The sequence below is a fragment of the Schistocerca americana genome, chromosome 3, assembly GCF_021461395.2.
Source record: "Schistocerca americana isolate TAMUIC-IGC-003095 chromosome 3, iqSchAmer2.1, whole genome shotgun sequence".
NCBI classification, from domain to species: domain Eukaryota; kingdom Metazoa; phylum Arthropoda; class Insecta; order Orthoptera; family Acrididae; genus Schistocerca; species Schistocerca americana.
In genome coordinates, this window is record NC_060121.1 from 383,945,261 (window position 1) to 384,089,439 (window position 144,179).

Here is a 144,179-nt window from a genome sequence, read left to right on the forward strand (position 1 = left end):
CTGTCGGGAACGGCTGTGCCCCTGCATTAAGGCTGGCGAGGGGAGAGGAGCGGAGAGGCGAAGGCAGCGTCTGCTGCTTGCAGCATTGCTGGTACCACTACCCACAATTTGCGCTTAACATGAAATCGGAGGCTGCACTCGGGGAAATGTTGTCCGCTAAAGCGCCACTTCTGTCGGATCGTAAATCATCTAATTTGTTGACATTTTCATGCTCGAGAGTTTTGCCTACAGCTTATGAATTATTTATGTATCGGAAACAAAGAAAAATGGAAGTAGATGAATTAACAACTTAGGACACTATGAATCGAAGGTCACAAACTGATTTCTGGAATCTGCTTGGGCGTTGCATTTATTAAACGCAACACAGAAGTAATGTTTACAAAGTGTAATTAATTGTGCCTGGAAGAATTATCAAAATGATGTTCACTAAAGATCATTGTCATTTGTGTTTGATTCAAGATCATCATCATCGCTTGAGGACATGGCATTGATGATAACTTCATAAATGGCTATTTCCATTATTCCATCTCATGTCCAGTACTCTTGCTCGGGTTCTCAGGTTCGAATCTCGGTCCGGCACACAGTTCTAATTTGTCAGGAAGTTTGAAATCAGCTCACTCTGCTACAGGGTGAAAATTCGTTCTAGTTTCTTGCATCTTACTGCAAGTACTCAGCAGAAGGTAAAGTAGAATAGCAGTACAGACTTCTTTATACTTTAAATGACTTTTTCGTGTTACTGTAAGCATAAATGTTTTACAATACTGGTAAAAGTAGTAAACACTACTCGCAAAAATCGAAGAGTAATTAATAGGCAATATCTAGGTGAGATATGGCGCCGCATTTTTGTTCCCAGTTATCGATTTCTTGATTATAACAATAGACTAGAGACGTTCCGAATTTGCATACAACATTGTCAAAGTTTTTAATCTATGTCAAGGTCTCTAATTTTAGTTTATTGAATAGTGCTTTTTGGCAACATCAACATGTACTTTCTATTTTTGTTGTGTTTCATCACTATTTTTATTCATTAATAGTAATGCAACAATAGTGCCGACAGCTCTGGTTTCTAAGAATAGCTGCACTTCTGTAACAAGTACTTGTGGCGAGTTCCTGAAATAAATTTGCCTCGGTGACTCACAGAAATAAACTTGAGTAGGTTTTTGTTCTTATGTAAATACCTCAGCAAATTCTTACAGAAGTTACAGCTTGGCATTGGCAGCGCTAGGAGACAAATGAACATCTTTTAAGTAGTTTCAATTTTCTCTGCTTCTGGCAGCACCAGCGAAATCGTTAAGTTGTCGTGGCCAAACGGTTTATAAGCTACCACGCTGTGTATGATCACTTCAGGCGTAAAACGGTGAAAATCTTCTTGGGAAGATCGCAATTCGCGAGGGGGGGGGGGGGGGGGGGGAAACACTTGAGAATCATGGGAGCTAATATCATGTGACCTGAATTGACTTGCCGTGTCGTGACGTAACGGACAGTGTGAATACACCTTGACGTGACAGTGCCGTGACAGACAGTGTAAACTGGCTTTTAGTATCGAAAAGTAGAACGGCGCAGAGACAGAATTGCCAAAACAAATGTACCATTGGAAGTATTACATATGTTGTAAAAATAATAAATATTGTTTTCAACAATAGAAACATAATTAAAAGCTAATCTCTTGGTGCTATAGCTTGCCACATTTTTGTATCCTATTTTGAATACTGTATTTGTTGGTACAATAAAGAAAAAGGCTTACGAACTTGTATATGAAATTCTCAAAACGTAGTGAAGTACACTGCTTTCAATTCATTCAACAGTTTTTCATGGTAACTGAATTATGTACACCCCTGTTCCAGTTCTTCACAAAAACATTTATTTTGTTCTTAATTTTTCGTTTTCTATCACGATATTTCTTTCGTAATAATAATGTAAGAACGATGGCCACTGCTCTGGTTTTTACGCACGACACTGTAAACTTCACTTGCCTGTCTCATAAAGCAATTCTAGTGGAAAAGCTTATGCAAGTACTTGCGTCGATTTTCTGAAATTAACTTGCCCAAACTACTTGTATGAGTGAGATCGCGCAACTCTTGGTTGTAATGTAAACATCTCTGCAAGCGGCTGCAGAAGTTACAGGGCCACACGCTACTGGACGCAGAGCCATAGTCTGTGGAGCAGTTGCCTGTGGACCGAGGTCGAGTTTCTGGAGTTCAGAATGAAATTTAAGATTTTACGACAAATGGATTTTAAGGGTTGTGAGCGGTAGTTTTGTGGTCACTTCTTTCGCCCATTTTGTAGATGGGTGTGGCCTGTGCTTTTAAGTGTCTTTGTAAACAACTGATGAGTTGCTACATAATTAACATGTCCAGAGCCATAACAGAACAAGCACCTGTAAATTTACATATCCCTATCTAGAACAATATTCTAGGAAAAAAGTATTTCACACATGACGTTTAAATTATTCAATATCCTACAAAGCCGTTCAGAAGAGAACGACATAAAAATTCATTTAGTAAAATTTAAGTCGTTTCTGATAGAACATTGCTTTTATCCCGTAAAAGAATTATTTAGTTATATGCCACACTGTCTTTAAATTGAAGTTATGAATAATATGTACCACTGTAATTTATTTTCATTCACGCATTTTTTTTTTGGTAACTGAAATTTGTCTGCGTTATCATTGTCTACGTCTTGCTCTGTTTCTGAAATCTCACTTGTCCTTAATCCAATATACTATTAGGATATCTAAAGTATGAGAAAGGACTAATAGTTAAATGTTGGTGATTTCAGGAGTGAAAATGTGTATGCTTGTGTGTATGTAGAAAACAGAACTGTGAACGTACCGCAAACTATCTGCAAGAGCTAAGTAATTAATTATTGTTTTTTTTTTAATAAGAAGTTTGCCCTCGTCTCTATAATACTACAAATTTTTGATTAACTAGTATTTTCATTAATTGATACTTATATTAATTAATAATTTCACTAAATTATATGTTGAAATATGAAATTTTGCTTTTTCTCATTTACAAATTCTTCATCCTAACGACGTAAATAGCTGTATCAACTCTATCAAAGGACACCCTTGGAAGATGTGACATTTCGATCATGTCTATTGTGTAGCAAAGATATTGGAATGGACCAATACCTTGGTTCAAAATACCGCGAGAGAAGTTTGCTGTTGTTTTGATTGTATTGTGAATCGTAGTGTAGTATGGAAGGAAGAACTAAGAGTGGTGAGTATAAATCTTGATGTGATACGTAATAGACATGTAAAATGTTTGGGAGGAGTCGGGATGGGGAACGTCGTTTTAACTCCGTAATTTTGTTGTAGCGTAATAACTAAACATCCATGTTGGATAGGAAAACATTTAATGGTTTTTGTGCAGTTCTCTATTGTTTTTGGAACGTTGAGTGAAACTTTGGGATTTTTCTGCGAGTGTAAGTGAGAGGAGCTGTGTCTTCATCGAGCCGAAATGAGACACACTGAGTAAATTGCGGACAGGTTAGGTTACTCAGAGCATTTGTTGCTAGTGTTTGTAAACGACTGCTGCTGTAGATGCAATGTACCGTATTTATGTATCTAGCATCCTATTTTTTTTAATAAAAGTGAAGTGCTTTACTGATTGTGGATTGCGTAATATAATTCTGCGCCGATCTCCCGCTATAGTGCGTTCGCACTATATTTTCGTGGGAGATTGGTTGTAGTGGATTGTAAGATTTTGCGTGTTTGTGGCAAACTGTTTACCTCTTGTGCGAAGTATAGGACCGCAATCCTGATTATCCACAATAAATCTGTGAGAAACTTACTGAATCTTATCTGTAATACCGTGGGATTCCTAAAAGGGCTATAATTTCTGGAATGTTTGTGCATCGCTTGTAAAATTAATGACTGTAAATTGTGTACGTTTTTGAAGACCCTAGATTAAACTCGAATAATGCAAAATTAGATGTGGTTGTAATTTGGCACAGGCAATATAATGACTAATTTTTATGATTCAATTTATTGTGTGTTTGTATTAATCGAAATGTGTCACTTTGGCTTATAATAGTAGATTTGTTATCTGGACTGTTAAAGATATTCGAATTTAACAAAACTGTTTGTAAGTGGCTTCAAGAATATAAAATGATTGAAAGCAATAAGACTATGAAGCTAACCTAATGGATGGCAAAGTATTACAAGATTCTTTAAAAGTTAATGTAAGCCAAGACGTGTCACAGAGACAGATGGAAAATTAGTTAATAATAAATTTGTTGAAATAAAGCTGGGTGCGTTAGATGAAATCTATTCTCTATCTGACAAAAGGATAAATGCTTGTATATGATGACGTCTGAATAGAAGTAATTAAAATTAGAGGCAGAGTATTGCAATTTGTCTATATAATGTAAGGACAGACATTTCGCGGGACCTGGAAAACTTCTGCAAGTGAGGGCACTGACAGTACATAGGAAAAAGGAAATTTCGCTGTGGGAAACTATAAAATTATGAGACAGAATTGCTGATCCATACTTAATTTTGACAGATGAAATATTGTAATACTGGCAGTCACTGATGTCTGAATGTATGACACTTTCTTAATATGTGTATGTCTTACATACTTGAATTTGTGCGCATGTAGATAAGTAGGTAATTGTGTAATAGCTATCAATTAAGTTAATATTACACCATAAGGATGTTAATTAGAGTCTATTTCTTGTTATCTATTGAAGGTTTCACTTGTTTCAACGTATTTCTTGGGGGGAAAAAAGGATCATAAGGGACAGTTTTCGCATACTTTAGATGTAGGTTAACATACCCATTTAAATGTAGGCCTATGTCCAAGTATTAAGTATATTTAGCAGTGCTGTATCTACTTGGAGAATTGAAGGTTTAGAGTTCTTTTATTTCTCATTTCAAAACGTGTGAAGCCCATATTGCGCATATGCAATCTCAAACTTAATTTTTCAGGTATACAGATTTTGAGTTTTAACATTATTTTAAATGCATTACACTACTGTGTTAATAGTATATTCATATATTAGTGTTCCACATAACTCCAGTGACTTCATGAGGTAGAAGTGTTTGCGCTGCCTTAGAAAATTTAATTCTGGGGCTTTATGCAGCTGTTGTGACAAATGTTAATGTTTGGGGGGGGGGGGGGGGGGAGATGTAGTGGCATGGGAATTTGCGAAGTAGATGGATCTATTCCATGCTATTGCAAATTTTGTTCAAGGGATAGGAAAATAGCTGAACAGCAAGAGAAGCTTGGAGACCTTAAGGATGAACTGAATAGTGCTAGGGAGGAACAGATGAGGTTAATGGGGGAGAATGGTGAAAACCTGTGGGAAGTGTTGGCAAGGAACAGGAACCACAGAAAGAGAACAGTGTCTGACAGTTTCAATTCGATTCTACACAGAGTACGCGAAAGAACTTGCCCCCCTTCTAACAGCCATGTACCGCAAGTCTCTAGAGGAACGGAATGTTCCAAATGATTGGAAAAGAGCACAGGTAGTCCCAGTCTTCAAGAAGGGTCGTCGAGCAGATGCGCAAAACTATAGACCTATATCTCTGACGTTGATCTGTTGTAGAATTTTAGAACATGTTTTTTGCTCGAGTATCATGTCGTTTTTGGAAACCCAGAATCTACTGTGTAGGAATCAACATGGATTGCGGAAACAGCGATCGTGTGAGACCCAACTTGCTTCATTTGTTCATGAGACCCAGAAAATATTAGATACAGGCTCCCAGGTAGATGCTATTTTTCTTGACTTCCGGAAGGCGTTCGATACAGTTCCGCACTGTCGCCTGATAAACAAAGTAAGAGCCTACGGAATGTCAGACCAGCTGTGTGGCTGGATTGAAGAGTTTTTAGCAAACAGAACACAGCATGTTGTTATCAATGGAGAGACGTCTACAGACGTTAAAGTAACTTCTGGCGTGCTACAGGGGAGTGTTATGGGACCATTGCTTTTCACAATATATATAAATGACCTAGTAGATAGTGTCGGAAGTCCCATGCGGCTTTTCGTGGATGATGCTGTAGTATACAGAGAAGTTGCAGCATTAGAAAATTGTAGCGAAATGCAGGAAGATCTGCAGCGGATAGGCACTTGGTGCAGGGAGTGGCAACTGACCCTTAACGTAGACAAATGTAATGTATTGCGAATACATAGAAAGAAGGATCCTTTATTGTATGATTATATGATAGCGGAACAAACACTGGTAGCAGTTACTTCTGTAAAATATCTGGGAGTATGCGTGCGGAACGATTTGAAGTGGAATGATCATATAAATTTAATTGTTGGTAAGGTGGGTACCAGGTTGAGATTCATTGGGAGAGTCCTTAGAAAATGTAGTCCATCAACAAAGGAGGTGGCTTACAAAACACTCGTTCGACCTATACTTGAGTATTGCTCATCAGTCTGGGATCCGTACCAGATCGGGTTGACGGAGGAGATAGAGATGATCCAAAAAAGAGCGGCGCGTTTCGTCACAGGGTTATTTGGTAAGCGTGATAGCGTTACGGAGATGTTTAACAAACTCAAGTGGCAGACTCCGCAAGAGAGGCGCTCTGCATCGCGGTGTTGCTTGCTCGCCAGGTTTCGAGAGGGTGCGTTTCTGGATGAGGTATTGAATATATTGCTTCCCCCTACTTATACCTCCCGAGGAGATCACGAATGTAAAATTAGAGAGATTAGAGCGCGCACAGAGGCTTTCAGACAGCCGTTCTTCCCGCGAACCATACGCGACTGGAACAGGAAAGGGAGGTAATGACAGTGGCACGTAAAGTGCCCTCCGCCACACACCGTTGGGTGGCTTGCGGAGTATAAATGTAGATGTTGAACCTAAGGACATCACGCACATCCATGCCCGGGCAGGATTTGAGCCTGCGACCGTAGCGGTCGCGCGGTTCCAGACTGAAGCGCTTAGAACCGCTCGGCCACACCGGCCGCCTGCTTAATAAAGGGATTAAAAAAATCTTGTAAACAGCAGCAGTGATGCAGAAACAGCCAAACATTATAAAAACTACCTCACTGTATTAACAAAAGTTATTAAAAAGTCCAGAAGTATGTGCTTTATGTCTGAGATTAGCACATCTGATAATAAAATTAAAACAATTAGGAATATTGTTATAAGGGAAACAGGGCAACCGAGAGCACAAGAAGAATGTATTTCTATCAGACTGGGTGAAAAGTTTGTTAACAGAAAGTCAGGAGCAGAAAATATTTTTAATAATCATATTTTAGCAGAGATTGAAAATACTGCTTCAGTTGTAAGGTTCTTTTTAGTTTAGGACACAACCGGTGTCCGACTCTTTGCCCATCATCAGGTGTTATAACTTGTGCTGTGCCCCTGAACGCCATGGTGGATGAGTACAGGATGCGGTGTATCAGCAGCGAGTGCAGAGCATATGCTCTGTGGTCACTGGTGATACACCACGTCCTGTACTCGTTCACCGTGACGCTCGGAGTCACAGCACAAAGTTATAACATCTGATGATGGGCATGTAAGAGCCGGAAAGCAGACATGTTATAAATGAAAAGAACCTTACAACAGAAATGGTATTTTCAACCTCTGCTATAATGCTCAGTTGTGGATTGTTTGTAATCATATTTTAAGTGTTATAGAGAAAATAAAATCCAGCTATTCATTAGAAGATGCAAGGCTGTTTATGGAACAGGCAATACCTATGCAATTTGATAAAATTGAAATTCAAGTCACCTCTCCTACTGAAATTGGAAAAAATAACAAATTCACTCACAAGTATAACCTCTCATCGAATTGATGGGATTTTCAGCAGACTACTAAAAGCTTGTTCCCAACAGATAAGTAAGATTCCCTGTCACATATATAGTTGCTCACTGAAACAGGGCATTTTTCCATATAGACTGAAATATGCTGAAGGAAGGAAGATTGGGTTTATCATCCTGTCGACATTGAGGGCATTAGAGATGAGCACAAGCTCGGATTGTGTCAAAGATGCGGAAGGAAATCAGCTGTGCCCTTTCAAAGAAACCATCCCGACATTTGTCTGAAGGAACGATTTAGGGAAATCATGGAAAACCTAAATCTGGATGGCAAGACGCAGGTTTGCACCATCATCCTCCCAAATAAGAATCCGGTGTTCTAACCACTTTGCCACTTCTCTTTGCATGCCATTGTTAAACCATCGCATAAAAAAGGTGATAGGTCTGATGCTAACTACTACCATCCAACTCACTTCGGACAGCTTTATCCAAAAATTTTGGAAAATTAATGTATTTGAGAGTAGCTTCTTGTATTTGTAAAAATGAAATACTAACAGAATGTCTGTTTGGTTTTCAGAAAGGCTTTTCAATAGAAAATGCTATATGTGCTTTCACTGGTCAAATATTACATGCTCTGAATAACTAAACATCGCCCATTGGGATTTTTTTGTGGTCTCTCAAAGGCTTTTGACTCTGTGAATCATGAAATTCTTCTAGGTAAGGTTAACTATTGTGATATAAGTGGGACAGTGCACAAATAGTTTAATTAATGTGTAACTGGAAGATTACAGAAGGTTGAAATTAACAGCACAAATATCCTGCTAAAATCAGCAGACCGCTCTAACTGGGGAGGTAGCAAGAATGATGTCCTACAGGGTTCAGTCATGGATCCCTCATTCTTTTATCTATATATTAATGACTTGCCACTCCGCACTCGTGAAGATGCAAAGCTAATTCTTTTTGCTGATGATACAAGTATAGTAATTACACCCAATAGAAAAAAATTAGCTGGGGAAATTGTGATTAATGCGTTTCAGAAAATTATTAAGGAGTTCGCTGCCAATGGACTCTCACTAAATTTTGAGAAAACGAAGTATATGCAGTTCTGTACAGTAAATAGCATAACACCGTTGATAAATATAGACTTTGAGCAGAAGTCTGTTGCTAAAGCAGGCTATTCAAAATTTCTGGATGTGTGCTTTTATGAGAAATTGAATTGGATGAAACACACTTGAAACATTTAGGTCCACATTATTAGAGTTGTTGCAAATTTTCTAATGGCTTTGGACGACAGTTTAAGTGTGAAGTAAATATACTAACTTCCACTTCTTTTACGAGATGACTTACTTGACATGCTCGGCCGGCTTTCCTTGCTGGTTAGCCTGCTGCTGCAAACTCTTTCACTTTCTTCTCTGAAGTATGCTGCTAGGTACAGGAATTTCTTAAGACTCTCTCTACTTATAAAAATAAGTAGAAATACCAATTACATTTGCTTCAACCAACGACATATATTTGAACTTAAGATATTTTACAAATCCTACTCTTCACATAAATATATACTGTTTTTTAAGTCTCTCGTGTCTCCAGATGTCAAGAACAAACTAATTTACATATAAGAGAAAGGTGGCTTAAACATGCTGTTCATTCTCAACATGAGTCAGGATACACGTCTTCCCTTCAAAAAGGCTAAGACAAGAGGTGTTTTTTTTTTTTTTTTTTTTTTTTTCAAGAGTACGTTCTCCATTTTTCTTGTTGTCATAACAATGGCCACTGACAAAATTAGTGCAGAATAACATAGAAGCTCCATGGTTCTTCCGTACACTTTCACTAAAACTTCTGTGGATCGCCTGACAAGTACTTGTCGTCGCCGTTTGACTGCCGCATCTACATTCTTCTCGTGACTGAATTTCAAACCTGCACACACAAATGTGATGTGCAGTAGGTAGGATTCTGTCACCCCACATTCACATCAAAAATATCATGTGTTCGAGACGATAGAAGGCAGATTGGTTCTAGAAATTACACCGAAATTCTCGAATCACTACAATGTTGGTTATAAGCATATCAGTGAATTTGCCTGCTATGCCTCTTTTCACTCACTGCTTTCATATGGCATCATATTTTGGGGCAATTCATCACTAAGAGAAAAAGTATTCATTGCATGAAAGTCTATAATCAGAGTAATAGCTGGAGCCCACTCAAGATCACCTTGCAGACATTTATTTTAAGAAACTTTGGATATTCACAGTTCCTCCACAATACATGTTTTCCCCTTATGAAATTTGTTATTAATAACCCATCCCAATTAAAAAATAATAGCAAAGAGTGTAGCAACAACACTAGAAGAAAGCATGATCTTCACTATTCTGGGTTGAATCTGACTTAAGAACAAAAAAGATGAATTAGGCTGTCACAAAAGACTTTGTTCCTTTGCCAAAATCCATTAAAAGTCTGACAGATAGCCAACCAGCATGTAAAAACAAATTAAACGAATTTATGAATTAATTGCAGAAGAGAAAGAAAGAGGGAGGAGGAGAAACCTAGATTAGGGCTACTGGGGTACTTAACCTGTTTCATGTGCGGTGTTGTCAGTGCTCATTGCCTACTTGTATATGCCTCAGTACTGTAAAGAGCTATGTGCAGGTGTCTATTGTAGCTGCACATCACGAAACGATGCACTTTGATAACTGTACTATGTACAATTATGCGTGGCACACGATTTTTGTGTGATGAGATTAGTGCAATATATCTGCATCTGTTATAGATTAATGTGTGCTAAACGAAGTGGGATTTTTAAAATAGAGCATGATGAAATTATGTCTTTCTCAAATTTATTGAGGCTGTCTTGCCCACCCAGAACAAAATACCAAGTGGGGCAGTGTACTGGTTAGTGTACTGCACTCGCATTTGGGAGGATGATGGTTGAAATCAACGTCCGGCCATCCTGATTTAGTTTTTCTGTGGTTTCCTGAAATCACTTGGGGCAAATTACGAAATGGTTCCTTCAAAAGGGCAGGGCTGCTTTCCTTCTGCATCCTTCGTTAATCTGAGCTTATGATCCAATTTTTGTAGGACAAGATGAGGACCATGTACCTGTATCTGTGTCTGTTGTAGGTGCTCTTGAATATGTGCCAGGACAGAAACTGGTTATGCTAAATAAAGTATGTTGTCGATGAAACGTTAAACACTTATCTCCTCCTCCTCTCCCAGAAGAAACTGACAATGGCTTAAAAAAACTTCATACCAGCACTGAAGGTGCCAATGGTGTTTGCTCTCATGGCAGTCATTGCACATTGTAGCAACTTTGGCAGCTTAAGGCTGCATCTGAGTTACGTAGAGAAGTAACTGTCCAGAATGAGTGTCCATTCATTCGGATGTTTCAATGGTTTTTGTGTATTATGCATGTCACAGAATGTTCCAATACTCCTGTGATCCATTTTAGCAGTATGCGAAATGTTTCTGTGTGGCTGCCCGACAATCACTCTTCCTCACACTGACTGCTAAATAATAACTGGGGACCAACTGGGAAAATTGATGTCCACATGGGGAGAGAGACTTAGAGGAACTGGGCATGAACAGGTAGCATTTTTACCACATATTTTGAGAATATATTACTATCCTTGATCTGTAACACATAGTGTGTTATAGTTCTGTGTCAACATTAACATAGTGCCCACTGCTTCACTCTCATTGATTCTATGGTCTGCACAGATTTTTGTTTGTTTTTCTTTAATTGACTTTACGTGTTGTTCACAAATTGCAAATTTTTCACACTGGTTAAGGCAATAGGAGTATGGTCTTTCACGAATTTACATCTGATCATAAAGTGATTCTATTCTATGTTAATCCTGCCTGGTGAGTTCATGTGATATTTCCATAGGAATTTTCATCCTGTAACATATATCTGTTAGAACTCAAATAGCACCTTTCATAGAATTAGCTTTAAAGGTATTTTAATATAATGAAATATTTTCATCCCGTTTCACCCACGTAGGGGTTGGATTTTCAAGAAACACTAAAACACGCATTTTTTTCATTTCTAACTGATATACCAAGAACAGATTTTCAGAGATATAATTTCAAAAATGCTTTTGTCATGAAACATTTCCACAAAACATTCATTGCCCGTTTCTCCCTGTAGGGAATAACTTTCCAAAAATGCTGGAACATGTATTTCTTTGTATTTCTAGTGAGAAACCAAATACCAATTTTCATAGTTCTAGCTTCCAAATTGCCTTAATAGTGACATATTTTCAAAAAACCTCTCATTCCATACCTTGTCCGCAGGGGGTGGAATTTTGAACAATCCTGTACTAAATGATACCCATTTTATAAGACCAGTGCAGTCTCTAAATTTCAAGCATCTGTCCTTAGTGTTTCGGGCTGGGTGATGATTAGTCTTTGAATCATTGAGGCCTTATTTCACCCTTTTAGGTGTTGGATTTCCAAAAACATTGCAACACTTAATTCTTTTATTTCCAACCATGAAGCGAGTACAAATTTCCATAGATTTAGCTTAAAAACCACTTTCAGAATGAAATATTTTCATAAAATATTTCACCCCCTATTCCACTACCTTAGAGGTTGAAATCCCAAAACACCGAAACACACAGCCTATTTCTTGTATTTGTGACTAAGAGGTCAAATACCAATTTTCATAGATTTAGCTTTAAAAATGCTTTAGTATTTCTGAAATAATGATATATTTTCAAAATTAACATTCACCCACTATTTCCACTCCATAAGGATTAAATTTCCAAAAACGCTGAAAAATATATTTCTTTATTCTTCCAGAGAAACCAGATACCAGTTTCTGTAGGTCTAGCTTTAAAATTGGTTTAATAGTGACAAATTTTCAGACAACATTTCATCCCTAATTTCACCACCTTATGGGTAGACTTCAAAAAAATCACTTCTTAAATGATGCATACAATATCAACACACTTTTCAAATTTCAAGTATATATCTACAGCGATTTGGGTTGGGTGATGATCAATCAGGACATTTTCTTTTACATATAGAGATTGCATAGTATTAGCTAAAGCAGTATTAGAAATGATGTGTGTTTACCTGTGACAGTTTCATTATTACAACAGTTTGTCTACAAAATAAATTTTGCTCCATAAATAATGTCGTCAGTTGTACACGAAACTGCAAGGAATTAGGCTTACCGTATTTTAGTGGATGATGTGAGCAGCCTACTTTAGTTTGAGTAATGTTACATTATTGATGCCCCAGGTAACAATACTGAAAACTAAACATGAATACAAAATTCATGTACAAATTTTTGTAACAATTAAACTATCATAGATAAATCAATGTAATTTCTAAAACTGCTTTATCCAATGCACTGAACTGATTACATAAAACCACTACATTGTAGATGTTGTGGATCAAGAGTAGTGTATTCTCAAAGTATGAGGTGAAAATGTTACCTGTTCATGTGCAGGGCACTTAAAGACAGTCATGTAAAAACATGAAATGCGTTCTCAATTAGTGAATAAGGACAACTATCAGCTGTACAAGGTCTGTTCAAGAAATTCTGGAACTTTGTCCACAAGTTTTTTCTACATTTACCGTTTACTTATTGTGCAAGATCTCCACAATTGATACACTGCTCCCAATACAATTTCCACTTCCGGAACACCTTTTGGTGGATTGTTTGAAGCAGTCTCTGGGAATTTTTTTTTTATCTCGTGTTTGATTTTTGCTTCTATCTCATCTATTATTGCAAATCTTCATTCTTTAACGTCTCACCCAATGTAACCTTAGACCCATGTTTCGTCGCCAGTTATTATTCTCTTAAGGATCACCTCATTCTGAATTCTGTGATCTGGAAGCTCTTCACAGATTGCAAGGTGAAGGTCTTTCTGGTCTTGACTCGTCAGCCATGGGACCAGCTTGGTGGCAACATGATACATTCCAAGATGCTGTTTCAGGATTTCATGACATGACCCAACTGAAAAGTGACATTCTTTTGCAATCTCTTGGACAGTCAGTCTTTAATTGCCGCGCACAATTTCATTGATGTTCCTGACATGAGCATTGTTGCTAGGTGTTGAAGGGCATCCTGAATGATTGTCATCTTTAACTTCTGTCCGGCTATTTTTAAACCATATGATCCATTCGTGACATCGATTGCAGCTTAAGCACTCATCACCTTAGGCTTACTGTATCATTTAGTGTGTGTCTGTAAAGGTTTTCCTGAGTTTCATACAAAATTTATTGCAGACACATTGCTCCTCGAACACTGCCATCTTGAAATTCGAAACTGTGACACGCAACATTCTACTCAATACAGAACTGAACAATAACTAACAGATATACGACAATGAAACTTCCAGCAGTTACACATTAAGCAGAGGGATGTGCAACAATGCCAACCTCATTTTGCTCCTACACATCATTGGTGCGAAATTACAAGTGTTTGGAATTTTTTGAACAGAAGTTGTATAATGGAATGAAGACAATGAAAATTTTTTGCCAGACCAGGACTCGAGCTCATAATTTGTGCTTATTGCAAGTGGTCACCTTACCATTTTGCAATCCAAGCACAACTCAAGGCCAGACCCAAACTTCCATATGTCGGCAACCACGTGTGTCCAACCTGTACTCGTACGTCCATTATGTATATTCCCATATGGGGGTGGCATTTTTACGTGAAAGTTGCTTGCGCAGTGTTGACGGATAAATACAATACTGCAGTGGTGTTCCACATTAGAAGCAATGTTCCTTTGGGAATGGGATGATGGGAATCAAAAGAAAAAAGGTGTCTTGCATAAGGCGGAACTCCTCATCCCATTTTCTTAGCAAGCACGGAGACGACAAGAAGAACTGCACCACAAGATGATTAATGTTCCTTTGGACATGCATGTATATCTGAAGGAATGGTACATCATAATCCAGAATAATACAAGCACTGCATTGTCATAGTCATGTAAATGGTCAGCATGTTGCTATGTTTTACACTGAAAAATATATTATAATTGGAAAATTGACTCATTCTGCATTATAGTGAGATGTCACAGTTATAGGTCTGTGGAACATGCAAATTTCTATCCCTTAATTTAAAACAAAAAAACATTTCCTCTAGGTTTATTAAAGTAAGAATGACCCGCTTCAGTGAGTATTAAGATTAATAGCTGTCTACAATTAGTGTAAATATTTTTCACACAGTTTGGGAATAAAGCCATTTAAGTAAATAGTTTCATTTTTTTGCTGTAACCTGTTGAAATTGACCATTGTCAGAGGTGGATTGGTGCATCACACAATATGATTGAGACAATTTTAATGTCATAGATTTTCTTTCTGACTAGCTTGTATTACAGTGAATCATTATTCTTTGAGCAGTGACATAATGCTAAGGGAATAGTTTAAACAAACCTTGAAACTGCGTATGTTTTATAGATAACTACAGAAATCCTTGTCATAATGTTATTTTTGCAGTAGCTCATATAAAGATTGGGGTAAGAAACAGATTATCAAATAAATGTTTTTGTGATTAGATCGCAAATTCTTCCATATGAGAGGGCTTCAAAAAGTAAGTTACACATAATTATGGCAGGCTAAGTAACTTTAATTGAATGCTGTCCTGCACCTCAAAGTGACAGACGCATGACACTATTTTTCAACATAGTCGCCTTCAGGTTCAGTTCCACGATGGTGAAAGTCCACACCTTGCGCATGGAGCTATTTGCCATTTAAGAACTGTTTTGTGACTCCCCGATGGGCATCACCCACATCTGTGTGACCATGTTGGAATTATTGGCAACATTTCACTGCAGCTGGGTGCGAGATTGCATTTGCTCCATATATCCCCAGAATTTCACACTGTGCAATACATATGTTTTACCCACAAGAATTGTAAGAGTACCACCTATTTCAGCTTTTGAGTATGTTTTTGGTTGCTATGCCATTCCAATCCTGCATTGTGTGATACTCCGGTTATCAGTAGTGTAGTGGAAGTATGTCTGCAGAAAACGCGCAATATGTAGGCCTACTCTTTCCTGATAATGCACCAATGTTATTGTGTAATGGTTCTATTGTGGGATGATATACGTAACTTACATTCTAAAGCCCCCAAAATAATTTCTAGTGTCAAACTTAAGGTCCAGTTTATTCAAACTGTAAGTCACCTCTATTCCATGAACACAAGGTTTTCTGTTCTGTGTTCTTCATGCTTGTGCCACTCATTGATCATCTGCTATTGAATGGTTGCCATCCTGATTCTTGTTCACAGTTATTAATTTATTGTGTTCTGTAGGACCTATTGGGGAAGGAACCTTCAGGAGTATGGATTGAGTCCAGGTTAACAAAAGACGATCAGTGCATAGACATAAAATCTGTACTCTGCCTTAATATTCTTCTTCGGCTGTGTAGCTCTTCATGGCCCTTGGCCTCCTCAACATCTGCCTCCATTCATCTTCATTCTCTGATTTTCTCCTCCATCCTCAGATCTCCGTCTTGGTTAGGTCAGTCAACACATTGTCCAGCCATCTATGTCTCGGCTGGCACTTCCTTTTGGTGGAATGCAGTTTGTCTTTTATTGTTCGTTCGGGCATCCTCTCATCTGTCATTCTCTCCAAATGCTGTAACCAGTATGTTCTTCGAAATTTAATAAATTACAGTATATCTTTTCCCTATATAAGCTCTTGTGTTTCATGGTTATACCTTACTCATTGTTCATGTTGGCTTCTGTCATCAGCCCCTTTCCTGAGTCACATGTAATAACTGGTCATACAAGAGAATAGTGTACTGTTGTTGTTCTTGTAAGTAGAGAATTCCTGAATACATGTAAAATGGCATAATAGGCTCTGTTTCCTATTTGTATGATTTCTGTAATACATTGTCTCATATTATTATTGCTTCTTTAAGAGGACACCAAGCTAATGGAAGCAGCTTAGAGCTTTAAATCATTTGTTAGATGCATTTGGATCATTTGGTGTTATTCAAACATGGCATTGAACATTACCATGTATTTCGTCTTGTTTTCATTTACAGCAAGTCCAATTTTTGCTCATCCGGCTTCCATTATTTCATACTTTTCTTTAAAGAGTGTTTACATCTCTTGCCACAGTTGAATTATCATCTACATATACATATATCTTGTTTAATTTAATCATTATTGTCCTTCTCATGTCTATTTTTTTGTACCAGACTGTGCATTGCTAACTTAAACAGGACTGCAGAGAGACCATCACCCTGTTTCATTCCATCAGTAAAGTTAAGACTCTTAGTCAATTTCTTGTTCACCTGTACATCCTTCATTGGTAACACAACAAGCCTTTTTTGCTTGTCACAAATGCCCAATTCTTCTAGTGCTTTATACAATGCTGGCCTGTTGACACTATCAAAAGTTTGTTTAAAAGGAACAGGAAGTGGAGATATAGGTCATATTCATAAAATTTTTCTTCATCTGATAACAAACATCTGATCACAAGCACTTTTGTTTGGCCATAAACCACATTGGTATTGTCAGAGGATATTTTCAGTGCCCATTTTTATTGTTTCATTGAGCACCCTTGAGAATACCGTGTTGGCTTTATTCAATGAAGTTGTGGCTATATAATTTTGACGAGCTGATTTTTCTGCTTCCTTTAATTTTCCCATATGTTATTCATTAGTGTATTTCATGTGTTATATGTAGTCTGCCAATTTTATAAGTTCTCACACTTCCCCAGATCTTCTCTTCTCTTCACTTCACTGACCCAGATGTTGCGGTGTTGGCCGTTTTTGCTTTTTCCCTTTCCTCTTCTCTTGCCACTGTATCTCATAGTGTTCTAGTGGATCTCTTAATAGCTGGTCTGAGTTGGTATTTAGTATATCTTCAAAATATTCTGCTCATATCTGTACTATTTTTTGTTTGTTTCTGATTATCTTATAGCATTTCTATTTTTAGATGTGGTTTGTATTGGTTGGAAAATTTTTCATGTTTTCGTTATTGTGTGGTACAATTTTCATGTTTCATTCTGTTCCTTTAATTCTTCTATCTCTTGAAATTTTGCTTTCAACCACTCACTTCTCTTTTTCTTATGTATGCTATAAGCATTAAATCTTAGCTCTTTATACATCTCCATATTTCTTCTTCTTCTCCTCCTCCTCCTCCTACTCCCCCCCCCTTTCTCTCTCTCTCTCTCTCTCTCTCTCTCTCTCTCTCTCTCTCTCTCTCTCTCTCTCTGTAGTATTATTGGCCTTGCCTCATTTTTACATTCTGTTAGTGCACATTTGCCATCAAATCATTCATTTCTTTCCTTTTTGTCTTATCGCATTTGTTTCTTCCACTGCTTCCTGGATGCTGCTCCACCTATCTTGATTCCCTATTGTTTCCTTGCCTGCTGTCAAAACATATTTAGTTTTTGTTTGAACGGGATAAATTGCTACTCACTGTAAAAATGACACATCGAGTTGCAGACAGGCACAACTAAAATACTGTTTAACACTTCGATATGTTTTAGCAGGGATCACTGTTTGTCTACATTCCAATTTGCTTTCTCTCTCTGTCCCCCCCCCCCCCCCCCCCCCCCAATTACAGCTCAGGCATATCATGCTTTTACTGACATGTGGTCTATTTGGTTAACTGCACCACTAAATTTGGTCTCCACGTTCAGAGATTTATTCTTTTGTTAGGAAAACAGGTACCGTTGATGAGAAAGTTATTTCTAACAGCAAACTGACATGGCATAGCTCCTTTCTCATTGCTTTCTTCATGTAAAGTATATCATCCTGATAATCTTCCATATTCATTTCACTCAACTCATGAATTAAAGTCTCCCCGAACGAGCAATAGGCCATAGTTTAGTACAATTTTACATGTGCTTTGAAGATCTTCATGAAACCATGTCGCACCTTTTGTTATGTCCAAGGGACAATCACAAGTCATGGTGACTTAAGTTTAATTATTGTCTTTGAATAATAGTGTTATTTCTGTTTGTCTCACTGTGTTTTTCTTTCTGTTGCCTTCTGTACTATACTGTAGCAGTTTGCTCCAAGTTCCATCAAGGTATGTTACTTAGCACTGACACATCAGGTGAAAGTTACTTTCATCTTTAAGTTTTGCATGCGAGTGTGTTTCTTTCGTTTATCCTGGATTGAGTATTGTTTGTGTATTCTAAGTTATTATTGCCAAATTTTTGTAATTTTCCTTTGTCGAAGTCATGTTGTATATCTACATCATACTTCGTAAGCCGCATAACAGTGTGTGGTGGAGGGTACTTCTGGTACCAGTAACTGCTCACCCCCTCTTCCTTGCACCACTTGCAGATGGGAAGAATTTCAGTAAGTCTATGTATTACTCTAATTTCTCAAGTTGTCTGACTCTTCCCTGAAACTGCTCTCTTGAAATTTCGGTAGTAAACTTCCACGTGAAGCACAACAATTGTCATGTAACTCAGCCACTGAAGTTTGTTGAGCAGCTCTGTAACGCTTTTGCGCCGACTAAATGATCCCATGATGAAATGTACTACTCTTCATTGGATCTTCTCTATCTCTACTATCAGTCCTACCTGGTAAGGACCCAAGACAGATGAATAGTCCTCAAGAAGTGGCAAACAAGCACCTTCTATGCCACTTCCTTCATAGATGAATTACATTTCCTTAAGATTCTTCCTTGTATGTCCCTCCCGTTATCCAAGGCTGTTGTGGTTCCATAATATGACTTTTTACTGGGAATCAAACAATGGAAAAATCCAGGATGGAATGTAACAATGTTATGAGAACGAAAGGTGCTACTCACCATATAGCAAGATGCTGAGTCGCAGATAGGCACAACAAAAAGATTTTCAAACTTAAAGCTTTCGGCCAATGGCATTTGTCAACACACACACACACACACACACACACACACACATTTGTCAACAATACACACACACACACACACACACACACACACACCTGCAGTCTCAGGAAACTGAAACCACACTAAATATTAAGTTTGTTTTTGTTCTCTGGATCAGTAATTCTGAGTCCGACTGCTTCATGATCTTGCTGAATTTCTTTGACCCACTGTCCTCCTATCTTCTTTCTGAGACTTCTCATGAATCCTGTTGTCAAGCAGTTGTCAGACACGAAAGAAATATGAGATTCTTTTCTTCTTCACTGTGCTGGCGATTGGGTCATTCTCACAAGAGACAGTTTCATTAGGGAGGATTCTCCATACTCAATCAACTTGGTATTTTTTATTGATGCGTATTCTGATAATTCTTTGTTCAGTCTTGAGGAGTTGACCGGTTCTTATTGAATGATCATTTTACTATTTATTACAATAGATAATATTTCGTAATTAGTTATTTTAGCTCATAAAATCAAGCCAACTGTACAAAGTATGTTTTGAAAATAGGTACATATTTTGTATAGGTCTTGCTTCTAAAATCATTAAAAAAATCACTTAAAAACTTTGCCACATAAAGAAAAATTTTCTTTTCTCTATAAAAAATTCGGGCCTGAAAGGGTTAAGGCAATACTGCCGAGGTTTGTGGCAAGGATCATTCCTTTTAAGGTGATTTCATTCATTGAATAGGTGTTACTTTCCTGTGAGTTGTTGCAGTAGTTAATAGTTTGTGTAGTATAAGGTATAATTACAAGTCTTGCGTGTTTTAATACAGATCATGATGAGATGCGCACTCTGTATCAAAAAATTTCATCATGACGAAAAACAGTAAAAGTTCAAGTAGAGTTATCTTTTAAAGTAATTGTCGTTTAGAAATCTCTGCTGTGGGGAGTTAATTGTCTGTCTGTTTCTTCGCGGGATCTGCAAAATTAAGCTTTCAGGAGTGGATGGCTCATTCAGTATTCAAATTGATTTTTTTCTGGATATTAAAGCAATTTTATACTCGTATCTCAGTGAGGCCATTTGTAATGCAGTTAGTTTAGCATTAAGTAAAGACAGTGTATTTTTATGTACAGGATACCTTAATTTCATTTGTGTTTGTCCAAAACTATGCAAGAAATATTTGGGCAAATTTTCATGAAGGGCCTTTCACTAAGTTTTAAACGGTGACTGCACATTGTTGCAATACAACCTGTGTTCTCTACTGCTAGCTGTTTCTTCAGTAGGCTACAGCTTCAGTTATCCATGTGAAAATAAATATGGATACCTCAATAGTTACATGTATAACAGAGGAACATGGAAGCATATTTCAAGTTCACAGAATGTTCTACACAATGTAATTTTGTTATCTGTTTTCATATTATTGAAATTTTCACTAAAGTCAAGTTCTTGTTCTGTACATTGTTGCATTTTTGCTTGGAGGTGAAGAAATTTGTCAAATGAACAGCTGTGTTGGTTTTCTACAGAACTTGAGCATAGTTGTGGGATGCATGCACAAGTGACCATCCAGCAGTTGTCAACTGCATTGGTGGAGCAATGGAATGATCTACCACAAGAACTCCTTACCAACCCTGTGGCGAGAATGACAGCATGTTGCAGAGCATGCATTGCTATCCGTGGTGATCCCGCACTTTATTAAGAACCATGTCGCACCTTTTGTTATGTCCAGGGGACAATCACAAGTCATGGTGACTTAAGTTTAATTATTGTCTTTGGATAATAGTGTTATTTCTGTTTGTCTCACTGTTTGGCACAAAAAAAGGACAGATAAGTAGGTGGAAATGTTTCACTAAAAGAGAAGCTAAAGTTACTTTTGTCAAGTCACTATGATGTGTATTTCAGTGAAAAAATGACCAATTTGTCTTCTCCATGAAGCCCTATTACTCTGAAATTACGAGTTTCTACAGTGGTCATTCCTGGTTATCCAGGCTGTAGCATATTGGAAAATGTTGGCAAACATATTTCACCTGTCCATTGTCTGTTCACAGTAGCTATGTTGAATGGAGCTGACTAATAAGATACCAAGTGTTTCAGATTCAACTGCTACTGATGAAAATATGTATCTACATCTATACTCTGCATATCGCTGTCAAGTGTGAGGCAAATATGGAGCACTGAGCACTCTTTTGACCTTTTCGCAGTTCAACCCTTAAAATAAAATGTAAACAATATTGCTCAACTATTGTAACATGAAAGGCTATTTCAAACAGTCAATTGTGCACAGAATTTGATTACTAATAAAGTAACACTTACAAATGAATGAAGGAAGGAAAGAAACACAATTAGGGCGTAACTCCCTGTCAACAACGAGGTTATTAAATATGGAGCACAAGCTTGGATCGGGAAGAAAATGATCGTGACATGTGTTGTAAGCAAGTTAAGGAAATTACAGACAACGTAAATGTTAATGGCAAGGCTGGGATTTTGAACTGCTGTTCTCTTGAATTCAAGCCCAGGATTAACCACACTGTGCCATCTTCCTCACTATGCAAGTAGTTTTCATCCTGTTGAAATACAGAGATCTATTTTGACTGCATGAAGTTTTTTGTCTAAATGTAAAAGCGAAACTATGCATTTAAGATGAAACTGACCCTGTTAAGTTGCTAATAGTTGGCCCATCAGAATGACAGCTGTAAAGTTTGGAGTTTCTGAGAGAATGGTGAAAACAGCCAGAAAATTGAAAAATGACGATTGGTGGATTTGTGTTTTGGCTACACCAGAGGGAAAATTCATGAACAAAAGTTCTGTCTGATACTATAAAAAATAAAGTGCTTAATTTTTTTAGGACAATAGTTTCAGCAGACTGTTTCCATTTTTGCCTGTTCAAATTGATGGCAAAAAATTTAGAATTAAAAGTGACTGCTGCTAAGCAGTTTGAAAGTAATGATTATTGCTTATCGGAATAAATTTGCCCCTGAAATTGATTTTACAAAATTCAAAGACCTCGGTATAAATGATGTGCTATTGAAGAGTCATATGGAATGCACTCTGTGTTCGTGCCATTCATCAGTGTGTCCAGTTAATGCTATTGTCCACAAGAATTTTTAACGGATCTGACACTCCACAACATTGAATCAAAAGATAGCATACTTCATCAGTGCATCAGTTGTAAAGGAAAAAGTGCTTTGGATTTAAACTTTCCTGATAAGTACGATGATTTTGAGCCGTAAGGAGATTTTGAGAACAAACAGTTGCATTGTTAAGACTTTGGTCTGGAGCTATCCACTAACGTCTTGAATTGGCAATTCTCAATTTCAGTGGAAAAAAATGAGGCCTATAATCTTAAAACTGTGAAAAAAAAAAAAACCCACGAAGACTGGTGAAGCAATAGCTCTGTTGGGTTTTTAGGTAATTATCCATTTGTTGATCAGAATTCTGTGCAAGTTTTTCATTTAGAAGACAGTTAGGTTGCTGTGCAGCCTGTAGTTTTTAGTTTGCTAAAAAAAAAAGTACAGTACAAAAGCACCTCCGTTGTGACAGCCAAAGGCATGACACAGAAGTTCGTGTTTTTATGACAGAACTGTTCAGTTTCAGAAAATTGCAGAACATTTTGTATTTTAGTGATGCATTTGGTGCTCAAACAAAACTTTTAAAACTTTATCCATTTATATTGCAATTACTAACATTATGGTATAAAAGCTGAATGAAATTTCTGTGGTATCAGCCATACTAAATCTTCATGGTGGTGGAGGAACTGTCAAATTACTCGCAGAGTCCTACAGAAAACAAAATTACAGGGTGTGCTCAAAAAGCACTGCTTGATTTTAAAGCACTGATTGATTTTATTACAAATAAGTTATTGGACATATTGGTACAAACCCTTAATAGTCTTTGAAGTAGGACCTCTCGTGCTTTGACACGTGTCTATCAATCCGTGAATGCCTTCTGGAAGTCGCTGACGGGAATGATGTCGAAGCCTTCGTTACAGCTGCTCGGATGTCATTGATAGGAGTCAAACTGTTGTCCCTTCGTGTCCCTTTTCAGGCGAGGAAAGAGTAAGAAGTCTCAGTTGGAGCCACGTCTAAGTTGCATTATGCTCGTGAAGCTCCTCTACCACCGCACCGAGCTGGTCAGCCTCCCCTCTCTCAGTTTGTATACCATGCAGACAGTCAGTCCTACTACTGTTTAACCGCATCCTGTATAACATTGTCTGATTTTTACAAACTTAGTAACCTAAACGCTCAAAAATCAAATTACTTTTGTTGAAAATGCTCAGATTTGGATGATCGAGGATAGTCAAAAGAATATTTTTTGTAAAATAACTAGTGTGTTCTAGTTATTTCGCAAAGGATTCAAACAGAAATGAATTTCTGGAGACTTGCCATCATTTGTTGCTAAAATCAGGTTCATTAGAGAATCTTCCGGAATTTGAAGTTTCAACTTCTGTGACCAAGTCAATGTGTCGTCTGTATTTATGACAGCAGCTGATGGGTTAGTAATATTTGTCAGATTTCGTTTGAGGATCATGCTCTGATTACTTCATGCATTCTCATTGACCTTTATATAATGGAAAATTTGGGATTGATGGGATGGAATGTAACAGTATTACAAAAAGGAAAGTTGCATTTCACCATATAGTATAGATGCTGAGTCGCAGTTGGGCACAACAAAAGGACTGTCACAAATAAAGCATTCAGCCATTGAGGCCATTGCTGTAATTCAGAAAGCTATCTGCTAATATGTGGCCCGTCATTCCCACTTTGCCAGCTCTGTCCGTTTCCCTTTGCGCTGACGCCTATTGACACTTGGACTCAGCTAGCTACTTGACCAAGCTGCGGGCCTTGACGAAGCATCGTGGCTCGTGCACTCTGTTCCCAGTACAGATGAACTCAACTGTCCACGGTGTGGGCAGCAGATTTTAGCGGTTGGCGGCAGGCAGTCTCGGGCAGGCAAATGTATCGCATTGCACGGCTCTGGTGTCGGCATGATGGGCATTCCTTTCAACACCCCTTAGATTTTGCATGTGGCCAGCAGTTGCAAATTCAGTGACATAGCATCACTTAGCTCCATGATATCGAAAGATATGTCTGTTATGCTGGCGCTAAGTAATCAGTGACCATTTCTGTACAGATCCATTTGTAAAATGCTAAAACAAGGTTCGCGGGTGACACCAAGGGTGTTGCCGAACCAGGTTGTCTCAGAGGGACCATTTGCTTTTTTAGTCACGCAGTTGTCAATGTCACACCCACCCTCCCCTATCCCCTCCTTGCCCCACGATGTGATCATGCTACTGGAAAACTGTAAATCATAAACCTGCTTTGCTGCTTCAGATCAAATGCAAATTTCCTTGAATGATTTTAAATGTACCCTAGTTGTTTCACCCTGTACACTAGAGCAAAAATTTCCCACTGTCTGCTAAACTCTAAAAGGCTGCAGTCATGTTCAGTTGAGTTGCAGGCCCACAATGTGCTTAGAGATGGGTTGAATCGTCCAGAGGATATCAACAGTCAAAGATAGCGAAGAATGTCATCCTGATGCTGATTCCACTGCAAACTGCCGTTTTTGACCACTGAGTGTGTGAGAACCAAAGCCCCAAGGGAAAAGGTAATTTCATTTACACCCTTTGTGCCACCCCCTGAGGCGTATTCATGTCAATACTGAGCAGTGGTGTGTCTGAAATGTTTTCCGCACTGCCCTTAAGAAAACCATGATTTCAACACTGGGTTCTGACTTCCATTGTAGAGGTGTCAAAAGAAGGGGATAAAATGTGGGTAAGAGGAGATGTGACAACATCCAATTGTGAGACACGTCCACAATGTTGTTGGACAGAATAGTGGTAAAACATGGTGCCAGTATGACATCATTAACCCATCTTAAACATCACATGAGCTTCTGAGATCTGTCCTTTTTTACTCATGTGTTTAACAGCTTACTGTTTGAAGTGTTGCTGAGCCAAAGGCTGATGTTGCAGGGTGTCTCACTTTTGTACCATTGCAGGAGGAGGTTGTTGGCACTGTTGAGTCAGATTTCAAAGGTAGTTAGAAAAAATGACTCCTTAATTGTGTTGCGTAGTGTATTTTATAAAGTATCGGCGATAGGCTGCATCCCGAGAGAATTCCTTTATAACTTTAAATCCAGATGAGGGAAAGTTTCCATTTTTTTATTCTTGCTGTAGAGTTTTCGTATGGGTTCTGAATTGCTTCTATTGTGAGAGAATTGATATTGGACTTCTACGTCCAGAGTCATTATTTTTTATTATCTCTGTTTCGTTAATAATAATATTCGACAATTCTCTCCTATTTTCTGTCAACAATTCCTCAGGATATTTTTCTCAAGGCTGAACGTTTCTTTATTGAAACAATGAAAAGTCCAGGTTGGAATATCAGTGATATTAGGAAACGGGTAGATTGCTACTCACCGTAACGATGACATGTCGAGTTGCAGCCAGGCACAATGAAAAGACTGCTACGCATTTAGCTTTCGGCCGAAGCCTTCATCAGAAAAGAAAACACACTCTCATTCATACAAGCGAGCACACCTCCAGCATTCATGTCTGCTTTCTCTGGCAACTCGGACCAGAATCGAACTGCTACGTTCAGCGGCAATCTTGATTGCAGAGGGGCAGAAGAGTCCGGGTGTGGGGAGAGAAGAGCTCTGTCTGGAGAAGTGTGCAGGGACTAGATGGAGACATGAGAAGACTGCCAGGTACAGTATTAGGAGGCTGTGGGGCAGGGATGTGGGAAGGGGGAGGGGAGCAGAAAAGGGAGGAGCAGGGAAGGGGATTGACAGGTGGGTGTGTTGGCAGAGTGTGGCAAGAAGTGAAGGGGTGGGGACATGAAAGCGGTGACAGAAACTGTTGGCTAGAGGATGTGGGGACAGTAGGTGGAGGGGAGGATCCAGATAGGCTGTGTTGTGAATAGGACTGTTGATATTTTTATAGATATCAGGAATCCAGTATATCAATATTTTAAACAATATCATTATCGGGCCATGATATATCGAAAAAAATATCAATGTATGGGTGGAAAAAATATCGACATACCGGCATATAAAAATATCGGCTGAACATTGTAAATATACTGCCAGTTTTAGGTTGTTAAATATTCTGTACATCAACAAGCTAGCAGCCTGCGTATCTCCCTTAGAGCAAGAATTGCAAGAAAACTGTTGCACATTCACACATGGTGATAACCATTTTGCTTACAATGATAACTGCATGTAAGTGGCGCAGTAAAAGGTGTCCGGTGGGTCCGTCGTCCGATTTTGTCTCATATCAGATTCGTCCAGAACACTTCATGTCGACTTCCTTGTTTTTCGTTTCTGCCAACACCAGCGACCAGGAGTTGTAGTGTCAAAATCACGTTTTTCTGTTGGTTGCGCTGAGTGTAGATTACGTCACCATTTGACTTCACACGTCTCCTCCACAGCAAGACCAATCTTATCATGTAGTCTTTTGTTTATAATTTTCAACAACTGTATTTGAAGAATCCCTATGTGAAGAATAGCACACTATTTCCATTACAAATTATTTGTTAATTCAGAAAAGTATCATTGTCCTTGGCTAAACGCCCAATCCCACTTCCTTTCCTTTAAATACTGTGTAAACTGTGGAATCCACTGCCCCCCCCCCTCCCCGCCTCCACCCACATCCAGTGGTCTTAACATACCGTACTGATTCATCCTGGCTTTCCTTTGAAGAGAAGGTATACCAACAAATCCATCACACAGCCAGGGGCACACACATGGCACCCTCCTCTGCCAGCTGGTTTATTGGCCATCTAGATGAATCCTTCCAAGCCTCTCCTTCCAAGCCTCTCAAAACCACAAACCCCCTGGTCTGGTTCAGGTTGATTGATTACATCTTCATGACCTGGAATCATGGCCAAGACACCCTATTCTCCTTCCTTCAGAACCTGTACACCACCTCTCCCATTCACTTCACATGGTCGACCTTGAACCAGCATGCACATTCCTGTATGTTGACTCTTCCTCTCTGATGGCTCCATCTACACCTCTGTCCACATTAAACCCATCAACCACCAACAGTACCTGCATTTCGATAGCTGTCATCCCTTCGACACCAAAAAATCCCTCCTGTACAGTCTGGCCACTGGAGGGCAGCATATATACTTTGCCTAGTATGATGAGGGTCTCACCACAGCTGTCAGACAGACAGACTAGTCTGCAAAAAGATCTCCCATGCTATTTCCCCACACACCCCCAATTCTCCCATGACACTCAAGAACCATCTACAAAGGAGTGCCCCCTTTGTGGCCCAGTACCACCTTGAGACTGGAACAACTGAACAACAGCCTTTGTCAGGGCCATCCCTGTGCCACTCCTATTTGTAACCTCTTGCCACAAAGATCACATCCCTGTGGAAGACCCAGGTGCAAGATGTGCCCAATCCACCCACTTCGTATTACACTCTTGTCACCCACCTAAAAAAGCAGCCATGTCTTATACTAGCTCTGCTGCTGTCATTGCACACATATTGGTGTGACGACCAACCAGCTGTCCACCAGGATGAAAGGTCACTGACAATCTGTTGCCAAGAACATGGTAGAAAGCCCTATGACACAACAAGCAGCTGAACATAAAATGCTTCATTTTAGTGGCTGCTTCACAACCTGAGTCATCTGGATCCTCCTCTTCATTGTATGCTGACCTGTGGCAACACACCAACTCATCTTCCCACTTCCCTGCTCCTCTCCTTTTTCCTACTCCTCATCTCCCCCCCCCCCCCCCCCTACCCACTTGGGTCTGCCCTTAGTCTCACAACATTGTGATTGGCAGCATTCTCCATCTAGTCTGTGCATGTGCAGCCAGGATGTATTGCAGGGAAAGTTTTCATCTGCGTAATTCAGAAAAGTTGGTGGTGTTGGGAAGGATCCATATGGCACAGGCTGCGAAGCAGTCATTGAAATGAAGGGTGGCATGTTTGGCTGCGTGCTCAGCAACAGGATGATTCACTTGTTTCTTGGCCAAATTTTGTCAGTGGCCATTCGTACACATAGACAGCGTGATGGTGGTCATTCCCACATAGAATGCAGCACAGTGGTTGCAGCTTAGCTTGTAGATCACGACAGGTTTCACAGCTGGCCCTGCCTTTGATGGGATAGATGGTTACTGACTGGACTGGACTAGGTGGTGGTGGTGGTGGTGGTGGTAGGAGGATGTATTGGACAAGTCTTGCATGGTCTATTACAGGGGTATGAGCCATGAGGAGGTATGGGGTTGGGAGCAGGGGTTGTTTAAGGATGGACAAGTATATTGTGTAGGTTTGATGGATGGTGGAATACCACTGTGGGACGGGTGGGCAGCACATTTCTCATTTCAGGGCACGACGAGAGTTAGTTGAAAACATGGTGGAGAATGTAGTTCAGTTGCTCCAGTCCTCGGTGATATTGAGTTACGAGGGGATTGCTTCTCTGTGGTGGATGGACGGTGAGATTTTGGGAGATGGTGGGGAGACTGGAAAGATAAGGCACAGGAGATTTGTTTTTGTACAAGGTTGGGAGGATAACTACAGCCTGTGAAGGCTTCTTGAAATACACTGGGGGTCTCACTGAAACCAGGTGCTCAAGTCAGTGAATTTTTCCATTTGCAGCCTGTATTGCTATTAGAACAATTCCTCATTCATCTCTAGTCTGATTATATACTTTTCTTACTGCATCGCATACTTGCAGGGGGTCAACTTTGAAGTGTGTTCTCTTATGAAAGAATTCTTTCTCACTAACTCCTCTCTTTCTTGAGAAGGTACTTGGTGTATGTCGTCTGCTGTGTATAGCACAGAACACATGTGAAATCTTACATTTCATTCAATTCCCTCAAACAAGCAAACTACTTAATAACATGTGGAATGGCATCACAGTGTTCTCGTTAAGAATTGGACTACTTTACTTTTTTACTTTTAGGTGCACCAACAACTTATTGAGACAATAATGGACAGTTTACAAAAATGCATTTTCTGATGATGTTGATAATAATAATAATAATAATAATAATAATAATAATAATAATAAATAGTAAAAAAATTCTCATTTTTGCTTCATTTGAAAGTTCGCTGCCTCCTCTTTCATCATTTTCGCGAAAGAAGTTCCCCAGCCAAACAGTGTTTTTATTGATAAACCCATATAAACTTCTACAGTTTTCTTATCAATATTTCTTCAGGTCACGTATATTTTTTTGCCTTCCGATTAATATAAATTCTGCCATTTTTTACTAACAAAAACCCTCAGTAAAACTTGTCCTCAACAGAACTTCCTCAGCTTGAAGTATGCTACAGAGATCACTTAAAAAAGACTTTTCTACTACTGAGAAACTTCTCTAGTTTTATTCATATGAAATCAAGAATATTCTTTGTGTTGGGCAACTTCCTCCACTCTTTTATTGAAACTGAGAACATTCTCGGGTGATGTGTATTCTCTGACTCGCGTGATTCATACAAACCTGAGAATGTTATCTGAAAGTCTAAGATTAAAGTATGTCCTCCATTTTATTCATATGAGCCAGTGGGAAATGGTGTTAATGTACTGGCTCATAACAGTAAACTTGTGCAAATTTCAAAATATTAATTACAATATTATGATATAAAATGCAGTATTGTAATGTAAATGGCATCAGTGAAATGTGTTCTGGAAAAGAGTAATTTTTTTTCAATATTCTTTGCTGGAATAAGTTAGACAAAAGAAAAGTGTGCTGTGTCTTAATTGATGTAACAATATAGTGTTTACTCATTATTTCCACTCTGCTATTATCTTAAGGATCCCAAGTCTTGCTCTGTGTAATTAACAACTTTGTGACAAATGTTTGTTTGCATACATACTAGGGAAACTGAATCTGAAAACATTGCTTGCATCTTTTGCTTTTGTATTTTTGTTTTCACTTGTTTGACACTGACTGTTTTCATTGAAGAGTTCAGATTTCTTCTATCCTGCTCAGTTTACTGGTAAAGCGCCCACTGCAGGTGAGAAAAGGAGGATGGAGTACTGAATTATGTCCAGCCAATGCAATATGTCTGAGATTGTATTTAACTGTCACAATTATTTTTGTATGTTCATGGCTTGAACTAAAAAAATGTAAAGCCAAAAATGTAAAAAATCAACTAATACATTAGACGTGCACTGCACTAATCTAATAGAAAACTTCACACTCGATAAACATCACTCGTTTCATTTTACTTTCTATTGTATATTTGCAATTCCAGAAAATACTTTATTTTATTCACTTCTGTACATTAAAACTATACTGCTGCAGCTTTTACACAGCAGTCTGTTGTTGCATTATTTTTACAGAACAGTCCTACCTGGATGCTGGTGATCTCGTAATAATAGTACAGGACCTAGAATGAAATTCTGAAGAGTCCTTGGCTTTGCGATTACATACATTTGTGTAGAGAATGAAGAACATTTTTGAGGTAAGTTAACTTTTTTATTGTTATTATATATGTTGCTTCTTTGTGCTTTGGTCCATTTTTAATCTTTTAAAGATTGAACTCGCAAGGTTAGGTACCCAGTGGTGGGATCGACCTCGTGAAACTGTCTGTATGACTATGTAGGTCAAGAACCCAAGGTATCAGATACTGCAGCCATTCGGTCTGGTCCGCATTTTCAAGTGATTAAGGAAAAAAAAATTGGAATTTTGTGTGATGTTTAATAGTGTTAAAAAAGGTGTGTTACATAGACTGGTTAGATAGTGTAATTGATAGGGAAGGCATCACATGCAGGGGGTTATGGGTGGAATCTTGTTAGGTGCATTAATTCTTTTAAAATTTAATTATCTTTATAGAACTGACTTTGATCACAGTTTTTATTCAATTAATTGATTTAAATGTAATTTTTTATTTCCAGTCCTAATGTGGCATAATGTAGGAACCCTCACCAGAGATAATAATCTCTGATATAGGTATAGTACGGTAGGCCAAAATTTCACGGGTTTCAAAGGATTCCAAACCAGCTCTCCCTGCACTGTTACAGGCAACGAAAGCAACAGTTATCCAACCATTAGCCAAACTCGAAGAAGATGAAGTTTTCATTAGAGAAAAATTAAACCTCGCACCACAAAACAATGTAGGTCCGTTTAAAAGAACAAATTGAGCAGTTTTACCTACTCCGCGTACTTCGTTCTTTTTTCCCTTCGAGGAAGATGCGGAAGCACCAAGAGTACCGTCCACATAATACCAACTTCTTCATTTTCTGTCATTTTTCTTCTTATCATTCTTTTCCCATTTGAAATTTTTGTTCATGTGTTTTTAATTAATTTTATATACTAATTTTGGTATATATTTTTTGTTTTTATCGTCATCTTTTTTCCACCAGATTATTGCATTCATGAATCGATTCCTCATTTTTCTTGAATTTCATTTTACTTATAAACAAGTCTTTCATTTAAATCCTCATCTGCGTTATTTTGTCCATAGTGCAATAGGAATTTAGGCTATGTTTTAAATGTTTTTATGACAATTACCATGCAAAAAAAATTACACATCATGTAGCGAAAAATACATTTTTCTCACCATTACACAGTTGGTATAAATAGATTATTTCGTCTCTTGTTTTTTTGATCGATGGATTGGAATTTCCAAGTAATCAAACATTGTAATAGATATAATTTAATAGATGTAATTTAGTAATATTCACAAAAATTCAGAGTGGAAAAAGAGTGATTATCATAAAACAACTTCTTTAATGCTGTTGAGCATCACACAGAATTTACAAATCTTTTTTCATCCATTAATCACAAATGAGGGTCCGCCAATGTGAGTGGCTGTAGGATGTGATACCTGGTATCATGGGTGCAGGGTGTGATACCTGGGATCTTAACCTACATCACCTTATATATGGTTTCAAAAAGTTGATGCCACCATTGGGGACCTATCGTTATCAGCAAATTTAGCTCTAAAACTGTGATTTGTTTGTACTTACCAAGTTTATTGGTTTTGTTGCTCCACTCATTTAACATATATCATTAAGTGGTTGTTTCATCTTAGATTTTGAACATGTTCTGTCTGTGATTTTGTTTGCGGAGTTCCTGGAAAAACACTAAAAGTATCTGCCCTAATGATAATTGTGAGGTTTGATTCTGGTGTTTTCAGAGCTTTTTGCAACAGAAATTATAAATGATTGTGACTGATTCAGTAGGATAATTGAGAGAGCAGCATGAAAAACTTGCAGAAGACACAAACACCCACCAGATGCAGACCGCAGGAAGGTTAGCCAACTTTTGGACAAATTGATAGTAGGAATACCAAGCATTCTGATGAGATGATTGAGAAATAATTTGTCGTGACGGATTCAGCGCTACAGTCCAAATTAAACAAAATTTGAAAAGTAGTAAAATGCAAGACACTGAAATAGTGAACAGTGTAGTGTATTGAAGAAGTTATTTTTCGGCAGTATATTGAGTGGCAGAGCTGACATAAGGTTTCAATTGTACATTTCTTTACAGAGTGCAAGTAAATTAATAGAGTATAAGTTTAGCATTCATAAACAAAAAAATGACTGTAATTTACACAAGACTAGATAGCCATTTTGGGCTTGGGCATTTCATAAATAGTATCTGTACAGTGAAATCTAATAATCACTTTTCATTCAATATGTTCACAACCCTAAGATATTTGAGATGTTTAAAAAGCCAGTGAAACTTTTCCACTCTGTAGACTCTAAAATCGTACTAGAAACTATTATTATTCCTTATTTTACAATGTATTTGCATATGCTGGTGAGATTATAATGTAGGCTATACGTGTTATATGATGGGAGCGATCTGTCAATTTAATGGAAAGAAATTTCTTTGGAAGCCAAGATCACTAAAAGCTATTTATTTCTCGATGACTGATTTCTTCAGAAGTTTGCTGTCATCTGATCTGAGTTCCTGCTTCATGTTTTTAGTTTGCGACATCACATTTTACACATATGACATTTCACTTCAACGAACAGATTTGTTGCTATGTGTATTTTATATTTTTGCCTTCTTGTTATTGACAGACCAATGTTGTTATGCTGGATTAAGATTATAATGTGTTCTTGCTGCATTTTTGATATGTATGCATTTTTGAATTTCCAGAGATCTGAAGATGAAAACAAGTTTTTGTCGAAATGAGTCATCTTGAATAAATAATGTTTAACAATCGTAGGTTCAGAAGAAATTTCTTTCCATTAAGATCATAATAATTTATTTTTGTTATAAATAAAAAAGAATTCTGTATTTTAAAAGAGGTGCAACTTTTCCTATCTTATACGTCAAATTTAATTTTCACTCTTCACTTGTGCCTATTTGCTGATGGTCTCCCTCTTTGATTCCTTGTTCCAGTTCCATGATCTGTTGTGATAGTCGCTCCACTTACTTCTTCTGCAGTCAAACTTGTTACATCCATTTTCTTCCTGATGGCTTCATTTCTGGCACTTTCTCACCTGGATAGCTCTGCAAACAGTGTCCAAAAATCCATCTCATTTGTAATCAATCTTCCAGCAATGGGTTCGAATTGTCCTTACTTCTGTTCAACATGTCATGATGCATCTAATAATTGTTTTGAGTGTGTTTTCTTTTTGTTTCCATTCTAATTTGTTGATCCCATAAAATACTATTTAATGTCCCAATAGTGAATTTCTGGCATTTATCCTGGAGTTAATTTCTTTATCTTGTTTACCGTCTTGTGTAATCTTTACTTATAGATATTTGTACTCTTCAGTGTGTGTAATCATTCTGATCCCTTCTTCCAGTGTCAAATCTTGATTTGTTCCTTCTGTTACCATTAGTTTGTTGTATTCGTATTGACATGGTGGTCAAATTTTGTATACTCCTCTATTGTTTTCGTGGTGTTATATTCAACATTTTCATCTTGTGCGAAAGTTAACTTTTAGAATCTACCGGATATTTATAATGAAACTTTCTCTATTTAACATGCTATAGCAAGGAAACTAATTACCGTAAAAGGACCAAACTTGGTAGCATCAGCGTCAAGGACATGGGGAAGAGAAATATTGCAGAGTCAATTCAGTTTAAACACTTTTAATGTGCTCTACCGTACTTCACACCATTACATACCCGTACCATTACTGCTACAAAATGGGCTGAATACGGTGCCCATCAGTGTCCAGAAGAGTCCGAAAGTACAGGATTGCATTCTTCACCGCAGAACGAAGCTTGTCCGTAGGTACGCTGGCTACTTCTCTTGATATGCTTCGCTTCAGATTAGCACTTGTGAATGTTCCTCTGGTAAACCCTGTCCTTCAGATGGCTCCACAACCAGAAATCACAGGGAGTGAGATTAGGAGATTGTGGCAGCCAAGCATTTGGAAACGACCAGCTGATAATTCGATCATTTCCAAATGTGTTTCAAAGAAGCAGGTGAACTTCATGAGCAGTGTGCGGTGGGTCCCCATCTTACATGAAAACTATTGAATTCAATGCGTCTGTCTCTAGTAGGGTGGGTATGACACGCTGGTGAAGCATATTACAGTAATGCTGGCCAGTCACACTGTGTGTCTTTGGTCCTTGAGTGCCAACCTCTTCAAAAAAGAATGGGCCTACGATGAACGTAGCCGTGAAGCCACATCATACCATGAAACATTCACCATACAGAGGAACATCATGCACAGTGACTGGAGGTGGTTATCCCCTCACTTGCCAGTTCTGTCTGTTCATTGCACCTCCTCACTTCAACCCTTGCGAGAAAGTGGAAAGCAAAGTCAACGTGTTGTTGTGCATCCTATGGTGTGGTGCAAGATGCTGTACGATATGGATTTTGTACGGATACCATTTGAGAATGGTTCGAAGCGCCTTCCATTATGTTGTGAACAGCATGCGAATGCCTGACAGTCGGGAAGTGGATGCAGCGTTGTCTGCCATAGCAACAGAAATTTCATCAATTACCTGTAGCACAACCGGTCGTCGGCCTCTTCCTGGAGCAACGCCCATTTCTGCAGGTGATTCGAACTTCACCATCATGCTCCGCACAGAAGGCGGATAAAGAGGACCCTTCCATAATCCTGTCAGTTGGCGATATTATCGAAGTGCAGGTGTAGCAGTACTGTTGTTTTGATAATAGAGCTTCACCAATAAGGCTCTTTTTGTCCAAACTCATTATGACACGTTAACCAGTGCACTGTGACTGGTCAGGTGTGAGAGACTATGAATCAGAATGATTGACCACAGGTCCTGGTGGCCATAGTTGGAACTCTGGACATTAAAGCCATCAAGTTTGGTACTCATATGGTAATTCGTTTCTGTAATATACCATGTTAAATAGGGAAAGTTTAATTATAATCACCCGGTATATAGTACCATCATTGATTGGGATTCCCATGTTCTTACATTTTTACTTTCAGTTTTCCATTGCTTTCTCTGTGTATACATTATGCAACACACTCTTAAAGAGTCACTTTTTCGAAACCCTGCTGTGGTCTGCCATTGCATGCAGAAGTTCGAAATTTCACTTAAAGATGCCTACAACCCTGTTCTGTAATAGTGCAAAAGTGCAAAAGTGTGGTACCTTGCATGTCAGCCTCAGGCCCAGCGATACTGCACTCTCTTTATATAGTAACAAGGCTGCAATTTTTGCTGTAGTATACATTGGTAACCACTAGGGACCATTTGGAATCATTCAACGAAACTTGGATGTGATGTAAAGCACCAATGGGTGCCATGCTTTTTCAGCCCTTCTGTGAAGTGATACTTGAATAAAATGGTAAAGGTACCCTCTAAGAACCCTCAGTTCGATGACATTGTTTGTGCTACTCCCTCACCTTTGTTGAGCACTTTAAAAATTTACCTGTACAGAGACAGCTACTTAATGATTATCAATTACCGGCCAGAGGCATGCATCAAGCCTGCATGGCCTGCCTGGGACTGCAGCCATGACTGACTGGTGAGCCTCGACTCGCACTGCTTTGTCAGCCGGGTGAACCGCACCGGGTCTCGCAGGACCGAGAGGTACCCCGCCAGACCCCAAGTCCGCCCGGGCACCCATGTGGCTCGGCTGCTTGTCACGTTATGCACCCAGTAGGCACTGTTGTGTGCACAGAACAAAATCTCTACAGCTCGTATGCAAACAGATTTTTACTTCGCAAAGTATTTACCGACATAGCTCTTAATCTCCAGTCTTACATTAAAATAACTGATGGCTGTAACATCAGTAACAAGAAGGATACTTAAATCTCCATCATTGCTTGTAATTGTTAAATCGACTTATTTACGTGCGTGTAAAAAGCTCTGTACCGACTTGTGTTGTGGTCTTCAGTCCATGCAGCTTTCCATGCTACTCTATCCTGTGCAAGCTTCTTCATCTCCCAGTACCTACTACAACCTACATCCTTCTGAATCTGCTTAGTGTATTTATCTCTTGGTTTCCCTCTAAAATTTTTACCCACCACGCTGCCCTCCAATACTAAATTGGTGATGCCTTGATGCCTCAGAACATGTCGTACTAACTGATCCCTTCTAGTCAAATTGTGCCACAAACTCCTCTTCTCCCTAATTCTATTCAATACTTTCTCATTAGTTATGTAATCTAACCATCTAATCTTCAGTATTCTTCTGTAGCACCACATTTCGAAAGCTTCTAGTCTCTTCTTGTCTGAACTATTTATCGTCCATGTTTCACTTCCATACATGGCCACACCCCATACAAATACTTTCAGAAATGACTTCCTGACATTTAAATCTATACTCGATGTTAACAAATTTCTCTTCTTCAGAAACGCTTTCCTTGCCATTGCCAGTCTACATTTTATATCCTCTCTACTTTGACCATCATCAGTTATTTTGCTCCCCAAATAGCAAAACTCATTTACTACTTTAAGCATCTCATTTCCTAATCTGATTCCCGCAGCATCACCTGATTTAATTCGACTACATTCCATTATCCTCATTTTGCTTTTTTTTATGTTCATCTTATGTCCTTCTTTCAAGACACTGTCCATTCCATTCAGCTGCTCTTCCAGGTCCTTTGCTGTCTCTGGCAGAATTACAATGTTATTGGCGAACCTCAAAGTTTTTATTTCTTCTCCATGGATTTTAATTCCTACTTCGAATTTATCTTTTGTTTCCTTCACTGTATGCTCAGTATACAGATTGAATAACATCGGTGATAGGCTACAACCCTGTCTCACTCCCTTCCCAACCACTGCTTCCCTTTCATGCCCCTCGACTCTTATAATTGCCATCTGGTTTCTGTACAAATTTGTAAATAGCCTTTTGCTCCCTGTATTTTATCCCTGCCACCTTCAGAATTTGAAAGAGAGTATTACAGTCAACATTGTCAAAAGCTTTCTCTGTGTCTACAAATGCTAGAAACGTAGGCCTGCCTTCCTTAATCTATTTTCCAAGATAAGTCGTAGGGTCAGTATTGCCTCACATGTTCCAACATTTCTACAGAATCCAAACTGATCTTCCCCGAGGTCAGCTTCTACCAGTTTTTCCATTCGTCTGTAAAGAATTAGTGTTAGTATTTTGTAGTTCTGGCTTACTAAACTGATAATTCGGTAATTTTCACATCTGTCAACACTTGCTTTCTTTGGGATTGGAATTATTATATTCTTCTTGAGGTCTGAAAATATTTCGCCTGTCTCATACATCTTGCTCACCAGATGGTAGAGTTTTGTCAGGGCTGGCTCTCCCAAGGCTATCAGTAGTTCTAATGGGATGTTGTCTACTCCCGGGTCCTTCTTTCGGTGTAGGTCTTTCAGTGCTCGGTCAAACTCTTCACCAGTATCATATCTCCCATTTCATCTTCATCTACATCCTCTTCCATTTCCACAATATTGTCCTCAAGTACATCACCCTTGTACAGACCCTCTATATACTCCTTCTGCCTTTCTGCTTTCTCTTCTTTGCTTGGAACTGGGTTTCCATCTGAGGTCTTGATATTCATACAAGTGGTTCTTTTTTCTGCAAAAGTCTCTTTCATTTTCCTGTAGGCAGTATCAATCTTACCCCTAGTGAGATAAGCCTCTACATCCTTACATTTGTCCTCTATACCTTATGATGCTGTTAAGTTTATTAAAGGTTTCCTTGCTAATTACTGAATTTTTGTAGTACTGTAAGAGGAAATGGCAAGTATTTAAAAGTTTTTGTTGACACACACTGAAGTCAGAAGATCATATCATGGCAGAACTATTTTCACATTGCACAGTCTTTCTCCATTTTGAAGGCATCAATGCTGAGGCTTCGTTCTCTGTATTACAATTTGCAAATAATACATCATTCCAGTACACAGGACAAATATGTTATATCCTGTAGCTGTTATTAAATTTGGCACATTGTTCACATTAATTTATGTCTTTTTCACTATTGTATGATCAAATGTTGAGGATGTCAGTACTGATAAAATATTTACTTAGCATAGGTAATTAACATCGCATTTTACCTTGTGGTACAGCACATCTGCAACTTGGTGCGTCATAAATTTTCTCTTACTCCGTTTTCAAGAGTTCTTTTACATGACGTACCTGTGTCATTAGAAATAACGCAAGCAAATACTTTGACTTTATTTCCTCTTTTTCACTTTAGAGGTTTCGAGCACTTGCATTAAGTATTGCTGCTTCCCACAAGTGTCGACAATATTGAGGCACACTGTCTTCTTTAAATGCAATCACTTATCCAGTTATGGTTGTTTAAAATATTTAACAAAAACATAAATTTCATATATAAATGTGTTGTTTTACTTATGTGATAGTGCTTACCTTACTGTCTGTGGCATTCTCAGTGCAGTGTTTCTGTAGCTGGCAGACCCATGGCACAAGCAACTGCAGTGTCGAATCACTGTCAGCTTACCTTGACGTCCCCTTCAAATACTTCAAGAAAATAAATCATCACCACCTGTTAGTACCAGTTCCCAAACAAGTGTATTTTTCTGAATTCATGTTAATCTTCAGCAGTTTGATCAAGCTGCATAAACATGGATTTTAGCATGGCACACAAAGTATTTCAGTGAGTCTCAATGTGCTGCTTCATGGTAAACTGCAACCATGAGACTTTCACATGGCCACTCCTTTTTAAATAAGTTACGGCATGTTTCATTGATTCCAGTGATGGGTGAACATTATGACAGTATTCTTGCAACCATTTTTCCTCAAACATATAGGATAGAACAGTGCTGAAGGAGTGGTTGTTGTATGGAAGGCGACAACAGTTCTTTAGGGAATTTTTCATATTTGCCCCCTGACCAGTAACAAATGTAATGTTCAAGAGATGGCTCGTAAATACCCCTTACATGCTTATGTTAGTTAAATTTCATCCTGTACATTTGTAGCAGTTTTTTCCAACAAACAGAAACCAATTTTTGTACTGCAACTCCAATATTGATTGCATAATAAGAGTAAACTAATGCCTTTTAGTGTATGTGTCTGTCCATGTGTCAGTTTATTTGCACAGGCACCATCCTCCATATACTGCAACACTTGGGGGACCACAGCCACATGATATTTGTCTGCTATTTCTTTCTCATGGCGAGAAATCATTGGTGTCTGTGAAAAATGTAGATAGCATTTTCCTGCCTTTTCGATTAAGGGCCACTGATCTCTTGGGCACATTGTTACATACTTCTCCAGGGCACTGGATTTTGCTGACTCCGGAAGGTTGCCACTGTTATTGGTTTGACTGTTAGGAGAAGCTTAGCAGTTATTCAACTGTCACAACATGGCCCATGAGTTTTCCTGCATGTGACAGCAAGTTCTAGTTGCTTTCAGTATGGCGAAGGAGTAGACAACTGACATGCTTTCAGTATGGTGAAGGAGTAGACCGCTGAGAATATCAAAAACTTATAAAATTGTACCACAAATGACCTGGTTTATGGAAAATCACCCAGGAACATTACAGGAAGAAGAAAATAAAAAGTAGGGTGTACAAAGAGATTGTTCAAACATTTCTAGACGATATAGAACTGTGGAAAAAAGTGTAATAAAAACCTAACAACAAAATTTAGGATAAAGTTACATAAGAGCTCAGAGAGGTAGAGGCTACAGAAAGAAGTGTAAAAAAGAAAGGATGAATTGTATAAACCAAAAAAAGTTGCTTGTATTTATGTTCATTATTGTATTGCACGTTACTGTGTTACTCCCCTTATTTTACATTAAGATATATTTTTATTTTCAAAGGCCCAACAACAAACTCTTCCTGACACATCAAAACTTCACCATTCTCAGATGATTGCTGGTAATTCAGAAAGCTATCTGCTAATATGTGGCCCGTCATTCCCACTTTGCCAGCTCTGTCCGTTTCCCTTTGCGCTGATGCCTATTGACACTTGGACTCAGCTAGCTACTTGACCAAGCTGCGGGCCTTGACGAAGCATCGTGGCTCGTGCACTCTGTTCCCAGTACAGATGAACTCAACTGTCCACGGTGTGGGCAGCAGATTTTAGCGGTTGGCGGCAGGCAGTCTCGGGCAGGCAAATGTATCGCATTGCACGGCTCTGGTGTCGGCATGATGGGCATTCCTTTCAACACCCCTTAGATTTTGCATGTGGTCAGCAGGTGCAAATTCAGTGACATAGCATCACTTAGCTCCATGATATCGAAAGATATGTCTGTTATGCTGGCGCTAAGTAATCAGTGACCATTTCTGTACAGATCCATTTGTAAAATGCTAAAACAAGGTTCGCGGGTGACACCAAGGGTGTTGCCGAACCAGGTTGTCTCAGAGGGACCATTTGCTTTTTTAGTCACGCAGTTGTCAATGTCACACCCACCCTCCCCTATCCCCTCCTTGCCCCACGATGTGATCATGCTACTGGAAAACTGTAAATCATAAACCTGCTTTGCTGCTTCAGATCAAATGCAAATTTCCTTGAATGATTTTAAATGTACCCTAGTTGTTTCACCCTGTACACTAGAGCAAAAATTTCCCACTGTCTGCTAAACTCTAAAAGGCTGCAGTCATGTTCAGTTGAGTTGCAGGCCCACAATGTGCTTAGAGATGGGTTGAATCGTCCAGAGGATATCAACAGTCAAAGATAGCGAAGAATGTCATCCTGATGCTGATTCCACTGCAAACTGCCGTTTTTGACCACTGAGTGTGTGAGAACCAAAGCCCCAAGGGAAAAGGTAATTTCATTTACACCCTTTGTGCCACCCCCTGAGGCGTATTCATGTCAATACTGAGCAGTGGTGTGTCTGAAATGTTTTCCGCACTGCCCTTAAGAAAACCATGATTTCAACACTGGGTTCTGACTTCCATTGTAGAGGTGTCAAAAGAAGGGGATAAAATGTGGGTAAGAGGAGATGTGACAACATCCAATTGTGAGACACGTCCACAATGTTGTTGGACAGAATAGTGGTAAAACATGGTGCCAGTATGACATCATTAACCCATCTTAAACATCACATGAGCTTCTGAGATCTGTCCTTTTATACTCATGTGTTTAACAGCTTACTGTTTGAAGTGTTGCTGAGCCAAAGGCTGATGTTGCAGGGTGTCTCACTTTTGTACCATTGCAGGAGGAGGTTGTTGGCACTGTTGAGTCAGATTTCAAAGGTAGTTAGAAAAAATGACTCCTTAATTGTGTTGCGTAGTGTATTTTATAAAGTATCGGCGATAGGCTGCATCCCGAGAGAATTCCTTTATAACTTTAAATCCAGATGAGGGAAAGTTTCCATTTTTTTATTCTTGCTGTAGAGTTTTCGTATGGGTTCTGAATTGCTTCTATTGTGAGAGAATTGATATTGGACTTCTACGTCCAGAGTCATTATTTTTTATTATCTCTGTTTCGTTAATAATAATATTCGACAATTCTCTCCTATTTTCTGTCAACAATTCCTCAGGATATTTTTCTCAAGGCTGAACGTTTCTTTATTGAAACAATGAAAAGTCCAGGTTGGAATATCAGTGATATTAGGAAACGGGTAGATTGCTACTCACCGTAACGATGACATGTCGAGTTGCAGCCAGGCACAATGAAAAGACTGCTACGCATTTAGCTTTCGGCCGAAGCCTTCATCAGAAAAGAAAACACACTCTCATTCATACAAGCGAGCACACCTCCAGCATTCATGTCTGCTTTCTCTGGCAACTCGGACCAGAATCGAACTGCTACGTTCAGCGGCAATCTTGATTGCAGAGGGGCAGAAGAGTCCGGGTGTGGGGAGAGAAGAGCTCTGTCTGGAGAAGTGTGCAGGGACTAGATGGAGACATGAGAAGACTGCCAGGTACAGTATTAGGAGGCTGTGGGGCAGGGATGTGGGAAGGGGGAGGGGAGCAGAAAAGGGAGGAGCAGGGAAGGGGATTGACAGGTGGGTGTGTTGGCAGAGTGTGGCAAGAAGTGAAGGGGTGGGGACATGAAAGCGGTGACAGAAACTGTTGGCTAGAGGATGTGGGGACAGTAGGTGGAGGGGAGGATCCAGATAGGCTGTGTTGTGAATAGGACTGTTGATATTTTTATAGATATCAGGAATCCAGTATATCAATATTTTAAACAATATCATTATCGGGCCATGATATATCGAAAAAAATATCAATGTATGGGTGGAAAAAATATCGACATACCGGCATATAAAAATATCGGCTGAACATTGTAAATATACTGCCAGTTTTAGGTTGTTAAATATTCTGTACATCAACAAGCTAGCAGCCTGCGTATCTCCCTTAGAGCAAGAATTGCAAGAAAACTGTTGCACATTCACACATGGTGATAACCATTTTGCTTACAATGATATCTACATCTACATCTACATCTACATTGATACTCCGCAAGCCACCCAACGGTGTGTGGCGGAGGGCACTTTACGTGCCACTGTCATTACCTCCCTTTCCTGTTCCAGTCACGTATGGTTCGCGGGAAGAACGACTGTCTGAAAGCCTCCGTGCGCGCTCTAATCTCTCTAATTTTACATTCGTGATCTCCTCGGGAAGTATAAGTAGGGGGAAGCAATATATTCGATACCTCATCGAAACCTGGCGAGCAAGCTACACCGCGATGCAGAGCGCCTCTCTTGCAGAGTCTGCCACTTGAGTTTATTAAACATCTCCGTAACGCTATCACGGTTACCAAATAACCCAGTAACGAAACGCGCCGCTCTTCTTTGGATCTTCTCTATCTCCTCCGTCAACCCGACCTGGTACGGATCCCACACTGATGAGCAATACTCAAGTATAGGTCGAACGAGTGTTTTGTAAGCCACCTCCTTTGTTGATGGACTACATTTTCTAAGCACTCTCCCAATGAATCTCAACCTGGTACCCGCCTTACCAACAATTAGTTTTATATGATCATTCCACTTCAAATCGTTCCGTACGCATACTCCCAGATATTTTACAGAAGTAACTGCTACCAGTGTTTGTTCCGCTATCATATAATCATACAATAAAGGATCCTTCTTTCTATGTATTCGCAATACATTACATTTGTCTATGTTAAGGGTTAGTTGCCACTCCCTGCACCAAGTGCCTATCCGCTGCAGATCTTCCTGTATTTCGCTACAATTTTCTAATGCAGCAACTTCTCTGTATACTACAGCATCATCCGCGAAAAGCCGCATGGAACTTCCGACACTATCTACTAAGTCATTTATATATATTGTGAAAAGCAATGGTCCCATAACACTCCCCTGTGGCACGCCAGAGGTTACTTTAACGTCTGTAGACGTCTCTCCATTGATAACAACATGCTGTGTTCTGTTTGCTAAAAACTCTTCAATCCAGCCACACAGCTGGTCTGATATTCCGTAGGCTCTTACTTTGTTTATCAGGCGACAGTGCGGAACTGTATCGAACGCCTTCCGGAAGTCAAGAAAAATAGCATCTACCTGGGAGCCTGTATCTAATATTTTCTGGGTCTCATGAACAAATAAGGCGAGTTGGGTCTCACACGATCGCTGTTTCCGGAATCCATGTTGATTCTTACATAGTAGATTCTGGGTTTCCAGAAATGACATGATACGCGAGCAAAAAACATGTTCTAAAATTCTACAAGAGATCGACGTAAGAGATACAGGTCTATAGTTTTGCGCATCTGCTCGACGACCCTTCTTGAAGACTGGGACTATCTGTGCTCTTTTCCAATCATTTGGAACCCTCCGTTCCTCTAGAGACTTGCGGTACACGGCTGTTAGAAGGGGGGCAAGTTCTTTCGCGTACTCTGTGTAGAATCGAATTGGTATCCCGTCAGGTCCAGTGGACTTTCCTCTATTGAGTGATTCCAGTTGCTTTTCTATTCCTTGGACACTTATTTCGATGTCAGCCATTTTTTCGTTTGTGCGAGGATTTAGAGAAGGAACTGCAGTGCGGTCTTCCTCTGTGAAACAGCTTTGGAAAAAGGTGTTTAGTATTTCAGCTTTACGCGTGTCATCCTCTGTTTCAATGCCATCATCATCCCGTAGTGTCTGGATATGCTGTTTCGAGCCACTTACTGATTTAACGTAAGACCAGAACTTCCTAGGATTTTCTGTCAAGTCGGTACATAGAATTTTACTTTCGAATTCAATGAACGCTTCGCGCATAGCCCTCTTTACGCTAACTTTGGCATCGTTTAGCTTCTGTTTGTCTGAGAGGTTTTGGCTGCATTTAAACTTGGAGTGGAGCTCTCTTTGCTTTCGCAGTAGTTTCCTAACATTGTTGTTGTACCACGGTGGGTTTTTCCCGTCCCTCACAGTTTTACTCGGCACGTACCTGTCTAAAACGCATTTTACGATTGCCTTGAACTTTTTCCATAAACACTCAACATTGTCAGTGTCGGAACAGAAATTTTCGTTTTGATCTGTTAAGTAGTCTGAAATCTGCCTTCTATTACTCTTGCTAAACAGATAAACCTTCCTCCCTTTTTTTATATTCCTATTAACTTCCATATTCAGGAATGCTGCAACGGCCTTATGATCACTGATTCCCTGTTCTGTACATACAGATTCGAAAATTTCGGGTCTGTTTGTTATCAGTAGGTCCAATATGTTATCTCCACGAGTCGGTTCTCTGTTTAATTGCTCGAGGTAATTTTCGGATAGTGCACTCAGTATAATGTCACTCGATGCTCTGTCCCTACCACCCATCCTAAACATCTGAGTGTCCCAGTCTATATCTGGTAAATTGAAATCTCCACTGCATGTAAGTGGCGCAGTAAAAGGTGTCCGGTGGGTCCGTCGTCCGATTTTGTCTCATATCAGATTCGTCCAGAACACTTCATGTCGACTTCCTTGTTTTTCGTTTCTGCCAACACCAGCGACCAGGAGTTGTAGTGTCAAAATCACGTTTTTCTGTTGGTTGCGCTGAGTGTAGATTACGTCACCATTTGACTTCACACGTCTCCTCCACAGCAAGACCAATCTTATCATGTAGTCTTTTGTTTATAATTTTCAACAACTGTATTTGAAGAATCCCTATGTGAAGAATAGCACACTATTTCCATTACAAATTATTTGTTAATTCAGAAAAGTATCATTGTCCTTGGCTAAACGCCCAATCCCACTTCCTTTCCTTTAAATACTGTGTAAACTGTGGAATCCACTGCCCCCCCCCCCTCCCCGCCTCCACCCACATCCAGTGGTCTTAACATACCGTACTGATTCATCCTGGCTTTCCTTTGAAGAGAAGGTATACCAACAAATCCATCACACAGCCAGGGGCACACACATGGCACCCTCCTCTGCCAGCTGGTTTATTGGCCATCTAGATGAATCCTTCCAAGCCTCTCCTTCCAAGCCTCTCAAAACCACAAACCCCCTGGTCTGGTTCAGGTTGATTGATTACATCTTCATGACCTGGAATCATGGCCAAGACACCCTATTCTCCTTCCTTCAGAACCTGTACACCACCTCTCCCATTCACTTCACATGGTCGACCTTGAACCAGCATGCACATTCCTGTATGTTGACTCTTCCTCTCTGATGGCTCCATCTACACCTCTGTCCACATTAAACCCATCAACCACCAACAGTACCTGCATTTCGATAGCTGTCATCCCTTCGACACCAAAAAATCCCTCCTGTACAGTCTGACCACTGGAGGGCAGCATATATACTTTGCCTAGTATGATGAGGGTCTCACCACAGCTGTCAGACAGACAGACTAGTCTGCAAAAAGATCTCCCATGCTATTTCCCCACACACCCCCAATTCTCCCATGACACTCAAGAACCATCTACAAAGGAGTGCCCCCTTTGTGGCCCAGTACCACCTTGAGACTGGAACAACTGAACAACAGCCTTTGTCAGGGCCATCCCTGTGCCACTCCTATTTGTAACCTCTTGCCACAAAGATCACATCCCTGTGGAAGACCCAGGTGCAAGATGTGCCCAATCCACCCACTTCGTATTACACTCTTGTCACCCACCTAAAAAAGCAGCCATGTCTTATACTAGCTCTGCTGCTGTCATTGCACACATATTGGTGTGACGACCAACCAGCTGTCCACCAGGATGAAAGGTCACTGACAATCTGTTGCCAAGAACATGGTAGAAAGCCCTATGACACAACAAGCAGCTGAACATAAAATGCTTCATTTTAGTGGCTGCTTCACAACCTGAGTCATCTGGATCCTCCTCTTCATTGTATGCTGACCTGTGGCAACACACCAACTCATCTTCCCACTTCCCTGCTCCTCTCCTTTTTCCTATTCCTCATCCCCCCCCCCCCCCCCTACTCCCATATGTCTGCCCTCGGTCTCACAACATTGTGCTTGGCAGCATTCTCCATCTCGTCTGTGCATGTGGCGCCAGGCAGCACGATTTTCTACCCCCCCCCCCCCCAACCCCCATCGGTACTCTGCTATCCCACATCAACCGACTCCGGATTGTTACTCATTGTGACATTGGCATTCTGGCCTGACCTCCCAGATATGGTGGTAATGTGTACTTACTTTTGTGAATGTGTGTTCTTTTCTTCTTTTCCGGACTAGGCTTTGTCCAGAAGCTAAATGTGTAACAATCTTCTTGTTGTGTCTGTCTGCAACTTGATTTGTCACCTTTACAATAGAAATCTATTCTTTTCCTAATATTGTTCACCAGAATACTTAATTTTTGTGTTTTGTTAGAATTTTTTGTCAATATTGTCATTATTCTCAATGCCTATGAGCTGATTTTTCCTCTAATAAGGTTATTAATTTTATTATATGTAGTTTTCCAAGTGTTTTTTTTTCTTCTTTTTTTGTGTCACCGCATTTCTAATTTTTCATCTATTTTCTGTACAAAACCACTGTACTTCCGTTTTCTGTGCTATTTACACTATACATTGGAATATTTATTTCATTTTCGAAGTAATCCTCATTATTAACAGTTTCTTCATTGCTTGTCATATCTACATATGTAGGTATAATTTTAGAGTTGACTGGATGATGACCACTGTGGAAAACTCTTGAGTATGCTCTAATGTGTTTGTTTTTAAGGCTCTTTTTTCCAGTTATTATGTAATCAGTTATTGATGTTCATTGAAGTTATCCTGATGTTTATATTTATAAATTTCTTTAAGTGGATAAAAACCGTCTAGAATTTGTAGTGAATTTTGTCCACATGTATTAACTAAACTCATAATTTTACAATCCATAATAGTTTTATTGGGTTTGGTTTATTTTAATTCTTTTAGTTTCCTTCAAGTAATTCTTTTGGAATAATCTTTTAAAAGTCTAAGTCCATGGCTGATAAATAGCTGCACTGTGAGCAGGATGTGCCCGTTAAGCAGTTAATGATCGGCATAATTGGTGGAAGTAAATAGGATAAGAAATTGTCACTGAAGTCAGATCCTGGAGCCACATAAAAACTATCAGTATGCCTTTCCAAGACTAGATAATGAGAATGGAAGTCCGGGTGATGCCATGACGAGACTTGATAATGGGAAAGGAAGTCAGGTGGTTTGCAGCTGTGAATTAGAACTTCTAAATGTCAGTTTTAATTTGTCTCATTATTTATGCCAAGTAAGACATTTTTTCTGTTCTATAATGTATTCATAAATACAGTTGACAAGATGACGTACTCAAGCCAGAATCATTTGCATGTATGTATGCTATGTCTGTTTTTACAGTCACCAGCAATTTCCTCTTTATTCATGACAAAGCGGTATGAACCAAAGATTGTAGTTCTTCGAACAATTAAGAGTACAAAAGATTGCCACTGCCCCAACACTAATAACTCTTGTTGATGGAAACTTACAAACAGAAAATATGATATACTACATCATACCATTATCATTTACAATTCACTATATTTTTTCCCCTCGGGGTCCTATTCCATTTCCTACTTGTCTCTTTCTTCTACTGACCTCCAGCATTAAGACTTTCTCATGAGAAATCAAATGGAGAATATAGTTAAGATTAGGGAGTGATGATTTATTGTTATTTGCAACAAACAACTGTAATAAAGATACAAACCTCTTAAAATGAAGTAGTTACTTTTGGTTTGTGATGTTGGAAAAGTGCTAGGGTGTAGAGAAGGAAATAAAAATAAGGGTGGCAGCAGTGTTAAGTGCTGGCAGTCTGTCTGAAAGAAAGACAGACTAAAATTTGTTGGCTGCTTGGTTCAGTGTTTTGTTGAAAGTTAAATATGTTGATGCATTAGGAATCAGAATTATTGACACCAGACTGGGGAATTTGTGTTAACTAGAATAACAGAGTGAAAGTTACACACATTTGTTTGAATGGGGGGGGGGGGGGAGGACATAAGGTTTTTCATAGTTGAAAGAAAATCAATTGGCTGACATTGAAGTTTAATTATAAAAGAAATAACAAGTGTGTATAACTTGGAGTCCATTACAGAAGATGAGTTGTGGAAAAGGAGAGGAAAGGGAGGGAAATGACTATGATTTTATGTGTAGTGCTTTACTAAAATTAAAGTTGATAAACCTCTAAGTTATAAATTGAGTGATATTTCCACTGAAAATATTAACTGAAGGAGGAGCAGAATAGGACTATGTTGGTTCAGCTGATTGTTTTAAACTCAAAACTGTATGTTGTTTATCTAAAAGAAGACAGTAAGAGTTGCATATTCATTATGATCTTTATTCTTTCTTGCACAGTAAGTTGTCTGGCTGACCAGAGTTATGCATGCCAGCAATTTACTATTTGGCAGTTACACTATAATGTTCCATGCTGTATCTTTTGTTACTCTGAACTTGGAGTTCACATCATTTCAACGACTGCATTTGTGAATGTTTTTTCCCTATTTAACACTAAAACAGCCAAAAATATGATACTCTAGAACAGCGGGAAGGATTCATTTGCATTAAATATCTACAAAATTGTTAAAATAAAGACTTATACCTTTTCCATTCTTTTTTGGTCATATACATTTTTTAGTCAGAACCTTACCTTGAAGTTCTAACACCTTTAAATAACTGGTTTGGATACAAAATGTTGCATTTCCTCCCCAGAATGTCACTTAATTCTAAAGTGCCTGGCATTTCTTAATTTATTTCACTTGCTTCCCCCCCCCCCCCCCCCCCCCCCCCCTCTAAACATTGAAATCACACCTTTGTTATATTATTGATACTTAGCATACAAACTGTCCACAGACAGCTTTTTTTGCATTCCTCACAGACGCTGCTAGTCTTGTTTCCTTTGCACTTTCCAGTTTGAAATTCCCCCTCTCCACCCCCCACCCCTCCTTTTTTCCCCAGCTGTTTCTTTGTTTGATTGGTTTTATTGCTTTTATCCCTCTATTTGTTATATCATGTTTGCGAGTTGGTGTAAGAGCTGAAGTATGAGTACCTTACTCTTCAGGTTATTTTTAAATATTTGATTGGAGATGATCCACACATTTATTGCTGTAATGACTAGTATGTTGTAAAGAACATGTCGGCCTTCTCCTGCAAGCAACCTTAGTTGAATATTTACAAATCATTTGATCAATAACGTCGACACTATACTTTGTGGTGTTACGTAAGGTAAGAGTTTTTGGTTTCTTCTTTCCTTTTTTTTGCTCACTGCTTCTGTGTGTGTGTGTGTGTGTGTGTGTGTGTGTGTGTGTGTCTACATATCTGAATTCCCAGTTTTTGTGGGGAATGGCAGCTTGCTCTAAATGTAGAAAAATGTAGGTCGATGCAGATGAGTAGGGAAAGAAATCATGTGACATTAAAATACAGCATTAGTAGTGTGATGCTTGACACAGTGACATTGAAAAATATCTAAGCTCAACATTGCAAAGCAAATGAAATGAAACGAACACTTCAGGTTGCTATTAGGGAAGGCGAGTGATCAACTTTGTTTAACTGGGAGAATTTTAGGAAAGTGTAGCTCATCTGTAAAGGAGGCAGCGTATAGAACGCTAGTGCTGCCCATTTTTTAGTTCTGCTAGAATGTGAGAGATAGCAACCAGGCAGAGTTAAAGGAAGACATCGAAGCAGTTCAGAGATGTGCTGCAAGATTTGTTACCAGCTGGTTCAATCATCGTGCATATGCAGAAGCGTCATGAACTCAGAGGGGAATCCTTGGAGGGAGAAAAAATGCTCTCTTCATGGGGTAATGTTATGGAAATTTAGAGAACCAGGGCGTTGGGGTGACTGCAGATTGAGTCTATTGCTGCCAACATACATTTCCCGTAAGGACCATGAAGATCAGATGTGAGAAATTAGGGCTTGTATGTAGGCTTGTAGATAGGGTTTCCCGCTTGCTCTATTTGCATATGGAATGTGGATTAGGAAAGGAAATGACTAGTAGTGATATATGGTACCCTCCACCACACACCATACAGTCGCTTTTGGAGTATATATGCAGACGTAGATGTAGAATTGCTTTGATGTCTTCATTTAATCCGACCTGGTGGGGATCCAAACTTTCAACAGTAAGTTACTCGAGAGTTTACTGATGATAATGAGATTCTTATTTTTTTCCCCTTGGTACACTATCAGGATGCACTCTGGCTTATTAGCCTTTTCAAGATCATAGTGGAATGTGAGAATTTTTGTCCTTCAGACATTTGGAAATTGCTCTGTGAATCTTGTTCATCGTTCCCACTAAGGATGTTTCCTTCTGTTGAAATTTCTCGACAGGCTGAAGGCACGTGAAGAAGCTGTCTTTTATAACATTCCGTCCTTGGTTGATAAATGGCTTCATGAAGTTAAGAACTGCATACTCTCCCAATGGCTGACTGTCATGTTGGCAAGGTATGATAAAGCATTGCAAATGTGTTCGGATATCACATCTGCAACTGTCCAAAAATTTAGTCTGTATTTGTCATGTTTATTGGCATAAACAAATTGAATGTGCATCTTGCACCATCCTTCGCTTGGAAGTAACTACTCGTCAGTTGTAATAGTTTCACCAGGGCAGTAACAGTGGAGGTAGTTCGGCATTAGCATGTTCCATATTTCAGAAATAAGTGTGAATTGTCAGCAGGGATGTGTTGAGCTCGTTGTAATTTCACATTAAAGGGGAGAAATGTGATGAGTTTGCAAGGTCTGTCTCTTCATCATTTTATCCCAGATAAAATTAAGCCCCAAGAACATGAGCATTGAGCATTTTGTTCTGTCCCCCCCCCCCCCCCCCCCCCCCCCCCTTCTTTTTAAAATAAGCAGCATCTGTTATTCATAAGGAAGTAGAGTCGGAAGGCACTGATGAATCCACTGAGTAATCCACTATGTGGTAGGCATATGCCATTGACCCTTGTCTCCATCAGGATGTTTGAAACAACCCATAGCCATGTCCATATTTGTAGCACTCACAGACGATAGTTAAGTCTTAAAAATCAAAATATACAGTGAAATGTAATTAGCACATATGTTAACATTGCCTTGAGATGTTCCAGATATTGGTGATCCATCTTAGACCATGTGTATGGTAGAAATGGATGGCAGTTGTAAGTGTATTAAAGTTGTAAGTGTCTTAAAGTGGATCATCAGTGAATGGAACATGTCAAACTAAAATAATTCTTGAAGATCAGAAGACGACAGAAGAGTCAGTCAAAACCATTTGTCAAAAATAAGAAAGTATTCATGCGATCTAGGCTATAGAAAGTGTTTTAGCAAATAATTGAATACCCTTTTTTTCTTTTTTAAGTCTTTTGACTTGTTCGGTGTGGCCTACCAAGAATTCCTCTCCTGTGCCAACTATTTCATCTTGGAGTAGCCCTTTCAAAGCACATTCTCAATTATTTGCTGAAAGTATTCCTATTTCTATCTTTCTCTACAGTTTTTATCCTCTACAGCTCACACCAATATCATGGAAGTTATTCCCCGATGTCATAAAAGATGTCCTAGCATACTGTCCCTTCTTGTTGGTGTTTTCCATACAATCCTTTCCTTGTCAATTCTGCGAAGAACTTCCTCATTCCTTACCTTATCAGTCCACCTAATTGTCAAATTCTTCAGTAGCACCAAAGCTCACATGCTTCAATTTTCTTCTGTTCCAGTTTTCCATAGTCTGTGTTTTGCTACCATACAGTGCTGTGCTCCAAACAAACTTTCCCAATTTCTTCCCCAGATTAAGGTCATGTGTGATACTAGTAGACTTCTCTTGTTCAGGAATGTCCTTTTTGCCAGTGTAAGTCTGCTGCTTTTTATATCCTTCTTTCTCTGTCCATCATAGGTTATGTTACTCTATAGGTTGCTGAATTCCTTATCTTTGCATGCTTTGTAATCCTCAGTTCTGATGTTAAGTTTCTCACTGTTCTTATTTCTGCTACTTATCATTACATTCATCTTTCTTTGATAGACTCTCACTCCATATGCTGCTGTCATTAGATTGTTCATTTCATTCAGCAGATCCTGTAATTCTTCTTCACTTTCACTGGGTATAGTAATTTCATCAGCAGGGTTAGGATTTTTATGTGCAAATTTCAGGTGAAAAATGAAGGGAAAAGGTGAAAAAATAAGCTAAAGAAAGCAATTAAAGGTGCTGGTTTATTGAACTAATTCAACTGTTTCTCTTTCCTCTATTCTAGTTTATTCAATTACAAACAAGTACAGAGTGAGCACAAAGTCTTGCCCTGATTATAACAATTTATTACAGAATAACCTTTTGACATAATAATTTACATTTGATGCCGTTAGATAGGTTAGTGTTACTAGTTTTTTGTAAGAGCACTTATGTTAGTAAACCTCAACGTGTACTCCCTTATTGGCTCGGAGAATGTCGAGGTGGTATTCCATTTCCCGCCAGGTGTTTTATAACGTGTTCTGTAACAGTAACCACAGCAGCTTGTATCTTAGCCTTCAGTTCGACGACATCAGCAACTGGTGTGACAGGGACTCTGTCCTTGATATAACCCCAGAAAAAAAAAGGTCTGGCGTAATATGTCTGGAGAGAGGAGTAAAGTCCGGATCGGTGGATTCTTGGAACGGTCCAACACCCTGGCCACTCCGCTCTCCAGACATTACGCCCCTTGACTTATTTTTCTGGGGCTATATCAAGGGCAGAGTCTTCGTCACACCAGTTGCTGCCATCGACGAACTGAAGATTAGGATACAAGCTGCTGTGGGTACTGTGGCAGAACACATGTTATGAAACACCTGGCAGGAACTGGAATACCGCCTCGACATTCTCTGAGCTACCAAGTGAGCACACGTTTAGGTTTACTAATGTTGTTGTTGTTGTTGTTGTTGTTGTTGTCTTCAGTCCTAAGGTTGGTTTGATGCAGCTCTCCATGCTACTCTATCCTGTGCAAGCTTCTTCATCTCCCAGTACCTACTGCAGCCTACATCCTTCTGAATCTGCTTAGTGTATTCATCTCTTGGTCTTCCTCTAAGATTTGTACCCTCCACGCTGCCCTCCAATACTAAATTAGTGATCCCTCGATGTCTCAGAACATGTCCTACCAAACGATCCCTTCTTCTAGTCAAATTGTGCCACAAACTCCTCTTCTCCCCAATCCTATTCAATACCTCCTCATTAGTTATGTGATCTACCCATCTAATCTTCAGCATTCTTCTGTAGCACCACATTTCAAAAGCTTCTATTCTCTTCTTGTCTAAACTATTTATCGTCCATGTTTCACTTCCATACATGGCTGCACTCCATACAAATACTTTCAGAAACGACCTCCTGACACTTAAATCTATACTTGATGTTAACAAATTTCTCTTCTTCAGAAATGCTTTCCTTGCCATTGCCAGTCTACGTTTTATATCCTCTCTACTTCGACCATCATCAGTTATTTTGCTCCCCAAATAGCAAAACTCCTTTACTACTTTAAGTGTCTCATTTTCTAATCTAATACCCTCAGCATCACCTGACTTAATTCGATTACATTCCATTATCCTTGTTTTGCTTTTGTTGATGTTCATCTTATATCCTCCTTTCAAGACACTGTCCATTCCGTTCAACTGCTCTTCCAAGTTCTTTGCTGTCTCTGACAGAATTACAATGTCATCGGCGAATCTCAGAGTTTTTATTTCTTCTCCATGGACTTTAATACCTACTCCGAACTTTTCTTTTGTTTCCTTTATTGCGTGCTCAATATACAGATTGAATAGCATCGGGGAGAGGCTACAACCCTGTCTCACTCCCTTCCCAACCACTGCTTCCCTTTCATACCCCCGACTCTTATAACTGCAATCTGCTTTCTGTACAAATTGTAAATAGCCTTTCGTTCCCTGTATTTTACCCCTGCCACCTTCAAAATTTGAAAGAGAGTATTCCAGTCAACATTGTCAAAAGCTTTCTCTAAGTCTACAAATGCTAGAAATGTAGGTTTGCCTTTCCTTAATCTTTCTATTAAAATAAGTCGTAGGGTCAGTATTGCCTCACGTGTTCCAACATTTCTACGGAATCCAAACTGATCTTCCCCGAGGTCGGCTTCTATCAGTTTTTCCATTCGCCTGTAAAGAATTCGCGTTAGTATTTTGCAGCTGTGACTTATTAAACTGATAGTTCAGTAATTTTCACATCTGTCAACACCTGTTTTCATTGGGATTGGAATTATTATATTCTTCTTGAAGTCTGAGGGTATTTCGCCTGTCTCATACATCTTGATCACCAGATGGTAGAGTTTTGTCAGGACTGGCTCTCCCAAGGCTGTCAGTAGTTCTAATGGAATGTTGTCTACTCCCAGGGCCTTGTTTCGACTCAGGTCTTTCAGTGCTCTGTCAAACTCTTCATGCAGTATCATATCTCCCATTTCATCTTCATCCTCTTCCATTTCCATAATATTGTCCTCAAGTACATCGCCCTTGTATAGACCCTCTATATACTCCTTCCACCTTTCTGCTTTCCCTTCTTTGCTTAGAACTGGGTTTCCATCAAAGCTCTGATATTCATACAAGTGGTTCTCTTTTCTCCAAAGGTCTCTTTAATTTTCCTTACCTCTAGTGAGATAAGCCTCTACATCCTTACATTTGTCCTCTAGCCATCCCTGCTTAGCCATTTTGCACTTCCTGTCGATATCATTTTTGAGACGTTTGTATTCCTGTCAATTGTTCCCTTATGCTCTGCCTGAAACTCTGTACAACCTCTGGTTCTTTCAGTTTATCCAGGTCCCATCTCCTTAAGTTCCCACCTTTTTGCAGTTTCTTCAGTTTTAATCTACAGTTCATAACCAATAGATTGTGGTCAGAGTCCACATCTGCCTCTGGAAATGTCTTACAATTTAATACCTGGTTCCTAAATCTCTGTCTTACCATTATATAATCTATCTGATACCTTTTAGTATTTCCAGGGTTCTTCCATGTATACAACCTTCTTTCATGATTCTTAAACCAAGTGTTAGCTGTGATTAAGTTATGCTCTGCACAAAAGTCTACCAGACGGCTTCCTCTTTCATTTCTTACCGCCAATCCATATTCACCTACTATGTTTCCTTCTCTCCCTTTTCCTACGCTTGAATTCCAGTCACCCATGACTACTAAATTTTCATCTCCCTTCACTATCTAAATAATTTCTTTTATCTCATCATACATTTCATCAATTTCTTCATCATCTGCAGAGCTAGTTGGCATATAAACTTGTACTACTGTAGTAGGCGTGGGCTTCGTGTCTATCTTGGCCACAATAATGTGTTCACTATGCTGTTTGTAGTAGCTTACCCGTACTCCTATTTTTTTATTCATTATCAAACCTACTCCTGCATTACCCCTATTTGATTTTGTATTTATAACCCTGTATTCACATGACCAAAAGTCTTGTTCCTCCTGCCACTGAACTTCACTAATTCCCACTATATCTAACTTTAACTTATGTCAAACAGTTATTCTGTTATAAATTTTTATAATCAGGGCAAGAATTTGTGCTCACCCTGTAGATCAAATTATCACTCATCAAAAACAAGGAAAAAACACAAAGCTCATGTACTTAAAGACATTAAGCATTTCTTCATTTGTAAAAGTAAGTCTGTTTCTATTAGAAGATAGAATGTGTTTCTAGATGCTAAAGCTTCTTTCAACATCCACGTTCACTTGGAATGGCAACTCTACGGATGTGGTGAATTCCTCCATATGTGGATTCTTCTGAGGACTAAGACTCAGATTTGTCTTTGGGAAAGCCATCTAACTGCTCCCTCGTGGAAGTAAAAATACTCCATTGTTTTCCTTTTCCAGGATTTTTTTTTTCCCTAATCGTTTAATAGCTGCAGTGAGGTACTTGTAACTACGGATACAATAAACTTCTCTGTGCAAGTTATGTATTTTCTCAGGTAAGAGAATTGCTATGCCTTGGAAATTTCACCTGCACCTGCTGGATTCAAAGAAAGCACAATTTCTCTAATTTTATCAAAATTCTCACACAACATAGCAGCACACTCAATCGAAGATCCTAAGTGAGTAATGATCGGGAAATTTGGAAGGGGCAGGCTGGTGGTTTCCCTGTAGGCACAACATGACTCAGAGCTTTCAGTAAAGTCTTCTTCAGGGCAGAGATGAATTGCTTTGCAATGTCGTATTTGTTTGTTATGGATTCACAAACCCTGTGAAGGGAGTGAACCAAGCATTTTGCATGATTCAAATTGGGAAATAAAGGTTTCAGTTGGTTAACAGCTGAAACCATGTATGGAGTCTGGTCCGAAACCACAAGAAGTAGTTTTTCAGATTTGATACCAGTAGGCCAGAGTTTCTGGCAGAAGTCCATAATTGATTGCATTACTGTACTAGCATTGGCTTTCTGCAGCGCATACAGTTTTAACAATATGGTCTTAACTTTGTTCCATGCTAAGGGAAAAACTAAAATGTTCCATTGAGTCTATGGTTTCATCCACAGTGATTCCCATGTCTGACACTTTCTCCTTGATTCTTTTTATGGTTCCCTGGTAAACAGGCTCCATGTAGTTTTTTATTCAATTATTCTCATCAGGCATTGACATCTTTGTATATTTTTCAAGAAAACCCTTGAAGGCTGGGTGGTTCACCTTGTTGAGTGGAAATGCTACTTTGTAATAGCTGCACACAAATCAATGTTTAATTCCTTCAAATTTTGGCTTTTTGCAAACTTTGTTGACACCCATTTCATAATAGTGTGTGCCGTGATTTGTTTGAGCTGAAGAGTCTTAGTGATTTGATGCTTAGAGCTGGAAATATGTTTTTTGATGTAGTCTCACTGGTGTTTTTCATCTGACAAAATTCCTGTAGTACTTTGCATAACAGTTTCATCAGTGTCTATGAAATTTTGTTTGAATTCCTGAGCCAGAACAATAAATCTGGCACTGGACACCTTTGGCATGGTAAAATCTCGTCGTACATTTGTTTTGTAATGTATCAAAGAGCTAAAACCAGTTCACTTGCTAACTCAATGCAACTGCCACACAACACTCTTGCACCCAGTACTTAGTACTTCCATGTCGTTCTTATCTGTGCATTGTTTCTTCCGGACTAGTCCCTTTAACTTCTGCCTACTCTTCATTATTACTAAATTGTGATCTGAGTCTATACCTGTTCATGGTATGCCTCACAATCCAGTATCTGATTTTTATATAAAAAATCATCTTCTGCATGAGTCTTTGGCATGTATACCTGAACTATTGTTGTCGGTGTTGTTTTGCTGTCGCTTCTAATGAGAAAACCCTATCACTGAACTGTTCACAGTAACTCACTCCCCGCTTTACCTCCCTTGTACCATTATCTGCTGCTGCTGCTGCTGCTGCTGATAATTACACTGGACTCATCTGACCAGAAATGCTTGCCTTCTTTCCATTTCACCATTGACCCCCACTGAATTTAGATTGAGCCACAGCATCTTCCTTTTCATTTTTTCTACCTTCGCTATCACGTTCAAACTTCTGACATCCCACATACTGACACATTGAACATTACCATTTGGAAGGTTATTTAATCTTTTTCTCATGGTCTCCTTGGCAGTGCCCTCCTGGAGATCTGAATGGGGAACTAATCCAGAATATTTGGCAGTGGAGAGATCTTGACACTTTCTCAGCTACAAGCCACCTGTCACGTGGATACACATTATGTGTCTTTAATGGAGTGGTTCCCATTGACTTCTACTACCTCATGTTGTTGCTCATTGCTGATTCTTCTGTCTTTTTGGAGCAGTTTCCCACCTGTAGAGCAAGAGAGTGCCCTGAACCTTTGTCCACTAATCTGTCCTTTTTGACAAGGCCGTTGGCAGAATGAGGGTGACTTCTTATGCTGGAAACCTTTGGCAACCATTGTTGATAATTTTTATTCAAAACTTAAGCAGTGGCCAGGGACCCAGGTTGTTTTGATTACTAGTCAAAGATGCTATACCTAGGTGACAGGTGCATGTTGTAGGCAATAAAACACTATCTAACTGATGAAACAATTAACAACTGCAAAATTGAATTACAATTTTCAATGAAAAAACCTTTCTGATAATACGTATATTGTCATTCAAGTCAGCAATTGTTGACAATAGCAAACTGCAACTCAAATACCTTTTTAATTATGACAACAGCAAGATTGTGAAGGGGAGTTCTACCAAAGAGTAATTGACCCCTCCTGCATTTCGAGGTATACTTCATGAAATTTCCACAAAAATGTGAAAATTCAGCAAATTGCAGTACACTCTTGTCAAAAGTAGAAAAGATGAGGAACAGTTACAAGATGTTAAAAACTACTAATTTTGTTATTTCGGAAATAAAAGTTGAAAGTTGGCTTTTGACCCCTCTCATTGTTCTTCCATTAAGGTGTTTTTATTGATTTGCTTTCTGTAGGTTGATTATAATTGAAACCAGAGAAATATGAGTCATTAGTTTTTCATTTCATTTGGTTTTAGGCCGTAAAGTGGGTGCTATCTAAGCACTGAAGGGTTCATTGAGCCTTGAAGATAGAGATAATATTGCTGCTATAAAATGATATTGAAATAATCTGTTAAATTACAGGTAGACAGAATAGCTGGCATTTTCAGGAAGTGAAATTCTGATTACTTTCATAGAAATAGAAAAAACTTTCTAGCTATCGGGATTCTCAGTTCCTTCCTCAGGGAGGATGGAGTGATATAAAGAGGAATTTTGGAAAAGAGGAGCAGTTTCACTCAGACTCCAGGATTTGAGCATCTAATTTTTTGTGATGTACATACGAAACTCCTATTCATCCTTTCCAATGCTACCCAGTATATCCCACTGTCCTCCCTGAGGACGGAGCTAATAGTTCCCAAAGCTAGAAAGTATTTCTACTTTTATATGTGTATGTTTTCAGTGCTTGTAAGTCCATCTCATGAATGTAAATACTAGTCAGCCACTAGGTGTATCTGTAACATTACAGTTTTCTTTAGTGAGATTTGTTGTTGAAGTTATCTAACGTATATACTTGTGGTAGCAGGTGACAACGCATTTCTAAATTTCAGGTGCAGTTGCGGAATGAACCAATGTAAAAGTGTCTAATCATGAGTCATAAAGTGTAAGTAAGGTTGCAAGAAGTTGAATTATTGTAGATTTGTTGTGAATTGCAGATGTAGCAAAGCTGGTAGAACTGTATTGTGCACAGTTACAATTCATGAAGCTTTACTTCACCTTATTATCTGATAGCATATACTTCTTTTGAGAAAGTAAATATTTACAGGAAAGTGCAGCAGGAATACATCATGGCTGTTGGCAAGAGTATCTGTGATTAGATGAGCATTGTTTGAAATTAACATCAGTTACTCCCAGATGCTTGATGTTGTAAAGAATGAATAAATGCTGTTAATTGCATAGCATCCTCTTGAATCCATGTCAAAACTTGTTCTGATTTCATGGAAACAAGACCAGCTAGTTTTTAACAGAGTGGAACAACACAGGCATTGAAGTTGGATGATGATTATTATTAATGGTTTCGCCTAACAGTGGTGGTTACCTCATTAGGCATTCTTCTGTTAATTTCTCATGACATATTCACAAAAGCGTTTCAACTGTAGTAACTGGATTCAACCAGCCATTAGTAATAAACAGATTAAAAACACACAAGTATACTTGTGGTGACAGTGCAGTTGGAACATGTCATCACTTGGAGTGTGTGCTTTTAGTCTGATATGGCCACTGGCTGATCAAATGGTTGCTGCATTGTGAAGTGCTGATTGTTCTATAAGAAAATAATAAAAGATTACCAATGATGCAATCTGTATACTTTGTTGCATCAGATGTCTATAAACACTAAGTAGAGCAAGAAATGAATTGAAGTTTGTCTTGGGAATGGCTTTCGACTTGGGTAGTTCGTGCAGCAGTGTTGACCATAGTGCTGTGGTGGTATAATGATCAGCATTACTGCCTAGTAAGCAAGACGACCTGGGTTCTAGTCCCAGTCGTGGGACAAATTTTAATTCATTTCTTCAGCTTCCAGTATTATCGTAGAAACTTTCAGGTGTTATTATTGTATCACACATTTGGTTTTTGGTGATTTTCTTAATAGTGGTGACCATTCTCTTATTCCTGTTTTTTGATTTAGCTTTCACTTAAGTAAGTAGGTAGCTTACAGAGTAGTGCTTTTAGTTTTCTTTTATTTATTTAAAAAATTTCATTTGATTTGGATTAATGATTAATTTAAATTATGTTTTTTAAGGGAGAAATACAAGGAGTTCTGTTGAAAGCATTTTAAAACTAGACTTGCAATGCCTGACTTGCTATGCCTCTTTATATTTTCCCTTGTGAGTTAAACCTTTTCTGAATAAATCTGATTTCCTTTGGGTCGGTTTACACTCCAGTGAATGTGTGTTGGTGTCATTGTTCAAGGTCTCTGGTTATGTTATCATCCCCAGATGCAGTGAGAACTTTTCACATAACAACACTCTAGCATCACTTCTCTGTTTGAGGAGCTGATTAATTATTTATGTTGGGCCATTCCACGTTAACTCATCTAGGCCTCCTTGTTTGACCATCACTGATTTTGTTGAAATTTTATGTGAACATTCATACATCTCCCCAATGAACATTGGTAAAATTCAATGGCCATCAAAGCAATACTGGCATCGATACAGTCACTTGCTGAACACCAGGCATGACTTTGTGCAGAGTGAGTGTGAATCCCTGGAAACTTTGAGCTGTTATATCTCAGCCATTATTTTGTTGAAAGAACTGACATTTGACTGTCGTACACAACTTTTTGTGCCCTCTTAAGAATAGCAATGAATTTTATGAACCACATAGAGCCAGAAAATTTTTAGGCAAGTCTCTTGAAAAAACTAGCACCAGAAACAATTGCAAAGTTTGGCTTCTTTTATCTCAGGGACTAAAGGTATGAAAAATGTGTAACTCGATGTGTAGTAACCTAAGAATACAAGTCTCAAATTTAAAGTTTCATCTACGTACCACTTTGTAATACTGAATGAAGAAAGTGTAAATGTGAAGATTGTGCAAAAATTACAAAAATTAGGTACTTTTGACCCGATTTTGCAAACAACTATGTTCTGTAATACTTCCCAAGCTGTACTCATTACAAAATGAAGGTTTTAACCGCAATAAACGTTTATTCGGTTATCCAACATATGCAGACAATTCTAGATGATTTGAATCAAATTTGGACATGAATAGTAAATTTTTTATTCATCTATCTCATAAAATCAGGCTGATAATGAAATTTAATATGCAATAGGTCTGTAGTGCAAGGATGTGGAGTACAAAATTTCATTCACCTACAGTTTTCCAGTAATCTACAGATTCATTGTAAAGTATACTCAGCTCTTCTTTTGCAACTACCATTGTGTTTTAAAGCTTCAAAACCAGTCTCACACAAAATCATGAAACCACTGTTTTAAGACCCTTCCCCCCAAATCCCCAGAACAGTGAGTTTAATTTCCAAAATGGGCTGACAAAGCTACCTAAATCGAGCAAAATAGTTGGAAAAACCGTGTTGCAAATAAAGTTTTAACTTTGTCTTCTCACATTTCATTGATTAAAGACATGATAAGTATGAAACATTGGACACAACTTAACATAAAATTTTCCTATACAAAATATCATTCACATGTCGCTTTCCAAATGTCAACAGAACTGGTTAAACTTGGTTCTGTAAAAATTACGAAAGTTGATCGCACTCATTTTGCTTTTAGAAAATCTGTGTTTGGTTGCTCATTTCAAACTATAAGTCACTTCAAACTAATTGCAGATAGAAAGAGCATATTTTCAAGCATTCTGAAAGTCACATTTGATTTTCTAATATGCACTAACAGGACCTGAAAATGATGACAAAATTGGAAGGAATGTAGTGTGGTGGTATCAGGCCACATTGCACCAACATATTGTCTATGTCTCATAGCATGTGCTTCTTATTTTTAAATTGAGCAGTAGTATCTTACTGCGTAGCATTGGTCCATGGTGGCATTGTAAACACCAGTTCAAAAACGTGCACTTGCAACCAACCCTATCTCCATAGGGCTCACTTCCGATAGCTATGCAGTACCAGCAGCAGGCGCATTTCGTCATCCAGGTTCCCAAACCCATAATTTGGTTTCTTAAATTAAGTCCAGAAGCCTTGTGGTGGTGCCTGTCTGCTTACAAAGCCATTGGCTGAGTACCTTATCTCTGATTCTCAAATCTGTGCAAGTATTCCACATATGTGTCAACAAAAAAGTAATATCAATTTGGATTTTAGACTTTTCAATGTTGCAGTTTAATTTTTCGAAAATTTTGAACCAATTAGTAACTGCAGTTCATTTCTTGGAAACTGATACTATTGGCCAGATGTTGATATTGAAGGGACAGAGAATGTTTATAGAGTTGTTCTGGTATCCAATAAGCATCCTGTCATTTGGGCCAATAAAATGAATAAGTTGGGCAATGAGGATGTATAAATTTTATCAGTGTATCATTGTGTTCAGTTGATATTTCAGTAATGTTGCTGATCCTCCATGCCTATACATACATACAACATAATGACAAGGTGACAACTTCAGTTTCAGACTTGGGTCATGAGAAATTTGGCTGATACAAACTGAGCTCAAGTCAAGTGGTACAAACTAATGTTCTCTCTTACTGGCAACCATGAACTTTCTCACCATCTTTCTTTTTGTAACTTTTTGCTTTCTTCGATTTCTTGTTTTGGAATGTAAGTATATATGTTTGATGCCATCTATATCATGGTCGCAAAAGTTGAATAGACCTTTTGGCATCAGTATTTGATTTGATGATGGCCGTCGTAGGCTCAAGCGAATAGCCAATTGTTCAGTCGTGTTGTCAGTCCCATCACACAGAGAGTTTCTGTCTCCGGTGCCAAAACAGTTCCATTCTAGATCAGTGTTTTTGTGGCTACTCCGATTGGCAAAGTTTGTATAATTTTTATATTATGGAGCTGGGCCATCACTGAAGTAATATATTTTGACAATCTTTGTTCCAATCGACAAAAGTTGATCAATATTTAATAAACACATGTTGTGTTGTTGTTGTGGTCTTCAGTCCTGAGACTGGTTTGATGCAGCTCTCCATGCTACTCTATCCTGTGCAAGCTTCTTCATCTCCCAGTACCTACTGCAACCTACATCCTTCTGAATCTGCTTAGTGTATTCATCTCTTGGTCTCCCTCTACGATTTTTACCCTCCACGCTGCCCTCCAATACTAAATTGGTGATCATCCCTTGATGCCTCAGAACATGTCCTACCAACCGATCCCTTCTTCTAGTCAAGTTGTGCCACAAACTCCTCTTCTCCCCAATCATATTCAATACCTCCTCATTAGTTATGTGATCTACCCATCTAATTTTCAGCATTCTTCTGTAGCACCACATTTCGAAAGCTTCTTTTCTCTTCTTGTCTAAACTATTTATTGTCCATGTTTCACTTCCATACATGGCTGCACTCCATACAAATACTTTCAGAAATGACTTCCTGGCACTTAAATCTATATTCGATGTTAACAAATTTCTCTTCAGAAACGCTTTCCTTCCCATTGCCAGTCTACATTTTATATCCCCTCTACTTCGACCATCATCAGTTATTTTGCTCCCCAAATAGCAAAACTCCTTTACTACTTTAAGTGTCTCATTTCCTAATCTAATACCCTCAATATCACCCGACTTAATTCGACTACATTCCGTTATCCTCGTTTTGCTTTTGTTGATGTTCATCTTATATCCTCCCTTCAAGACACTCTCAATTCTGTTCAACTGCTCTTTCAAGTCCTTTGCTGTCTCTGACAGAATTACAATGTCATTGGCGAACCTCAAAGTTTTTATTTCTTCTCCATGGATTTTAATACCGACTCCGAATTTTTCTTTTGTTTCCTTCACTGCTTGCTCAATATACAGATTGAATAACATCGGGGAGAGGCTACAACCCTGTCTCACATGTACAAATACCGTATCATATTGCCAGTTGTTTGAAATAATGCAACAACTAACAGTGTCCAACATGCCCTCTTTGAAAGAACAGGCTACTGAAGCATGTAATGTAACTTGTGAATTTTCCCAGTGAATCCCTGAGCAGTGTCTTTAACGACAAACAAATATTTTTTATCAAAGCAAATCGGAGCAGTCAACTCAGTTTCTCTTAAGTCACCCTTCAACAACTTCAAATACTGACTGGTGTTTTGGCAGACAATTGTGACTAGTCAGCTTTCAAATTGTGGTGATTTTTTTTTTTTTTTTTTTTAGTAAAGATGTCAACTGTTAATAAACCTGTTTCCAATGTCTCACGATCAGTGTGAACCCACTTTTTGAATTCTGTTGATTATTCTGGATCCCATTCATTAAATACTTTTTCCAAGTGTGCCATTACTGCTTCTTCAGCAGGACAATTTTGCTATCTTTGTAACACACAGCCCTTTGAATACAAATTACATATGGTCTTTCCTCTCAGTTGTTTGTAATACTCTTTGCTATTAGTAACTTGGAGCATGAGCTTTACCATTCTGGTGTATAGTGCAAATGCAAAAATATGTACAAGAACCACCAATGATGACTTTGGTCTGAGGTCACAAAATTTTGAAAAGCCAATTTCAGGTCCAAATGTATTACGTTACATTGCACACAGCTCCTTCCGATTACACAACAGCAGTCACTTTTGTATGTGTTTTGGAACCACTTAGCCGAACTGACACACCTTCCTCCTTACCTGGACACATCCTACTGAATTCATACTCTTCGTAAAAGTTTTCAACTCGATCAGTAACCATTTTGCCAGGCTTTTGCTGTCTTTTGCATGCATCTGGTATAACACAAATGCCTTTCTCTCTCTTTAGCTATCAGGCTGACTTGACAGTGTGCTGTGAAACGCCGAACTTTGCTACTGTTTTCTATATTGACCCAAATTTTTGTAGCCACAGTCAGTAGTTGAAATTTTCTTGCCCTGTTGGGTATACCAATTTCCTTTCTTAGTTCCTCAGTGAGATCAACATAATCTTTACATAAGTTACAACATTTTTTGGATTGGCTTGGTTGGCTTTTTCCTGCAGAAAATCTAACAGCAGATGTGATCTCGCCTGCAATTGGACATTGCACATGTTAGTTTCCTTTTTACGTAGCTATGTTTGTCTCTAGCAGTTAACCTCTGAATTTTCAGTGAAGTAGTGCCTGGAGAAGTTAAACTTTGATTTAGTGTTCCCAAAGTATCCATTTGTAATTCATCTGAAGATAGAAAATCTGAATGTTGAACTGTAATTTGAATGTGTGTGCTTTGCATCTTGTGTTAATTTTGTTTCCAGGTATAATATTTCTTTTTGCACGATTTTTGAAACGATTGCCCATGGTAAGATCTACATTTGACAATGTAGTTTTTCTTCCCAAATGGAGTGTAACAGCATTTTTGTGCTATTTCTTGCATGTTGAGGCATTTTTCTTTGTGATGTGGTCATTACCTGCAACCTGGACCTCTCATTATAGAGCCATAAGTAAATTTTGCTCCACTGACCATCTGTCTACAGACTCTAGCCGAATTTTCTTTGAATAAAATTTGTATTGTGGCATTTTGATGGTATTTTTTCCAATCCAAAGATCGTCAGTCATCAAAACACTGGCATGTTACTGGAAAGTGATTCTACTGAGTTTTACTTAACCTTGCAAGGATCTAAGCAACGAGCACACCAGTGCAGACTGCGCTGAGCGTTAGACTTGAAGAGTACACTGTGTGTACTATTCTCTCTGTTAAACAAATAGTGAAACACAGTGCATTTTATGCTGAATCTTGTTAGTCCATAGGGGGAATACAGACTTTCTACAATAAGCAGAGGCTGTTTTTGTGGGCTAGTGGGCAGTCTTGTGTCAGGGGATGGGGGTGCATATCTGCAAACTGGGGGAGGCCAAAGATTTAGTCAGCATAAGGTAGCAGGAAGGGTTGGCCACAGGACCTTGGTTCTGCAACTGAGTCTATGTTCATTGCTGGAAGACTTCAGCCATTTCTGCAAGAGGTGGTTCGCGATGTACAATCATGACATAAAATGTAAACATGTCACAGTGGACCAACATCAGATAGTGAGATATTACTTGTCGATATACAAATAAAAAATATGTCCAACAAAACACAGGCCACAGTTTGTTGAAATGTAGCTTCTTGCCATAATACGTTCCTTCAAATTAGTCCGTCATTTTCAGGTATTGTTAGCACATGTTGGAAAATTGGACATGATTTTCTGGATGCTTGAAAACATGTTCTTTCCAACTGTGATTACTGTGATTACTGTGAAATCAGTTATGGAAATTAGAATTTATGAAAGTAGATTGAGTGTGTTCAATTTTAGTGATTTTTACGAAAATCAAATTTGAACTGATTTTGTAGAAATTTAGAAAGCATTATGTGCATGATATTTCATATTTGGAAAACCCTATGTTGCTAAGTTATGTCCAGGTTTTATGTTTATCATGCCTTTAATCAGTGAGATATAAGAGGCCAAAGTTAAAGCTTTATTCACAACATAATTTTTCCCGTTAGTTCGCTTTGATTTATGTGGCACTAGCTTTGTGCCTGCTGCTTCACTTGCCCAGACTATATGGTCTGCACAGATTTCTATTTTTTTTAAATTGAATTTGTATGTTGTTGTGTCCACTGCTTATGTGTTAATCTACAAACTGTGCAAGCAGTGTACACAATTAAAGCTCCAGACAGGATATTAAAATTTAATAAAGCAATTCTTTGTACAAGATTTCCAGATTTAAAAAGGAAAAATTTAATTGAATTTATATATTCTTACGCACGGTGTTCTTATACAAATCAGTGGTCTATAAACAGTGTAGCTGGTCATCTCAAACAGATACCCTGTACATGGAATAGCATTTAAACATGATATCTATTTTACATTCAATAATGATTAGTTTGCACAGTAATTACAATAAAAATAATTTTATAAACATGTGGTAGGCTTATTGAAAAATTAATGTATTAAGACCCGCTTCTTTTCTATGCAATTTTAACGAAACCAATGTATCACGGAGACTGTTAAATAGCATTCTTTGTTTAAGGTCGCTAATTGCAACACCTTCAAAACTTCCCACATTTGCTGGTAATGTCATAGAAGCATTGTCTCTTTCCATTTTTTTTTTGTTGATCCTGCCAGTTCATGTGATGATGTTTCCATAGAAACTTTTGTCCCCTAGCGTGTACTTCTTCATTTATAATGAAGAAGTCAGATATCAGTTTTCGTTGATTAAGCTTTAAAAATGTTGTAATATTATGAAATATTATAAATACTTCCATCTCCTGTTTCACCCTGCTTGCAGTTGAATTTTCAAAAATGCTGAAGTAGGTAATTTTTTTCCTTTTCTTTCTTTCTTTCTTCCCTGACTGAGAAACCAAATAACAATTTTTCATAGTTATAGCTTCAAAATTGCTCCAGTAGAGACATATTTTCAAAAACCCTTTCATCCCCTTGGAGGTGGGATTTCGAAAAATCCCTTCATAAACAATGCCTCCTGGTGCTTTGGGCTTGGCAGTGATGAGTCAATGAATCAGTCAGAACATTTTCTTCTATACATAGAGATTGTTAGCCCGTATTAGAAATTAAACGCACTGTTCTAGGAGGATTAAAACATGTTATTTTGAATGAGACTGATTTTGAAACTTTAATGTTCATCTTTCCACAAAAATGGTCGTCTTATTGACAAATTTGTATTCCGCATCCTTGTGCCACCAAGTTGTTGTGTACTACGTTTCTTGTTTTGCATGTATTTGCCCTTAAAGAGATAAAAATTGGAAATTTTAATTTTCTTCTTTATTCGAATTATCTAATGGTCTTTTTAATGAGCCCAGTTTGGAAAGTTCCATAGAACATAGTTTTTAGCAAAATCAGGTAAAAAAATACTGTATTTTTGAGCTTTGTTGCAAAATCAACTTTGCACTTAATTTATTCAGTATTGGAAAGGGTCATGTGAATGAAACTTTGTATTTGAGAACTTTGATTTCTTAGGTTACTACATGCCAAGTTCTAAGTTTATCATACTTTTAGTCCCTTAGATATAAGAAGTCAAACTGTGAAATTTATGGCCAAAATTCATTTCTTCCAACAAAATAATGCTCGAGACATGACAGCTAAAACGTCGCCAGAAATTCACTCACTCTACTAAAATTTGTGTGTGGAATCAAAAAAGTGACTATATCTCAGTCAATATTGCTTTGATGAATGTTAAACTTCACCAATGTTCATTGACAAAATGTGCAAGTGTTCCTATAAAATTTCATTGAAATCCATGACGGTTGAGCAGGAAAATGTTCTGAAAGTAGGTGATTTGACATGGAATGACCTAATTACTTTTTAATAAAGCATCTTTTTGTTGAGTTGAGTTACTGCACTAGTTTTTGTGTTGAGTGAGGAATGGGAACTTGCAAATTATATACAAACACTTGTGTATCACCAATTTTTGCGGCACCCAAAGTGGTAAAATGTGGACACAAGTAGAGGGAAACATTATAGGCATCCTGCTCTATCACATTTCAATTGTGGCATTATTACAGTCAGCCATTAGGTATGAACTAGTTTCAGATATTAACATATCCTCACTATATGCGGAGTGAAACGGTTGATAGGGAAAGTGCAGTTGTGTGTTTTTACCACATCGTTATCAGCCAAAAACTGAAGAAAACTGAAGAAAATTGAAGATAGCAATTAATTTCCTCCCATTTTATTTTTGGGTGCTACATCTGTTGTTAAAATGATGTTGCAGTGAAGCAGCATTTATAATGTGCCAAATGTAACTTGCAGCACATTACAATTGTCGATTGTGGGCATGACAGAAGTGCCCGTGCAAACTCGATAAAGAAGATTATATGAATATGAGCCCAAAATGTATCCTTCTTTAATGAGTTAGTGCAAAAGCTTTGTGTGCCCCTGTTATAGGGCAAGTCAAAAAGGACAACAACCATGGATATTGAAATTTATTGATATCACTTACAGAATTAGTAGATTTGTCATTTTGTAACGAACAACCTGAAGTTTCACATAAAAGTCTCAAGTGTCATTTTTGTTTGATGTGACTACCATTTGTGATGTGGCAAACATCCCATCAGTTATGTTTCTTCCTACATTTGTTGCAGCAAATTCAGTGTAGCTTGAGCAGTGGCAGTGTAGGTTCAGTTTTTCAGGTCTGCTAAATTGTTTGGTAGGGGAAGAACATACACATGGTCTTTAATGAAACCCCATAGAAAGAAATCCAGTGGTGTCAAGTCTGGGGAGTGGCCATATGATTGACTGTTTATGGCCAGTCCACTTATCTGGAAAGTTATTATCGAGGAAACCTCAAGTTTTCGTGGGGAAATGAGGTGGTGCACTGTCTTGCTGGTAGTAAACCACCCCATCTCGGTCATCTTCATCAATCTCTGGAATTAAAAAGTTTACAACCATATCCAGATACACAAAACCAGTGACAGTTTTCTCCATGCAGAAGAAAGGGCCACACACTTCCAACTTGGTAAGAGTAAATTTGCAAAGAATAGATCGTAGATGAGCATGGAGGTTCTTTGACATATTTGGTGTGAAGTTTATGGTGAACAGTTGTTGCAGAGTTAGTTTTGTGGAACCAGAACACACAGCAAGCATGCTCCACGCCAGTGAATGTAGCCATTTTAACTGGGCAGTACAATGGTGCTCCTGGAAGTGGAATAGACTCATGATGCTCTTTGTAAATCAGACATGACTCACCCTGTATGTAAATCTTGATGAAGCATGATCACTGTTATGTGGTGCAAAAATGAAGTTGCTGAGTGTGTTAAGTAATAACACTAGACAAAGATTCTTATGTGTGACATGCAAGATATTTTGCTCTTCAGAATGTGATATATGCACTGCAGCGCAACTGGCTATTGTGGATTAATACATATACTGTTCACATACAGTTTGTTGCTTCGTCTGACGCTAATGCTCAACTGAGCTGTTTTCATGGCCATCTGCTGGTTTCAAACTGCGTCGTAGAACCCACTATCTGGTTTCCCCTTCCACTAACATCTCTGTCCATTTTCTTTGTATTCAATACTTATTTTCATTGCTGTCTCCCTTGTCCTCTTCAGATATTCTTCTGTGAAGTATTAAATTAATACTAGTTGTTTTGAAAGGTGTTGTGTAATGATGTTGAACATGCAGATGTTTGAGGCTCTAACTGTATGCATTGGGGTTATAGGGAAAGAAAACAAGATCAAATAATGAAAGTAGTAGAGGAAATGAAATTGTGGACAGCAAATGTTGCATGAAGTGAATGTTTAGTGTAACTACTTGAGTCCATTTGAAGTTACCACCAATATCAGTGGCTCTCTTCCACTCTGATCCTTCTTCTTATATTTGTTTTTTCAGTATTAAATCTAGTTAAGAGAAACTTCGTATTTCAGAGGGAATCGTTGTAAAGAAACTGCTCTGCTTGTTATGTTGTGTGTAAAAAACTGATTTTATTTTCTGTTTCAGAAACAACAGCTTGCCCATGACACGAATTTCTACAAGGAAATCAGTTGAAATTCAACCCAACAATAAACTTTCTGACACAGACACAAAAATAAGAGTTATAACTGGAAGGCATGACAGAAGAAAACAAACTTTGAAAACAATTTTGAGAGATGAGGCTCCAGTATTTTTGGCTCATGAAGAGGTAGTGGTTTCAAACAATCTTAAAAAAGGACGAAAATCAAGTAAAAACAGATTAAAAGGTGAGGATTTAAGTAGGCCACCACTCAGAGGTGGGCTTACAGAAACAAAGACCAGATGCATACAAGTTACAGAGGAAGTTGGAAAAGCTCTGAGAACTGGTGCATGGCAGAATCGTAAAGAGGACATTGGTTCGTTATCTTGTAGAAACAAGCAACCTACAAACTGTGATTCAGACATAATGAGTGTTGACAGTGCAGTGTCAAGAAAACGTGTGAACACCAACATACCACCACATAAAGAAAGCACTCCAACAATGTTGAGTAAAGTGAGAGAGAACCGTAAGGCTAGCAGGTGCTGTGCTGAATGTAAATCTGTGGTGTTTGATCGTGATAAACTACGATTGAGAGGTGCTCTTGGTGTAAAAATTTGTGACTCTTGTTGGTCAAAAAAGAAACCTAAAGAGGTACATGTAGCCACACAACCTGTATTACCTAGAGCAACTTCACCAACAGTTAAGAAATGTCTGGTGAAGCTTTTCGATGTGTCGAGATATCCTGCTGGCCATCCTTTCGGCAAAGGTTTTCTGTCACAGAGATCTCTCAAACGCAGATTTAATGAATCTCAGGTTGTTCTAAATGATACAGCTAATGAAATGATTGTGCAGCCAAAGAGAGCACGTAGAGGTGGCAGCTCAACATTTCCAGTAGAATTTGTAAATACATCCAAAGAACAACAATGCAAAGACGGTAAACAAATTTTTGAAATAAATAGCAGACAACTGAATGAAACAGGTGCAAAAGAAAGGACTCGGGCTGCTTCTAACTCCAGAAATGTGTCAAGCGTAACTACTGATGTAACCACAAGTAACAAAAATGAGAAGAGTTATAGGAGGACAAGTGACCAATCTACTGCAGAAAACACTGAGCAGGAGAAACTAGGGAAAAAGTTATCAGTTTCACCATTGAAAGTGAATGCTCAAAGATTACCAGAAAGAAGAGTTTCTAGGAAAAATAGTCTAAGCACTGAAACCATAACAAAAACAAGAACTTCCAGAAGAAGCAGCAGTAATAATGAATCAGCATCAGAAAAGAAAACTTTACGAAAAAATGGCTTGAACACTGAAGTTCCATCTGAGAAGAGAACGATACAGAAAGAGAAAGGCAGTGAGAATGTTGAATCTTCAACAGAGAAGTCTGAGAGAAGTAGCATGACCACTGAAATTTCATCTGAGAGGAAGTCCCGAAGAAGCAGCATGAATGCTGAAATTAATTCACAGAAAAAAACACCACAAAGAACGAAAATGATGGTGGAGACTGCATCAGAAAAGATGGTGTCACGAAGTAGTAGTGTAAATGCTGAAATTGAAGGAGGGAAGAAAACGTCACGGAGAAGTAGCACAAGTACTGAAACTACACCTGCTAGAGTTTCAAGAAGAAATTCTATAAATACTGAAACTGCTTCTGAAATAAGGGTCTTAAGAAGAAATAGCAATGAAACATCTGGAACGAGAACAAAAAGAGGAAGTAGCACTTCAAATAACTTGAGTAAATCTGCACTTCCTGTTCGAATCCAGAGTAAAAATGAAAACCTACCTGGTTTGTTAAGAAAGGGCCAAAAACAAGTAATTTCTTCAGGAAAAGCAAAAATTGCATTATCCAATTTAGAAACTAAAGGTGATAGAAACACTTCTAAAATAAGACTTTCACAAATAAGATCTGTGGCATTGAGGAAAATGTTACCAGAAGCTGCTGTTGCTAAAAGTAGTCTAACTAATAATAAAAAGACACAACTCATTCTTGAGAAGAATAAACCGAATACTGTGATCTCTCGTAAAGGTAGTGTGCTACCGAAGTATAGTAAACCAGGGGAAAGGCCTCATGCAAAAAGTGTGTTAACAAGAAAAACTGGTAATGATTTCAAAAACAGGAAGAGTTTATCCCATGGAGGCAGCAAGTCAGTTTTTGGTAAATTGCATTCAAAGATAACAACTGTACAACATATTAAGAAATCTGATGTTAATACATTGGACACATCTCCATTGTCAGAAAAAACTGCTGCATCTAGGAAGAGAAAAATGGATCTGCCAGACAAGTCACCAGGCGTAAAGAAGCGTAAAATAGAAAGCGTGCCTGTAAGAAGAAAACAAACAGCTGTAGAAAAAGAATTCACAAGAGCTAAAAATCTCACTTACAAATGTGACATGTGCAATAATAAGTACAGTAGTCTTGCAGAGGAGAGGTTGCATGAACTTTCACATACTGGAAGGCAGCCTGTTCTTGTTTTACACAAATGTGATAGCCCTCAGGGTGTGCTTTCATTAATAAGGGAAGATGATTTTTCTTCATTAAATATTTGCAGCAGTGATAGTGAAATACAGAAAGGTGTAACATACGAGATGAACATGACATATGATGGCAGTAATACTGAAATGAATGCAGAAGCTGATATTGGAACAGTGCAAACTGTAGAGAGGAAAGATGAAGATACAGATGCTATACAGGTTGAAAACCTTGAAAATACTGACGAAGAGAGAAAGTCAAATGTAAATAAGTCTCTTGAAATGGTGGAGACTGGTGAAATGCATGATACTGACCACGAGAAAAGTATCCCATTTGATAATTGTGACACTGTTCCTGTGTTAAAGAAACAGGACATTGAACACAGTCAGCAGAGGATACGTAGTGATGCAGATATATGTCCACCTGCTGAGATGGATAAAAATAAAACAGACCCCATTCTTGAGAACTCAAAAGCATCCAAAGCAGAGATTGAATTGTCCAAAGAAAGTTCTTCTGTCTGTTCCCCAGAAATAGCTAAAAAGCCGAAAAGTTCAGATGAAATTGCTGTGCTTCTGGAAGAAATTTTTGGTGAGAGTTCAGAAGAAGATCTGATATCAGTTACGGGAATCAGGAATTTGAGACAAACAGCAGATGCAGTTAATTCAGGTATTGATAAAACAAGTAAGTCATCAATGGAGAAACCTCCTTATGGCATGAATGCCCTGCAGCACACTTCGGTTACCCAAAATTTGGCAACAGTAGTTCCTAGTGAAACTGCTGAAGCAGTAACTCAATATTTAAAAGGAGAAACACACAATCCAGAAGAAATACTGCGTCAGCTGAACTATGGAGATAAAATTGTCGTAGAAAATGAAGCAAAGACCGATACAAAAACGTCAAGTGATACTGACCAGGCAGATACTAACATTAAATTGCCAGGTGATGTGGAATTAAATAATAGCCACAAGGATTGGGACAGTGAAGGAGGTAGCCCTGAAACTTCTAGTGTTAATAATATTGAAGGTGAAGTTACTAAATTAAAAGATTTTGAAGATGATGAAGGTAATAGAAAACAGCTTGTTGATAATGAATCGGAAGTTCTTGATGGAAGTCAACAAGTACAGTCACATGATGAAACAGTGTGTCTCACCAGTGCTAAGGAGAGTATTTTGGAACTTTCTACCGACATTACAGATAATAAAAATCAAAATTTGGAAGACAGTACTCATGAAATTGCAGTGGGTGGAAATAATGTCCTCGAAGGCAAGACTTCTGATGACATGCGTATGACAGATGACATTTCACTTGGAGGTAACAAAGATTTTCCAAACAGTGTTACAAAAGATGATTCTGTGATATCTGTAAAAGGCAGTATAGCTTCAGAAAGTAGCTGTCAACAGTCACAAATTGAGACAGTAAATCAGAATGTTGGGCACCATGATGCATATTGTATTGATAGTGCAGGAGCCAGTCCACAACACAAGTATAAAGTTGACAGTGGAGATAAACACAGCATTTCAGTTCTTGTGGAAAGTGTAAATGAGGAAGAACAAAAAGCCACTGACCAAGAAAAGCAGGTTATGTTGGGTACAACAAACAGCACAGTTACGCATGAAATTGTGGAAACATGTGGTAATAATGACAAGTGTGATGAGAGGGAACTACCATCAGAGATATGTCGTGATGATGAGACAGTGTTAGAATGTAATGATAAGGACACTGTGTTAGAATGTAATAAAAAGGAACAATTCAAAAGCGACAAAAATTTTCACCCTGAAGATATCACTGAAAACATAGTAAATGAGGAACAAGTTGATAAAAAGCCTATAGAAATAATGGAGGGAGAGACTGGCAGTGAGATAAATGGAAAGATAATTATTGAGCAGGTTGAGTGTGTAGATAATTCAGACCTACTGAATAAACAGAACTCAGATGAAGTTAGTGAAATAGCAAAAATTGAAAGCAATGCCTCTGAAAAATGTAACACAAATACGTCTGTTGAAACAAGCAGCCAGCCTGAAAATGAAACTCATGCTCTAGGTGAAGTGACACCTCCAACAGATCTTGTACTAGCAGCTAATAATGAAAATGAAGTTAATTCTACAAAAGATTCTTTAGCGGATGTATTACGGAATGAAATTTGTGAAGATGAGGCAGGTGCTACTGAGAATGGCTTAATAAAAGATGTTCTTCTGGTTGAGAATAAAGAAGCAAATGAAATGCTTATCACTGCATCAGATGACATAGTTGGTGTTACCGAAACAGGCAGTAGAAGCATTGAAGTGCATTCACCATCAGAAGCAGATACAGTAGAGTGCATGGAGATAGACTCTGGAAAAAATAGTAATGATACAGCGCCAAAACTGGATGAACTTAATGGCCACAAATATATTTGTGACAGTTCAGAAGTCAAGGATACAGAACTGGACCTGCTTACTCAACCTGATGGTGTCTGTGATGCCAGTCAAGAGACTGACAGTAGTTATAAGGGAAATATTAATACCACCTGTGATGTTTCTTCTAAATTAGATAACAAGATTGTTGTTTCAGATAGTGGCCATGACATAGAATATGAGGAAATTTCTGCCACATTGGATAGTGGTCCTGAGCTAAAGATTGACAATGTTGAGCCAGAGGTAGAAAGTCCAGATTCTGGTCACAATCTGGATGCTCTGAATGCTGGTCATGAAGGAGAAAATGTGCTTCAAACAGAGACTCTGGATACAGAGCATGAACAGCAAGTTCTGAATCCCAATAACGAGTTAAGTATCGAGTTTGCTTCTCAGAAGATTCAAACCTTTAATGATGGTCTTGAGATGAAAGCCACTAATGATACTAACTCCAAAGATGTTGGTGTTGATGACTGCAGTCCATGTACTGATCATGATGGTACTAACAATTCAGATGAGAGTCACCAGCATACTGTCCAAGAATCTGCTAAAGAGGGCACACCAGTGGATGTTGATCAGAGGGCTCAGTCTGTAGATTCTAATAATTTGGTTGATACGAAGGAGAGTGAAATGGAACCTCTGATTTCCAACTGTGGAGTTGACACAACTGGAAAAAGCGAAGTAGTTGAGGCTGGAACAACAGCTCAAGAGATTGAGATTACAGATTCAAGCTGTGGTACACAGAAAGTAGTTTCAACATGTGAAGACAAAACTGATGATGATGTAAACTGTAAAATTGAGACTGAGGATGTTAACAGTGAGGCTGAGGTAGAGAAAACTAGGCAAGGGCTAGAGACTGCAGATGCTGATCATGAAGTTGAACTTGTGAGTGCTAGTGAAGTTGCTAGCAATGAAGTAGTGGTTGCTCTTGATGCCAGCAGTGAAGGTGATGCGTTGGTTTCTGGTGATGAGGTTGGCACAGACATTCCGTTTGTTCCTACAAGTGATCTTAGCACAAATAGTGAAATAACTGCTGGCATTTCAGATTGTTGCCCATCATTAGTAGGGGTTGAAAACCTCTCTTTTAACGTCCGGCACACTGTGCCAGATGTTTTTGAGGAAGATGAACAAATACTTCAGGAGGTTGGAGATCATTCTATCTTACAAGAACCAGATTGTGCTGATAGGAATGTAGAAACATTAACAAAAGGACAAAATGAAATCCAGGAGGCAGAGATTGCAGACAATGTGAAACCTCCATTAGCAGTAGGTTTAAATGGAATGAATGAGAAAGTTATTGATGAATGCCGCGCAAAAATGAGAGCTGATAGTGATGAAATGTTAAAGGACAATCTAAATTTACCTGATTCAGGAGATAATGACATTGCTGGCCTGGAACCAATATCTGATGATGAATTAGATTTCATGTAAAAGTACCAATACTGACTGGCTATCAGTGTTGTAGTAAAAGTCGTGATTCTTGAAGAATTTTGTTTGGATTGAATCTGAAAGTTTCAGTGCTTCAAATATGTGATTTTGAATTCATTGAAGCTTGTCCCGTGTGTAAATGTTGGTTTACATTAATGATTTCTTGGTAATGTGTACATAGCTAAGTTTATGGAACACAGGTATAAAATTATTTCATATTTCACAGTTTGTAATGTTGTACCAGCTCTGCATCTATTCATTACAATATGGTTTTACAAATTTAAATTGTTTGCCATGTTTACAAATGTGTGAGATGAGTGCCATCAAATGGACTGTTTTTGTGTTATGTGTTTGGGTCACTGCTAAGTGTCAATCAGAAAGTCTGTGGTGTTGAAGAAAAATTGAACTGTCTTCAAAACAGAATACATATAGAAAGGGGAGATGTACCTTATTTGAGGAGTTACTTGTTTTGTTGCTATAACATATTGAGGAAAGACTGTCAGTTGTATTTGTTAACCATTTTCTTACTTGAGAAAAAGGACTAAAGTTTAGGTACCAAAAGTGTGTCTCTGTAACTTAACTTAATGATAATATCATTGGTAGAAGATAGCTGTGGATATTGGTTGGGAGAATGTTCACTGCAGCTTTATGTACTATTTGTCATGCAACCTCTGTATAAGAAGTCAATTTTTAGTGCAGGAGTATCATGTTTATTCTCAGTCTCTGGCAAAAATGATTCATTCAAAAAAATATGACAGAACATTGTGTGTTATAAAATGATATGGATTTGTACAGAGAAAAAATAGTTTGTGTGTTGTATCTGATACCATAAAGTATGTGTACCTAGTTTTCAGTGATGGGTATACCATGTCATTCTATTGTGTATTAAACATTGTACTTGAGAGCAGTCTCAGAAAGGTTTTTTACTTTTTTATGTACTATAATTCAGAGAGTTTTAACTTGCTAGAGTTTAGTGTATCGCTGTATAATTTAATATACCAGATATTAAAAAGTCACTGAGTTGAATATACAAAAGTTTATTTCTGAAATAATTTAATTTTATTGTTTATTTGTGTGACAAACTTTATACAATTTTATCAGTTTTTGTAACCATGAGCTAGGTTATTCCTCCAACCTAGATGGTGACCGATGGTAAGAGGATGATTTTAACGTAAAATGCCTACATACTTAGAAACTAGAAATATATCGTGCATAGTTATTTCAGAGATATTTTTGATTAATCTGGAGCTCTTGTTACGTGCTACAACTAAAAAAAAAAACCATATTCACGTGTATTTAGGCTTAGACGTATTCATTTATTTTACAAAGCGTTGAAAGTGCTTTATTTTCACATTGGTATACATTTTGAGAATTATGTGAAATGTGTTTAAAGATAATTAAGTATTAAGAGAAAAAACACAAAAGAAAGAATTTAATATCAAAGAAAACAAATAGTCAACATACAAGACATTAAGAGAAGGAAAACTAAAACAATTTGTTATATGTGGTATTCATGAAAAAGGGAAACAGATACACGACATTGAGAACTCCACTTTAAAGATGAGACTGTAGAGTTAGCTATTTGTGGCTCTACATAAATCATATTTTGTCTTGTTCTGGTGTGTGTGTTTTTTTTTACTATGGAGACACTGCTCTATTAGATTAATAACTATACAAGAGGAGGTTGTTATAGTACAACTTTGGATGAGAGGTGCATACAGTGTAAAAGCTTTCACTTGTGAGAGTCTTTACAATTTATGTTTAATATCTGCAGTGTATGAAAATAGAAACGACAAATTTACTTGTTATATGAACTTTAGTTGTTTACAGTCCTTGATATTATTTTTTTTTTTTTATGTATTTTTTATTTTTTTTTTAACTACAAGCAACTGTTTTTATGAATTTAATTAAACAGCAGTGTAAATACACATCTCAAGGGTATAAATTGGCTTTGCATTGAAGTAGTTATAACTTAATGTACATCCTTATGGCAGATAAAGGAAGATTTCATGGGTAGGATGGTTATCCTTGTAAACAAAGAAATCAGGTGCTCATCTCAAAAACGGAATGGCGAAGAAAGAATAAATTCTTCATTAGTGCTTATATGGATTATGTTGAAATTCAAGAATTCTATTTGAATGTTTCTCTACTCTCAAATGATATAAATGATATGTTTACTAAAACAGACAGTAGGCTCAAATTATTTGGAAGGAAAATAATAGATAATATGCAGAGCAGGTTGTTATGTAGACCAAAAATGTAATCATGCAAGAAAACAAATAGTAATAGGGGAAAGACACGTGGTAAATGGACTGATTAGAGAGATAATTTGATTGTGACTCTGCTAAAACTGAACTGAAGGTCATAGAATATAAGTTGTACATGGCGCAAAATATGTTGTTGAACATTGAGACAAGCTCGATTTTTGAAATCGTGAAATAAGTGACATTGTTTTCTTTTTACGCAAACTGTATTTCTTTGTTTCTGTAACCTATCAGAAATAAGAGGAGCAGGTAGACCTCAGAGTGTGGAATTGTAAACAGTCTTCAGTTTTCAGCAAAGGATTATTGATGTCATTGTGTTTCTCCATTGCTGAAACACATTGAATATCAAAGTAAATGGATCTGAATTTAATTCTCAAGTCGGTCACAGGTCATTGTAACATGTTTACTGTGTGTGACATGTATTGACTGAAGATGCTTCATAATAAATTGAGGCAAGAATGAATTGTGCTTTGTCTGTTTCAAATAGAGGTATTCTCAAATTACCAGCACATGTCGTCATGTTTGATTGGTACACTTCGCAAAGGGGATTTCATGATGTTTGTCCAGCTGTGTCCTAATACATGTAGTTGCAGTACAAAAATATTGTATGTGTTGTAAATAATGTCACATATTTGAAACAAATGTAGATGTATGACACAGTAATTTTACTATCAACAGTAGGTTGGATGTTCAGATTTCTAGATACTTGAGATTTAAGTAAAAAGAGATATCAAATATAACTTTAGTTATTGCTTCTTTGTGTAAAGCTATGGATATTACAGATGTTATGTATAGGATTGTAGTTTTGGATTCTAATAGTAGTATTGGTTCCACAATTTCAGTGACAAATCTCAACAGTGTAATCCCCTGTATTTCACGAGGATAACACTGTTTATCACATACATTTCAGATTGTGAGCTTTTTGGCAGAGTAGGCAGATAAATGTATCAGTGTAACTAGAAATGGCAGAAATATTGCATGTTAATTTTCTTGCAAAATCTCTGATATTACCTAATTTTTAAGACTTAAAATACACACAGTGTAAAATCATCAGGCTTTTATGATTCATAGCATGGCGCTATATACATCTCTCTCTAGAATTTCTCAGTACTTTTATTTTGTTGAGTATTTTGGAGCTGAAATATTTTGGTACGGTAATTAATGTGTACATACATGTAAAAAAATAAATGTCAATATTAATTTCAATGCTTTTATTTCTACCTGAGACACCTTTTTTAATAAAAAATATTAAGCATTTAGTCTGCAAAATCAACAAATTAATTGCAATTTTGGGAGGATGGTAAGTATTTTAACTACAGTATTGTTCCTAATGCTAATGAGTGCAATTTTTTTTAGCTTGCAGAGCATTGGGACAAAGATAATTTGCCTTCACACTTTTTATGTTGGTTGATGTTTCCCCCCTTACATCCATGAGCCAATTGTCCCCTTTTGGGTGGGAGAAAATTTGTGAGATCGTTAAGATATAGATGTAGAAGACATGAAAGGTCTAACAGTAACTGAAAGAGCATATCCAAGAAATTCTCTGGCCCCTAAATACTCAAAATTTGAGAGAGTCCAGCTGTAGGATCACCTTTAATACAGTAAATCACAGGGAGGTTGCTTCTAGATAGCTTACTGGTATATCAATGAATCATTTTCAGCTTTTATCATCTGTAAGCGCTCTGAAAGTAATTATTATGATTTATTTATTTGACTAGGTCATATTCGAGCTTTCAGTATTTTTATTTCATAATTATTTCAGAAATTACAATTTTAGTAAAATAAATAGTAATACAATGGCATTAATGCAGTGATTTAAATGTAATCCAATGACCATGTGAAAAAGAGTTTGGGCTTCTGCTGCTACCAACACTACTGCTATTGCTACTTCTATTGCTGGAGCAATAACAAAATGTATATGTAGCTATAGAGAAGTGATATTTTCTGAGATAGTGAGATCTGAGGCATAGTAATTTAGGTAGTGTATACCAGTTAGACGTTAATGGTAAATGAGAATGATCTAGTTGGAAAGAAAGATACTTTGATCCAATCGAGTAATGAGAGCTTGCAAGGAACAAAGACAGACAACATTGTTTGTGTGGTAGATATGCCATTGAACGTCTTTTGAAGCTGGAGCTGTTATTTGGTTTGCTGATATAATGAGGGAAGTTATTCCAGAGTTCAGTTCCTGCCATGTAAAGGACTTCACAGAAGGGACTGAGTGATGGTTTGGGGTAGAAAGGATTTTGCTCTGGTGGTAACGAGGGTTTCTGCTGTGTTTTTTAGACAAAAATGTATGGTTGAGGACGGATAGGAGTCACTGTATAGGCTGATAAGTTTTCATCTAATATTACTCCTAGACTCTCCACTGAGGGAGAGGTACTGGTATTGGCCCAATTTAAGATTAAAGATTGTAGAGATTCCCAATATTCTGGGCTAATGAGCCTAGAATAATCAACCAGGATCACATGGTTTTGGATGGATTGAACTTTCACCCTATATTTTGTGGCCGTTATTTTAGTTCACGTAAGACGACATTGAAATTCTCAATAGCTGTCTTAAGGCCGACTATATAAACATTCCTGACTGGAGATCAATTTTGACAGTAGTTCAGAACTTGAATGCTGTTCGGGACTCCACTCTGTTGTATAACACAAAACTTGGATTCACCAAAGGAGGTTCAACATGCTTGGCAACACTGCAAAATTGGCTATTGACACAATTATCACGGTTTGAATGCAGCCATTATTCGTACGTCGTAGACACACAGTATTCGTCATTGAAAGTGTCACGTGATGAAGATGGAGAGTAAACGGAAAAAGAAACAATCTTTGAACTTCTCCCCTTACAAAAAAAGATTTTTGCTGGAAATTTTATTGAGCCAATATAATGACAAAAAAACTGAAAAGTTACTGTTGCCAATGAGGAAAAGACATGATTTGTTTTTGTAAATACATTGGTCATAAATTCCACACTGATTGGATCATAACTCATGTTAGCTTCATTTTCTGTTGTTTCTGGACTTTCTTCATAGAAATATTTCATCCCGAAATATGTGTGACGTTTTATATATTTTAATACACTCGGATTAACCTTAGCGCCTGAGATTGCTTTTGTGTTGAACGAAAGCCATCAGTGATGATTACTACATATCTCTGCACTTTGCCATCAGGAGATATGATGGGGATATGGGTACAGTCTGCAGTCTCCAAAATACCAGGAAAACGTGATATTTGATAAAAGCTATGCTGCATTTTTTGTCATGCTATTTTTTTCCGTAAGTATTTCGATGAATTCTTTCTACAGTCAGGCAGTGCAGTCCGATACCTTGAGATCAACTCTGCAAGCTGTTGCTACATCTATTTGAACAAATCACCAACTGTTACCGGAAAGTGTCTTGTAACACAAAATAGAAATGTTACACTGAAGTGGCAAAGAAACTGGTATAGGCATGCATATTTAAATACAGAGATATGTAAATAGGCAGAAGATGGTGCTGCGGTCGGCAATGCCTATATGACTAGTGTCTGGCTCAGTTGTTAGACAGGTTACTGCTGCTACAATGGCATGTTATCAAGATTTAAGTGGGTCTGAACGTGGGTTATAGTCGGCACACAAGCAATGGGACACAGCATCTCTGAGGTAGTGATGAGGTGGAGATTTTCCCATATGGGCGTTTGACGAGTTTACCGTGAATATCAGGAATACGGTAAAATGTCAGATTGCTGTGGCCGGAAAAAGATTCTGCAAGAACGGGACCAACAACAACTAAAGAGAATCGTTCAGTGTGACAGAAGTGCAACCCTCCTGCAAATTGCTGCAGATTGCAATGCTGGGTCATCAACAAACTTCAGTGTGTGAGCCATTCAATGAAACATCATCGATATGGGCTTTTGGAGCCGAAGGCCCACTCAAGTAACCTTGATGGCTACTCAACACAAAGCTTTATGCCTTGCTTGGGCCCATCAACATCGACTTTGGACTGTTGATGACTGGAAACATGTTGCCTAGTGAGACGAGTCTCATTTCAAATTGTATCATGCGGATGGACGTGTATGGATATGGAGACAACCTCATGAATCTACGGACACTGCATGTCAGCAGGAGACTGTTCAAGCTGATGGAGGCTGTTTACCGGTATGGGGTGTGTACAGTTGGGACCCCTGATAGTGCAGATATGACTCTTGACAGGTGACACGTACGTAAGCATCCTGTCTGATCACCTGCATCTGTTCATGTCCGTTGTGCATTCTGATAATCCCAGCAGGACAATGTGACACCCCACATGCCCAGAATTGCTACAGAGTGGTTCCAGGAACCCTCTTCTAGGTTGAAAAACTTCTGCTACCCACCAAACTCCCCAGACATGAACATTATTGAGTACATCTGGAATGCCTAGTATTGTGCTCTTCAGAAGAGATCTCCACCCCTCGTACTCTTACAGATTTATGGACAGCCCTCCAGGATTTGTGGTGTCAATTCACTCCAGCCCTACTTCAGACCTTAGTTGAGTCCGTGCCACGTAGTGTTGCGGCACTTCTGAGTGCTCGCGGGGTCCCTACACAGTATTAGGCAAGTGTACCAGTTTCTTTGGCTCTTCAGCGTAAGAGTAGCATGCACATTGGAGTCGGTGGCTGGTTTCTTTTTATAGCAGATTCATACTCCCTCATTGTTAGTTCTAAAAGCTGCACATTATATTTCCTATTCAAGTTTAAATGATTTATCACTTAATTTAGAGAATGAGCTCGTCCATTGTCGTACTCAGCAGACACATTGGAATAGTCAGATGTCTGTAAAGTAAACGAAAGGAAACAATATACCATAATTCACGTGTAAATTTCTTGCACCCAGAATGCTGCCCACCAAACTGGTCCAGAATGCTCGGAAAACGCCAAGAGTGATGTGATTTCAGAACGAAAAATTATTATAATTGTCTTTGTGGCCAATACAGCACAGAGAGTAGTATCAAACAATAATAATAAAAAAATAAATAAATACTGGAATTGACCTGGATTTGAACTTGGGGCTGTTTAAAGGCAAGACCAAAACAGAAGCTCTGACCTACCAAAGCAGATGTACGAAGGGTGCTAGATGAATAACAACTCGCTAAACATCTTACGTATATGTGCTTATTTTTCCTTTATTCATCAGTGCTCGTGCAGATGCTATAGCAATTTAGACAAATCTTCAATAGTTCAAAATTCATTGTTACTACTACTAAAGCCGAGAGAGCACCTTTATAAGAGGCGTTCAATCATTATTGGATGTTATCAATATCAACATGTGTAATCGTCCATGGCAAATATTTCATATTTTTCTTTTTTTACTCTGTTGCTGAGTGTCTACAAAATGCCTTGAAATTAATCATATAAATTGCGAGACATATCCATGAATTGTTATAAGCACTGATAGCTTTTAGGTATGCATTCTGGGCGTTCACAAATTTTTAAATTCAGATAAATATGGGAGTGCAAAATTAATTGCACCTGCAGATAACTGTTACGTTTATCAATATATTTATACAACTTCGGTGCTGTCAATAATAATAATAATAATAATAATAATAATAATAATAATAGACAGCAAGAAACAAGACAAAAGCAATAAATACTTATGCTATACCAATATTGACCTACTCATTTGGCGTATTGAAATGGAGTAACACAGACCTAGAAGCACTCGACACACTTACTTGATCACAATGCCACAAATATAGAATACATCACATACACTCAGCAACAGAAAGATTCACATTAAGCAGAAAGGAAGGAGGAAGGGGATTTATCGACATTAATGACAGGTAGCCAATTTAAGAAAATTCTTTATAGAACGAGCAGAAACTAGCAAAATACATAAAGCAATCACTCATATAAATACATCTGCTACACCACTGCAATTTCATAACCACTTCTACAACCCTTTAGATCACATAACATCAACAGATATGAAGAAAGTAAATTGGAAGAAGAAAACACTACATGGCAAGCACCCGTATCATCTAACACAGCCACACATCGATCAAGACGCACCCAACACTTGGCTAAGAAAAGGCAATATATACAGTGAGACGGAAGGATTCATGATTGCAATACAGGATCAAACAATAAACACCAAATATTACAGCAAGCATATTATTAAAGATCCCAATACCACAACAGATAAATGCAGACTTTGCAAACAACAAATCGAAACAGTAGATCACATCACAAGCAGATGTACAATACTAGCAAATACAGAATACCCCAGAAGACGTGACAATGTAGCAAAAATAATACATCAACAACTTGCCATACAACATAAACTAATAAAACAACACGTTCCCACATACAAGTATGCACCACAAAATGTACTGGAGAATGATGAATACAAATTATACTGGAACAGAACCATTATAACAGATAAAACAACACCACATAACAAACCTGACATCATACTCACCAATAAAAAGAAGAAATTAACACAACTAATCGAAATATCCGTACCCAATACAGCAAATATACAGAAGAAAACAGGTGAAAAAATTGAAAAATACATCCAACTGGCTGAGGAAGTCAAGGACATGTGGCATCAGGATAAAGTTGACATTATACCAATTATACTTTCAACTACAGGAGTCATACCACGCAATATCCACCAGTACATCAATGCAATACAGCTACATCCAAACTTATATATACAACTACAGAAATCTGTAATTATTGATACATGTCCAATTACCTGAAAGTTCCTAAATGCAATGTAACATATACCGTACAGTTAAAAGGAAGTCACGCTTGATCAAGGTCCGCGTCACTTTCCATTTTTAACCAGAAATAACGTCTGAGAAAAGGATAATAATAATTATTATTATTATAATAATGTTATGCACAATTTGTCTGAAAAAAGGAAGAATTGTTCGTGAAGAATGTTGTTGTTTTGTACATAATTAAGTACAGTTTATGGCAAAAATGAAATAATGTTTAAGCTTTCGCTACTCTCTGATCCGCATTGTTGTGTAAGTGGGAGTTTTTGTCTTCTCTATTTTTTTTCGAAAAAACGTACAAGATCCTTAATTCTTGTATTAGTTTACATATTAACTTCATTGCTGAAAATCAGGCATTCTTGCGTTGCGCCCACACAACAACTTAGCTTATTATATATTTCTTTGTTAAATGCGCTTGTAGCCATGCTAATTTGATTTCTTCACTTTCTCAGACAGCGGATCTGGTCTGGGAGGACCTACTTCCTTTGCGTCTAACTTTTCCTGGTAGTTTTCTTTTCTGTTAGTGCTTAATATAGGTTCAACAGAGTTCATGTGGACATTGCACAGAAAAGCCGATTCTTGCACAGTAGCTGGCCAGAGTGGCCGAGCGGTTCTAGGCGCGACAGTCTGGAACCCCAGCAACCGCTACGGTCGCAGGTTCGATTCCTGCCTCAGGCATGGATGTGTGTGATGTCCTTAGGTTAATTAGGTTTAAGTAGTTCTAAGTTCTAGGGGATTGATGACCTCAGCAGTTAAGTCCCATAGTGCTCAGAGCCATTTTTTGAACCTGCACAGTAAACAACCAACTCCAAAACAAACTGCTGTTTGCGCAAACTATTAAATTCAAGTAGTACTGTTTACCAACAAGGTCACTTGACTAGAATACAAATGAGGCACTGAGAGCCATAAGGGCACAGAGTTGTATTTCAGTGAAAATCAGAGAAACCAGTGAGACCGCTTTTTGTGGATATTCAGATATACGTACAATGTGGGCCTACAGTACAGATAAACCTGACCCATCATAAGATCAGCAGATGTCAGAAGCATGATTAAATGCTAGTCTCTCACAATCGACAATGATGTGCTTAATGGTTCTCAGTGCCTCAAATGGATTACTGTATGATAAATCCAAAACTTAATATACTATTTCTCATTCAAAACCCCCACAAAATTTGTTTTTCTATCAGCAGATGTCAGAAGCATGATTAAATGCTAGTCTCTCACAATCGACAATGATGTGCTTAATGGTTCTCAGTGCCTCAAATGGATTACTGTATGATAAATCCAAAACTTAATATACTATTTCTCATTCAAAACCCCCACAAAATTTGTTTTTCTATCAGTATAACGTGTACTGATCTCTGATTTAATTTTACTGTATAGTGAATGAATTGGCATACCTGTGGAGTGCCCCACTACCAAGCGGGATTTAGTGACATTGGCGTAAATTTGTCGGTGAGTGGTAAGCAGTGCATGCCATGAACTGTGCACATTGTTTGTCAAATCTGTATGCATTTGGTGCGTAAAGCAATTACGTCACACTAGGTGCGCATGCGCAGAAGTTCATTAATATGTGCACAAGTTTCACGGAGTCTGGAGGAACAACAAAGCACAGTGCGGTAGGTTTAGCACCGTGTACTTCAGATTGTTGCATCTTCATTAAGGTTAACAGCATTCAAAGAAAAATAACCAACAAATCAGCAAGAAGTCAAAACTAGGGTGTTCATGTGTGCTTACGTAGCAGCCGCCACTAGTTGTAAGACAAATTATTATCTGGACTCACTAGATACATAGGTGATAAGTCCGATAACCTGGTCTTATAGATTGAAAAAAAAAAAAAAAATATCGAGGTTCAGAAGTATGCTCAGTGGCGTAGTTACATATTTACATGTTAATAATAAACTTCTTTATTATTTAAATTTGTATTTGCAAAAAACAAAAGCGATGTCATTTATTGTTACTACATTGTAAACTGACGATTACATTTTGAACCTGTCTTTCATCTGTGAATTTTCATCAGTCAAAGTCGATCCTATTTCACCGCAATCTAATCTGGTGTTAACGTTTATACACCACTGATTTCCGACTTAAGCTTGATCCAAGATAATTTTCTTTGTTAATGTAATGTCAAATGCTTTATACATATGGCCCTCAGAGTTTATTGGTTTTGATCTAAGATTTAAGTGAAAGTCATCAGCATACATGTGGCGTTTACAGTACGGCAGAACTGTTAACACATCATAGATGTATAATGAAAAGAATATAGGACCAGATCCTGATGGACAAATAATACTACCTGTCTCCATTGCAACTATCTTGTACTGGACATGGTATATTGTTTGTGAGAAAACAGGTAAAAAGCAAAACCAATGCATTCTGCTCAGAGAGAAATTTATGCTTCTAAGTTAGGCAAGTGAAATATCAAAGACAACAGTTTTAAAGTCTTTGAAGTCTAAGAACTTGATAGCTCTCTCTTGTCTATCCATAGCAAACTACAGGTCATCTCTTACTTTTAGTAAGGAAGATGTAAAGCACTGTTTGTGGAACCTGATTGGGATTAATGTAGTAGGTTGTTTGCAGTTAAGTAGTTGTGAAACATTCTCGGTTTTCTTGCTGTGTCAATTCTTGATAAAATCTCGAGCTTTTGATGATATCCTCCATTGTCATCATCAGGAGCAACTGACTGTCTTCACTGCTGCTGTGGCAGTCTTTTTTTTATAGCTCGTGGACGGCTTCTGATTGGTTGGCTTCTAATTGGTCGGCGAATACGTACTGCTGTCGCAGACGGTGTCAATGTGTGCGCTGGGGGGCGCCACCGCTTCCGTCGGAACGTAACCCTTGGAAGGCACGTCTCTGCTGCTTCTCTTCATCAAGTGCTCAGTTCCTAGCACAGCGCAGATGGTATCCGCTATCACGGTTAAAGTTCTTCTGGCTCATTCTTATTTCAACAGCCTCCTTAATAACAGAATCCCAGTACGTGGAGGCATGGGACAGAATTTTTGTTTCATCATACAATTTGTTTGTTCATGAGGCTGTGCTCCGCAATTGCCGATTTCTCCAGTTCTCTATTTTTAATATGGCGTTGGTGTTCTGCACAACGGTTGGAAACAGTTCGAATGGTCTGGCATACCATATATAATTGCTTCCACACTCACATGGGATATTATAAACTCCAGGGACCCTGAGGCTGAGATTGTCCTTTTTAGGGTGCGTCATCTGCTTAATTTTCTTATTAGGACAAAAAAATGGGTCTTATACCCCGTCTACATAGGACTCCTCCTATTTTGCTGGAAATAGCACCACAAAAAGGAAGAACCGCAATCGGTGTTTCATCCTGTGAGTATGCAGTATTTTCACATTTCCTTTTTTTTTTTTTTTTTTTTTTTTTGAGAACGCTGCCTTTATATCGCGTGCACCATAGCCATTCTTTCGGAACATGTACTTCATACGGTTAATCTCGGACCTTAAGTGGTCCTCGTCAGAAACAGTTTTTGCTCTATATACCAACATGTTCAAAACCGAGAATGTTTTACATATAAGCAAACCCACCTATACTCCTGGAAATTGAAATAAGAACACCGTGAATTCATTGTCCCAGGAAGGGGAAACTTTATTGACACATTCCTGGGGTCAGATACATCACATGATCACACTGACAGACCCACAGGCACACAGACACAGGCAACAGAGCATGCACAATGTCGGCACTAGTACAGTGTATATCCACCTTTCGCAGCAATGCAGGCTGCTATTCTCCCATGGAGACGATCGTAGAGATGCTGGATGTAGTCCTGTGGAACGGCTTGCCATGCCATTTCCACCTGGCGCCTCAGTTGGACCAGCGTTCGTGCTGGACGTGCAGACCGCGTGAGACGACGCTTCATCCAGTCCCAAACATGCTCAATGGGGGACAGATCCGGAGATCTTGCTGGCCAGGGTAGTTGACTTACACCTTCTAGAGCACGTTGGGTGGCACGGGATACATGCGGACGTGCATTGTCCTGTTGGAACAGCAAGTTCCCTTGCCGGTCTAGGAATGGTAGAACGATGGGTTCGATGACGGTTTGGATGTACCGTGCACTATTCAGTGTCCCCTCGACGATCACCAGTGGTGTACGGCCAGTGTAGGAGATCGCTCCCCACACCATGATGCCGGGTGTTGGCCCTGTGTGCCTCGGTCATATGCAGTCCTGATTGTGGCGCTCACCTGCACGGCGCCAAACACGCATACGACCATCATTGGCACCAAGGCAGAAGCGACTCTCATCGTTGAAGACGACACGTCTCCATTCGTCCCTCCATTCACGCCTGTCGCGACACCACTGGAGGCTGGCTGCACGATGTTGGAGCGTGAGCGGAAGACGGCCTAACGGTGTGCGGGACCGTAGCCCAGCTTCATGGAGACGGTTGCGAATGGTCCTCGCCGATACCCCAGGAGCAACAGTGTCCCTAATTTGCTGGGAAGTGGCGGTGCGGTCCCCTACGGCACTGCGTAGGGTCCTACGGTCTTGGCGTTCATCCGTGCGTTGCTGCGGTCCGGTCCCAGGTCGACGGGCACGTGCACCTTCCGCTGACCACTGGCGACAACATCGATGTACTGTGGAGACCTCACGCCCCACGTGTTGAGCAATTCGGCGGTACGTCCACCCGGCCTCCCGCATGCCCACTATACGCCCTCGCTCAAAGTCCGTCAACTGCATATACGGTTCACGTCCACGCTGTCGCGGCATGCTACCAGTGTTAAAGACTGCGATGGAGCTCCGTATGCCACGGCAAACTGGCTGACACTGACGGCGGCGGTGCACAAATGCTGCGCAGCTAGCCCCATTCGACGGCCAACACCGCGGTTCCTGGTGTGTCCGCTGTGCCGTGCGTGTGATCATTGCTTGTACAGCCCTCTCGCAGTGTCCAGAGCAAGTATGGTGGGTCTGACACACCGGTGTCAATGTGTTCTTTTTTCCATTTCCAGGAGTGTATTTTCAAAGGTGCGTGTAGGACACAGAGATTAGGCACTTTCTGTTAAGGGATTTGATCTCTGTGAATGAGTATTCCACTAGTTTATCTTCACTGTTTGTGGATGTGTGTACATGCACCTGTTAAATCAGTTGTGTCTATTTAATAACTCAACTGTTCTTTCGAATAGTGGAAAATCCCCCAGGAACAGCCTGTTGAAGCTGCAACTAACTGCCATCACCCTACCCTGTCTCCATGACCTACCTGCATACTAAAACCTCCTCTGTGTGGTGCCCAACTATCAACTGTTCTTTCAAGTGATTTGGGTGATTAATTTTTGTTGTGCATAAATGAAAATTATTTTGAAAGTAATTTTGCATTAAATTAATGAAATTGCTTCATAATAGGACATATTGCACTTGATTCATAATAGCTTTTCATTATGTCGAACTGTGAGACTGGTTTAAATATGCTAACTCCTAGCATTTTTTGGGGGAAAAAATACATTCTGCCTATGGAGCAGACTGACAGACATATTGTACATGCCATTGTATTTTAAATAGTCACATAATATAGTAACAATCACAATCTCTTTTACTTATGAAGCATCTTCAGTCATGATTTTCTGATCATCTTACCCCACATTTGTCATCCTGGAGTAGTACTTAATTGTCCTGCTTGTACCAGGATGTCAGATGTTTAGCATTTTTAAGCACAGTGTCTGAAACAAGTCATGCAAATAAAGTAATTTAAAACACAGCCTGGTGGAATTGTCATTTTTCAGATTGGGCTCTGGGATCCACACAGACGAAAATAACATTTCACTCTCACTGTGTGTTAGTTGTGTGCGTTAACGGTATATAATGTTGCCACAAAATCGCCCCTGAAGATGTTTATATGAAAAAATAAGCAATACACATATGGCACAAAACAGATAGCCTTTTTTTTAGTATCATAGATACATTTTTTTCTTTTTAAATGTTGGTATTACGGTCTTTGTTTATTGTTTTACGTTTTTTTTACATTGCACAAGCAGACTATCAGAGGGACCCCAACCAACCTTTTTCTGCATCCATGTGAAGGAATATATTAAGGCACTGGATCATGTGTTAATTAGTACAAACAAGTGTAACCAAGAAGTACATTAAGGCACAGTGTAACGGTAAAGTATACATTTGTCACATAAACATGAAAGTGGAGGAAGGCCTGGCGTGCCAGCTTACGTAAGGCTCTTTTGCACATGGTACAGCTTTTGTTCTGCTGTCTGTGCTGAGGTGAGGCGTCTTCTCTAGGCCGGCCATGGATATTCACACGCCCTTTATAGGGTTGCAACACTCCTTCCTTCTTTGCCTCCCCATGGAAGATGGTAAGTCAGCACCAGTGATGGAGGCACTGTATCCACGTATCAGAGCAGGCAGGCAGTTGGTCACATAGTCAGCAGAGAAGACATGTGGCAGTGATGCAGGCTGTGGAGATGGAAGTGGCCTGGTGCTAACTACTTCAGCCAGTGGCAGCGGCACGCAGGACAAAGACGGCACCTGAGATGGACGGAGTGCGGGCGGTGTCGTAGGGGCCTTTGTGAATGGAAAGATGGCCACAGGGGGCTAGGGTCTCTGGGACACAGTCGGTCACATGTGCGGAGCTGGTTGTAGTGTTGTGACACCAATTCATCGAAGGTGCACATGACACACACAGGCAGTGGCGTAGGCACTGATGGATGACTGCTGCTGGTATACACTTAGAAAACTTGCAAAACTTATGGGTCCAGATGGCGGAGCCTGGATGGAATCGTTGTGAGGTGGGTGCTGGTAGGTGGCTGGAGCAGATGAAGCAGAGTATGGTGCTGGCAGCTACGAAGCTGCTCCACCGGGCTACAGTCGCCAACTGCAGTGAACCTTTATGAGCTCAAGAACCTATTAAGTTCTTCCTTGGAAGAAGACTGCATGTTATATTTTTTCCTCAGAGTTTTGCAAGTATGGACCAGCCACTGTGCCCCATCATTGGACTGAGGATGAAATGGACAGGTTGTAACATGTCGGATGCCACACTTTGTACAAAAAATTTCAAAATCCTGAGTCACATAGTGTGGGCCATTATTCATCACAAGCATATGCGGCTATGCTTCCAAGAAAAAAATCTTTGCGAGTGCCATGGTCATAGCTGCCATGGCTGTGAACTGGGAACAAACCACATAAGGAAATTTTGAGAATGTGTCAGTTGCTACAAGTCAAAAGCAGTTAAGGAAGGACCTGCAAAATCAGTATGAATATACTTCCAGGGGTGCTGGTAGGACAGACCACAGGGAAAGAAGCATGTGGAGTCACTTGATGGATCACGCACTGTGGGCAGGCTGACACAATGTGTGTGATGTGGCCAAAACGTGGTGCCAGGCCATCAATTTTGTATGAAAAACACCCCAGTGGCTTAAGTGGAAAAGGTGCAGGATGTTCTGCCACAATGCGGGTGGGATCACAACCTTGAGCACCTGCTCTTCAGTAGCCAACAACACACCATCAATAACGAAGAAGCAGTGCCGGAGAGCATAATAATAACACAAGCGATCCAATTCCCAGCCCAGTGGTTTATCTGGCCAGCTGTGGTGGAAAATTGAACAACGTGATGGGAGACAGCATTGTCTGTGGCAGCTACCAAAATCTGAGAACTGGTAGTGGGAAAACCATCAACGATATTTTGGGCTTTGACGTCTAAATCGAAACTCAACAGTTCATCCTGATCAGATGCTGGATTGATGCCAATTGACAACCAAGAAAGAGCATCCGCATTGTTGTATTGTGCTGTGGAAATGAATCTCATAGTCACAGCGTGGTAGAAACAGGGCCCAGCGTCGATGCCGATGGTCCACTTTGTCTGGTAGAGATGCCAAAAAATGGAAAAGAGAAACCAAAGATTTGCCTGGTTGGAAGGTAATCAAGCAAGGGACTGAGTGTAATTTTGACTTCAGCAGGGTAAAACCAAGCTCACAGGTGGATGACCAGTGAAAGAGAACAGATTTACATAAGAGAGCATGAAGAGGCTGAGCCACTGTGGCCACATCAGGAAGAAATTTATGGTAGTATGCAATCTTTCTGAGAAAAGTCTGCAACTCTTTGAAACTGGTAGGACACAGCAAAACTGCAGTGGCATCGACATGTATGGTACGGTAGCCACACCAAATGGCAGGCACTGGTGTTGGTATAACTAGAAGAGGTTATTCATTGTGAGGATACATTTGGAATCATCATCCAGAGGAAATTGGAAGTAAGGTTCTGACAAGTCTGTTTTGGAGAAATATTTGCCCTTGGAAAGCTGTGCTAAGAGTTCATCCTGAAGAGGTATCAATAATAGACTGTAAATTTTAAATCACCACAGAGCTAAGGTACCATTAAGTTTTGTGACAATTGCCGATGGATTGGATCATTCACTAAAGGAGATAGGTATGACAACACCCAAGGACATAAGTTGATTGAGTTCTGATTTGACTTGCTCCCATAAAACTAATAGGATTGGGCGGGCACAAAGAAAAGGGCAGCACACCATTGTTTTCATTGTGATGTGGACCATGAATTCGGCAGTAAACCCTTAAGCTTCCAAAAACGGAAGAAAATACCAAGCAAAGCACATCCATTTGTAGCTACAGAACTTGATTCAGTACCAGATGCACTTCATCAGAAATAGAGAATCCAAAAATTTTGATGGTTTCTAACCGGAATAAATTTTCAGTGTTGGCATCGTACAGAATTAGAAAGGTCAAAGGCCGAACAACTGCTTTACGAACTACGGGAGTAGAATGCTGCCCCAATGTGAGTAATTTTTGTTTATTGTTATTCACTGACAAAAGACAGGAGACAACACCAGTGAACTAAGATCCATATAGGTCTGAGAATTTAACAAAGTCACTGCTGCAACCTGTGTCTACTGGTATTTTTATCATCTTGTCCATAACACGTACTTCAATGTAAAGTTTGTGTGAGGCTACCATCACTTGGGAATCACTGTTCACATCCATGTTCGTGTCTGATGAAGGAGTCTGAGAGTTGTACACTGACATGGTATGTCCCTTTTGTCACAACAGCTACATGGTGCAAGGGAGTGATGGGAGTGGAACATGGGGCCACTGTTGTAATGCTGATTGCTGTTGTTTAGCACAGTGGTGCCTCATGTGTCATGGAGACAGTGCTTGCATGACTTAGATGTCATCTCCCCTTTGTAAGCTAAGTAACGATGGCTGAGGAGGAGAAGGATCACTTTCTACTTCGCACCAAGCTTCTGTCTGATTTCATGCTTCCATAGATACTTCAAAAGATTGGGCAATGGTCAAAACCTCTGTGAGAGAGGGATTTTCACATTGTAAACCATGTTCAAAAACTTCTCTATTGGGGGCCAAGCATATTGTAGCATCATGAACCACTGAATGTAGCATATGAGTGCTGGTGAGCTTTGGTAACAAACTGACAGTGATGGCTAAGCCCACAGAGTTCCACTGTGTAAGCTCTATATGACTGTTGTGGCTGCTTTTGACAACAGTAGGACTCAATGCAAGCAGCAATGATGTGAGTATGTTTGCAGTGATAAGTAGAGAGCAAGTGACACATTTTGTCAAAAGAGAGACTAGCAGGTTTCTGAAGAAGAGCTAGCTAATACGAAAGGAGGAGAAATCCATGACAGAAAGAAAGCCTTACGCACATTGGGGTTGGTGACACCAAAAGCTTGGAAATTTTACTGAAGGCAATTTTTGTATGTGTCCCAATATTCTGGAGAATCATCACACAGGGGAAAAGGTGGGGGTTGCGTCAAGGGGGGTGAAGCCTTGTGCCTTAAAGATGCTGCCAAATTGTGTAGTGCCAGGAGAGGGCCTGCTGCTGGTTGGTGAGAGTTCACTGCTGTTCAACAAGGAGTCAAAGAATTAATTCCACTGATATATTGGCCATAGTGAACCACAAAATGAAACATGCAGGGTAGATAGCATCGCCACTGCCAAAAATATTGTAATATTGCACAGCCTCAATATCAGAATTTCGACCAACCAACTTTTATTCTGATTCCATATGAAAGAACATAAGAGACCTGTCGAAAAAGTATCTGACCTTTGATTTTCACGTGCAAAATAGAGACGATAGCCCAGCACCACTGTGCACAGTAAAGGAAGAGACCTTTATGCGCATGCGTGAATTTTGTCCCTGCCTTCCAGCACGTCAGTCACACTGCCTGTCGGTTGCTCAGTGAGGTGCTACACAATGTGTGTGTTAGCTAACTGATTCTCTCGAGATGACTGAACGTGTTGAGCAAAAATATTGCATCAAATTTTGATAAAAGCTTGGTGATTTTCAAAGCAAAACAATTCGTAAGATTCAGAAGGTGTTTGGAGAATATGCGATGGGTGTAACATAATTTGAGGAGTGGTTCAACCGATTCAAAAATGGCCGCACATCAGTGGAGAATGACCAGCGTTCTGGTAGGTCCCAACCTGCTCAGAGAGCAGCTGTTGTTGAGAGGGTGCAAAATTTGGTGATGGCAGATTGTCGTTTGACCGTGTGGGAGATTACCCAAAAGGTTGGAGTGAGTAAAGATTCTGCACATGCAATTTTGTGTGATGATTTGAACATGCACTAAGTGACTACGACATTTGTGCCCAAGTTGTTGTCCCGGGACAAAAAGACCTGTGTTTTGACATTGCACAGGACCCTCTGGACACCACCAACAATGATCCTGGGTTTCTGAACACTGTGATAACTGGAGATGAGTCATGGGTGTACAGGTACAGCCCAAAAACAAAACGACAGTCATCGCAAAGGAAGCATCCAGAGTCTCCCAGGTCGAAGAATGTGCGGCAAGTGCGAAGCCTAATCAAGATGATGCTGACTGTCGTCTTTGATGTCCTTGGAATTGTGCATCACGAATACACACCGGAAGGACAAACAGTGATGAAGGAGTACTATCAAGATGTTCTCTGGTGACTCCGTGATGCAGTTCGGTGCAAAAGACCAGACATGTGGATGGCTAAGAACTGGCAACTGCTTCACGACAACGCTGCCACATATTCATCCCACTTGTTCCAAAATTTCCTGGCCAAACATGGAATTACAGCCATTTGCCAACCTCCCTTCTCTGCAGATATGGTTCCTTGCGACTTCTGGTTGTTTCCAAAATTGAAGATGCCACTGAAAGGATCCCATTTTGAGAGTTCAGAAGAGATAATGCAGAACACAACGATGGAGCTGAACACCATTCCAAAAGAAGACTTCCAGAGGTGTTTCCAGCAGTGGAAGGATTGTTGGGCTAAGTGTGTGCAAGCACAAGGGGCCTACTTTAAAGGGGATTAGGGTCCCAACCCCATCAGGTATTTGAAATATTTTTTCTGGACAAAGATCGGATAATTTTTAGACAGGCCTCATACTAAGGCACTGAATGATGTAGTAATCAGTACAAACAGACTTAACCAAAGATCTCCATTTGCCACACAAACAGCTGAAGTAAATGATTAGTCTAGGATAGAGCCCTCCACAACAGCTTCACCAGTATCAGAAGCAGCTACATACAACACAACTGCAACATTAACAAGAAAAATATTGTGATTCTTGAAATTTTCCTGGCAGACATAATGTTCCATCATCTTTCGGGCGTGCACTTGGGACAGCGACAATTCTTCTTGCGATATTTCGACTAGAAACCTCCCAGCTATCTTCAAGGCGAGTTGGAGACTGAGTTCATAGTGTTTGCGTGTGCCTATTTATATGGAGAGTCACGTGATACAAAGCTGCTGCGGATTGAAAGCGCATGCGTCAAAGATATCAAAGTCACCACTACTGCGCTAGTCATAGATAAGATGTATATAGCAAAGATAAACATATAAGCACAGAGTGCAAACAAAATAGTGCTGATGCAAATCCACAGTGCTTGTAAATAAATAATTAATCTTTAAAAGTGGTAACATCTGCCGGAAGTGAGGATGCAGAAATTCTTTCCGAACGAAGGTGTGAAATAAGCGGTTTCCAAGCATTGTCAAGATGAAATCCTTCGTCACGGTTTAGCAGGTTGTTGGCAAGTTGTATTTCTACAGCTTCCTTGACAACTGAGTCCCAGAAAGATGAAGCAGTAGTTAAAATCTTAATATCTTTATAACCCATGGCATGGCCAGTAGAAATGCAATGTTCGGCAACTGCTGATTTGTTGGACTGAAGAAGACATGTGTACCGCTGGTGTTCGACGCATCGTTCCTGTACAGTGGGCGTGGTTTGCCCTATGTAACGTTTGCCACACTCACAAAGGATTTCATAAACTCCGGCCTTTCGCAAGAAGAAAGACAAGATACAGGAAACCTGTGCCCCTGAAGGACTTTTGGTACCCAACCTCAACATAAAGGGGCCAATGACACCAGATGATAAAAATATGAACTCCTCTTAACCATGTTGCAACAGCTGAAAAGTACCATTAGTATACACTGTCTCAAAAATAAAGTTGTGAAATCTGAGATTGAAGCCAGTGATACTTGTGTTGACTGTATTTGTATTCAAGAGCACTAGTACAAAAGTTATGAAATAGAAAACATTGGCATTCTCTGTATAACTTGATTAGTCATTTTTCTAGGAAGGAAGCCAAAAACTGAGGTGTGTGCATTTATGTAAAATCAGGAGTTAAAATAAAAAACAGACCAGAAGCTGAAGCCCCGAGTGTAGAAAAATGTTTTGAAGCTACAGCAGCGCAACTGAATGTAAAAAAGAGCAAAACAATAGTCATGTCAATGTATACAGCACAAAAACATACAGAAATTGGAAGTCACTTGGCCATGTTAGGAATTACATAAAAATGGATTTCAGTATGCAGGATGTCCCATGTGTATTTCTTAAAAGCAGTCTTTTTCTTTCTTAAAACAAGATCTGGTAAAAGCAGAGAGGGATGACATTGTTCTTATGGGAGTTTCACTGGGACCTAAAAAAATGTTTGTTATAGTAGGATTTCCTTAAAAACAGGTTAACTAGTTGCAGCATTCAGGGGACAAAATTTTTTTACACATGTGATGTACTGTTTTTGTATTTATTGGAACTGCAAGAACTTTAATGATGAGTACATTGTGATCATATATGCCTAGGACAATATCCATAGTTTCTAGATTTGAAAACATACTGTCTTTTGTTCCATTATATTTCCTATGAATATTATGAAAAGGGTAGCTGCTACTCACCCTATAGCAGAGATGCGGAGTTGCAGATAGGCACATCGAAAAGACTGTCGGAAAGTGATCTTTCAGCCAACAAGACCTTTGTTGAAAACAGACAAAAAACACACACACAACAGCTTCAGCTGCCAGAGACTGTGGTAACATGTATGTGAGTTGCATTTGCGTGAGTGTGTGAGAGTGTTTTCGACAAAAGCCTTGTTGACCGAAAGCTCACTTTTCAACGGTCTTTTTATTGTGCCTATCTGTGACTCAGTATCTCCACTATATGGTGAGTAGCATCTACCCTGTTCATAATACTGTTACATTCCAAGTTGGATTTTCCATTGTTAGTTTTTTTGAAGCATTGGTTAGCCTTGTAGGGCTTTTTATTTTGGAATGTCAGTTGAAACTGTGTAGAATATTTAGGAACTGAATTTTAATTGGACTTTCTACCAACATACTGACAGTAAAGTCTCTACATGTTGAGGAATTGAATTTTAACTAGACTTTCTATGGACATATTGACATTAAAGTCTCTACATATAGTTATTGATGATTTCCCATCATCTAAAATGCTTAGCAGTGGCTCAAGTTTATTTATAAAAAATTTATAAGAAATACACATGGGAAATCCTGCTTACTGAAATCCAGTTTTATGTGATTCCTAACATGGCCAAGTGACTTCCAATTTCTGTATGTTTTTGTGCTGCGCCACGTGATGAAGTAAATGATAATCAATTCAGTCAGCCGACATGTGCCTAGACCACAATAACTTGACTTCCCTCATAGCGATACCAGCAGATGCAGTGAATGAATCAGAAGCAAATTTGCATCTCACAGGCACTGGGTCTACAAAGCAGAATTGTGGCATGCAAATGTAGAAAATTTACTGTTCAACAAAAGCTGACGAGCACCTGCTATTATGAGTGACTGTGCTTGTGAGTGTTGAAACTGTAACTTAAGTTTACCATGGGCATGATGGTATTTTGTATCAGAAGAGTAACAATATACTGAAGTTTTCACTCACAGACTATCTGTTCTTTAATGGCTGTTAACCTGGTACTAGTAAAACTTTGACCCTGTTAACGTGACTGGTTCTACTACAGCTCAATCTTTCGAAAACCATTATCCATTTTCTGACAGGGCAGGCATGTTGTATGGACCGCAGAAGAAGATAACACCAAGAGGTGAGTGAAAATTTATGTAGGCAGAACATTTTAACTGTGTACTTGGGAATTTAAAAGCTGTAGCGTTTTGAAACTGTGATCAGGAACAGTTTGGGAAGAGGATGGTGGGATGAGATGACATGGAACAATGAACAAGAAACTGAAAATGAAGATTGATGTCAAAATACTAGAAATTTATGACATAAAACAAATGGCAAATGTCATCAAGGTGACAGAGGACACAGCACAGAACTGACAAGATAGTGACAGATTTTATATATTGTGTGCCTGTATTATGAGACTTGCAAGGACAGAAGAGAGTGATATGCGGTAAATGTGTAAGAAGGCGATGAGATTCAGTTCAGTCTGAACAAAAACCAACAGATGGTCTAGTAAAGAATGATGTTTCAGTTGATGATGTACCTCAGTTATGTACAGATGTGGGAGTAGAACTGGAACAAAATGTTTCAACAGATGTAACAGTGGGAGACAGTGTGAACTTTTACAGCAACCAGTTGTACAGTCTGAGTAATACTCATTTGTTTCATGTTAGTCCGTTTAATGTAAATGAGCAGGAAAGTGTACAAGCAGATGCCAAACTTGGTCTGGTAACTGTTGAGAATAGAAAACAGGAAGTAGCTTGTGGAGAAGGTAGGGAAGGAAGCATGTGGAAAATGTTTGATGTACTGATGGGTACAATAAAAAACAGTTTTACTGTAGCAAATAAAAATTTTGGTAATATTGACCAGGAAATTGAATAATCTGGATGGCGAGCTTAAAAAGTTTAATCTGAAATTCACGTGATGTTGGCTGAGTTAAAGAAAACTTGGGACAAAGATTTGCAGTTGTTTGACACTCAGGTGGAGGAAAGAGATTCTTTGATTGGAAAAAGCTGTAAAACGTCCTCAGGTTTTTAGAAATATAATATTGGAAGCATGCAAAGAGTAAATCAAGTTAAAGAGGATGCACATGAAATCAACCGTAAAGTTGCTGCTGTAGAATTTGTTTATGAACCTTATCACAAAGCTTTGGACAGTAAAATTAATACTGAAAATGCAAATTTGCAGAGGTTGTCAGATTGTATTGAAGTGACAGAAACTAATATGGATCAGCTGACTAATCAGGTTGAGAATGTAGAAACTAAACTGCCATAGCATGACAACAGGTTGACTAAAGTGGAGCATGAGATTAGAATAGGCACTGACAGTGTTGGGTGTAATTTGGTGATGGAATCTTCTGTAGTAGTTTATATTACAAGTGCACAATTTTTACATTTTAATCCATCTGCAAATGTGCATCCAAAACAATTTTGGAATAATTTTGAAAAGATTTTGTCAAATTTGTGGATCACTCGGCAAAATATCTGTTTTATTATGTCAAAAATTTTAGGTGAAGTTAGAATGTGGGGTGACTGCTACTGAGCTGATGATATGATATTCAAAATGGTTTCCAGACTTGTGAAAAGTTCAGTCCTAGAAAAGAAAATCTAGAGTTTTGCTGTAAGTTGGGTTGCTAACTTGTCATATTTGATGAATAAATTAGAGCCTGAGCAAATTATAATGGGTCTAGATAGGAAGATACCTGTGAACTGGCATAATAAAATTATTGCTGCCTCATGGATGGCATAAAAAAGTTTATTAATTACTTGAAGAGGGTTGAAAAATTATTGCAAGAGTAGGTACAAGTAAAGAGGAACTTTAGATCTCAGGAAAATGTGGAAACTCACCAGAATGTAAATGTAAACAGAATGGGCTTGTTCCATAATGATACTAGGAGAGGATATGGAAGGTGGTGCCATACTACGGCAAGTACATCAGTTGACAGACAGCAAGGATCTGTGTACGGGTCATGATCTCCAATTTATGATGAGGAGGATTTGTGAAACAGACAACAGGTGGGAGTGAGAATGAGAAATGAAGCAGAGCCACAGATTATGAGGAGCTAGAATCCATCTGTGAAATGACTAGCAGAATGGGAAGACACTAATGTGATCTGTTAACCATGTTTTCATATGATACATTTACGTCTTCGCACTGAACCTGATCAATGGATTGGCAACAGTTTTGTGACTTGGGCTGTGCCATGGACACACAAAAAATGTTTTTTGATAGTTACATTTTTGTCGTTCAGCCTACACAAGTTCCACACTTGTGTGTGCCTACCAGCTTGCATCCGACTGAAAATGTGAACTCTAAGCTCTCTGGGTTCCAGCTCCTTGGCAGGAACTGCATGCAGGACAATGTGTGCACTTTCACGGGTCACAATACCTCAATTTTTTTTTCCACACTAAATCGAACAAGACATCTCTTCACCTTTCCCACTGCCACCATGCCAGACATACATATTACCAGTAAAAGTATTTTCTATGTAAAAAAAATTGGAGACTTAATTTTATGGACATGCCTTATATTGAAAATTTTGCTACCTAAAATTTTTATGATCATAGGGGCTGTGAGGCATAGTGCCTTATATCACCCATGTGTAAGTTGAATGGTAATGAGCAGATAGCTTCAAACATGAGTCATGGTTCGAGCACAACAGATGTGCTTTTATGATGTAGCAGTTCCTAATAGCTAAAATTGTGCCCAAAAGATGTCAGCATCTTCCAGCCTTAAATCAAATGTAGTCAAAACAGTATATTTCAGAAATAAACTTGTATCTTCTATGAATATTAGAGTCAGTTCTATGAGAAAGTGTATGCCAATATCTGTATGAAATAAAAGACATTATTGTAAATAATAAACAGCCTATCATTCCCCCTTTCCTATCCCAAGCCTGTTCTCACCAAGTCCTTTTCTTGTCATTTCCTGTTATGTGTATACAACCTCAATGACAGTGACAGTGGAGAAAGAGTCTTTTGGAATGGTGAAGCTGGTGGAAGAGGCACCTTTTGCCTTTGGGTACAAAAAGAGTACAAGTAGTGCAAGTAGTGACTGTACACCAGAGGGGCAGCTACAGACATCGTATGATTCATAGTGAGTGGCTGATTTTAGCCTGGGAAACCTACTGCCTATGTGGAAAGTAATGGGAAACTACCACATTACATTCCCAAGCAGTACATGATATGCCTCTCCACGTGAAAGATTCCAGAGTTAAAACTTCCCCTCATTCGGATCTCCTGGAGGGGAACACATTGAGAGTATGCATATTTGAGAGGAAGAAAGTGACAGTGAAGGAAGGAAAGATAAGGATTAGAACATGGAATGTGCGGACACTACTGCAAGCAGGAAAGCTAGAGAATGCAAAGCAGGAGATAAAAAGGAACAGATTAAACGCTCCTGGTTCATGTGAAATGAGATGGGGAGAGAATGTGGAGATATAAAGTGGAGATTAAAAGCTCTTTTACTCAGGGGAAATCAGGAATGGTGAAAATGGAGTGTGAATATTGATAGGGCAAAAGCTGAAAAATAAGGTAATGAAGGTACGATATATTGATGGAAGACTGATGATGATACAACTGAAGGGTAGTTCAAAAGATTTGGTGTTAATGAAGATAAATATGCCAACCAGCCAGCATAGAGGTGAGAAAGCGGAAGGATATTATGAGAAAATACAAGAACTCATCGAGAAAGAAAATAGAAATGTCTGTGTTATCATCATGTGGGACTGGAATGCAGTGGTGGGTGAAGGAATAGATGAACATGCAGTAGGAAAGTTTGAATTAGGAATAAGAAATGAGAGAGGTGAACTACTAATTAGTTTCTGTAAAGAAAATTCATTAGCAGTGGGTAACATTATTTGAACACCACAAAAGGAGACGTTACACATGGATATAAAATTTGAATAGGGAAAGATATCACTTGGACTGCATCCTGATACAAAAAAGGTTTAGGAACGGTATGAAGAATGCCAAAGCTTATCCAGGAGCAAATATAAATTCAGACCACAACATAGTAGTGAGAGAAATATAAGTGAAGTTGAAAAAATCTGGAGGGGTAAAGCGAAAGAATGACTAAACATAGGAAGACTCAAAGAGGTAGGTAAGGCATCAGATTTGGAAAAGCGATTTATGGAAAAATGGGAAAGAGGTAGTGTTGATGAAAGTATTAATGACAAATGGATAAAAGTGAGGGAAGGACTCATGGACTCTGCCAAAGAAGTACTAGGAATTGGAGTATCCCAAAGCACCAGGACAGAATGGATAACAGAAAACATGTTGAAAAAGATGGGAGAGCGGAGAAAGTGGAAAAATATAGAAGCTGAAGACAGCAAAAAGAGGTACAGGAAACTAGATAATGAATTAAGGAGAGAAACTGAAGAAGCAAGGGGAAAAATGGATGAAACAGAAATGCAACAAAATAGAGAAAATGGAAAAAGAGGGAAAGTATGAAATGATGTATAGACTGGCTAGTGAGATAGTTTTTCAATGTAAAAGAAAGAGTGGATAGTACTCTAGCAGAAGTACAGATGGCAATAATATATTGAATGTCTGTATAAGGTGGATGAAATACAAAGTGAAATTAGGTTGAAGAGGAGCAATATGTGCTGGAAGATGTAAAGGGATTCATTATCTTGGAACCTGAGGTAGAAAAGGTGCTGAAGGAGACAAAGAATAGGAAGGCATGCCGAGATTGCCAGCAGAACTGTTGAAGAGCCTGAGAAAGAAGGCAGGAAAAGAATTAGTCTATATCTGTAATGAGATATATGACAAATGAGATTGATCTTATGACCTCTTTGCATCAGTTATGATAACAATAGAGAAAAAGAGAAACACAAAAAATGAGAAGAGCATAGGACCATCAATCTAATTTCTCATGCAGCTAAAGTGTTGCTGAGAGTGTTGAAAAGAAGGCTATATGGCAAGCTGGATAGAGTGATTGCAGAAGAGCAGTTCAGATTTAGAAAAGGAAAAGGAGCAAGAGATGCTATTGACCTGGACTATAGGGGAAAGATAGATGAAAAAAAGGTAGAGAAATCTTTGCTGTTTTTATAGATTTAGAAAATGCTTTTGACAGAGTTCATTGGAACAAGCTGATGGATGTTTTGAGGAGGTAAGGAGTAGATTGGAAAAAGAGATGAATGATACAGAATCTATATTTACACCAGAAAGTAAGGATAAGGATTGGAAATGAAATGTCAGAAGGAAGCAGCATTGGAAAAGGTGTTAGACAAGGTTGTTGCATTTCCCCACTGTTGCTTAACATGTACCTTGAAGAGATTATTGCAAAAGGCTTAGATGGAAAAAGAGGAATATGTATTGGTGGAAAGAGTATAGAATGTATCAGATTTGCTGATGATGTGGTATTAGTGGCAGAAAGTGAATGTACAGGAAAGATCTGAATGAAGCTTGTGTGAAATATGGGATGCAAATAAACACACCAAAAACAAAGAGTATGGTCATCAGCACAAGATGTAGACTGTCCAATATTAAAATAGGACAAGCTACCATTAGCCAAGTAAGTGCATTTAAATGTCTTGGAAGCACAATAACTGAACACTTGAGATGTCACCAGGAAGTAAAAACTCAAATTGCCACAGCGAAGAAGGCATTCAACAGAAAGTGGAGACTATTATGTGGCAAATTAGATAAAGGTCTAAGGAAAAGGCTCGGCAAAAGTTTTGTCTGGAGTACAGCCCTATATGGGCAGAATTATGGACATTGAGATGAGAGGATGAGAAAAGGTTAGAAGCATTTGAGATATGGAGGAAAGTGGAGAGGATAAGGTGGATGGAAAGAGTGAGTAATGAAAGAGTATTAGCAAGGGTTGGTGAGGGAAGATGTCTGCTGAAGGGTATAAGAGAAAGGAAAAAGAGCTATTTGGGACATTATTGAGAAGGGAGTGCTTGCTAGCAGATGCTTTGGAAGGACTGGTTTGTGGGAGAAGACTGGCATAAAGGGAAGAGGAAATTATGTGGACCTGAAGATGACGGCAGAAGACCGGACAGCCTGGAAAACTACAATGCGAAAACTTGCCTTTTGGCAGAACACTAATGATGATGATTATAAATAAATGTTTATGTAAAAATACGTGTTATTACTAATTGCACAATTACCTAATAGTTAATCAAATCACTGCTGTTATCAATTATATCTTGGCACCTTTTTGGCATGCTTTTCACAAGATTTTCTGCATATTCTCTTGGTAACAATCCCCCTTCAAGGCAGACGAGTTTTGTTCTTTGTAGTTTTTTAGTTTTATGCTTATTTCATGAGATATTTGGCATGGTCACTATCATTGGACTACCCTGTATTGGCTTTCTTTTAAGCTTCATCTTAACATACGACCAAACATTTTTGATCGAATTTGCATCCAGAGGGATTGCAGGCCAATCCATTGTGGACAGCCCATTGTCTTAACCCACTTCGCAACTAATGTCTTTGACTTTCTAAGAATTTTACTAGCAGCTCAATATGAAAGCTTTATTCCCTTTTGATGATTTGCAAGGAACACTGCCTCATGACACTTCAGATATTTTGCACCCATTTTACACTGCAACCAACGAAACAAAACATTCAACTCTCACACTGTTTATCTATACACTGTGCAAAAATGTGTTGAGTGCAGACTCGAAACCATTACCAGAAATGTTGCTGCAGAGGTTACATTTAAAATTATGGCATAAACTTTCTTGTGGAACTGACTGCATATCTTCCACTAATATTTGTTGATTTGATATGTTTAATTGTTAGTGTGAATGATGGTGTGAGTGCAGTGTAATATAATGAATGAGCTATGAAATGAGTAAATGATAGCATGGGAACTGTATCAATACAAAAGTGAGTAATTCATATTCTCAGGAGACATTTGTGAAGTGTAACTGGCCAGTTTATGATACTGGGAAACAAGTAATATGTTAAGATATTTTCGTTGTTTAAAGAGGGAGTTATTTTGGTATTCGTAATTTTTCTAAATTTGTCCTTTTAATAAACTGCTCATAAAAGTAATTAATTTGTGATTGGTCAAATGTAAAAGATGTTGGATTATGTGGTTTAATACTGATATCAGACTGGCTATGACGTATGTAAGTATTTTGTGGACTAAAGAACTGCTTTGTGAAGTCTAAAGGCAGTTCGAAGCTCTGTCTTTATAGTGCTCAGGCATGTGTAATAGGAGCTCTGCATAGATGTGATAATTTGGTGGAAAATTGAGTCAAACTTGACTTTGGATTGCTGTAAAGTGAATGTGAGTGAGTGAGAAAGACAAATGCATGAAAGCCCCATTTTTATGTGTGAACAGAATTAACTAAAATCCACATGGCATATATGCAAGTTGGGACCAAGAACTGAGTGTTCAGAGGGATTGTGTTTTGGAATATTTGAACAAGCACTCTGTTACAGACAATCTGTTTTGTAATCTTTTTGGTAATTCATTTGGTTGGATACCACAAGGTGGCTGTTATGGGTGACTCTGTGTGTGTGTGTGTGTGTGTGTGTGTGTGTGTGTGTGTGTGTGTTTGTGTGTGTGTGTTAGTGTGTGTGTGTGTATGTGTGTGTTTTGATGAAACTGTAACTTAAGGTTATCATGGGCTTGCAAACAAGTAACAATATACTGAAGTTTTCACACACAAGAGATTTCTCCTTTAATGGCTCAGTTAACCTGCTACTAGAAAAACTTATAGTTACTGTTGGTGCAACCGATTCTACTACAACAATAGGGCAGGCATGTGGACTGGACTGCAGAACAAGATATCACCAAATGGTGAATGCAGATTTCTGTAGGTGAAACATTTTAATTGCACAGTTGCAAGAGGAAGGAAGTAAAAGGGCTCAACATTTGAGAGACTATGCATATGTTTGTTGCTGCCTGGAATTCTGTAACACAAGAGGCCGTGTTAAATCGTTTTGCAATGGCTGGTTGCAGTACATAATTTGCTGCTGATGGTGACATTGATTCAGAAGAAGGATGGGATGTTTAATCAAACGAGCCCTTAGAACACCTTCTTTTACCATTAACGAACAGATTTATGCCATGCCATTTTCTTCAGATTATGACTACATTCCCAAATTTAGACCAAATCAGGTATATAAGCAAACACTAACAACTTTTTCAGTGGAAGGAGATATAATCCACACTGTAATTAAACCAATTTTATCACATAATAGAAAATGCCATATCTCTGTAAAATAATTTCTCTACAATTTTCATATTTATATTATGAGGAAAAGTAGAATGGGTTATAACTTTATTTGAATGTAAATTAGTGCACAAAAACTAAAGGCATTTTTGCACAACTGCATTTATATTTCTAAATCACATCTATTACATGTAAATTGAAAGATTGAATAATCTCCAAATTTTCTAACTTAATTAAAGGTATAAAAATGTCAATTATTATTATGTTTTCAGTTATCTTCTTTATTATAGAAACTAAATGCAACTAACCAAACAATCAGATAATTCCAAGAATAAAACTGATTGAAACAAAATTGTTGAACTGACTAGGAAATGTTGCATTCTCTGCATATCGGAAAGCATCTGTTTTTGTGTGCAAAGATAGGGAAAGTGCTGTGTCAGTCAGTCAGAGAACAGAGAAAGACGTCAGTGGGGGAAGCTAGATGGTTGTTATGCTTTGATGCTTGGCAGTGTTGCACAACAAACTGATTTTATAAATTGTGACTGATATAGAAGAATAAAGAGGAGATGACATGGCTTTTGGAAATAAACAAATGGAAATCATCATGTGTGTAGTATGATAATTAAGCAACCCACCACACAACTTTTTAAAACAGCTGGAAAAAGTAGAAGCAGTTTGACGCACCAAGCAGGTAAGTGCGCGAGTTCAGATTCTTAAATTGAATGTATTCCTCTTGTCATATAACTACAAGCAGTGACATGTAGACAGATGTACTGTCATCCTTGTCAAAAGTGCTAGCCAGTAATCTAATACTTTTTATAGATGAGACGGGATTACAAGTAGGATTGCTGATATTTCTGAAAATGCAACACTCCTGCACTTCATTGTGACGATGATGTCCTGACTTCCACACCCAAGGTTGCTGCAAGTGAAATGTTCAAAATGCTTGTGAAGGAAACTGAGGTAGGAGCTGGTGGTGAAATGGTGATGATAAAGAAAAGCAGGCTATTACACAAAGTTTCACTGTTGAAGTCCAAGGAATTGATACCATCAGGAATTTCTTTTCCTCTTTTGATGTAGATGAATCAATTCTAACTTATACCAACCAACTGGAGTGACAAATTTTTCACTACAATATAGTGAGTGGAAAAAAGAAAGATGAGTTCTTTATTGGAAAAAAAATGTGTGCTGCAAAAGTGAAATAACTATACTTTTACTGCATTCAAATATGTACCACAAGATATCGGTAATTTTCTAATTAATAGCACTTGTAGCACTTATATCAGCTGAACACATTTGAATTATGCTTCTGGGTCACTCCTTCCATGTACTGTGGCAATAGCATGTAGTAAAACAAGTTGTTCACCCAGAAAAATATGTTCCACCTCTTCCTCACAACCAGATGAAAGATGTTCATCTGAAAACAATGTTTAGGTAGTTAGCATGTATAGAATTTTCCGCTGTGAATGTACTGGTAGGACATACACAATCAGAGTGAGACATGCGAGCACAGAATGTCATCAAGGCATGACAGTGACTTTCAAAAGCATTTGACACCATTGACCATGAAATGCTGATACAAAAATTAGACAACTATGGCATTCAAGGGCAACCAGGTAAATGGATAAAACCATACTTGTGCAACCACAAGCAGTGTGTATCATTAGGAAACTCACACCAATCAGAAATCAAACCCATCAAATATGAAGTGCCGCAGGGTTTGGTAATGGGGCCATTGTTATTTAATGTGTGTGTTAATGATATAGGTGTTGAGGAGGAAGAAAAGAAAATATTGTGTGCTGATGACATGACAATACTAAATAGTGACCAAAATATGGAACAGCTTGAGAGAAGAGCATACATATCTGCAAATGTCACAGCTCAATGGCTGTTGGAAAATGAACTGGTTATAAATCTAAAAAAGACTATGTATGCAGTGTTTAAAAACAAGGAGAAGGCTGTAAACATGGATTTAGAGGTTGATGGAACAAGGCTGGAAGAAGTATAATCTGCTAGATTCTTAGGTATTCTTGTGGATAGTGAATTGAAATGGAAAAAACATAGTAATAATGTTTGTAAGAAACTGAGCTCTGTCATATTCTTAATGATGCGGCTATCACAGTATTCAGACAAGAACCTTTTGTGTATCATGTATCATGGACTTTTCAAACCATACTTACAGTATGGAGTGACTGTGTGGGGAAACTCAAACAAGAGGCAAAACAAGTGTTCACATTACAAAAAAAAGCAATTAGGACCATTTTAGGAAGAAAGACCTCTGAAACGTGCAAAAACTGTTTCAAGAAGTTAGGTAGCTTACCTTTTTCATCATTGTATATATACAAAACAATAATGTACATCACAAAAGGTAGCGAGGACTGGATTACAAATGCTAGTGTACACACCCACAGTACAAGAAGGAAGAATGAAGTACGGAGCATACCCCACTGACTGGCAATGCTAGAAAAAGGACCCCAGTACTCTGGTATCAGACTACTAAGAAGTCTGCCAAAAAACTGCAAGATAGTGTACTTGACAATGACTTTCCAAAGAAACTTAAAGACTATCTCATTGAAAAAGAGTTTTACAGCATTGCAGAATACACATGCCATTAAATTTGTATATCTTGTTATTCATTATCAATGATGTAAAAATGTAAGCTAAAGGTGTAGAAAAATATGTGATAATGAATGTTAATACTTTTGAGATGTCCTATATTACATGTACATTTACTGTACACAATGTACTCTTACAGGATCAAATAAAATTCAATTCAGTTCAATTCAATTCAACTTAGCATCTCCACCTTCTGTGAAGGGGTCATTTATGCTTTGGTGTCATGGCTTGGTGTTGCTTTGAAGGCAGACAACCAGAGGTGCTGCCACAGTGACAACACCCTGAAAAACAGTTAAAGAAGCTTGAGAGAAATATCATTATATTCAATACTGTTTTGTTCTAAGACTCTGTTCAGAGTGTTGTTCTGGTGTACTGATTGATAAGAGATTTGTTCACACAAAGTTGTAATTGTTATATCAGAGCAATGAAATACAGAAGAGTTATTGAAAGATGTTTACTTTTGAAACTATTTTCCAGCCCTCAGTCCTCCACAGATGGAGAAGAAGCCAAATGGCAAATGTATCGAGATAATTCTACAAAGTTGACCATACAAGAAAATAATTAATGCAAAAATTACCCAGGATAGCTTCATGATTATAGATTACTTTGAAGGTAACATGTCTTCTGGGCTTAGTCCAGCCACAAAATAGTGAAGATACAGTCCATTTTGGCAATCATGACAGGTCATTAATAAGAGGTGCAAATAGAAGAGAGCTGTTGTAAAAATAAAGATAAATAACAGAATGTTATTGCCCAGAGCAACCAAGCTAAGGACATACCTGGTGTGATCAAAAAGTAATGGGAATTTTTCAATTTCACAGGCTTTATACATCCAGTTTTCAATTTTTTTTTTTATTTTGTTGGTACGCATGTTCCTGATGTATGTTTGCATTTTCAGCTATTTTGAATATTTAGTTTGTTGCTGACAGTCAAAAAGGTTATATGTTTTCGAGTGTTCAGTGAATTTTCACATTTGAAAAAGATGAATCAAAGAATTTGCATTAAATTTTGATTGAAAAGCGGAATAAATTGCAGAACGTCATTCTAAATGGTGACTAGGTTAATTGGTGAATCTGCTACAAGTAAGACATGAGTTTAGGAGTGGTATAAATGTTTCAAAGAGAGTCAAGATGATGTTGAAAATGACATCTGCCCATCAATCAGTGACAACAATCTACATCTACAACCTACACTTTGCAAAGCACCATAAAGTGCATGGAAGAGGGTACATTACATTGTACCAGTTATTAGGGTTTCCTCCTGTTCCATTCACATATGGAATGCAGGAAGAATGATTGTTTGAATGCCTCTGTGTGTGCTGCAATTATTCTAATCTTATTCTCACAGTCCCTATGTGAGCGATGCATTGTAGTATATTCCTAGTCATCATTTAAAGCCAGTTCTTGAAACTTTGAAGCAGACTTTCTTTGGATGCCTTACACCTATCTTCAAGAATCTACCAGTTCAGTTTCTTCAGTATCTCTGCAGTATTTTCCACTGACTCAAACAAACCTATGTCCATTTACACTGCCCTTCTCTGTATACGTTCAGTATCCCCTGTTAGTCCTATTTGGTACAGGTCCCACACACTTGAGCAATATTTCAGAACTGGTTACATGAGGGAGTTGTAAGTGATCTCTTTTGTAGACTGATTGCACTTTCCCAGTATTCTACCAGTAAACTGAAATCTACCACCTGCTTCATCTATGACTGATCCTATGTGATCATTCCATTTCATATCACTATGTAGTGTTACTCCCAGGTATTTGTGTGGGTTGGCTAATTCCAACTGTGACTCATTAATATTACAATCATAGGATCCTATTTCTCTTTCATTTTGTGAAGTCCACAATATTCATTTTTGAACATTTAAAGCAAGTTGCCAATCTCCACACTACTTTGAAATATTGTCGAGATCCTACTCAATATTTTTGCAGATTCTTTCAGATAGTGCTTCATTATAGGTAACTGGATCATCTGCAAAAAGTCTGATGTTACTGTCAATATTGTCTGCAAGGTCATTAATATACAATGTGAACAGCAAGTGTTCCAACACACTTCCCTGGGGCACACCCAAAGTTACTCATACATCTGACAATGACTCTCCATCCAAAATAACATACTGTGTTCTCCCTGCCAAAAAGGCCTCAATCCAGCCACAGATTTCACTTGGTACCCCATATTATCATACATTTGACAATAATTGTAGGTGTGGTAGTGAGTCAAATGCTTTTTGAAAGCCAAGAAATACTGCATCTATCTGCATACTTTGATCCAGAGCTTTCAGTATGTCATGTGAGAAAAGTGTGAGTTGAGTTTACATGATCAGTGTTTCCAGAATCCATGCTGATCAGCATGGAGGCAGTTATGTGTTCAAGATACCTCATTATGTTAGAACTCAGAATTCGTTCTAAGATTCTACAACAAATTGATGTCTGGGATATTGGATGTTAGTTTTGTGAATCACTTTTACTACCCTTCTTGTAGATGGATGTGGTATGTGCTTTTTTCCAAGAACTGTGCATGGTATTTTTTGGTCAGGGATCTGTGATAGATTATAGTTAGAAGAGGGGCTAACCAAAATAGGATCTGATAGGGATTCCATTGGGCCTTGGAGCTTTGTTCAGCTTTAATGATTTAAACTGTTTCTCAACACCACTGATGCTAATACTTATTTCACCCATCTTTTCATTGGTACAAGGATTAAATTGGGGCAGTTCTCCTAGGTTCTGCTTTGTTAAGGCATATTTGAAAAGGGTGTTAAGCATTTCAGTTTTTGCTTCACTACCCTCAATTTCATTTCCTGTCTCATTCGCTAGGGACTGGGCACTAACTTTGGTGTTACTAACAGCTTTTGCATATGACCAAACTGTCTTTGGGTTTTGTGAAAGATCATTTGACAATATTCTGCTACAGTAGTCACTGAAGGTTTCATGCATTGCCCTCTTGACAGACAAATGCATTTCATTCAACATCTTCAGCATCTCTCTATCTATAGCCCTATGCTTGTTTTGCATCTATTATGGAGTAATCTGAGTTTCTTTAGAAGTTTCTGTACAGTGACTACATACCATGGAGGGTTACTCTCATTATGAACTGTTCTGCTGGATACATCCAGTGCATGATCAATTATTCTTTTAAACTTGAGCTAAAGTTCTTCTGCATATTCCTAACCTGTGCTGTAAGTTTCAACTCCCTCCTGATATTTTATCTAGGTTACTGAATGTGTATATCCTTCTGGTTGTTTTAGTTGTTCCTTTTACTTTGGTAATCACTGTTGACATAACTGGGTCATGTATTTGTATTTGTATTTCTTTATTGGTCCTGTAAATCATGTTTAGGTACATATTTTGCACAAACAATGTAGGACAAGTCAGGTTGGTACAGTATATACAACATCATACACATTGTTATTTTGAAAGGATAAATAATTAAAAATTATTCGATACATGTTGAATATTGATGACAAATTTAATAAAATAAAATAAAATGATAGACTTATTAAGAATATTTGAGCAATTACACTACACTTTTCTGGTACTCTAAAAACTCGGAAACAGAATAGAAGCAGTGGTCAAGCAAGTACTCTTTCAGTTTCACTTTAAACTTTTGTAAATTTTGCATCTGTTTCAAATAGGATGGCATGTGATTGTTTCAAGAATTTCAAGAATTTTATTCACCATAGATCATTTTACAATGATATTGGCTTCGTCATACAAGATGTACTAGTACATACAGAATAACACAGCATTATGCCAGTATGATACACTCCTCTCTTACAAATGTTTGTACTTACTGTATTGACATGTAAGTAATGCTTCTGCCTAGTGTCATGAGGGTGGTAATCACAGTTATATTTGAAGATATTTCCATCTTTTAAAATACTTCCTTTTGTGAAATTTAATATTTCATACATATATAAGCAAGAAAGAGGCAGTATACTGAGATTTTTAAATATTGGTCTACAGGAGTCTCTGTACTTAGCATGGTTTATTATTCTAACAATCTTTTTCTGTAGCCTAAATGTTTTGTTTGTACCTATGGAGTTCCCCCAAAAGATAATGCCGTACATCAACAGTGACTGATTACTGCCATGGTACATTGCGATCACAGACGCATGGCTTGTATTTTGTGTGAGGATTCTTACTGCGTACGTAAGTGTGTTTAGCTTTTTATTTACATGGTTAAGATGTATCTCACATTTTAAGTTTTGCTGAATATGTATACCTAAAAATTTTGTGTCGCTCACAGATGAGACAGTTTTTCCATCAGTTTTAAAAATTGGTCTTGCAGGATGTAGTTTCTGTGAATTGTGGAAATTGACTGTCACTGTTTTTTCATTATTTATTATTAGCTTGTTTGTTCTGAACCATTGTGTCAAATTTTGTATTATACCTGTAGCTGTTTTTTGTAAACTTTCCTCATCACATGATTTGATTAGGATATTTGTGTCATCTGCAAGAAGTACTGTTATCCCTTTAGTTATTTTTTCTGACAAATCATTAACATAAAGAATGGAAAGAATTGGCCCAAGGACTGACCATTGAGGAACTCCATATGTAATGTTTTGTGCATTACTGTAAAAACTACAATTTTTTTGTGTTTTTATGTCTTTGTCTTTTATTTGTGTTTGGCAGCCCTCGTATTCCATAATTACCTAGCTTCTGCAACAGATTATTATGATCAATTACATCAAAGGCTTTACTAAGGTCAAGAAATATGCTAGACACATGTTGTTTATTATCTACTGCAGTTAAAATTTCATTTAAGAAGGGATAAATAGCTGACTGTGTTGATCTGCCAGTTCTGAATCTGTGTTGTGCATCACTTATTATGTCTTCTTTATTTAGAGAGGCTGTCAGCCTTCTAAGGAACAGTTTTTCAAGAATTTTACCAAAGCCTGACAATACTGATACAGGTCTATAGTTTGCAGCTTCATGTTTGTCCTCTTTCTTGTACTTTTGCCATTTTCAGATTTTTCGGGAATATACCACTCATGAATGATGAATTGAAAATATCTATTAATGGTTCTATGATAGATGGTACACTTGCTTTGATGATAATATCTGGTATTTCATCAGTACCTGCTGAATACTTATTGGCTAACCTTTTTATAATGACAGATAATTCCTCAGGTGTTGTTGGAGACATGAATAGGGTTCTTGTAAGAACTTTTGTATCTGACTGGAGTGTATTGCTGTCTGGTTGTTAGTTGTAATGTTTGGTAATCAGGTGGTGTGCTACATTAGAAAAGTAGTTGTTAAATTTATTAGCCACTACTGTGGGGTTGATTATTTTATTGTTGTTTTCATGAAGCTCTATATTTTTGTGGGCTAATGATGTATTACCTGTTTCTCTTTTTAAGATACTCCAGGTTGTTTTAGTCTTATTCCTGGAATTTTTTATTTGTGTCATTTTCCATTTTCTTTGCTTTTGTTATAACTTGTCTAAGTATTTGTTTATATTGTTTAAAGTAGTTAATAAACACAGGATTTGTGGTTTGCTTTGAATATTCATATAAGTTCCTTTTATTCTGGCACAATATTTTTATTCCTGTTGTGATCGATGTATTTGGGTTGTGCACAGAATTTATGAGTGACGTTTGTTTAGGAAAGGCTATTTCAAAAAAATGTTTTTATGTGGCCATAAATTTATCAAACTTGTCATCTGTGCTCTTTGAACTGTAAACATCAGTCCAGATTTCTCTTCTCAAGAGAGAACAAAAATAATCTATGTTTTCATTATTAAACTTCCTCACAATAATTCTAGTTTTCTGGGCTTTCATGTTTCCTGGAATAGCGATTGTTAGTATTTGGGCATTGTGTTCACTAAAACAAGTGTTTGCAGTCTGTGTGTTGCAGATATATTTATCTGTGTTTACAAACACCTGATCTATGGTTGTTGCAGAAGTAGTGGTTATACGAGTTGGGTTGGTTGTAGTTGGTTTTAGGTTAAAGGACTTCAGTAAGTCTTTGATTTCATCTTTAAATTTACTAGGTTTGGAGAAATCAACATTGAAATCTCCACATATGATAATATTTTTTAAGGGTGTTGAACTCCTCTAACAGCTCTTCCATATGATTATAAAAAACTTTTTTATCGCCATCTGGTGACCTGTATACACAGATGATTACAGAGTTGCTAGTTGGCAGTTCTACTATTGAGAGTTCTATGTCTCTTTCTTTAGATAAGCTGTCAAATTTGGTTATGTTAGTGAAGTCTATATCAGCTACCACCATGCCTGAGTACTTCTCTACAAAATGTGGCAGCTAATTTAAACTGAGGTAGGTATGCTAGTTCTATCATGTCTTTATTTAGCCAGTGCTCTGTAAAGCATAAAACAGAAATATCACTCATATCATTTAACAAGATTTGTATTTCATTTAGTTTATTGGAAAGAGACTGAACATTCTGATGGAACAATTTAAAGTATGAAGCAGGGACTATATAGCGTCTTGATTGACCGCTTACCTCTTTTTTACATCTAGTATTGTTAGCTGTAAAAAATCCTCCTTGATTTGAGGTGTGGGTGGTGTCTTCTTGCTAGCTGGTTCCCTGGATTCTGGGCCCCACCTTTCATGTGCTGTGGTGCTTCTAATGGTAATCCACTTGTCAAGTAGCATTTGTTTCATTTTAGGCACTCGTATTGCACTGGTTTTCACATTGTATATATTTTCGTGAAACACTGATTTCTTCAGGTAGACTGGTTGATTCAGAGATACATGCATCTGGTTTGTACAATTGTTAATTTTAATTAATGAAGACAGTCTATTGCATACTTGCTCCTTCCCCTGTCTGTCCAAGTGGAATCCGTGACATGTGAATTTATCATGACACAGTCTTTCCATTTCAAACTTTATGGATATTCTACTTTTGATGCAAGATTTTGAACAGTTCACTGTTTGCACTAAATGATGATTAACCATGTAAATTTTTTCATTTATATATTCTTTGTCGAATCTTTGGGGAATTGGATGCAAAATGATATTTGTCTGATGAGCATTTCGGTGTGGATATACTCAAAGAGGTCAGGTCTATTTGTTTCCATTAGATCCAACATATTTCCATTATGAATAGGGTTTTGAACTATCTGTTATAGGTAGCTTTTAGAGACAACATTAAGAAATGTTTCACAGGGTGTCTTATCACACCCACCATGAACAAAACTGTAATTTTCTCAGCTGACTGTTCTATGAGTAAAGTCTCCACTGATGATTGCTATATGAGTGGGGAATTTACATACAAGTGAACTGAGGTTTTCTCTGAAGTTTTTGGTTACATCAGGAGATGAGTCTGGTGGGCGATAGTAGGATCCAGTTATCATTTTAGGCCCACCCCTGATACTGAGTCTTGCCTAAATAATCTCGCAAGCAGCTTCAATTTCTGTCCCGGTGGATTTGTGTTTCTGGTCTATGCAACAAAGACATACACCACCTCCATTTCCCATTTGCCTATCCTTTCAATATACACTTACATTTTCCCCAAAAATCTCATTGCTATCAATTTCAGGTTTCAAAAAGCTTTCTGTACATAGTATTATGTGAGCCTCGCTGCTTTTCAGGAAGACAGTGTGGAAGAATTAAAGAAAACGGTTCTGGAAAATTGCCAAATCACTGTAAGAGAAGTTAGTAATGATGTTAACATATCGTTTGGCTCATACCAAACAATTTTTACAAATATTTTGGGCGTGAAATGTGTAACAGAAAGTTTATTCCAAAATTGTTGAATTTTGCCCCAAAACATCATAGTGTAGATGTCATTCAGGAATTACCAAATGAAGTCACAATTATCCAGAACTTCTAAAGAAAGGTATAACAGGTGACAAAACATGGGTATATTCGTATGATACTGAAACCATGGCCCAATCTTCTCAATGGAAACTGACTGAAGAGTGAAGACTGAAAGAAGTTCGCTAACTTCGATCACATATGAAAGTTTTTCTCATTATTTTCTTTGCTTACAATGAGCTAATGCTTCATAAGTTCATGCCTTGTGGTCATATAGTCAGTAATGAATACTATCTGGAAGTTATGTGCCATTTATGTGAAGCAGTCTGAAGGAAATGACCAGAATTGTGGCAAAACCACTTGTGGAAATTGCATCGCAAAAATGTTACCGTTCACACCTCAATGTTTGTTTGTGATTTTTTAGCAAAAGACAAAACCATTATGTTGTCTCAGCCACTGAATTTGCTGGACATGCCCCTGTGACTTCTTTCTGTTCCCAAGACTAAAGGGAACCATGAAAGGACGTCATTTTACTACCATTGATCAGATAAAAACAGAATCACTGAAGGAGCTGAATACAGTTAAGAAAAGTGAGTTCCAGATGTGTTTCCAAGACTGGAAAAAGTGCTGGCACAAGAGTATTATATCTTTAAAGGGGACAAAGTTGATGTTGATGACAAAATAAAGATCTCTTAAGAAAAACTAAAATTTCTGTTAATTTTTGATTATGCCTTGTATAGGTAACCACATACTTTAGTGTCACTCAGAGTAATGCAAATACTTAAGAAGAAGTTATTTTAATTTGTTTAAAACTGAGGGAAGTGTGAATTGTCACAAAAGATTGAACTGCTATGAGGACTGAAGTAAAAGGAACTAGCTGACATATCAGCACTGTCAACAGCGAGATATATTTGCATGCATGAGTAAAAAGTTTTGGCACATGAATCAAGAAGTGGTACGCCAACAACATCGATGAATTCTGAATGCTGATTTTGGGGCTGTAAGTGCAGCATCAGTCTCTGAAAGCATCTCTGTGATAGCTGACCAACATGATGACAGTGCAGCATAGCACTGCAGTGCAATGACCTGTCACCTGTCACCTGAGTACACAAGTCTGCACTTGTTCACTTCTACATCACTGAGTCCGATACTAACGACATCAGCAAAGCGATGCAGCTTGCTATGTGCCCTGTTAGGTGAGCTGTAAATAGACCCAAGCAGATTTTCTTTGTACTGATCTGTTTATGAAATGTTGTACATATATGTTACAATGATTCTTTGTTTTAGTGTCAAAAACAGAATCATGGGATTCCAGTGTTCTTGAGAGTATATATTGTTGTTATTACTATAAGAAATTAAAAGAGCTAGCCACACTGTCAAGTGTGTAATATCCACTATACAAGAGCTATTTGATAGTATTAATACTCTTATAACTCAAGGGGAAGAATTAATAAATAGTGTGTCAGACATTCTTGATCTATGTAAATGATATTAAATACTGTACTATAAATTCCAAAATTGTTCTGTGTGCTGATGACACATCCATTGTGTGTAAAAAGGAATCATACAATGAACTAGAGGCTGAGTGTAATAATGTGACAAAAGAAATTGTTCAGTTTTTTAATGAAAGCCACTTAAATGTAAGCACCAGTAAAACATGTTTGATGGAGTTTAACAAAAGTAGTTTGAATAATGAAATTAAATTATACATGGGCAACGAATTGGTAAAGAAAGAGTCTAGTGTAAAATTCCTTGGCGTAACAATCCAAAGCAACCTGAAATAGGATGCACATATTGACTCTTTAGCAACTAAGTTGTCAAAAAATATATTTGCAATCAGTACTATTAGCAAGTTCTGTAGAGACACCATAGTCCTAAAGACTGCATACCATGCTCTTTTCTCCTCTCACTTGAACTACGGTATTGAAATTTGGGGGGCAACAACCAAAGCTAATCTAGATAAGCCACTCATTATTCAAAAAAGGGGTGTGAGAATAATCTGTGGAGCAAAATATAGGGAATCTTGTCGCAACTTGTTTCCAAAAACAGAGGTGTTAACTGTTATAAACACATACATTCTAAAAGCCATATTGCTTGTGAAAAGACTGCACCCAAACACTTATTCAGATTTCCACCAGTACAATACTAGAAATAAAGAAATATTTTACATTGGCACCCACAGAACAGCACTTTACAAAAAGGGGCCTCAGTATGCAGGTATAAAATTAGCTAATGCACTGCCTAGAGCAGTCATGGCTCTTTCTACAATTAAACTGAAGCATCAGCTTAAGAAATTTTTAGTAAAACACCCTTTCTACACATTAGAAGAGTACCATACTTATATGAAGAACAACAAATGCTTTGTGAAATTATGTGAACAGAAATAAATAAACATCTTATTGTCATTTTGTTGTAAATTAATGATGTATTCAGAAGAATGTGTCTTGTGTATTGTACAAATAACTGTAATCATTACTGTTTCTTTGTACATGTGCAGTGTCGATGCTGAATAAAGCTATTATTATTATTATTATTATTATTATTATTATTATTATTATATAAAGAGAGAAGAAGATGAGTCATCTACAAAAATAGATAAAATTTCTAAAATAGAAGAAACCAAAACAAATGTACCTAAGAAGTTACAGTCTGAACTAAATGAATAGTGTAATCCTTGTGGTGTTTACTATATTCTCTGGTACTGTTGTGCTTCACTGTATTTGACACCAGGTGTAACACCACCTTGTCTTTACCTGGTTGAATGTACAATATGTTAACACTGGACTGATGGTCAACTTTAATAATAGTTTAGAGATGGTCCTGCTAGTCAGTTCCAATTTGACTTCTCGCCATGCTTGGTAACTTCTGTTCCAAAGTGTGACTGCTTCACTGAAAGAGAGCATGGTTTCTGCTATCTTTAGCTTTATTTTTGAGAATGATTTTGCTTTAAACACTGTATTTTCTTCCATAAACTTACATAATTACAATTCACAATCATATAACAATAATTTTTAATCTGAACCTTCATCCAAAATCAACCAATCTCTTTCATGTCTTTATTACTATTGACATTCTTGGAGCGGTCTGTGTGCATATTCTATGGTGGCCCCTCAAAAGCACCTTCAACTGGTGGCAGCATGGAATAATGCACTCCATCAGCTAGTGAAGATGCCCACTTACCACTCAGAATGCACACACAGGCAGGCAGCAGCTTACCTCATTGGACTCTGAACAAAGAATTGGTGTACTATTTTTATGAGGTCTGTGTAAGCTATTTAGTATTTCATTCATATGGCTATCCTCCATACTTTGTAGAGCCTAATGGTGTGCCATGGACTTTGCCCACAGAAATATCGTGGGACACCACACCCTGTAGGAAACAAAATATGTGAGCAGTCTACAGAGGTACATGATGAACCTAAGACATTGTGGGAACTCTTTCCATCAGAGATTATAGTTCTTAAATTAATCACACCCTTGTTCTTTGGTGAAGTGTATTATCTTTTATCTTTGTTTTTTAATCTGTTGTCTAGCTGCTTCCATGCTTGCCATACACATCTTGATTCAAGTGTAACATTAAAGTGTTTGTTTGTTTGTTTGAGTGATTGATTTATTGATCCATTTTCATCTAAAGCTTCACAATGTGCAAGAGATATTTGAATTTTTGTGTTAATATTGATATTAACAATTTTACATATAATATACCTTTGTACATAATAACACATATTAATATATCAATTTATTTAATGTTGTTACACTATATACAGAGATATAATATACAAATGTTCTTCTGTATGAGACTACATTGGATTAACATAGAAAAATTTATTTCTGTAGATATTTATTTACTGTGTAAAAGCAGTGATCAACCAAGTATGACTTCAATTTAGATTTGAAGTGACCAATGTTTTGTATGTGTTTAATGGCATCTGGTAAGGTATTGTATAGTTTGATACTGGGATGGATAAGACTGTTTTGCAATAACTTTGTGTTGGCACTTTGAACATGTACATCCAATTTTTGTCTTGTATCATAGCGGTGTATTGTGTGATTTTGAGTGGTCTTTTTGTATGTAAGTTTTGCTTTACATACATTATATTTTCAAGTGTACAAGAGGCAGGGTCATTCTTTTTTGAAACAATGGTCTACATGATTTGCAATTATCTACCCCTTCCATTGTTCTTATATTTTTTTTTTTGTATTTTGAATGTTTTGATGGCATCTCCAGAATTTTCTCAGAACACTATGCTGTAGCTGGTACAATTTTTTAATGTACACAACACAAAATAAGAAGTACTTAATTTTTCGTTCATTTGCTCAATATGTGCTTTCCATTTCAAGTTGTCTTGTAGATGAAGTCCAAGAAATTTGGTACAGGCTGTTTTGGCAATTGTCTGTCCATATAACTCTAGATTGGGTGATACCAGATTTTTTGTTGGTGCTGTGTGTGTGTATCCATAGCTACGGTTTTTACAGTGTTTATATTAAGTCATTGTTACCAAAGTAACATGTTAGCCTGTCATTGGCTTATCTTATGTTTTTTTACAAGAGTTTCTTCTGAGTTTCCTGTAATTAGAATGTTCATATCATCAGCAAATTGAAATATTTTACTGCTGTCATTGCTTATGTTTAGGTCATTTACACAGAGTAAGAACAGAACAGAACAGGACCCATTACTGATACTTGTGGCACACCATATTTAACAGTCAGTAGCTTGGAATTATATTTCTTAAAGACATTATCCCTTTCCTGATCTATTTCCACATATTGTTCCCTGTTCTTAAGATAAGAGCTGAGCAGTTGTTAGCTGTTCCTCTAATGACAAGATTTTCTAGCTTGTGTAGCAATATGTCATGATTTATGGTGTCAAATGCCTTTGAAAATCCTAAAAATATGCCCATGGTAAGTTTTTTGTTGTCTAATGCTACCAGCACCTCTAATAGAAAAGAGTGATCTGCTGATTCGGTTGAACGGTTTTCTCTAAATCAATGTTGAGATTCTGACAGAATGTAGTTATTCTCTAAGAAGTCTGTTAGTCTCTTATTGAAGAGCCTTTCTAATATTTTTGAGAGAATAGACAGAAGTGCCAATGGTCTGTAGTTGGAAATATGGTCTTTGTTTCCTTTCTTGTACAATGGCTTTTCTTTTGTTATTTTCAAACATGAAGGAAAAGTTCCTGTAGCAAAAGATAGGTTACATAGGTGAGTTAAGGGCTCAATAATCAAGTCTCCACATATTTTTATAATGAAATCAGGTATATTATCTACACCTGAAGAGTGTTTCATTTTGAGAATTTTCATTGTAACCTGTACTTCTTCTACATTTATTGGCTACAGAAACATTGATTTGCTTGGGACTATTTTCCCTGTTTCTGTATGCTGTTTTCTATTGGAGATCTGTTGTAGCAGTTTCTCTGTTACATTTATAAACAAGTTATTAAACATATTAGCTACTTCCTCTGCGTTATTAATGTTTTTCAAGCCACCCTTTAATTCAATATTATTAACTCTTTTTTTATCAGATTGGGTTTCTTTCTTTACAGCTTGCCAGATTGCTTTGGCTCTATTTGTAGCATTTTCTATGTATTTGTCATTGTGACATTTCTTTGCCTCCTTTATTATTTTATTTAAGATAGATTTATGTTTTTTGAAGTAACTATCAAACACTGGAGTTGTGTTGTAACTTCTTGCAATATTGTGTAAATACCATTTTCTAGCACAAGATTTCCTTATACCACCAGTAATCCACTTGTTGTATTTAGTGCTTTGGGTTGTTTTGTCTTTCAGTGGAAAAGCAAGATCAAAATAATATTTAAATATATTCATGAATGTCTGAAAATTATCAGAAATATTTTCTGTACTATGCACTAGTTCCCGTGATTCTTGTTGGAGATAATTCTGAAATGTTTGTACTGCAGCATTACTGAAAGTTCTGCCCATGTGTGTAGTCTTCTTCATATAATTATTGGATGGATTAGTATTTACACAAAAGCTCATAGCCTGTGCATGATGGTCTGCCAGTCCAACTTGAATTATAATTGATTTATATTTTGTTTTGGAGCTATTTATTATTTGGTGCATAGCAGTACTAGATTGATTCATTTCACATGTAGGGGAGTGGATTGTAATATCCAAATTATTGGCTGTTATATGTTGATAAACTCAGATTTTGAATTGCTTTGCTTATTAAAGTCTACATTTAGGTCTCCACATTTAATAACTGTTTTTTGATTTGTTACTACTTTATCTAGTAAAGTATCAAGCTGAATGGTGAATTTTTTAAAGTGGGTATCTGGAGAGCTATATAAACATATTACAATTAACTTGAATGCTTGAATTTCTATGCCTGGTATTTCAAAATCTTTCTCAGTGTTTAAGGATTCAGCATTGTCTAAGTTATTGAATTTGATATTTTTCTTTATGTTACACAGTTACCTCCATGTGTAAACTGATTTCTACAAGTTTGTACTGCTAACACATAATCCGTTATTTTCACTGTCTTTAACTCATTTTCTTTCAGCCAGTGTTCTGTTAAGCATAGTATATTAACATTTCTGAGTTCACTTGATAGCAAGATTTGTGACTCTCTTACATTATTCCTAAGTGACTGTATATTCTGATGAAGAAGAGTGACCTGGTGAGATTTTAGGTTTGTTGTGATTGTACTTGCTGATTGTACTGAAGTTATAAATAAAACTAGTGCCTCAATGAATGGAGTACCACACTATTATTCAGAGTACTTCCTGAGTGGAGCCCCTACAAGGTTATACATTCAAATCTCAGATATGTGAGAATGAATAGAGGTATTAGAGCTGGATAGAGACTTTGGTGAAGTGAAGTAGTTAGTGGCTCACATACTTCAACTAGTTTCGAGGAGCACCTACAGGAACTAGTTAACTAGTTGCTCAAAAAGTACAAAGGAATGTTGGATCTGCTGCTACTATAGAAATGTGCTCCGCTCATAGCAAGGCCACTTGTCAACATCTGCAACTGGTCTCTATCAGAAGGGGTGTACCCTGAAAAATTGAAGATACCAAAAGTAAAACCCTTATTCAAGAAAGGGATAAAAACAGAAGTATCAAACTACAGACTAATCTCACTAATATCTGGTTTTTTACAAAATAATTTAAAAAAATCTATTATAAGAGCCTAATCAGTTTCATAGAAAAAAATAATTATTTCTCAAATACTCAACATGGATTCTGAAAATCTAATTCTACTGAGACAGCTATCTTTGCATTCCTAAATGAAGACTTAAATGCAATAGACAGTAAAGAACATATCTGAGACATATTTCTAGACGTCTCTAAAGCATTTGATGTCATCAATCACATCATCTTGCTTCAGAAACTTGAATCTGTAGGTATTAGGGGCCCCACCTATGAATGGATAAAATCATATCTCCAAAACAGAGAGCAATTAGTTGAGCTTACTATCCAAGAAGGGAACAAGATAAAGTGCTACTGCTCAGAAAAGCAGAGCAGCAAGTATGGTGTGCCACAAGTCTACATGTTAGGACCAGTTCTGTTTCCACTCTTTGTAAATGGCTTGGAACCGACTAGCCCATGCCATAATTACATAAAATTTGCGGATGACACAAATGTGATAACAAAAGGAGGGACCAAAGAAGAATTACTACATGAGATTAAAAATTGTACCACCCACATTACAGACTGGTTTTCTGTAAACAACTTAGTAATAAACACAGAAAAAACAGTTACAATGCATATACACACAGTGCAAAATAAATTTCCACTAGCACCAGACATAGAGTTATTTACTAGAACCCCTGAAAATATAAGCTCTACAAAATTTCGTGGGATATGGATCCAATAAGATCTAAGATGGGTCCAACATACAAAAAACACCACAAATAAATTACATACCATTTGCTATACTATCAAAATTCTTTCTATTTGCACATCGAAAGAGACACTAAAAGATGTATACTTTACTCAGGCAGAATCCTTACTGCAATATGGCATAATCTTTTGGGGAAACACATCTGCTAGCAAAAGTTGTTTTATATGCCAAAAGAGAACTGTAAGAGCCATAGAAAATGCTGCATCGAGAAGCTCATGCAAGCCCTTGTTAAAGAAACTATATATCCTTCCACTACCATGTCTGTATATTTTACAAGATATTTGTAAGGAAAATCTTAGAAAATAGCAACAATCTTGTGTCAACCAACCAGAGTATCCACCTGTATAACACAAGGAGAAAGCAGCACACACAGCACTAAAACAGAATGGACCACTGCACACAGGAAACTATCCAATAAGCTACCTACAAACATTAAAACAATAAAAGACACTTCAAAATTTAAAACTGCTGTCCATAAATATTTATTGCAAAAATGTTATTATAGTATAGATGAATATCTCAAAACATAAACATTTATTGCCAAGGATAAAAATATAATGTATGGAAGCTGAACCTTCAGTTGTGATAATATTAAGCCTAAATCAATGTAAATATTCTTGTATGATTTAAAAACATGTATTGTAAATCACAAGGACTTGTCCAATATCATATTGTACACCTTGTACAACAAATGATCAAAAGGACCAATAAAAATGTAATGGAATGTAACTACCACTAATTCTTTAGGTAATATTGGAGAATACCAGAAGAAATTTAAGTTCAGAGCAGATGGTTCTGTACACTCAGTTGCATTTTTGAAGAAATTTAAGGAAGTGTAACTCAAGGGTTGGCCAGATACCACTTTATTGTTCAACATCTACAATGGGGAGCAGTAGATTGGAGTTCTAAGTACTGAAATTGAGGCGTTGAGTAAATTTGAAGTGCTGCTTTGAGAGGCGACTTACATGTCCTAGCGAGTATCCTCAAGGATGTGATGATCCTAAGTATAGTTATGAAACATATATGTACAATAATTAATATTCAGAGGAGGAATAAAGTGTTAATGGGAGTTGGAACACCCTATCCCGACAATGTTAAATTTAGTGACTTGGCTTTCCTATATTTCAGGAACCACTGTAGTCATTGACATGAAACTTTTACAGGACATTAAACTGTATGTTCTGAGTCCACTGAACTACAATAATTACATTGCAGCCACTGCTTTTGGAAATACAATTTTTTAATTACACAATTAAAATTTTGCATTCTTTTTTTGTACGTCATCCTAAATAATTTTAATTATACATAACATTATGTTCTTATTTTAGTTCAGTAGACACAGGATATGTATGTTATTACTTCCTGAAAATTTGAATACTCTACTTGAAGTGGTTTCTGAGAAGTAGGGAAAAATGCAAGAGAAAATGTAAATTTTCAGGAACGGCTTCTGAAGTTTCAAAAGACTTTAACTCACTTAATATATGCTTATTTTTTTATTTTTAATCACTCAGAAGCACCCTGCACCATACTGTATATCATCCTTTTTTTCTTCTTCCCAAGTTTTTTCTTCTTTCTGGACTTCATAGAGGCCAACTGTGCTGCATACTCTGCTTTATCAATGCAAACCTTGTCCATACATTCAATTTCTCTGATGCAGTTTGCTCCAGGATTAATTCCCATATGCTGTAGCACTTTCTCCCTACCAATGTTGCCATCTTTAAAAGCAATAACAGCATCACTGACACCCCCACCACCACTTTAGTGTCTTCATTCCAACAATAACATTTTTTGGTAAGAGAGTCCATATAAGATTATTGAATGACTCATTGGGATTTTGAGTCTGATCACGCAGACACTTCTTCAGTAATTCAGCATTTGCCAGGTCTCTGTAAATAGGTTTTATGATATCCATGACTGCTGCTGGGATGGAATGTTTATGACTGTATGAACTGTTTGAGTACTGGGTATTGCAGTAATTGCACCATGAATCAGGTCCAGGAGGGCAAAGGTGGTGTACTGGTTTTCCACCAGCTGACATTCTGTGGAAGAAGGTCACCCATACTGCCTGCTTCATTTTCAAAAAATTCTCGGTATTATTTCTAATGTCTATCCCATAATACTGCTGTAGTTCATCAATCATTTTGTCTATCAGCCTGCCTCTTATAGTTTTACCATCAGAAAGTTTATTGTCTCTCAAGCTTTGTTTCAACTTCCTCAACCTGTTGCCCATCCCATCCTCTTCTGGACATGACCATCACATTCCAATTTTGTGATAATCTTCTTACCATAAGACTGAGCGGCTACTACACTGTTATATGCTTTTGAGTCTCCATTCCCTAAGAACTTAGTGTAACACACTCCCCTTTTGTTCACAGATAGATTAAAAATTTATTAGCTGCAGAGGCCTCCACACCACCACTTGTTCCTTCATAATTTCTGTCACAGATATGTCCTTCTTCATCCCCTGATTTACATGTATAACAATGTTTGGTTAAAATCCAGAAATCTATTACCTTTCCAGTATCCACACAATCCACACAGGTCACCATAGCAACAGAATTCTTAGAACTGTAGCCATGCTTCTGCCAAGTGCCATCAAAAACTACTGGTATGTCAGTCATACCATCATTTATTCCAACAGCTTCATTTGCACCACCCTCATTGACGCACATGCAACAGATTCCACAGCAGCGCCAATAAATCCTGCATACTTGTCAATTTTACAAGGTGGGCATGGCAAATTCATCTCTGCACACATTGTTTCTGCTGCAGTGTGTCCTTTGCCAATAGCTCTCGATCCATAAAACCACCTAACATTTACTTCAAAATAATTGTCTTTACACTTACCAGAATTCAAAAATGAAGGAGTATATTTACAACTGGCACAATTAATGACAAGTTTCCTGGCTAGTCCATTTGATACCTCACTTTCTTCATGTAAACTAACTGGCCATCCACATATTTTACAACACACACATTCACCTAACACCCATGTGAGGATGTGTAAATCTATCAAAATATAACCTAACCTACCATTTACATCAATTTTGCTTTGAGAAAACTGTGTAACACAAGCCAGCCTTGGTGGCCAAGCGGATCTAGGCGCTGCAGTCCGGAACCGCGTGACTGCTACGGATGAAGGTTCGAATCCTGCCTCGGGCATGGATATTGTGTGTGATGTCTTTAGGTTAGTTAGGTTTAAGTAGTTCTAAGTTCTAGGGGACTGATGACCTCAGATGTTAAGTCCCATAGTGCTCAGAGCCATTTAAACCATTTGTGTATCACAATGTATTATTTTAATCTACGAAGCACTAATGGGTGTTTCTCTAGATACTGACAAATCTGTCTGCATTTCATCATCTGTAACTTCACTTGCCACATGTGAAACACAATGTTTCCCTTTATTCGAAAATCTATTACCATGAAACCCCATGTTTCTTAAAAACATTTTGTTTTGGCTTCATACTTTACTTTTTGAGAGATTTACCAATCTATTCATCACTTTTCCTTGGAAAAACATTAGAACTTTGAAATACAAGCATGTTTACACTATGAAATCATACAATACTGTTTTTGACAGAGCTACTGATAGAAACATGTAATTTAACCTTTACAACACAGCAATCCACAGCCTTCTGTATAAAAAATTACTGATTTTATTAGATCTTGAAGTGTTGCACGTAAAAATTTTAACATTTTCAACTGGTACAGATTATATTTAAAAATAATATAAAATACTTCCCATGATTTATATATATATGTATATATATGACATGCAACAATGAAGTAATGAGACTGATGTGAAAAAAAATGTTGCTTACTGTTTTAGTCAAGTTTAGTGTTGTCTCCTTCAAAGTAGTTCCCTCCTGATTGCACACACTTTTTCCAGCGCTTCTGCCATTGATGGTAACATTTCTGAAACTCATCTTCTGTGGACATCTTGTGTTGTTTGAAAATGGTGTCCCTTGACTACTGTTTTGACTCTTGGAAACAGAAAAAAAGTCACACAGAGTGATATCTGGTGAACAAGGTAGCTGTGGTGTTACTGAAATTTGTTTTGAGGTAAAAAATTGCTGTACTGACAGAGCAGTATGGGATGGTGCATTATCGTGATGCAGAATCCAATTATCAGCAATGTTGGCACGGACACAAAGAACTCTTTTATGAAGTCTTTCTAAAATTTCTTTGTAGTAATATTGGTTAACTGTTTGTCCAGGGGGCACCCACTCTTTATGAACAATTCCCTTGCAATCAAAGAAGACACAAGCCTGCATTTCACTTTTGACTTTGACATGCGAGCTTTTTTTGGTCTGTATGATCCCTTTGAGCACCATTGTGAACTTTGGCATTTTGTCTCTGGATCATACTGAAAAAACCAACTTTCATCACCAGTGACAACACTGCTCAACAATTCTGCCTCCTTTTTTAATGTTTCTTGCTGTTGTGGTGTGAGATTTTTGTGGACCATTTTTGCACAAATCTTTCTCATGCCAAGGTCTTCAGTTATTATTAGATGAACTGTTTACTGATGTTCAGTTCTTCTGCAATCATTTTCACGGATAATCTACAATCAGATCATAGGAGTTCACGCACCCTGGCCAAGTTGACATTCATCCATGAGGTTGATGGTTGTCCACTGCGGTCTTCATCTTCAACATTTGTTCTGCCTTCACTAAACATTTTATGCTAATGAAAAACTTGAGCTCTTGACATAACCTCCTCTCCAAAAGCCTTCTGAAGCTTAGCATAAGTTGTCGTCGCGTTTTCACCCAGTTTAACAGAAAAAAAGGCATACTGTTGCGCAATATTATGCGGTTCCATTTCTGTGATGAGAGACACAAATGTGTGTTCACTTATTAGAGCATTAGAGTATAACTCACGACTGAGCAGTTGCATCGATGTGCTGCTTGGACTAGAAACAGCTTATAAACCAAGGTCAAAGATATTGTGCCTACGCAAGCCTGCAGGATTTCCACATCTTGCAAAGAAAATTGGTCTCATTACCTTCTTGTCGCACCTTGTATATATCATTTTATTCAGAGAATTGCAAATTTTATAATGAGATAAAAATCTGAAAATGTGAAAAAAAAATTCCATGTTCTAACTCCCCTAAATGCCATGTGTATCAGGGAAGTTTCAGGGCCTAACTACTAATGTAGTTGCTAAGACATTTATTATTATAAGCCTTATTCTTAGAAGTATAGATGCACATGTATAAATGGAATATTAAGTTGTGAATGCATATTACATGAGTGGTCATGTCAACTACTGTCAGTTGAGACAGAAGAGTTTGTGACAATACATTTAATATTTAATCCAACATGAGGATGTAAAGACGTAAGATATCTCTGTTCTCCTGACCTTGGAAAAGGTTTTGGGTATTATTCTGAGGGCACTTAAAGACCATTACAAATGTAATGTGCCTCATGTTATCAGTCACAGAACTGGAAAAGGGACATTTATTTATTTCAAAGTTATTTAAAAAAGTTATACAATGATAGTTTAATTACTTACCTGAGGTGAAGTTAGCATTATTTTATTATTTATGGATTCTTAACTTGAAAGAGATGCAAAAGTTTACATATTTATATAATCTATAGGTGAGTCAACATTAGTTGACCCATGACAGTTGCAGTAGGCTGGGCATGGCAGTATCTGTCCTATCTCAACCAATAACATAATGCGATTTTGTAAATGTCTCTGTGGAAAAGCCTCGGTGTTGTCACAGCTCTGCAGATGCCCACTGTTTTCACCAGCAGCCTTAGTGCTTTTCGGTTGGAAGCTGGCAACAACACTATGAGCTGTTGGGGATCTTCTTGCACTGTCCTGACTGAAAGAAATGCTGTTATATGTGCATTTGTTTTTCTCTGTTCTAGCAGAAATTTTAGTGTCAAGTGTAATCACTGGTTCAGCAACAAAGCATAAGCTTAACATTGTACTATCTCTTTGCAGGTGCTAAGGCATTGGTACATATTAAACCTAGTGTCCATTTCATCAGAACTGAACAGTGCATGGTATAATAAATATTGAAGATTTATGTTAGTGATGTGTAAGGCTCCACTTACACAGGCTTGTAGCATTGTTATGAGAGATTTGCTTTGAATGGAATGTGATTAACCAATAATAAGATACTGATACTAAGTTTATTTAGGTAAAAGTAGGCAAAATGACCTTACAAGTTTTCTTGTAAGTGAACAAATCTCCAGGAGAATGTGCACCCTTTTGCAAATTTGGCAGAGTGATGTCCATCAATAATGCTAGTTAACTGCTTCATTACTACTTCATATTTAGTTTTCAGTGAAGCAATTTCTTTCTCTTCAACTATCCTATTATCTATAGTCTACATCCGTCTGTTCCTGTCCTGTCATAAAGCGTGAAAGTAACACCAAAAGCCTGTTATTTCAGTATAACGGCCATAAGTTAGTGAATAATGATTATAAACTTTGATAGAAACAAAGATTCCATTGATTGTTTTGGATGTATGGTTTTCTATCTTCCATTTCATCTTACAAATAATGGTTGGGATTTGCAAATCTTTTATGAGGGAAGTTGAGTAATATAAGATATTAAGTATGTTTTGTAAGTCACTATGTACAGAGAAACTTATAATCAAATAAATACATTTCACAGTGGTGAAATACTGGGACTTGCAAACTGATGACTAAAAACTAGTTTTTACTGATGTGCCATCACCCAGTGTCTATTGGCTTCTCTTGGGGGTGGGATGGGAATCTGTCTTTGGAGATTATAATGGGACATCCTCCTCTAAAATCACTTTTCCTCAATAGTAGTTGTCATTACCAGCATTATTTTTCGAATTTTTGATATAAATATAGTTCTAGCTAAAATTTATGAAAAGGGATTACTTTATAAAATATTTTAGTTTTGATGTTGTAATCAATAAGTAATAGTTCTGAATGTCTCGTTAAAATTATTTATTTCAGAAACATTTGAAATTACGAATTATTGGCACACTTAAAATTACTGTGCTATTTACTACTTTTATTTCTGGATTCATTTATGAAATAATAATCAAAATTAATAATGTAATGGAAAGTAATAGAAATTCATTTGTTAATGAAAATTTTATACCCTTCTGAATATGATTATTTCCACAGCGTGCGAGAGTCGTAAGTTTGCCTCTGATGTGATTGAATGTATTCTTGTAATTTTGTGCAAACAATGTAATTTCGGCTTTGTTAATGTGAAATATCAAAATACTGCATGATATACTAAAATGCGAGAAAATATATTCATGCTAAAATGCTGTTTTCTCAGGTAAGGCCAAGAGGTGATTCAGGTAACCCTTCGTAACAATCCTATATGATATATTGACATAGACAGTAATCTTTTTCTTATATAAGGGGCACTTAAAAAGAAATGAGCTGGAGGCATTATTACAGAAAACCATACCTGTTTGTTAGAAAGATTGGCCCTGGCTGTTGAGACAAAAGATGGTGAATGGCTGTCTCATAAAATTCCCCTGGCTGCGATGTTAACCAGTTCTGCATGTACAGCTGGACACTGTCATCCAAGGTGAATTGTTTGCCCTTCAGAGACTTTTTAAGGGGACCAAAAATGACGTAATCACAGGGAGAGAGGTCTGGACTGTATGGAGGGTGGACGAGAACCTCCCATTTGAATTTCTGCAGGAGTGCTGCGACTGTGTTGGCCGTATGAGGGGTTGCAATGTCATGGAGCAGAATTACCCCACGGGTGAGTTGGCCTGGTCATTTTAATTTGATCTCTTGGAGAAGGGTGGTCAAGGTTTGAGAGTAATGCTGCGCATTCACTTCCCGTGCTGTAGGAAGTGAATCATTTTTGGTGCCCTTAAAACGGCTCTGAGGGGCAAACGATTCACCTCGGATGACAAAGTCCAGCTGTACATGTGGAACTGGCTAACATCACAGCCCCAGGAATTTTATGAGACAGCCATTCACCACCTTGTGTCACAGTGGGACGAGTGTCTCAACAGCCAGGGTCAATACTTCTAACATACAGGTATTGGTTTCTGTAATTATGCTTTCGTCTTATTTTCTTTGAACAGCCCTTATACAGTAAGCTAGATTGCTGTTGATATTTTGACTTGAAATACATGTTAGCAATGTCAAATAAATGGGGGGGGGGGGGGGGGGGGAGGGGAAAGTGGTAAAGGAAGATACACACTTTAAAAAAATGTTTTGCCTCACCTCGGTTCCGAGAGTTTTGGAACCTGTACAGAAAATTGGAATAGAGATCAACATAAACATCATTTACGCCCTCTTTATTGCACATCAAAACCACATATTGTATGTTGACCTTCCGAGGTGGTGGTCCAGATTGCTGTACAGACAGGTATCTCTAACACACAGTAGTACATCCTCTTGCATTGATACTTGCCTGTATTTGTCGTGCCTTACTATCCACAAGTGACTATCCACAAGTGCATCAAGGCACTGTTGATCCATATTGTCCCATACCACAACAGTGATTCAGTGTATATCCCTCAGCGCGGTTGGTGGGTCACGTCTTCCATAAACAGCCCTTTTCAATCTATCCCAGGCATGTTTGATAAGGTTCATGTCTGGAGAACATCCTGGCCACTCTAGTCGAGTGATGTCATTATCCTGAAGGAAGTCATTCACAAGATGTGCATGATGGGGGTGCGAATTGTCATCCATGAAGACGAATGCCTCGCCAGCCAATATGGTTGCACTATTGGTTGGAGGATGGTATTCACATATTGTACAGCCATTATGATGCCTTCCATGACATCCAGCAGCATATTGGCCCCACATAATGCCACCCCGAAACATCAGGGAACCTCCACCTTGCTGCACTCGCTGGACAGTGTGTCTAAGGCGTTAAGCCTAATCAGGTTGCCTCCAAACATGTCTCCGATGATTGTCTGGTTGAAGACATATTTGACACTCATTGGTGAAGAGAACATGATGCCAATCCTGAGCAGACCATTTGGCATGTTGTTGGGCCCATCTGTACTGCGCTGTATGGTGTTGTGATTGCAAAGATGGACCTCGCCATGGATGTCGGGAGTGAAGTTGCGCACCATGCAGCCTATTGCGCACAGTTTGAGTCATAACACAATGTCCTGTGGCCGCACAAAAAGCGTTATTCAGTATGGTGGCATTGCTGTCAGGGTTCCTGCATGCCATAATCTGTAGGTAGCAGTCATCCACTGCAGTAACAGCCATTGGGTGGCCTGGTTGGGGCATGTCATCAATAGTTCCTGTCTCTCTGTATCTCTTCCATGTTTTTGTTAAATTTTTGCCCATTTCTTTTAAATCCACCCTTAAATTTACAGCTTTTGCCATTGCCATTGTGATTACTGTCACCATATGTCTGTGTGGGGTAAGGTTGCCATCCATGTTGTACTACAAATCTGTTGTTCACTTGTTGGTCCATAAATCCCTGTGGTACTATCTGTGTAGTAATAGGCTTGGGTTTACTGGTCTCTTTTCAGATATCAAAGAACAGATAGAAAGTATTCAGTGTCATGTTCAAGAAAGGTAATGAATTTTTCCCTAATGTGGGCAGGAAGACGGCTTTTTTTTTAGCCCCTTATGCTTCCATGTTTGCTATTGAATAGGTCTGGGTTGAATACTTCATGTCTGAGCCTCTCATGTATGGTCTCAGACCAATTTTTTCCCAAAAGGCTCTTTCAAGCTGTTTATAGTAGTGGCAAAGTTCCACCATGTCCATAGCCCATAGTAGAATGTCACCCTGTATCTATCCAACAACAAACCTAATTTTCTGGGTTTCAGTCCAGGTATGAGAAAGACCATGGGGTTTGTTCTTTTCACTCCAGAGGTAAATACCAGAAACTTTTGATGCCTAAGTAATCCTTCAACTCCAAGTAATGTTGACAAACACGCCACGTTGTCAGTGACAGGCATGTTTATAGTCGCTTCTGGCATAGCACATTGCAATTGTGCTTGCTCGACAGGTACAGCTGCTGGCAAGTGTTGCTGCATTCTGCAACCTTCACTATTTTCTTTTGACAGGCTAACCATGTATTGTGGGTAACCAGTGAAAGTATCTAACTTTTCTAGAAACATGATTTTTTTTCTGTCAAATGTTGTTTTGGAATGTCAGTAGTTTTAGCAGTACTGCCTTGTAACCTTTCCTCTGCTTCCTTTAAACCTGAATCTATTTTAGCTAGAAATGGACTTTCTTTCTCTTTTAGAGCTTCTTCTACTGTATCTACATAAATTTTGCACTCTGACACTACCTTTTCAACAAGGGTGCTGCTCTTATCCAGGATCCCAGCTTCAGCTTTTTCAGTTGTTTCCTGTACATCATCACATATCTTATCTCTCTGTTCTTTGGCAAATTTTGACTCTGAACCTAACTGGTCTAGTCTTAGATTAACCTTAGTACTTCTGTAGGTAAGCTTTTGTACACATCTTGCGGCTCACTGACTATGTTCATCACATTTTTTACCGATGCATCCACTTGGGATTGCATCTTCTGAATTTGGGAATATGCTTCACTGAGGTTTTGCAATTCACCTGCTAGTTGTTCCTGTTTATTGTCTGCAGATAATACTATTTCTGTTAATGTACTTACATTGCAGGATATGTCGGTAATTATTTCTTGTTTTAGTTGTTTACATAGCTCTGTCAACTTCCCAGATAGTTTGTCAGATAATTCAGTGTGTGTAGTCTTGCTTACATGACTAAACTGTTGACTAATATTATTCTTGAAATTGTTAAATGCGTGACTTTGCTGTGTAAACTGTTGTCATGTACCCTTAAGTTGTTGTGTTACACTTTCCTGAGATTCCTGTTATTTTGTAAACTGTTGTGTTATTTGTTGCATGAGTTGCATCAAATCATGTCTCTCACTAGTGCTTAAATTGTTTTTACAGACTGTTTCCTGTTCTTGCATTTGTGATGTAGCGAGCAAGTAATCAAAAGAATTTTTGTTGTCGTGCCTTGAAAAAATGTTTCTCTGTGAGAACTGAGAAATTGTTTCATCGAGCATCATAAAATTGACACCATGAATAGTTATATTACCAGTGTCATCATGTTTTGATAGTGGGTTGCCAACCTCTTTGTTTTTGTTGCCATTGGCCAGTACACAAGTTGGCGCATAACCTTCATCTGTTGCCAACCTCAGATTTCTAACATCTTGGCATATTGCATTTTGTAATGAATTTTCAACAATGGTCATTTCCTTTGACTCCATTGTGAGTCATTTTTAACAAAATTATGAATAAATTTTTTTCAAAAATGAAATTTTGTCTGTATCAATACTTTTCGACTAAAGTAGATTTAGCTGCATATTCACTTATGAACCTGATTATTATCTGACACAGTCTTATTGAATCTGAATGACTTATCTTGCATTTTAATGATGACTTTGTACAAATTTTCATCTTTTCTGTAGAAATGCACTTTCCATAAAGGATATTAATTGGAAGGAAAGGAGATTATCTGCTGCCAGAGAGATGTCGCCAAGCATGGCCATATAAGCGTACAGTGTTGTAGCTTCCTACCTTGATCACTGAAATCAGAAATTGTCTCATTTGTAGGCAGAATTTAATTTTAATTTGCTCCTTCAATGTTTTTGTCATTATCAATCTCATGGACATGCAACAAATACAATGAAAGTTTCATTAGTTTCTTGTAACAATAATATTAATCACTTATCTCAAAACATTTTATCTCAACAATTGAAAGGTCTGTTCATATTTTGCTTGGAATCATCCTTTAAATTGTTGCCATTGACTAGTGGTATGTGGGGGGGGGGGGGGGGGGGGGAGGGGGGGGGGGTGTGGAAATTGATTAATAATTGCTTGAATAATTGGAAAAATAGATTGGAAAGAATAGTTGAAAGAACTTTGAAGGTAATTTATGAATCTGTACATAATTCTGGATGAACTTTAACTGATATTGTGCCAGGTACTGCTTCAGATTAATTCCATTGTGTCTAGTCCTGGTTGCGACAATGTCGATGGAGGACCACTCCTCCAGATATCACATAAATTCCTCTTGTCTGCTCCAAAACTCTTGAAGCAGAATTTTGGCAGCAAGTGAAATGATGAACAGATAGGAGTGGACGTCTTAACTGTGTGAATAAATTTTGCTTTTCTAATAACTTTTTGTAACACTTGTAATGTACTGTTTTTAACAAAGCTGGCACAACATGTCCAAGCATGCGTCCATATGCTACCACTTATCAAAACAAAAGGTTGAAGATACAGGAGTTAATAAACTGAAGAATGTATTTCTTATTTTGTTCCAACATATATTTAACGATGTATCAAAATATTATCCTTGCCACAAAACAACTCGTTAATTTACCTTTGAAGGGTCTATAACTCACTCATTTTACATGTACATTATATATAATAAAAGGAAAGAACAGGAGAAATAATAAGATTTAAAACACAGTGTAGCAGTTAAGTAGATATCCACTAGTAATGTGAACATGTTATGCTAAGGAAGCAAAATTATATTAGCAAATATATCATGATAAGGGCACAACCAAAAGGAAAATGGAATCTTTGGTAAACCAAATAATTATAAGCTGAAAAGATTGAACAGAGAAATATACTCACACATTTTGTATTGTGAAGGAATAGAACTGTGTTGCATCTTAAAAGAGCTTGAGTTTAATTATGATAATAATTTAACAAAGAGTTCAAGATAATAAAATATTTGCAATTAGTTAAGTAGGTTGTTTCTCATGACATATTTTATCTCAGTGGCGATATCTGTGGTGAAACATGTTCTTTCAAAAAAGATGTTCCACCTCTTCCTCACAATAAGATGAAAGACGTTGGTGCAAAAATGTTATTTAGATAGTTAGTATATAGAGCACTTTTCATTGTGCATGCACTGTTTTGATGGATGCACAAAGTCAAATGAGATGTGTGAGCACAGATCATGACTGTGGCTTGATGGCAATTGAGCATCTCCACCCACTGTGAAGGGGTTGCTTATGCTTTGGCGTCACAGCTTGGTGCTGTTTTGGAAGGCAGAGAACAAGAGATGCTGCCGACAATGACAGCACTGGAAAGACAGTTGAAAAAGCTTGAGAGAAAAGACATGCTATTTTGTTCTGAGATTGTGTTCTGTTCTGTTCTGAGAGGTTGCTCTGATTTCCTGATTCATAATATACCTGTTCATACAACACTAATTTTTATATTGGAGCAACAAAATATAAAAGAGTTATTGAACGAAATTAGCGTCATTTAGTAGCTTGAATTCTATGAAGCTCTCATCCAGCCCTCTACCCTCTTCAGGCAGAAAAGAAGTCACATGGCAAGAATTGGTGGCAGTGCATAGCAGATTCACTCTACCAAGACAATTAAAGAAGATTACCATATTAAAAAATTAAAAAAAAAAATAGAAATAGTTAAGGAAAAAAATAAAGTATCCAGGAAAGCATCAAGGTGACAGATCATTTAGGAGGTAGCACATCTTCTGGACTTACTCCTGCCACAGAACAATGAAGATACATTCCAACCCCCGTTTAAGAAACCGCTGTGCAAGGAAAAAGTATTTGGGTCCCCAGAGAGTTTTACTGTGCCTCCTCTTCCTTTCCATAACTTTCCTTAGCTAATCTGATTTTTTCATCTGGAGATTAAGGTAAGAAACTCAGTCTCTTCCCAATAATGTTATTAGGATTATTTCCAAACATTTCCTCACAAGGAGCAAATCCAGTAGGCTCATTCCACAGGTTGTTAATAACAGTGTCAAAATTGTATGTATGACTAGCTCAGGCAGAGTGTTTCTCATTGCAGTATATCCTTCTGGTAAATGCTGCTGTTCTGTGTTTCACCCCTATATCTGTTTCTACTAATTGAAAAATTTCAACCCCCAAACTGTAAAAACTTGAGCCATTGTCCATGCAAACAGGCAAATAAAAGTCTAGATGATTTAATAATTTACTGTTAACTAATTCTGAGTTTAATTTTTGACTGACTTCTTCACATTCAGATTTCCAGTTCCACACAACATTTTTCTTTAATAAGTTAGCCAAGCAAGGATGGTTGAATGAGAGGACTGTTACAAATTTTTGATAGTTTCCATATAAACAGAATGTGGTGTTTAGCTGTTTTTTGTTTTTTGTTTTTTAGGTGCTGGAAAAAGTGCAATAGCTTTGAATTTCCCTCCTTCAGGTTATATCCTTTTATCATTAATTATGTAACACAAAAATGAAATTTCTTTCTTAACAAATTAAGACTTACTTAATTTTAACTTTATACCTGCATTGTAAATAGGTTTAAGCACCTCCAAAATTGTACAGTGATCAAACGAATCAGAACTGAGAATCAAGATGTCAGCTACTTAAACAGTCACTTAATTAAATAGTTCATTACCCGTAAGTTTATCAATAGCTCTAATGAATACACAAATGGATAAGACCAAAATGTACCAAACACTATTGATAACATGTATCTTCAGCAAAAAGTTTGTACAAGGCACAGATTCTTAGCCAAACTAATCACATCAAGTGAAATAAGGAATTTAGAACAATAGAATTTTTGCAGAACTTTATCAGTACTAGCTGACATGTCACTTTTCCTCAACACTATTTCAGTTAATTTCCTAGCACCAAAAACACCTCTAACACCCACATTTCCAACTACTATCAGTGAGCTGTTGTGTCAGCTATCTGATCTCTCAATTATTCCCCAAGCAAGCATTTTTTTTCTATTTCCTTCCTCACAGTTTCCTTTTTAGAAAATGGGATAATCTAAAACTTAATGAGAAAAAGTTCATCATCTTTAAATTTGCACTCAAAATCTTTAACTAGTTCAAGTTTATCTGAAAACACTTTACTATCTTGCACTACCACTTACTCCAGATGATTCTTTGGCTAGCTATTATATCCTGAATAATCTAAATTTTATTAGCTAAGTAATCCAAGGGAAAATCTAGCTCATAATGTATTTATGTATAATTTTTTCTAGAAAATTCATTTGATACACATTATCATTACACACAGAACTAAATTTTTCTGCGGCAAATTCAATACTGACATCCCATTTACACAAGACACCTATGCTTTGGATCGGGTATTGCTAAAACTGTACATTCTAATTGCCGACCTGCTAATTCAGCAGCTAACAGTACTTCTTGTTCAATGCTTTTGGTTGCTTTCCAGTAATTCTTATATCTAAAACACACATTATTATTACATCTTCTTTGTATTTGTTGATTTAAAAAGTGTCAGAGAAATCCCACTTAATTCACTCTCACTGTCCAGTAAATATTCAACAGGTATTCCCTGAATATTGGCCCAAATCATAGCTTGCCATACCTCACTGTTACTTACCTTCATGTCTAAATCAAACAATGGAAACTCCAGTTAGGAATAGCAACAATGGAGGAAAAGACAGATTGCTACTTACCATAAAGAAGGCACATTAAGTTGCACACAGGCCCAATTAAGAGACACTTTCATAAACCTTTTGGCCACAGCCTTCATTGGCAAATGAGACACACAAACTAGATATACACACAAGGAAGCACACATCACGCACACATTCGTCAACTCCAGCAGCTCAAGCCAGAATGCAACTATTGGGTGGGATGCAAGCAACATTCTGGAGGGGCCAGGGAAGGGGAAGGGATGGTAGTGTATGGGTGAGGGCAGAGAGGAATGCTGTCTGGCAGGCTGCGGAGGGACTAGAATGCCAACAGGTGCAGCATAAAGAGGTTGTGGGGAAAAAAGGAGCAAAAAAGGAGAGGAGTGTGAAAGATGGGTGGGTGCATTAGCAGAGAGCAGCAAAGAGGGTGGGAGACGAGAATGGGGAAGAGATGATATGACAGAGGGGATGGGAACTGTTGTGTGGTGGGTGCAGGGATAGCATGTTACGGAAGATTGAGGCCGGCATAATTACATGAGTGGAGAATGTGTTGTAAGGATAACTCCCATCAGCACAATTCGGAAAAGCTGGTAGTGGAGGGAAGATCCAGATGGCTCAGGTAGTGAAGCAACCATCTGGATCCTCCCCTCCATCACCAGCCTTTCTGCATTGCACACATGGGAGTTATCATTAAAACACATTCTGTGCTCCAGTAATTATCCTGTCCTCAATCTATGGTAACATAATGTTAACACACTCTCCACTCAACAGTTTCCACCCCTTCTGTCCTATCATCTCTTCCCCATTCTTATCTTCCACTATCTTTGTTTGCCACCCTATACCAATGAATGTGCCCATCTCTCTCCACTCCTCTCCTTTTTTGCTCCTTTTTTCCCCAACTCCCTGCCCCGAAACCTCCTGACCCTGCATCTATTGGCATTCTGGTCCCTTCACACTCTGCTAGACACTGTTCCTCTCTGCCTCTGCCCATATACTACTATTCCTTCCCATTCCTCGCACCCTCCATATTATTGCTTCCATCCCCCATGATATTTGCATTCTGGCCCTGGCTGGAGTTTGATGAGGAAAGCTGTGGCCAAAAGCAAATGTCTTTTAATTGTGCCTATCTGCAGCTTAATGTGTCTTCTTTCTGTTGCTCTATTATCTTCATGTCTTCTTCATACAACAGATCCTCATTAAACCTCTCCTTATAAAAACTGTCACCCTGAGCATCAAATTTGTTTTCAGTTACATTTAAGAGATGTACAGCAAAACAATTGGAGAAGAGGAGACATTGTTCTCATCTTCAAAAAAGGCAATAAAAGACTTAATAAAAACTACAGAGGAATAACCCTTATGAGTCATACAGCCAAGATTTTTGAAAGAATTTTACTAAATCGAATAAGTGAAAAGATAGGAAAGGAGCTGAGTCAAGAACAGCATTGGTTTAGGAAAGGAAGAAGCATGATTGACCTGATATTTTCTATCCATCAACTGACGGGAAAAAGTTGGGAGTATAACGAAAGGGTGATAATGGTTTTTATAGACATTGAAAAGGCATGTGACTCAGCTAACAG

At 38.0% G+C, this 144,179-nt stretch overlaps 1 protein-coding gene across 2 annotated transcripts; it reads left to right on the plus strand.

Annotated features, from left to right (window-relative positions):
* The first annotated feature begins 3,119 nt into the window (after positions 1 to 3,119).
* LOC124605179 lies at positions 3,120 to 79,611 on the plus strand. 2 transcript variants are annotated; one of them, XM_047136692.1, is made up of 3 exons: positions 3,120 to 3,221; positions 30,775 to 30,896; positions 71,503 to 79,611. In XM_047136692.1, exon 3 carries the CDS (start codon positions 71,519 to 71,521, stop codon positions 77,780 to 77,782), a length of 6,264 nt encoding a protein of 2,087 aa, XP_046992648.1. In that variant the 5' UTR covers positions 3,120 to 3,221; positions 30,775 to 30,896; positions 71,503 to 71,518; the 3' UTR covers positions 77,783 to 79,611. The 2 variants fall into 2 exon arrangements, with proteins under 2 accessions (XP_046992648.1, XP_046992647.1); XM_047136691.1 differs by lacking the exons at positions 3,120 to 3,221; positions 30,775 to 30,896 and adding an exon at positions 60,092 to 60,120.
* Positions 79,612 to 144,179: the final 64,568 nt, after the last annotated feature.